Raw genomic sequence first — 144,179 nt, forward strand, 5'->3', positions numbered from 1 at the left:
CTCTGCTCTATAAGAGACACCCAGATGTGATTCATAGCTGCACTAACTACATGTGATTCTAATTCCAAGCCTTCTTCTGAATTGATTCTGTTGCTGATTGAATAGGTTGCTTTCCAGATATCCTGCACTGTAAGTTCCCAATATGTATTAATGAGCTGTCACAGTAGATCATTGTTTACAAGCTGAACTCAATCCCACAGTAATGAATGGTGCCAATCAATCTTCAGTGACACAATCCCAACCTGTTCCTCCACTTCCCTCTATATCAATAAGACAGTGTTCTTGAATCACTGTCAGAATTGCTCATGACGCATCTGGACTGGAGCTAGCTTAGTTTTCAAGGTGATCACCATACAGAGACAGTCCGGAGCTTTCTGTTTTTTTGGGGTTTTTTATTGCTTGACTGAAGGTTCTTCAATAAAAAGGAAAAATATATGAAGCCAGGTTGTATTTATCTACATTTACCTATACAATAAATGAAGAACTACCATTCAGCCCGTATAAAACCTGCAAGAAGCAGCCATGAATGAAAGTAATTATTAGGTTGCCTGTGTTGCAGAGCTAAAATTGAGGGTGAGACATGCATTGAATTTTCACCAGTGTTTTGAGGGCCAGCTGTGCCTTTTCCGTGTGTGTTTGGGGACATCTAGTGGATGATTGTGGTATGACAAGCTTTGGTTATTTTAAATGATGACAGCAGCTGAGAGCAAGAAGGTGGTTCAGAATCACCTGGAAGGAAACGTTAAAACAAAATGCAATCTGAGTTGACTGTCGTACCATATGATTGCATTAATATATGCATGCCTAAGCAAACAATTCAGTACATGCTCTTGCTGATATAGCCCTGTTGCTCCGCAACTGTTAATGATGTACTTTTGTTTAGTAAGCTATGGTATTGGTTAAGGAATTGAATGGATATATTCCCTTAAATAACACAATGGAGAGACTGTCTGGGTTCAGGAAAGTTATATTTTCAATCGCAAACAGCATTTCAGCTCCACATAGAGCAGCATTCAACTGTACAATATGTGATGGTGATCTGTTCTTACTTCGTCTTTCACGCATTCAACACAGGAAGTATGTGTGCGCTTCAATTACATCCCTAGTGCAACCAAACTGCACAAAATGACCGCTAGATTGTAGCAATCCATGTGTTACCCTTACAGTGATTTAGAAATGTATAAAAGGATGAGACAAAGTGCTGTTAAATAAACGCTGGGTTACTGGTTGATCGAACCATTTCAAGGCCTTTTCTTTTCTTTCCATCGTGCACACCTGGATTGGTCAGTAATTTCCATGCCATTTGTTTTGGGCTTGTCAATATGCTCAGTGTAGCAGGTGTAGGTTTGGAGGTATACAGGAACAGAATGCTGCTCATTGCCGTTGTGATCAGTGATGTGTTGCCACTGTGAGAAGCTCATTGTAACGGAATGCTGCTCATTGCCGTTGTGATCAGCCACTGTGAGAAGCTCATTGTAACGGAATGCTGCTCATTGCCGTTGTGATCAGTGATGTGTTGCCACTGTGAGAAGCTCATTGTAACGGAATGCTGCTCATTGCCGTTGTGATCAGTGATGTGTTGCCACTGTGAGAAGCTCATTGTAACGGAATGCTGCTCATTGCATCAGTGATGTGTTGCCACTGTGAGAAGCTCATTGTAACGGAATGCTGCTCATTGCCGTTGTGATCAGTGATGTGTTGCCACTGTGAGAAGCTCATTGTAACGGAATGCTGCTCATTGCCGTTGTGATCAGTGATGTGTTGCCACTGTGAGAAGCTCATTGTAACGGAAATTGCCGTTGTGATCAGTGATGTGTTGCCACTGCTAACGGAATGCTGCCGTTGTGATCAGTGATGTGTTGCCACTGTGAGAAGCTCATTGTAACGGAATGCTGCTCATTGCCGTTGTGATCAGTGATGTGTTGCCACTGTGAGAAGTGTAACGGAAGCTCATTGTAACGGAATGCTGCTCATTGCCGTTGTGATCAGTGATGTGTTGCTCATTGTAACTGTGAGCCACTGTGAGAAGCTCATTGTAACGGAATGCTGCTCATTGCCGTTGTGATCAGTGATGTGTTGCCACTGTGAGAAGCTCATTGTAACGGAATGCTGCTCATTGCCGTTGTGATCAGTGATGTGTTGATCAGTGATGTGTTGCCACTGTGAGAAGCTCACTTTAACAGAATGGGCTAGCGCATTCCTTAACGTTGTAACGGCATGTGTTGTTGCTAAACACTGTGCCACTCTTCGAGTACATTTGCCTACGACGAGTAACGGCAACAACTAGTCACTCTCACAACAGGTGCACTCTTCGAGTAACATTGCCGTTTACGACTGAGCTAAAGGCAACACCTATGTCACGTCACACGGCTGACACTCTGCCACGTAACATTGCCTTACTGGATGAGTCACGCACACTGGAAGTTCACCTACACAACTGGACACTCCTCGAGTAACATTGCTATTACACGTAGTTACGGCTTGATGTGTTGCCACTGTGGAGGAGCTCTTCGATAACATGAATTCCCTGCGGTATTGCCGTTATGTGATACAGTGATGTGTTGCAGCACTAGTAGAGAGCTCATTGTAACGGAACACTGCTCATGTTGCCGGTGTTGTGATCAGTGGATGTGTTGGCGCGAGTAACGAGAAGCTCCACTTGTAACGGAATTCTGGCTCATTGGCCGACGTGGGTTGCATCACAGTGACTACCAGTGTGCACACTGTGAGGAGCCTGACACGAGTAACGGCAATGCTAGACCCTATTGCCGTTGTGATCAGTGTACAGGTGTTGCCACGAGGGCAAGCTAGTTAGAACACAACGTGCACTCTGCGGTAACATTGCGTAAGACGAGTAACGTTGTGACTAGAGTAGTGTGTTGCCACTGTGAGAAGCTCATTGTAACGGAATGCTGCTCATTGCCGTTGTGATCAGTGATGTGTTGCCACTGTGAGAAGCTCATTGTAACGGAATGCTGCTCATTGCCGTTGTGATCAGTGATGTGTTGCCACTGTGAGAAGCTCATTGTAACGGAATGCTGCTCATTGCCGTTGTGATCAGTGATGTGTTGCCACTGTGAGAAGCTCACTTTAACAGAATACTGCTGAAAGCAATGTTGCTCAGTGATGTGTTGCTCACTGTGAGAACGCTCATTGTAACGGAATGCTGCTCATTGCCGTTGTGATCAGTGATGTGTTGCCACTGTGAGAAGCTCATTGTAACGGAATGCTGCTCATTGCCGTTGTGATCAGTGATTTTAAAAGGAATTGGAAATGAAGTTCAAACTGAACTTGACCCCGACCCTGCAACCATATGAGCAGTGAAAAAGAAACCCACAGGAAACATGGATGGTAATTTGCAGGACTTTTATTGCTCAGACACAGACCCAAGGATTCTAGATTCTTTTTAATTGGCACTTATGGTCTGAAAAAAAGAAAAGAGAAATAAAACAATTATATGGGCATGTAAGCCTCAAATGCAAACCCTGTATAAACAGCTCAATAAACAAATGTACACAGTATTTAAACATGCATGCTAGTAACACCCTCTAATCAGGACTCTTGTGTGTCAATAAACTAGGACAGTGATCCTTTAGAGACAAATGATTGGATTAAACAAATACAACACGTACATAAAACGCAATGAGAGCTCTGATGAGTCCTGTGTATTTATACCAATGTTGATCATCTATGCACAGTAAGGGCCACTGGTCCCTCAAGCAAAACATTGATCATGATTAAAATGACTTGGGGCACCCGAATGGAACGTTCCTTTTCAAGAATTCTGATGTCATCATACCCTCATTGTAGTTTACTTTCTAGATTTTGGAAATGTGCATTCCAAGCATGGATCATCTGGTGGGGGGGCAGTGCCAGTTTGGTATGACTGGTAAAATTAGAAAATGTCTGTAATATCATCCTAACACCTTACAAAGTTGTTTGCAAACACCCTTTGTTATACAATGCAATATTAGCATAGCCCCTTAATTACCATCTAATGACACCTACTGGCCCTTTTCTCATGAATAACAGTGCTTCAATCATGGCATGTGCCTCTGTTTTCATTGTAAATGTAGGCAATGCATGCCATTACCTGATCGATCCAGCCATTGAAAGCAGACACGCGGGTGAAGACGGTTGGCTTCCTGATGTAGTTGCAGCCCAGCCCCGACACGAAGCTAGCAATGCCGTGCACCTCCCAGATTCCCAGACTGTTCCGGCAGTTCAGAGGTCCACCAGAGTCACCCTTCAAATGAGAACAAATCACACTTAATTGCAACTTTGGAAAACCTTGTGCTTTTGGAATCCTAAAAATCGTCTATTACAAAATATATCACCGCTAGAAAAGCAACCACACCAGTGCTCTCCAATGGAGATATATGAGAAAAACAACACCAGTGCTCTCCAATGGAGATATATTATAAAAACAACCCACCAGTGCTCTCCAATGGAGATATATGAGAAAAACAACCACACCAGTGCTCTCCAATGGAGATATATTAGAAAAACAACCACACCAGTGCTCTCCAATGGAGATATATGAGAAAAACAACCACACCAGTGCTCTCCAATGGAGATATATTAGAAAAACAACCACACCAGTGCTCTCCAATGGAGATATATGAGAAAAACAACCACACCAGTGCTCTTCAATGGAGATATATGAGAAAAACAACCACACCAGTGCTCTCCAATGGAGATATATGAGAAAAACAACCACACCAGTGCTCTCCAATGGAGATATATTAGAAAAAACAACCACACCAGTGCTCTCCAATGGAGATATATGAGAAAAACAACCCACCAGTGCTCTCCAATGGAGATATATTAGAAAAACAACCACACCAGTGCTCTCCAATGGAGATATATTAGAAAAACAACCACACCAGAGCTCTCCAATGGAGATATATGAGAAAAACAACCACACCAGAGCTCTCCAATGGAGATATATTAGAAAAACAACCACACCAGTGCTCTCCAATGGAGATATATTAGAAAAACAACCACACCAGTGCTCTCCAATAGAGATATATGAGAAAAACAACCACACCAGAGCTCTCCAATGGAGATATATGAGAAAAACAACCACACCAGAGCTCTCCAATGGAGATATATTAGAAAAGCAACCACACCAGAGCTCTTCAATGGAGATATATTAGAAAAGCAACCACACCAGTGCTCTCCAATGGAGATATACAGCTGACTGAGTTCTGGCTGTGGCTCTCATGAAATATCACATTGAAGGGTTTTGGTTTAAATAGACTGTAAGGGTATTAGGTAGAAGCACAGTCACTCAAAATATATTGTCCTCATGCAAAATGTCTAATGAGTAGAAAACTGCTGAAGGGCTTTCTTTGTGTAGCTGCTACTATTCAAACATCTTTTTAGCTACCATATCCATCTACACCCTGATCATCGGTATGCCTCTTTAAACCAATAAGATTATAATCTTAGTCTGCTTGCTATAATCTTCTGATATCCCTAATATTGCTCTGTGTATTTGAGTGGGAGGCCTTTATCACAGGAGAGCAGATTCTCCTCAGCAAATACCAGCAGCTGTCACTGATCTCTCAGAGAATAAACCCAGGCTTTACAGAAATATCCCTGCATGCTATTCTGTGAGAGGTGTTCACACCAGCCAGTTTCATACTGTGTACCAGGCGACAGGGCATTCATCTTGTCTGCTAAAGGGAATAGACTTGTAAATGAAGTAAGCAGCGTGGCATGTTAATTTGAACAGGCAGAGTTTTTGATAGATATTTAAATATCTCTCCACTGGTAATAAGTTCTCCCCTGTCTTCACTTGGTCTGACTTTTTTATCCCCATTTTCTTATTCCTCTTTTTTAATTATTAGATCCAGCACCTTTGTTCAACAAAGTATAACCCTCACTGTAATATTGTACACAATACCAAGTATTGTATACAGTATTAAAGCAAACAAACAAAACATTACTATTCACTAAATAGCTTAATAACATGCTTTCTACTTTATCATGGGCATATTTCATCGAAAATACTCTGTTTGGATAAAACAACATGCATTCAAAAATACTGTCCTGCATTAAACAGCTTTAACAAATGCATGCTTGTGTAATGTTGCAGATCCTTGTGTTCCTGGTCCTGTGTAACTGCTGGTCTACATGGTGCTCATTCTTCAGTTCCCTTGCTGTCTTTGCACCACTGGCTCCTCTGCTGTAACAGGGATTTTCACTCACATTGCACCCTCCCACAACGCCGTCACCGCCCGCGCACACCATGGTGGTCCTGACACCGATACCCCACCAGTCTGGCTTGGAGCAGGTAGCATGGTCAACCACGGGCATCAGAGCCTGCTGGAGATTGTCAGCGATGGGGCCGTTAGCTGAAAGAAACCAGCACAGAGACAACTATTCAGCTTCACAGTGCTGGAGATCTCTGACTCTGAGGATTCAGGAGTTTAACACACAATTCTATAACTATTCAGAGTCACAGTGCTGGAGATCTCTGGCTCGGAGGAGTGAGGTGTTTAACACACAATTCTATAACTATTCAGAGTCACACTGCTGGAGATCTCTGACTCGGAGGAGTGAGGTGTTTAACACACAATTCTATAACTATTCAGAGTCACACTGCTGGAGATCTCTGACTCGGAGGAGTGAGGGTTGTTTAACACACAATTCTATAACTATTCAGAGTCACACTGCTGGAGATCTCTGACTCGGAGGAGTGAGGTGTTTAACACACAATTCTATAACTATTCAGAGTCACAGTGCTGGAGATCTCTGACTCGGAGGAGTGAGGTTGTTTAACACACAATTCTATAACTATTCAGAGTCACACTGCTGGAGATCTCTGACTCGGAGGAGTGAGGGTTGTTTAACACACAATTCTATAACTATTCAGAGTCACACTGCTGGAGATCTCTGACTCGGAGGAGTGAGGTGTTTAACACACAATTCTATAACTATTCAGAGTCACAGTGCTGGAGATCTCTGACTCGGAGGAGTGAGGTGTTTAACACACAATTCTATAACTATTCAGATTCACAGTGCTGGAGATCTCTGACTCGGAGGATTCAGGAGTTTAACACACAATTCTATAACTATTCAGATTCACAGTGCTGGAGATCTCTGACTCGGAGGAGTGAGGTTGTTTAACACACAATTCTATAACTATTCAGATTCACAGTGCTGGAGATCTCTGACTCGGAGGAGTGAGGTGTTTAACACACAATTCTATAACTATTCAGAGTCACACTGCTGGAGATCTCTGACTCGGAGGAGTGAGGTTGTTTAACACACAATTCTATAACTATTCAGAGTCACAGTGCTGGAGATCTCTGACTCGGAGGAGTGAGGTTGTTTAACACACAATTCTATAACTATTCAGAGTCACAGTGCTGGAGATCTCTGACTCGGAGGAGTGAGGTGTTTAACACACAATTCTATAACTATTCAGATTCACAGTGCTGGAGATCTCTGACTCGGAGGAGTGAGGTGTTTAACACACAATTCTATAACTATTCAGAGTCACAGTGCTGGAGATCTCTGACTCGGAGGAGTGAGGTGTTTAACACACAATTCTATAACTATTCAAAGTCACAGTGCTGGAGATCTCTGACTCGGAGGAGTGAGGTGTTTAACACACAATTCTATAACTATTCAGATTCACAGTGCTGGAGATCTCTGACTCGGAGGAGTGAGGTGTTTAACACACAATTCTATAACTATTCAGAGTCACAGTGCTGGAGATCTCTGACTCGGAGGAGTGAGAGTTGTTTAACACACAATTATATAACTATTCAGAGTCACACTGCTGGAGATCTCTGGCTCAGAGGATTCAGGGGTTTAACACACACAATTATGAGTTAAGCACCTCTGTCTAAAAGGGCTTTTTATGCAATTTCAGTCAAATTCAGATCAATGTAATCAAATATGCTAATGGATTGAAAAATTGATTCTTTGTGCTACGGCATGAGCAGGCGTTGAGCTATTTGTATACTTTGTTCTAAAATGTTGCTTGTGAAGCATGGTTCCCCAGCACTATGGCACTTTCCCAGCACTACGTCCATCGACTGTGTTAATACAGTATTACAGGCCCCTTGCATTTACAAATCTGTTCCTTAACACATGTTCAACTAAATATGTGTGGTGCTTGTCTTGATCTCCTGAATTTAGTTTTGAGTGGCATTACCCTAGTAAAAGCATAGCAGAGTATAAGCATGGTAAAGTATAGATAAGCATGGTAAAGTATAGATGAGCATGGTAAAGAATAGATGAGCATGGTAAAGTATAGATAATAAGCATGGTAAAGTATAGGTGAGCATGGTAAAGCCCAGGGAACGGTAAAGTACAGATGAGCATGGTAAAGAATAGATGAGAATGGTAAAGTATAGATGAGCATGTAAAGTATAGATGAGCATGGTAAAGTATAGATGAGCATGGTAAAGCCCAGAGAATGGTAAAGCATATTTCACAACACAGCATATCCTTACTGTAGAGCCTGCCCCAGCCTGTGATGTAGCAGGGTTCATTGTTGGGCAGGATGGCCTCAGGCTCAGGGATACAGGCCAGCTTGATGCTGTCACTCAGAGTCACATGCTCTGCCAGTTTGACCAGGGCAATATCATTCCTATAAGTAAGGGAGCACTTTTAATGTATTGCATTTTCATACAAAACAAGCAGCACCGGTGCAGATGAAACAGGTCAAAGAGGAAGCCACATGCTTTCATTCCTAAAATACAACTGGATTTTTTTTGTTGCAATTTACATAGGTACACTATGTCTCTATCCATACTAAATGTTTCTAGTGTACCTGAATAATACACAATCTGCAGGTGCTGACAATGTGGGGGTGAATAAAGACTCCTCTCTTGTGTGGTAAACATAAACATGTGTCTAACTTTATACTAGTTTAAATACTGCCATAAAAAATTGGAGAAAAAGTAATCAAATCTGAAATTACAGATTTAAAACATCTGAATTAACGATAAAAGAGCTGTTTACAAGGTTTCTAATCACAATAAAACTACAGTGCCCTCGAATCAGTTTTCTATTGCTTAAATAAAACACTTACCCAAGCGCTACAAAAATGGGGTTCCATTTCTGATGAACAAAGAGCTTCTCTGCTGCGATGGCCTTTGATTCAGGCTCCACTTCCTTCAGGTTGTTCTTTCCCACTTCCACTCTGTAGGTCAAATCTTTGCTGGACAGAGAGAAGGGTTGTTAGCAAGCTTTAAAGCACTGTGGGTGATTAAGAGACTGCCAAGTTTAAACATGTAAACAACTACCTGCAGTAAACTAGAGGCACTGTTTAAACAATGGGCGGGACACTGAGATATTATATTACATTTATATAAAAAATAACACCTTTCAATTGGGCATTACACATTATTTCACATTTACTATACTACTACTTAATACTGCTATTAAGGTAGAAAAAAAGTTCAAATGTTGGAATTCAGAGTGTTCGGAAGACCTCTCATGGCTAACTGACATAAAACACACTCTTAAGCACACACCACCTGCCATTTAAGTGTCACTCTTCTCATTCAGCAAATCTACAGATAACTTACACAAGCAAACTAACAATACAAATAATCTTATTTTGGCAATAAAACTCCTTTAGATTTAAAAACAGGAGGTTACATACTGGTGCTGTCACGCAAGTTCTTTGCTAGAAGAAAAGCTAGGTTGTTTCATAGAACTGGGCTGCCATTAAGTCAGTATGTGACTGTAGTGTAAAAACCTTTTCTAACTAATGATTACCAGGGAGTTCCTACAGTGCCATACAAAAATATGCGGATTGCCAGGGCAATTTCGGTAGTCCGAAATGAATCACAAAGATCTTTCAATCCGGGTTTTGCCCAGGCAGATCTAGGAGTGCCCAACAATGCCCGGTCAAAATCCGAAATGATTCTCCGAGATCTTTCATTGTATTGTAGCGTTCTCGCTTCCCACAGACAGGCACATCAAACAAAAAGGCAATCCACAAAAAGGGCGGGTGTGAACCCGGGCTCTCTTGCACTCCAGCGTAGTGCTGATACCGCTGTACAAAAGAGCCGACTCCTTTTATTATTATTACTATTAAAAGTATTGTTCACTAAAAAGCTGAGTTAATACCAGCAACAACAGCTAACCATAGCTTGAATAGTTTTCTGTTCATTGAATTAATAGAGAAAGGAATGGCCAGATGGGTTACAGTAACTAGAGATCTAATCTGAGACCTGAGTATGAATAACGATTATGAATATGAATATGATAATGCTTCATTTCCCCTGTTAGGTTTCTTTGCAAAGGAAGGCAGCTCCTTACTTGATACAGTGAGCAGCAGTCAGAACCCAGTTAGTGGCGATCAGAGAGCCTCCACAAGTGTGCCTCCATTCGTTGTCTCTCAGGTATTGTAGGGAGATCTTGAAGAACGGGGAGAGATACATCGAGATCACGTCAAAGCACTATGATAGTATCTGCTCACCTGTCTCATGTACAGTGATATTACACATGTTCTGTATGATTTTCTGGTGCTACTTTGATCATTATTTACCATGCCTGCTAACTACTGTACAGTATTGCAGAAACAAATTCTTCTGACAAGACTCCCCAGACCTGATGGTGGGGAGATAAGCAAAAAATTAAACCCAGACCTCAAACCCTAGTAGATTAGTGTATTGCCCAGCTTAGTCCACTGCTGGCTGCTTTCACAGACCCTGATTATCACTAATGCTGGACTACCTAATGCAACCTTAGGTAAGGTAGACCAAGATTAATGTTAAACGTGGACTGTGAATCTGTCTGTCTATCTTTTTGCTCAGACAAATAATTTGCCAGTGATGAATGAATGAATTGATCAGCTCCCTGACAAACATATGCAGCAGTAAAGATCCAGTATTTTGGAAAGAGTACTGTACAATAATACAGTAACCAGGCATTGCAATGTCTTATTGCAGCATTGCTATTTGATACTGCAGTGTATTGCGGCAATACTGCAAAAAATAAATACTGCGCTATATGAAAATGTATGCAAGGATTTTTGTTGTTCTGTTCATTTTGTTATTGCATGTTTTTGTTAATATAGAGCTATTAAAGATCCCGCAGTGTACAGGTGCATGACAACCTGTATTCTTACCTGCCATGGCCAGCTGTGAGGGATGGCATCCACTCCATTCACCACCCTGGACAGCACAGGCTGGATAGCCGGGACTCCACACCCGTAGGCTGAGACCAGACAAAGAACATCTTCATACTTTCTAGCCTGTGTTACCTATTACTGCAGCAGACAGCTAGAACTAAAGAGCTGCTCCTGAACCTGGGCGAAGTACCTTCACACAGACTAATACAAAATAATACTAAAAACACACAGTGTCCGAGTCATTGCTGTTAGACCCGTTTACAATGACGGTAAACATCAGAAAAAGGTAAAGGGTCAACAAAAAGAAAAAATAAGAAAATGTAATGTGGAACTACCAACTGTTTGAGCTGTTAAAGGAGTACTGAGCAATGCTTTCAAATAAACTGTATTTCAGTACCTCCTAGTAGCTTACTACCTCTGGGATTATTTATTAATTACAAATCCACAAAAGCAAGCGACTGTGCAAAATGCTCTTTACTCCATATACAATACACTTTAATAGCAGTGCATTCAATTGCTCACATTTCAATAAATAAATCAGAAATACATTGTGCCAGTTTATAAGGAAGTGGATGAATGCTCTGGCTAATTTCCTCATTAGCGTAGTTACGCTTTATAATAAACTGGAAGCACACAGATGATATGCACTTACCGCTTGCAAAGAGAAAGACGACGAGCACAACTGGGATCATTTTCTTTCTTCCTGTGGTGTGGAGACGCTGAACACCTGGGACTTATATACTGTAGCTGCATGTCCTTATCACACACATTGAAGGGGTGCCATGCGATACAGCAGAAGAAACCAAGGCCACCACAGCCAGATAAGATATTCCCATGAATGTTTTACCAGTTACAGTTACAAACACACTGCATGCTAAAAATGGGGTCAATAACTTCAACATTACGAAACAAAAACACAGTAAAGAAAGACATCACTAAAAACAAATTACTATATGAAATCTGATCAATTCTAAAATGGTTAGGTATGCTGATCTGTAATCACACCTTGAATCCCGTCAGGGTCCAGCTCAAGTGGACCACATTCTGGGGAGGTGTTTCCTTTACTGAAGCTGATGATGCATAAACAATATGGTTTCAGGGTGTCACAGCAGAACTCTCACAGAAGGCAGTTCAGGTCTTGAGGCTTGTATTTTTCCATGACTTTGTTTTTGAGTGAAGATATTTGCTGAAAGTTGTTTTCATTACAGCTTTTGTGATGTGAAAAGTGAGTGTGTCGGTCTTGGTCAGAGCTGTTGCTATGAGTATGATTGCTCTGGAAGAATTCAAATATATGTGCCTGTGGCAGAGCAAAGCTCTGCCCTTTTTAAATTGGCAAGGATGGGGTTAATTTCCCCTACCTGCCTGGGTTTATTATGTTCAGGTGGCTGGGGTTGATTAGTTGATTAGGTTAATTAACGATCAATCAGCGCCCAGCCACCTGACATAAAAGGAGGCCTCTGCTTCTCATTTGGGAGGAGGGAGCTGAGGAAGCAGGTTGGTTTTGTTTGGGTGTCTAAATTTTTCTAAATCCAGTGAAGGCATTGCCCAGCCTGGAAATCATTATTTTTGTAAGTTTTGCTTTTTTTGCTTGGTTATTTGTGTTTAAACATCATTATTTTTGCCCTTGTGCCTTTTTATTTTGTGTTTATTTATAATAAAAGTATATATTTTTTGAACTGCAGTCTGTCTCTGGGCCTCTATCCACTCGCCAGCCTGCCACGGTGCCGTTGCTATGAACATCGACTGTTGTTAAGGACTTCAGGAGCTATAGTGCAAAGTATTGCATAATCTGTCACGCGATAGTATTTTAATTTCAGAATGCAATATTGTGACAAAGCTAATGAATCCTAGTCAACAATCTCCCTCCCGACCTGTGAGGGCACGGTATAACAGGAACAGTGTGCCCCGGACTGGATGGTTTGACAGTTCATTCCAGGGTCAGTTGGAAGTTGGACATCCAAAAAGGGAGCGAAGCCACAATACTAGAAGTCAGCGCCTTACTGCGGTAGGCGTTGTGTCAGTCATGGATTGGAGGAGACATGATTGCACTCGCTACCAAAGGGGATGTGACTGAGGGAATATCGGGATGCGGCAAAGCAATCTGTTCCTTTGTTACGGTTGCAAAAGGACCAGTGAAGGAGTACTGTCTTATAAAGAAACAATGATTTTTTGTGTGTTGTTTTGTTTCTCTATTAAACTGTTATGTTTGTCATGTATAGAAGGCTAATATCCAGGAGCTGTAGCTAAACAGTCAGCAATTAAACCCGGACTACACTTCACCATTGTGCACGTATAAACCTATAAACCACCACTTTCACTAAGAGCACTCACTCTGGACTTGTGACCGTGTTGTGTTTGTGTGTATCTTGTTTAGTGTCTATTATTATTTCGGGACTGAACCCTGTGGTTTACCTGTGCAATACACATTGTTGTGTAGAACCCAGCAAGCAACCCAGCCAAATAAAGAGCTGTTTAACTGTGAACTGTGTTGTTTCAAATCATTCCTGAGCATCACCTCTACAACGTACACTGTGACTGTGCGTGAAACGGGTGTTTACGCAAATATATATATATATATATATATATATATATATATATATATATATATATATTTTTTTTTTTTTTTTTTTTTTTCTGAAATTAAAACACCATCATGTGACTGATTATAGTTTGCACTATATAAACAACATGCGTTGTACTTGAACACACCTGCAGAGCTTCTCAATGAAGCACACAGAGGCTGTCATTTTAACCCCCCCATTGCTTAATCACAAGCTAGCTTAATCAGAGCTTGTACAGGTGCACTTTCTCTGATCTGTTCCCATGACCTTCAAGCTGAGAAATGTTTCCATTCCGCTGACCTGCCAGTGTGATCAATTCCTTTAAGGGGGGGCTTGGGGTCCTCCTTGAAGTCTGTAAAGATATTGAATGAAGTGCAGTACAAAATATTCCTTTCTGGCACATCTAGCTTAATGGCTGAAGAATAAATTGTCACCAGAATGTTCCAGCTGCATTTAAATTGGACAGGGTTCGTGTTTCGGCTTTGTACACATCCATTATCATTACTGGAACTTTTTTTTTTTTTTTCAGGAAAGAGAAGCACACTCAATAAAGAACCAGAAACAAACAACTTAGACATGTAATGTTGGATGTGTAAGTGTATAAAGGGGTTTCATATTGACTTTAGAATTGCAAAGGGGGTTTCTATCTATTTGTTGATTTTAACCAAATAGCTTTGATAATCTAGACTGTGTGCCCTCTTTGTAATTCTCTACCTTCTACTGTTTTGCTTTATTAAAAAGTAATTCCTTAATCACACTACGTAGTGTAATATGTTCTGAATATATTTTGTTTGGTTATTCCACTGAAATAATATTTCTTCCTGTTTTTTAGATTAGTTTTTCTAATGTATCAGTTGCATGTTTTCACCATCTGCTGTTACAACAGCAATTATGCATCTGAATTTCAAAAGCAGAAAAACTCCAAACAGACTGTGTATAAAGCCTGTGTCACAGTACAGTAGTGCTCTTTAAGCACGGTAGGTTAGAGTAGCTGAGCCTCCTGAAGGATTCTTTAAACTGAATCAACAACATCCTCCAGTGCTCTTGACATGAGTGTGTGCTGAGCGCAGAAAATGTCAAACTACAAACATATTAATGATTAAAAAAAGACAAAGCCTATCAATGCTTGTCTAGTTCATAGTACCCTGATTCCAACGATTCAGCAGTCAATCAATCAATCAATCAATCAATCAAATTTACTGTGTTTAGCACCTTTCATGCCAAGGCATCCCAAAGAGCTTCACATGACAAACAAATACACTATACAATAATATAATATACTATACAATAATATAATATAATATCAAAAAACATCCAAAAACAAATGGGAAAAAAAATAACAAAATTCTAAAATAGGCCATCCCAATCTATAAAAAGGCCTCTTCATAAAGATATGTTTTAAGCTTTGGTTTAAATGCATTTATGGATTTCAATTGGAAGATTGTTCCGTAATACAGGTGCATAATGACTAAAGGCTCTTCCATTACAAGAGCTGCGTTTTATCGTTGTAATCACCAGAAGCCCAGGATCAGCAGATCTCAACTGGCGTCCAGGGACAGAAGATAAAAGCATATCATTAATGAAAGCAGGGCCATTTCCAGAGACAGTCTTAAATGGGTAACCCATTCTATACAAACATCGTTTTCTGTGTACAACAGTGTTTCCAGGCCTCTGTCCTGAGTCTGCCTACATTTAATTTCCAGCTAAGTAATCACAGTAAAAATAAAAAACCAAATACAAAAGTTAACAGATCCGAGCTATTGTTAAACCATGTGAGAAGCATGGGAATGAGCATCCACATTGTAAAAAGGGTAATGGCTTCATTATGTCTTCATACTTTTATTTTTACTGAAGGGGATTCACAATGTAAAAGGGTTAATAGCTTTGTTAATTCTTCATACTTTCAGTTTTATTGTCTCCTTCCCAGTTTATACAGTTTGCAATCATTCTGAGTGGCTCTTATTGTAATTACTGAGAAGCTGTGCCGTGGTTCTAGTTGCCACGCAAAGACAGGCTATATACAATATATACAGGCATGATCTTATCACACTGACAGTCTACAGTGTAACCCCTGTCATGGTCAGGAAGGCAGCACAGAGTGCCTCAGAAAGATAACGCCCAATCCTGAAACCAGTGTGAACTACAGTTGGTACATACCTTCTGACTCCACCAGCTCCACCAGTTCAAAACAACAGCTCAAGCCATGGGAAACAGACAGATGCTGACTCTTTGAATCAAGCACAACCCTTCGGTACAGTATTTCTCAATGTCTGAATTTCACTTTATTCGTATTGTTACCCACAAAATGGCACAAACAAAGAAGATATGCAATATTCCATAATAGCAAGTATTTAATGTACTATGTACCTACATGTTGATTATACCAGGGAATGTGGTTTAATTATTTTTTTTTTTTTTGTTTTCATGAACGATTTCTCTGTAATTCTCAGAACTAGTGGAGTTAAATGTAATTAATAATTGATGTTAATTAATGGTATTGTTAATTGGCAATAATTCTTAATTTTTGTTATTTTCTGTGGCCTTAGGGGGCGTTGTTAGGAAAATGTTGAGAAACACTGATTTAGTCCTTTATCTCTACCGCGAGGCATTGTGTTCTGAGGCACACAATCCCTTCTCTTTCCTCATATACCAATGGCATAAACCCCTCTCCCTGTGTCTCCCTCCAAACAAGCTGAATCATCTTAGCATGTCATGATTCATCAGTGCATGTGTGGCTCATGGCCAGGCTCTAACATGCCGGTAGTGAATTTCAAGGTATACTGATTATTCTTTATTTTGTTTTGCATAGTCGGTTAGCCTTGTCATTGGTGTAAATCATTTATTAAATTCCCCATATTCAAACAAAAAAAAGCAGCCTATCAAGAATAACAACATTTAAACAAGGCAATTCTGGGACTTCCGCCCTTGTTGCTGTGGGCTGTTATAAAATGATGATTAGTGGAACATTGCATTATGTATTGTGTTTTGAAAAAAGATCTTCAGTCCAAATTGCTTTCATTCTGGCACTGTTTGAAATTCAGCAAATAAGCCTGCAGGTATATTTGAAACAGTGGGGCTACTTTTCAAAGCTTCAATGCTAAAGTTGCAATGAGAAAGCTAAATACATTTAAAAAAAATTAAAAAAAACAACCCAACACATCAGGAATTCAATGCAGGACATTGGTGGGTATTTTTACCTTGAAAACTTGGAGTGAAACTTTTGAATGTTGCTTCTAATGACTTTATCCTTCTGTACAGTTAGAGCATAATTTCAATAATAATCACGTACTGGCCCTTGAAAGGTAACAGCAACTATATTTTCAAGAGCTTAGTTAACTAATTAACTTGTCTGATTATTATTATTATTTAAAAAAAAAAAAAAAAAAAAAACCGAGAAAGAAAAAGAGCAGCTATGTGGACTCCCATCTGCATAACCAATACATTCAGTGCAAAGGGCAATTTTGTTCCGGGAGGAAACCCAATGGCTGAATGAGTCGATTTCACGAAAGAAAGAGCAATGAAGACAGCAGGGCCACGCTGTAAATAAAGTCTGACTGGCTGTCGATCACACTGTGCTTGGACCATGGCATTGCCATAGCAACCAGGGAGACCTAACCAGAGGTTAGATGGCCCTGTGATTACCCTTGAAAACACTATTTACATTACTGTACAATTTGATGCAGAGATAAAGCTAGTGCAGTGCGGTGCTGCTGTGTTGTACAAAGATGAAATTCAAAGGGGACTGGACTACATTAATCTGTATGGTATCCCTGAGTACAGCCCATTCTTCTGTAGGGTATCCCTGTGTAAAGCCCATGCTTCAGTAGGTTATCCCTGTGTACAGCGCATTCTTCTGTATGTTATCCACCTGTACAGCCCATTCTTCTGTAAGGTATCCCTGTGTACAGCCCATTCATCTGTAGGGTATCCCTGTGTACAGCCCATTCTTCTATAGGGTATCCGTGTGTACAGCCCATTCTTCTGTAGGGTATCCCTGTGTACAGCCCATTCTTCTGTAGGGTATCCCTGTGTACAGCCCATTCTTCTGTAGGGTATCCCTGTGTACAGCCCATTCTTCAGTAGGTTATCCCTGTGTATAGCCCATTCCTCTGTAGTTTATCCCTGGGTACAGCCCATTCCTCTGTAGGTTATCCCTGTGTACAGCACATTCTTCTGTAGGTTATCCCTGTGTACAGCCCATTCTTCTGTAGGTTATCCCTGTGTACAGCCCATTCTTCTGTAAGGTATCCCTGTGTACAGCACATTCATCTGTAGGTTATCCCTGTGTACAGCCCATTCCTCTGTAGGTTATCCCTGTGTACAGCCCATTCTTCTGTATGTTATCCCTGTGTACAGCCCATTCTTCTGTAGGGTATCCCTGTGTACAGCCCATTCTTCTGTAGGTTATCCCTGTGTACAGCCCATTCTTCTGTAGGTTATCCCTGTGTACAGCCCATTCTTCTGTAGGTTATCCCTGTGTACAGCCCATTCTTCTGTAGGTTATCCCTGTGTACAGCCCATTCTTCTGTAGGTTATCCCTGTGTACAGCCCATTCTTCTGTAAGGTATCCCTGTGTACAGCCCATTCTTCTGTAGGGTATCCCTGTGTACAGCCCATTCTTCTGTAGGTTATCCCTGTGTACAGCCCATTCTTCTGTAGGTTATCCCTGTGTACAGCCCATTCTTCTGTAGGTTATCCCTGTGTACAGCCCATTCTTCTGTAGGTTATCCCTGTGTACAGCCCATTCTTCTGTAGGGTATCCCTGTGTACAGCCCATTCTTCTGTAGGGTATCCCTGTGTACAGCCCATTCTTCTGTAGGGTATCCCTGTGTACAGCCCATTCTTCTGTAGGTTATCCCTGTGTACAGCCCATTCTTCTGTAGGGTATCCCTGTGTACAGCCCATTCTTCTGTAGGGTATCCCTGTGCATAGCCCATTCTTCAGTATGTTATCCCCTGTACAGCCCATTCTTCTGTAGGTTATCCCCCTGTGCAGCCCATTCCTCTGTAGGTTATCCCTGTGTACAGCCCATTCTTCTGTAGGTTATCCCTGTGTACAGCCCATTCTTCTGTAGGTTATCCCTGTGTACAGCCCATTCTTCTGTAGGGTATCCCTGTGTACAGCCCATTCTTCTGTAGGTTATCCCTGTGTACAGCCCATTCTTCTGTAGGTTATCCCTGTGTACAGCCCATTCTTCTGTAGGTTATCCCTGTGTACAGCCCATTCTTCTGTAGGGTATCCCTGTGTACAGCCCATTCTTCTGTAGGTTATCCCTGTGTACAGCCCATTCTTCTGTAGGGTATCCCTGTGTACAGCCCATTCATCTGTAGGTTATCCCTGTGTACAGCCCATTCTTCTGTAGGTTATCCCTGTGTACAGCCCATTCTTCTGTAGGTTATCCCTGTGTACAGCCCATTCTTCTGTAGGTTATCCCTGTGTACAGCCCATTCTTCTGTAGGGTATCCCTGTGTACAGCCCATTCTTCTGTAGGGTATCCCTGTGTACAGCCCATTCTTCTGTAGGTTATCCCTGTGTACAGCCCATTCTTCTGTAGGGTATCCCTGTGTACAGCCCATTCTTCTGTAGGTTATCCCTGTGTACAGCCCATTCTTCTGTAGGTTATCCCTGTGTACAGCCCATTCTTCTGTAGGGTATCCCTGTGTACAGCCCATTCTTCTGTAGGGTATCCCTGTGTACAGCCCATTCTTCTGTAGGTTATCCCTGTGTACAGCCCATTCTTCTGTAGGTTATCCCTGTGTACAGCCCATTCCTCTGTAGGTTATCCCTGGGTACAGCCCATTCTTCTGTAGGTTATCCCTGTGTACAGCACATTCTTCTGTAGGTTATCCCTGTGTTCAGCCCATTCTTCTGTAGGGTATCCCTGTGTACAGCCCATTCTTCTGTAGGTTATCCCTGTGTACAGCCCATTCTTCTGTAGGGTATCCCTGTGTACAGCCCATTCTTCTGTAGGTTATCCCTGTGTACAGCCCATTCTTCTGTAGGTTATCCCTGTGTACAGCCCATTCTTCTGTAGGTTATCCCTGTGTACAGCCCATTCTTCTGTAGGTTATCCCTGTGTACAGCCCATTCTTCTGTAGGTTATCCCTGTGTACAGCCCATTCTTCTATAGGTTATCCCTGTGTACAGCCCATTCTTCTGTAGGGTATCCCTGTGTACAACCCATTCTTCTGTAGGGTATCCCTGTGTACAGCCCATTCATCTGCAGGTTATCTCTGTGTACAGCCCATTTTTCTGTAGGGTATCACTGTGTACAGCCCATTCCTGTGTATGTTATCCCTGTGTACAGCCCATTCTTCTGTAGAGTATCCCTGTGTACAGCCCATTCTTCTGTAGGTTATCCCTGTGTACAGCCCATTCTTCTGTAGGTTATCCCTGTGTATAGCCCATTCTTCTGTACGGTATCCAGGTGTACAGCCCATTCTTCTGTAGGGTATCCCTGTGTACAGCCCATTCTTCTGTAGGTTATCCCTGTGTACAGCCCATTCTTCTGTAGGTTATCCCTGTGTACAGCCCATTCCTCTGTAGGTTATCCCTGGGTACAGCCCATTCCTCTGTAGGTTATCCCTGGGTACAGCCCATTCTTCTGTAGGTTATCCCTGTGTACAGCACATTCTTCTGTAGGTTATCCCTGTGTTCAGCCCATTCTTCTGTAGGGTATCCATGTGTGCAGCCCATTATTCTGTATGTTATCCCTATGTACAACCCATTCATCTGTGTGGTATCCCTGTGTTAAGCCCATGCTTCCGTAGGTTATCCCTGTGTACAGCCCATTCTTCTGTAGCGTATCCCTGTTGCCAGCCCATTATTCTGTAGGTTATCCCTGTGTACATCCCATTTTTCTGCAGGTTATCCCTTTACACAGCCTATTCTTCTGTAGGGTATCCCTGTGTACAGCCCATTCATCTGCAGGTTATCTCTGTGTACAGCCCATTTTTCTGTAGGGTATCACTGTGTACAGCCCATTCCTGCGTATGTTATCCCTGTGTACAGCCCATTCTTCTGTAGAGTATCCCTGTGTACAGCCCATTCTTCTGTACGGTATCCAGGTGTACAGCCCATTCTTCTGTAGGTTATCCCTGTGTACAGCCCATTCTTCTGTAGGTTATCCCTGTGTACAGCCCATTCTTCTGTACGGTATCCAGGTGTACAGCCCATTCTTCTGTAGGGTATCCCTGTGTACAGCCCATTCTTCTGTAGGTTATCCCTGTGTATAGCCCATTCCTCTGTAGTTTATCCCTGGGTACAGCCCATTCCTCTGTAGGTTATCCCTGGGTACAGCCCATTCTTCTGTAGGTTATCCCTGTGTACAGCACATTCTTCTGTAGGTTATCCCTGTGTTCAGCCCATTCTTCTGTAGGGTATCCATGTGTGCAGCCCATTATTCTGTATGTTATCCCTATGTACAACCCATTCATCTGTGTGGTATACCTGTGTTAAGCCCATGCTTCCGTCGACCAGAATACCGCAAATAGTTGACACATTCAGGTTATCCCTGTGTACAGCCCATTCTTCTGTAGCGTATCCCTGTGTACAGCCCATTCTTCTGTAGGTTATCCCTGTGTACAGCCCATTCTTCTGTAGGATATCCCTGTGCACAGCCCATTCTTCTGTAGGTTATCCCTGTGTACAGCCCATTCTTCTGTAGGGTATCCCTGTGTACAGCCCATTCTTCTGTAGGGTATCCCTGTGTACAGCCCATTCTTCAGTAGGTTATCCCTGTGTACAGCCCATTCTTCTGTAGGTTATCCCTGTGTACAGCCCATTCTTCTGTAGGGTATCCCTGTGTACAGCCCATTCTTCTGTAGGTTATCCCTGTGTACAGCCCATTCTTCTGTAGGTTATCCCTGTGTACAGCCCATTCTTCTGTAGGTTATCCCTGTGTACAGCCCATTCTTCTGTAGGTTATCCCTGTGTACAGCCCATTCTTCTGTAGGTTATCCCTGTGTATAGCCCATTCCTCTGTAGGTTATCCCTGTGTACAGCCCATTCCTCTGTAGGTTATCCCTGTGTACAGCCCATTCTTCTGTAGGTTATCCCTGTGTACAGCACATTCTTCTGTAGGTTATCCCTGTGTACAGCCCATTCTTCTGTAGGGTATCCATGTGTGCAGCCCATTATTCTGTATGTTATCCCTATGTACAACCCATTCATCTGTGTGGTATACCTGTGTAAAGCCCATTCTTCTGTAGGTTTTCCCTGTGTACAGCCAATTCTTCTGTAGGGTATCCCTGTGTATAGCCCATTCTTCTGTAGGTTATCCCTGTGTACAGCCCATTCTTCTGTATGTTATCCCTCTGTACAGCCCATTCTTCTGTAGGTTATCCCTGTGTACAGCCCATTCATCTGTAGGTTATCCCTGTGTACAGCCCATTCTTCTGTAGGGTATCACTGTGTACAGCCCATTCTTCTGTAGGTTATCCCTGTGTACAGCCCATTCTTCTGTAGGTTATCCCTGTGTACAGCCCATTCCTCTGTAGGTTATCCCTGTGTACAGCCCATTCTTCTGTAGGTTATCCCTGTGTACAGCCCATTCTTCTGTAGGTTATCCCTGTGTACAGCCCATTCTTCTGTAGGTTATCCCTGTGTACAGCCCATTCTTCTGTAGGTTATCCCTGTGTACAGCCCATTCTTCTGTGTTATCCCTGTGTACAGCCCATTCATCTGTAGGGTACACCTGTGTACAGCCCATTCTTCTGTAGGTTATCCCTGTGTACAGCCCATTCTTCTGTATCCGTATCCCTGTGTACAGCCCATTCTTCTGTAGGTTATCCCTGTGTACAGCCCATTCATCTGTAGGTTATCCCTGTGTACAGCCCATTCTTCTGTAGGGTATCCATGTGTACAGCCCATTCTTCTGTAGGTTATCCCTGTGTACAGCCCATTATTTCTGTAGGGTATCCGAACTGTGTACAGCCCATTCTTCTGTAGGTTATCCCTGTGTACAGCCCATTCTTCTGTAGGTTATCCCTGTGTACAGCCCATTCTTCTGTAGGGTATCCCTGTGTACAGCCCATTCTTCTGTAGGTTATCCCTGTGTACAGCACATTCTTCTGTAGGTTATCCCTGTGTATAGCAAGCATTCTTCTGTAGGTTATCCCTGTGTACAGCCCATTCTTCTGTAGGGTATCCCTGTGTACAAGCATTCTTCTGTAGGTTATCCCTGTGTATAGCCCATTCTTCTGTAGGTTATCCCTGTGTACAGCCCATTCATCTGTAGGTTATCCCTGTGTACAGCCCATTCTTCTGTAGGTTATCCCTGTGTACAGCCACATTCTTCTGTAGGGTATCCCTGTGTACAGCCCATTATTCTGTATGTTATCCCTATGCATTATTACAGAACCCATTCGAACTCTACAAGCATTATACAGAACCTGTGTACAAGCCCATTCTTCTGTAGGTTATCCCTGTGTACAGCCCATTCTTCTGTAGCATTATCCCTGAACACAGCCCATTCTTTATTACAGGTTATCCCTGTGTACAAGCATTCTTCTGTAACACATCCCTCTGTACACATTCATCTGCCCATTCTTCAGAGGGTATCCCTGTGTACAGCCCATTACAGAACACATCCGAACTATACAAGCATCATTACAGTACAGCCCATGCATCATTACAGGTTATCCGAACTGTACAAGCATTATTACAGGTTATCCCTGTGTACAGCCCAACTATACAAGCATTATTACAGAACACATCCGAACTCTACAGGCATTATTACAGAACACATGAACTATACAAGCATTATTACAGAACACATCCGAACGCTGTGTACAGAACACATCCGAACTGTACAAGCATTATTACAGAACACATCCGTGTACAAGCATTATTACAGAACACATCCGAACTATTAAGCATTATTACAGAACACATTCGAACTGTACAAGCATTATTACAGAACACATCCGAACTATACAAGCATTATTACAGAACACATCCCTGTGTACAAGCATTCTTACTGTAACACATCCCTGTGTACAGCCCATTCTTCTGTACGGTATCCAGGTGTACAGCCCATTCATCTATAGGGTATCCATTTGTACAGCCCATTCTTCTGTAGGCATTATTACAGAACACATGTGAACTATACATTCATCTGTTAGTGATCATCCCCCTGTACAGAACACATCCGAACTGTACAAGGGTATTCACTGTGTACAAGCATTATTACAGAACACATCCTTCTGTAGGCATTATACCCTTGTTGAACGTTCCAGGTTGGTTACATTCCTTATTCAAGGATGTTTTGCCTGCAGCTTACCTTCTTCACCTCAGCACCTCCTCTGCTAATGCATGCAGCAAATGGAGGTTAGAGAAGCAAAGCAAAAACATACACATGGGCTTCTAGAGTTACAATCTTATTTCCCTTGTGGAAATATGCCATTGGACAGGGGTTACTGGGTTTCATGTGGAATGTAGCTATTCCTCAAATTGGCTAGCTTGGCTAATTTTTTGCTTGCTGTTCTGCTATTGCTGTAAACCTTATAGTGGCACAGGTAGTAGCTTCTCAGGCTTCCGGCAATTGCACTTTGCAGGAGTAAAATCAGTGTTCACTTGTTGCATAAATTACAGAACACATCCGAACTATACAAGCATGATTACAGAACACATCCGAACGCTACAGGCATTATTACAGAACACATCCGAACTATACAAGCATTATTACAGAACACATCCGAACGCTACAAGCATTATTACAGAACACATCCGAACGCTACAAGCATTATTACAGAACACATCCGAACTATACAAGCATTATTACAGAACACATCCGAACTATACAAGCATGATTACAGAACACATCCGAACTATACAAGCATTATTACAGAACACATCCGAACTATACAAGCATGATTACAGAACACATCCGAACTATACAAGCATTATTACAGAACACATCCGAACTATACAAGCATTATTACAGAACACATCCGAACTATACAAGCATTATTACAGAACACATCCGAACTATACAAGCATTATTACAGAACACATCCGAACTATACAAGCATTATTACAGAACACATCCGAACTATACAAGCATTATTACAGAACACATCCGAACGCTACAAGCATTATTACAGAACACATCCGAACTATACAAGCATTATTACAGAACACATCCGAACTATACAAGCATTATTACAGAACACATCCGAACTATACAAGCATTATTACAGAACACATCCGAACTATACAAGCATTATTACAGAACACATCCGAACTATACAAGCATTATTACAGAACACATCCGAACTATACAAGCATTATTACAGAACACATCCGAACTATACAAGCATTATTACAGAACACATCCGAACTATACAAGCATTATTACAGAACACATCCGAACTATACAAGCATTATTACAGAACACATCCGAACTATACAAGCATGATTACAGAACACATCCGAACTATACAAGCATTATTACAGAACACATCCGAACTATACAAGCATTATTACAGAACACATCCGAACTATACAAGCATTATTACAGAACACATCCGAACTATACAAGCATTATTACAGAACACATCCGAACTATACAAGCATTATTACAGAACACATCCGAACTATACAAGCATTATTACAGAACACATCCGAACTATACAAGCATGATTACAGAACACATCCGAACTATACAAGCATTATTACAGAACACATCCGAACTATACAAGCATTATTACAGAACACATCCGAACTATACAAGCATTATTACAGAACACATCCGAACTATACAAGCATGATTACAGAACACATCCGAACTATACAAGCATTATTACAGAACACATCCGAACTATACAAGCATTATTACAGAACACATCCGAACTATACAAGCATTATTACAGAACACATCCGAACTATACAAGCATCATTACAGAACACATCCGAACTATACAAGCATTATTACAGAACACATCCGAACTATACAAGCATTATTACAGAACACATCCGAACTATACAAGCATTATTACAGAACACATCCGAACTATACAAGCATTATTACAGAACACATCCGAACTATACAAGCATTATTACAGAACACATCCGAACTATACAAGCATTATTACAGAACACATCCGAACTATACAAGCATTATTACAGAACACATCCGAACTATACAAGCATTATTACAGAACACATCCGAACTATACAAGCATTATTACAGAACACATCCGAACTATACAAGCATTATTACAGAACACATCCGAACTATACAAGCATTATTACAGAACACATCCGAACTATACAAGCATTATTACAGAACACATCCGAACTATACAAGCATTATTACAGAACACATCCGAACTATACAAGCATTATTACAGAACACATACTAAGCATTATTACAGAACACATCCGAACTATACAAGCATTATTACAGAACACATCCGAACTATACAAGCATTATTACAGAACACATCCGAACTATACAAGCATTATTACAGAACACATCCGAACTATACAAGCATTATTACAGAACACATCCGAACTATACAAGCATTATTACAGAACACATCCGAACTATACAAGCATTATTACAGAACACATCCGAACTATACAAGCATTATTACAGAACACATCCGAACTATACAAGCATTATTACAGAACACATCCGAACTATACAAGCATTATTACAGAACACATCCGAACTATACAAGCATTATTACAGAACACATCCGAACTATACAAGCATTATTACAGAACACATCCGAACTATACAAGCATTATTACAGAACACATCCGAACTATACAAGCATTATTACAGAACACATCCGAACTATACAAGCATTATTACAGAACACATCCGAACTATACAAGCATGATTACAGAACACATCCGAACTATACAAGCATTATTACAGAACACATCCGAACTATACAAGCATTATTACAGAACACATCCGAACGCTACAAGCATTATTACAGAACACATCCGAACTATACAAGCATTATTACAGAACACATCCGAACTATACAAGCATTATTACAGAACACATCCGAACTATACAAGCATTATTACAGAACACATCCGAACTATACAAGCATTATTACAGAACACATCCGAACTATACAAGCATTATTACAGAACACATCCGAACGCTACAAGCAGGATATTTGCCTGAAAACAGATTAAACGACCAGTTGTTTTTACAAAGAAGATTCTCCAGAAGGGGATGTTTGGGCCCATCTGCTGGAACATTTGCACCCGTCTGTGCAGATACGGGGATGCAAAGCCCTAGCCCCTGTGTCATGCTTGAAAGAAAACAAGCAGCAGTCTGTCTCATCGTGAGCAGTTTGCTCGTAATCCATATTGAGATTAAAGGAGCAATTCTTCATTCTAGTTCAGATCCACATCATCAGATTTGCTTGTCTATTGCCAAGTCCTATAGGCTTTGCAGTCTCCTTCCAAACTTTTGTGAAAACTTTATTTCAATAAACATGAAGTTGGATGGTCTTCATTAGCCATTATTTTGCTCATCTGCATCAATGTGACATAATTTTCTTATTTAATAGGATAAGCCACAACTGGATTGTTTTAGAGCATTTTACAGTACCAGGGAATCCCTGTGGTTCACATCAATCACATATTTATAAAGGTATTCCTGGGATAACCATGGATAGGTGGTTAATGCAATCCAGAGTCATTCCATGAGTGCTGTAAAATGCTCTATAAAACCAAGCTGTGGCTTATCCCGACAGGGACTAGGCTGATCAAACCACCCCCTTGCAATGAGAGAAAAAATGAAAGCACCTCTACAAATTCTTTCTGCCCTTAAAAATTATTGTATAAAGCTGACCCAGAGCAGGAAAATGAATTGTTTAAATTACACAAACTGTCCAGAAAATCTGTATTAGAGTTTAGACATTATTCTCATTGCCCAAACTCTGAGCAACAAAACATATGTCTGTGTGTGTGTAGAGTAGGCATGGATCGTCAAGGGCTTGCCTAAAACAACATATCTTTGAAGCCGGTTTCTCCATAATCGCTTGCTATGTTATGCTGTCCACTTTCTTACTGTGGGCACTGTTTCACTTCCAAGCAAGGTACAAAAATACAACAGAAACATTTCATTAGTCAAATGCAGTTCATTGAAGGACGTGTCTTAGATTAGACTTGGGAAGGCAAAATGTTTCATTAGTAAGAAAGTGCTCCCAGATTTTCGCATCCAGTTAAACTTCCAGGGCCATATTTTAAACATGTATACACAAAACCTTTTTAAAAGAGAGGAATAAGACCATTTGAATGTTAAAAAAACTAACAAAAAATACAAAGGTTTGCTTTTGCACCAAGCTTGAAAAGGGGGCATTAAAGTCATACAGAACATTATGCATTTTTTAAATGACTTTTCTTCAAAGTGTGCATTTGTACAGTATGTCTGTTTAGTATAAAGCCCAATGCTGTGTGTACATCCATTAGCCATCACTTGACCGAAATACAAACTCAAGGTCAAATACAAGAACAGCTCATTTGAAGATGCTTATTTGTGATGCTAATTTTATCTGATAGAGCAGGGCTACTCAACCTTGGTCCTTAAGGGCCGCTGTCCCTCCTGAATTTTGTTCTAACTGTACACTAAATTGATTAATTGGACCAATTAAGCTTCTAATAAGCACTTAATTGATCCAAATTAGTAATTTAGGGTACAGCTGGAACCAAAAACCAGGAGGGACTGGCCCTCCATGACCAGGGCTGAGTAGCCCTGTGACAGAGAATTGTTTTGCATTTTTAGTAAACTGAAACCAGGTGGACACCAGGGGGCACTAAAGTGCTTGGGTAAGGAGAGAGTATTGAAGTGCAGAGAGTCTGGAACCAGGTGGACACCAGGGGGCACTAAAGTGCTTGGGTAAGGAGAGAGTATTGAAGTGCGGAGAGTCTGGAACCAAGTGGACACCAGGGGGCGCTAAAGTGCTTGGGTAAGGAGAGAGTATTGAAGTGCAGATAGTGTTCTTTTGAAAAGGTTGCATTGTGTCCTCTGCAGGAATAGAGAGGCTCTGTTTCATCAGTGGTAAGAAATCATTGCACTGTAATGTGTTTTTATTGACTGTGCGATGACACTCTGGTTCTCTAAACCTCTATAAGCAGTTTTGAATTGATTGTAAGATTTTATTTTTAACTTATAAAGCCCTTAATGGATTGGCACCCAGTTATTTACAGGAGCTGCTGATCCCATACAATCCTAAGTAGAATCTTAGATCTCAGGATGCAGTTTTCTGTACAGCACCTTGGGGTCTATGATGTAAGGTGCTATATAAATGAAATAAATAAATAAATAAATAAATAAATATGTGGTGCATAATATTGCTAATAACTTTGAAGGATTGCTACCTAAGGTTTTAAACATGGATGATCTTTCATAGTATGAGCGCCTGCAGTATTGTCACTAATTAACTGAATGTTATTAAAGCTAATGAAGGGAAATGAAATGGATTCAATTGGTTGGCACTCCTTTAATATGTGCAGCGAACATAGGAGCATAAGAAAAGCTTGGCAATGAGAACAGGCCATTCGGACCATCAAGGCTCGCCCCTGGTGAGCGCACTGTTTGCCCCTACTAGGGGGATGGAATTTAAAAAGGGCAGAATCTAGTCATTTCTTAATGTCCCCAGTGTTTTATAGCTACTGTTGGAGTGGTCTGTGTGTCGGAGGCACTGAGGCATCGCTGTGACGACTAGCCCCGTTCATTATGCAGAGGAATTAGTCCAGCACATTATCACAGTCATCAGCTTCGCAGCCATTAACAATTAACACATCACCTGCTCTGTAATTGTCATTTTAATACAGTTGGCCTAGATCTCTGTAACCGTGATGTTGCAGCCTGGCAGGCTGAAATGAGCTCAGACAGCTGGCTTGTCTATAAAGAGGCTGCATATGAGCCTCTTTTGAGCCGCATTGGATTTTCTGTTGAACGCAGGATTGATTTCAGTTTTACTAATAAACTCCCCAATGAGCTTTGCCACACATGTACAGAGCTGGCATAAATCTTCCCGGCTCAGTGTATATCCACTCCTGCTGTGACTTACTTAGCCGACATACAGAGTAGACAGCACAAGCCGCAGATATTTTACAATGCTGTGTGTTTGAGGCTTCCGTTTATTCATTCAGAATTCTATCCCATTTAGTTCATTACCATGCGATGTGGGCTTCAGCACTGCCCCCTATGGCCATTGTTTATTATTTGCACTCTACATCGGCTAGATAAGCCACAGCACATGTGGAAACACCTCAAGCTACTTTATTGACAAAGCTGCACTTTAGAGCTAATACATCTGCTCTTGTGACAAAGCTGCAAGGGTTAAAGCCATTGCACACCGGATCTGATCCATCATCTAGAATGCTGTACATCAAGCTCATTGCACACTGGATCTGATCCATCATCTAGAATGCTGTACATCAAGCTCATTGCACACCGGATCTGATCCATCATCTAGAATGCTGTACATGAAGCTCATTGCACACCGGATCTGATCCATCATCTAGAATGCTGTACATCAAGCTCATTGCACACCGGATCTGATCCATCATCTAGAATGCTGTACATCAAGCTCATTGCACACCGGATCTGATCCATCATCTAGAATGCTGTACATCAAGCTCATTGCACACTGGATCTGATCTATCATCTAGAATGCTGTACATCAAGCTTGTTGCACACTGGATCTAATCCATCATCTAGAATGCTGTACATCAAGCTCATTGCACACCGGATCTGATCCATCATCTAGAATGCTGTACATCAAGCTCATTGCACACCGGATCTGATCTATCATCTAGAATGCTGTACATCAAGCTTGTTGCACACTGGATCTGATCCATCATCTAGAATGCTGTACATCAAACTCATTGCACACTGGATCTGATCCATCATCTAGAATGCTGTACATCAAGCTCATTGCACACTGGATCTGATCCATCATCTAGAATGCTGTACATCAAGCTTGTTGCACACCGGGTCTGATCCATCATCTAGAATGCTGTACATCAAGTTTGTTGCACACCGGATCTGATCTGATCACACATTAATGATCTTCTGTGAGTGGCTGAACGAGCCTCATTTGTGCTGAGTGATGAAACAGATTGTCACAGAAATGAATACAACTGCACTCAAAGTGTGTGCAACACGAGACCGCCCACCTCTATCAATCTCAATATCATCCTCTGCAGCAGCATACACCACCTGCTTTAATGTAATGCTTTAACACAGCCCAGCTCTGAATTCAATCTAGCTTGCTGGGTCAAGTTCAAGAAGGTGAGCAGTTCAAACGGATCTCTTAAGAAGCTGGCAAAAGATATCCATTAGACTTATATATTCTATTACAAATTGCCTGCAGGCTGTGAGAACACAAGAACACAAGTATATTCATGAGCGAGAGAAGGCTGTTGCCTAACAATGTTCGTCTGGTTCCTGGTAGCTGATCCCAAAACTTTGTCAAATCAGGTCCTAAATAATCGCAATGATTCTGCATTAACAACTTGGCTAGGTATCCCATTCCACAGCCTCACCTCTGTATAAAGAAGTCTCCTACTGTCCGAAGCCTGGCTCCACTTCATTTCCAGCTGTAACTTCTAGTCCTGGTTTTTGTGATGAGTTTAAAACAGTGACAAGCAATCTCCCCCTGACTTGAGCAAAGAGCTTGTACTGTCTACCGCGGTCATCTAGAAACCGCAGTGAATCTAACTGTAAAGCATGTTGCAATGCCAGACAAGCTCACAACCCATTTAAGTAATGCGTATTCTGCTTTACTGCAACTGTTTGTTCCAATGAATACAAATTACGATTTTACCAAATGACCACTAGAAGGCAGTGGTGTCTACATGTGAAAGCTGAAGAAATACCTTGCAGTGATGCTCTACTTGAGTGTTGCTCAGGACAATGGCCATTGTTCCCAAAGAATTCAACTTAACTTCTGTCTGTCAGGTACGGTCCTTATGGAACATGCAGACAGAGCCTTTTTTTTTAGAAGTGTCAGCACATTTCCACTGCCTTTCCCAAGTATAGCTGAGCTGCATGGCCTGTGTGATGTGTAGCTGGAGGGTGTTTCCACTGCTGCTCAGCTATACCTTAGCTACATCACACAGTACAGTTTGGTATCTCATGCCCAATGTAGCTAAACTGTGTTGTGCAGAAGCACGTCATCGAAAGGCATGTGCTAAAGAGACCTCATCAATAAGACAGCTGTGTAAAGAATGAAAACAGAAACAGCCACAAATGTTCAGCTACTTCACTCTTCACTTTCATTCATATTTTCAATCAATCCCACAATCTAACTTGATCCTTTACTGCCGCACTATGACCTTTACTGCTCAGACTGTCCAGTTCAGTTATGTCTGGGAAAAGTCAGTGGAAACAAGGCTCCTGAGAGCTGTGTCCTCGCCTGATTGTTGGCTGGAGCTGAGCACTGGGCACCGAGCTGGGCTCCCCTGCAGAGGCTGGAGGTATTCCAGGACACCTGACTGTGACAGGCCCTCAGCTGGCTGTCTGGCCAGGCCGTAATGCAATCAAAACCTGCCTGCTAGAAGGGCAGAACAAGGCATGGCAAAGGTTTTTGGTGGTGAAATCAGCAAATAAGAAATCAAATCAAAAACTTGAGTGCCTTTTAAAGAGCCTAATAGCTCTGTTATCAGGTTTGTGCTATAGCGCATCATCTCACCAGCAGGTTCCAGAACCCCTGTCACAGAAACTCTGAGACACCCTGTGGATTGACCAATCGAGTTAAACATGAAGATTTTGCTATCTCTGAGCGTATAACAGCTTAGCTTCCACTGCTCGTACACCAGACACTGTAAATCGGTTGCATTGACCTCATTAATTAGCAGGCAGTACGGGAGCAGCTCTGTTGCTGAAGATCAAACTGGATGTAACAGCAGAGGGTACAGCAGCTTCCCAAACACTGAGACTGCACTCAGGGGTAGAATCACTGTGCAAACTGGACCACCACTCCCTTGTTCTGGTCAAGACTAATGAATAATATTCAACCTGTTCTTTCTCCACTGTTTTATTATGCTTTTTAGTCAAACCTCCAAACAGATGGACATGGAATCAAACATGCTGTATAGTAAATATTGTATCAAACTAACTTTTTTTTTGTGTGCAATTAACCTTTTCAGTGCCTCTCTCAATGTCCAGTACCAGGGTCTCAACATAAATATATTGGTCAATTAGGGGTGGAAACAATGTGAATTGTATGGAAAGGCAAGGGCTGGAGGTGAACCACAAACCATGCAGTTCAAAGATCAACATCTTACCATTCAACTGAAGAGCAAGCTGTGTAGTCAAGAGACATGTGCATACCTAACCCTAAGGTCACTATTATTAACTCATGTACTGCTCAGTTGAGGAGATGCATGGAGGCTATAATGGGCAGGCTGGTTAGATATTAATCCAGGCCAGAAGGCAGTATAGAGAGTCCAGACACTAACTGTGTAGTGTATACCAGCACGGAGCACATCTATTTTAATCATCACCCTGAGTCACTATTGTTAATCTTGGTAAGTTGAAAAAGGTAAGGGGACAGTAAAAAACGAAGATAATTGAAATTCTAATTTGGTAAGTCCACTCTTTCACTCTTGAATCTGTCCTGCAGGTAGTTCACAGTGTCACCCACATGGGGCCTTCCTCACTTTGCACTTTGCACAGGGGGTCCCTTCTCAGACAGGCTTTCAATTCAGTACCAGTGTGTCTGTCAGTGGCAGCAGCTTGTCATTGGCTTCTCAGTTCAAAGGACGCTCTGCTGAGACTTGGCAAATAATGATTTCCTATCAGATCTGAACACAGGTTCAGGCGTGCTGCCAGTGAAGGGCAGACAGGGAGACTGATATGTCTCTCTGAGTATATTTGCTTGCTGTAGGTATGGCTTTCCTAGTTATCATGCTGGAGCATATTCTACTCATAGTGCAGTTCAGCAAATTGTTTTCAATTTACCTACTGTAGGAGCATGTACATAGGACAGGACTTATTCTCTGAACACATGACCATGCATTACAACACAAAATTATAAACCACATGAGGCTCTCAAAAATAATAAGAGATGAAAGCTATTTGATTGTGCATGGGTGGCTTGCATGAATACTGAGCAGTTTAACCAGCCAAACCATTCAGGCAGTAGAGAGAAATCTTTCAGTTTTTCACTAACAGGTAGTATAAGCCTGACCAGAAGTATTGCATCTATTAATTTGATTACTTGCAGAATGTTATCATTCAAAGTGGTTTTCAAGCTACACCAATAGCTGACACAAAGAAACCGTGTTTTCAAATATATGTTTTCTTATATAATATTATATATAATTTCGTCCTAAAAGATATATATATATAGAGCTAAAGATAGAGTTGAATCTTCTCTACAAATTGTGGCGCTCTCAGCAGATGAGAGTAAAGATGTGGAGTCCTATACTTCAGCTACACTGAATGGAACCTGCATGAGTATGTCTTCCCTTACCTATCTATATAGAAATATATTATATAATATATATAAACTCTTAAAAGCTCTGTGCCCCGCTCTGCTTGAAGAGTAAAAAATTGAGTTTATACTTCAAGCTACACTGCAGGATAACCACAGCAGAGTTTGACTTGGCTTGGGACCTGCTGTACAGAAACAATTATGCAGGAATATATATATATATATATATATTATATAACGTATTAGCAGACTGAAAGTGCCAATAATCTCACCCTGCAAAGTCGCTCAGATGGATTGTTGGGAATTTAAACCCTGCTGTTATCTAGAGAGCTGGTCTTATTGTATCTGTTATCATACTGAGATAGATTTGAATCAGAGGAGTCAACAAACAAGTGTAAACATAATGGTACTGTCCCCTAAACTAAAAACCTTTATTTGCCTTAAAACTTTTAGCTCGATTGAATCACAGTAATGTGGGCAAGGTTAGACTTTTGTCACTGTTTTGTGTTATTCCATTGAATACAGTACATTGCCATTTTCACTTTTGGATATGGGTGTGTTTGGGACCAATTCAAATTTATTATCCTTACGCCTTGATTTCAGACAAGGGTCTTCAATATATGTTATTGGCTGATACTGTCAATTTTACCATTGGCAGGTTTATGATCATCCAAAGTACCATTTAATGACATGAACTGCCATTAAACACCATCAGGGTTCTGTATTGGAATTGATTTCACTTTTCAGTGCCCGGGTCATTACCATTTACTTCCGTTTACTGTGCATAACCATGCTTGGGCCTCGTTGTGAACTGGCATAGCAGTTCAAGAGATTATTGTTTTATCCATTGAACTAAATCAGAAACAGATCTTCACATTGACCTGGAATGCTTTGTCTGGATTCATGTCTGGATTAATCTTCTATGACCAATATACTGTACAATTCCATGCAATTTCTTGGATTTTCTGTTTATTGCAGAACATTATACAGTGACAGACATTGTGTTATTTATTCATTTATTGGGAATTGGAATATTTCAAATATAACCAATTACCAAGGACCAAGGCTTATGTGTTAGTTTCGGAGAGCCCAATTCTTCTACTGGCTGTATGTAGCAGTATTAATTATAGCACTTTATATTAAGTGTCTCTAATTACTATGTATTCACAGAATAGTTACTTAGTAAATACATGTGTATTTGCACATAATTACAATGTTAATATGCATAGTTACAATGTATTTAACGTGTACATTTTTTTCCACATTTTACATGATATAACCCTAAGCGACTTAGTGGTGTCAATACATGAAGGTTAGTGTGTGAGGTGAACACACCTCCGCTCAGAACTCTCCCAGTTGCACAGGTCTGAATGAGTGTGCTGCCCTCGAACTACACATGCTGGTTTTCTTTCAATTTAATGTCATCTCAAAATCCATAGTGAATCATCTTCCAGTGAAGAGGCCTTTGTTTTAACAGGGCACCAAGTGCTGTATTGAGGGTTCAGAGGCAAGGAAGAAATGCATGCTTGTCTTCAGCGATGCATATATTTATGGAATCTGGGCTCCCCCCCAGATGCTGTCTTCATCCCCCCTGCCGTGGGGTTTAGCAGAGCTCCCCCTTTGTGCTTTCCTAGTGACAGTTTGCAGAGGGAGTCTGGGGCTCCCTGGCAGAGAAACACTTCTTACAAGATTACAAATGCTAAGTTATGTAAAGTGGCTTTTTAAACACTACCACAGTGCCACTGTGCCAAAAACATGTTTCTGCAGTAATATCTTACTTGGCTTTTGTTGGGGTAGATTTAACAAGTGATGATATCGCTATAAAAGTTTCCCACAGTAAATTGTCATGCTAATTTTGCAGTTTTCCTTGCTTTTCATAGTTATACTATGCAATTACCATACCTCTCTCTACCTTACAATGCTTACATATGCATTACCAAGCTTTCTCTGTGCTTTATTAGACTTAGCTATACCTTTACTATGGGACACTTTAAATGTATACCACCCAGATCCTTATCGCAGTGATATTCAAGGTTTAAAAATCCATTGTCCTTAACCTCTCTCTGCTTCCATTATCTCTGTCTCCCAATAATTCATAAACACAGCATGCTGGGTTCTCACAGCTATCTACTCCAAATTGTCATTAGAGTTACTTTTGTCTGAAATGAAAAATCTGAATAAGAAAAAATCAGTGTATTGATCATAATAATAATAATAATAATAATAATAATAATAATAATAGAGCAGCTCAATCTGACATTAACACAATCGAATTGCTGTGTGTTATGCTGATCTTTACGGTGACTGTACATCGTACGTTTGCAGATTATTCTGTTTTTATTGTTACTGTGTCACAGCTACCGTAGAGGATTTGGGATTTGGGTTATTTATTCAAAAAAAGTATTAAAAAAAGAAAAGGAGGGCTATGATACTTTTCTAATGCTCATGGAATTGCTCTTTAAGCATCAAGACAAGTCTTAGAAGAAAAATAAAATTATATTAAAAAGACCAAGTGTGGCAGAGCAGAGCTCTGTCCTATATAGATTGGAAGGGATGGGGTTAACTTCCCCGACCTGCCTGGGTTTATTGTGTTCAGGTGGCTGGGGTTGATTAGAGTAATTAACAATCAACCAGCACCCAGCCACCTGACATAAAAGGAGGCCTCAGCTTCCCATTAGAGAGAGGAGGGAGCTGAGGAAGCAAGCGGATGGTTGTGCTTGCTATTTTTTTGGTTTGCTGTTTTGTGTTTTGTGAATCTTCTGGTCCAGTGATGGCATCGCCCAGCCTGGAAACCTTTATTTTGTAAGTTTTGCTTTGTTATATGTGTTTGAATATATTTGTTTTGGCCCTTGTGCCCTTTTATTTTGTGTTTAATTGTGAATAAAAGTATTATTTTTTTGAACTGCAGTCTGTCTCTGGGCCTCCATCCACTCGTCAGCCTGTCACACCAAGACTGGATTTTTTTCTTCAGAAAAATAAACCAAATTAATTTGTTTTTCAAACATCTGTGGAGCACAGTGAAAATAAATAAATGAATAAATAAATAACCCTGATACCGCTGAGAGTCCTGTTTATTTTTAAACTGGAAAGGCATCATGTGAAAGAGACCTGTCGTCTTTCATCAGACTCACGCCGCGCTTTTCTCCAGCCTTATTGCAGAAGGGGTGACCCCTGTACAGGCTTCACCAGGCAAAGATTTTCCATTGCCACTGGCAATCTCAGTTGGCAGAACCTTCCCTTGCATTTGCAGATGCACAGAGTTAACCTGTTGTCAGGAATTGGCTCTAGTGATCTGATAAATACTGGCGCACTGGAGACAACACAAACTAATTATATTAAACAGCTCCCAGCTTGATATAAAAACCAGGTTGTCTATTTATTTGACAGCATATCTAAATAATAAAAATGGATCATTCCCCTGAGATTATTATTTCATGGCTGTAAATTTCTCTCAAAAAAAGGCGAATCCCTGATCACCTGTGTTGGAGTCCTCACAGCAGAATACAAACCTAAAATACATGAAAAATAAAACAAAAGCTGAATTTGCATTCCATGGGCTCTTTTCACAAAACCTTAAGGACTGTTTAAAAGTGGTTGTTGCTTGCAAAACGATTGCTAGCTGCGCTCTTCTATTTGTTATATTCTGTAGGTCCAGTGCCCATGATTCTCTTCTGTAGTCATTTAACTTCAGAAGTGACTTCAGGATCAAAGCGTCTTACTAGCTGAAAAAATATCCATCAAAATGAGAAGCAGCCGGTTGGTTTAGGGTCTGCCCCGTGTTAAAAATACCGCCAGCGACCTGGCCCTTCAAATCTTCAGGCACTGTGACAAACAGCCCATTGGAAAGAGAAGTGTCAGAGATTTAAAACAAGGTCCTACTTGTATATTTCTTATATATATATATATATATATATATATATATATATATATATATATATATATATATATATATATATATATATATAATCCTTGTATTGGACCATGTTAGTAGAGAGCTGTGAATGCGAGTGTTTTGCAATGTTGCTGCTGTGCTGTAAGACAGACCTACCTCAGTGCAGGAAACAAACATTTTCACACAAAACCTTTACAAAATAAGAGAAATGGTGACATCGAAGGCACAAGGACTTATTTTCCGATAAATATATGTTTGTGTTTCGTGTTTGTGGACCAGATGCACGAGACAAGAGATGTTTGGGTTAGGTTGCCATGGTCACCACCTCGCTGGCCATAGAGTGAATAGCTCCATCTTGCGTCACATGATCAGGGTCCCTGGGACGAATAATTGAACGTGTTTTTTGCACATTTATCAATTCAGTTTTTTTTTTTTTTTTTTTTGGTTGCTTTTGGTCCCTTTTCTATATATGGCCATAATTCCTTTATTTATCATCCAGTGAGTTCACATTGTTTCCATGATCCCTAAGTCTTCATTGTACACTGTCAGATTTGAGCTGGCCCTGCTAAAATACATTTTACAAATAGTAAATGTTTTTTTGTTTCTAACAAGCGTCTCTCTTTTTCTGTGGTTTTTGTGTCTGTATTGAACAGGGTGGGTTTCAGAATATTTCACTTTTTTTATGAAAGCCTAGTGTGTACATTTTAATTCATGTATGACATGTACCTGTAACCTTTATAGTTAAAGAGTTATAGCCACAAATCTAACAACAGTAAAAAAAGAAAATAGCTGAAACCCTAAAGTGTTTTAATGACATGAAAGAAGCTGATGAAAGGGTGAGGACAATGTCACTCTTCAGGTGAAATTACCAAGGCAGTGCAACACTGGCTTTCAAACAGCGTTCTTGAACCTAGCGCAGAAGCACCAGATGTGTTGCTTTAAAATGAGGACACATTTTTACTACATTTATTCAGAAAATCATATTTGAGGTCAAAATAGTTAACAGAAATGCACAAGACTGACTATTTCTTTGTTTGATAAATCAAATATGTTTGGAGGTCTGTTTAGAAACATTCTCCTAACTTAAACAGCTGAAAAGGTTTTGTTAACTCTTCAATGTTTGCCATGCTCACATTGTGGCTTCTTCTTATTAATCTAATGTGCTTTGAATTTCCATGTTGTTCAAAGACGCCGTCTCTGATTCATTAGCAATGTGTTTGTTGCAAACATCTTCTGAATGTTACAGATCTGATCTACAGTACTGCTGGATTTTTACATTGGAATCTAGGCAGGGCTGTTATGTTGCAATCAGGTCAGAGATGGGATTGATTTGAGTGCCTGTTGGTAATTAATGTACTCATGTTATAAAATCATCATATTTCCTGTACAGCTATGGCCAAACATTTTGCATTACCTAGAATTTAAGACTGAAAAAAACAACAACTATATGATCATAATTTAGATCTTTCATTTATCATCATGTAGTCAAAGAAACTATAAAATGATATTGCAAAGGCCTACCAGAAGCTATACTATATGTACAGTATTTCATGTTAAATTTTGACATGTCACAATTTTCAATTTTTGTCTATTTTTTCTATATGGAAAACTAAAAAGCGGTATGTAATTTCATATGTTAACATAACATTATTCATCAGGTTTCATTCGACTATTTGAAGCAAAGTGTGTTAATTCTATAGAGTGATGCAAAAGGTTTGTCCATAGCGGTACCTCACATTTCCAGGAAGTGCTGGGAGGCAATTAAAGAAAGCAAGCAGAATGCTTGGCTGCATTATGGAGTGTAGAGTACAAATCAAGAGTGGCTGAGGGAACTGAATGTATTTGGTCTTGAGTAAAGAAGGCTTAGTGGAGGCTTGATTGATGTTCTTAGATTCCTAGAAGGAGCTGACAGTTAGCACGAGTGAAAGCCAGTGTTGAGACCAGCACAACAGGACAGGCTCTAGACAGCAGCTTGGTACAGTGAGTATCATGCCATGGTGTAGGGGGGGGGGGGGGGGGGATAAAGCTGGCCCATCACTCCAGGTCTTTGTTCCAACCCTGTTCCAAATTGTTTATTTGAACCAATTAGACCTCCACCTAGACCCTAAAGTAGTTCATTATATCAGTTTACCTGTTAAACCTGGACTGAAGGCTGAGTGTATTGCTCTCGTTCCTACATGCTTGTTCATGGAATTGCAAATCTATTTCTTGGTTTGTGTTGAAAATAGTAACTGACAGTAGAATTTGTGTGGTGGACCCCATTATTGTGGCTGACAATTTTTTAAAGGCTCACACAAAAACCCTATCACCTCTTGGAGCTGAAACTGATTAAAAAGTTACTACAAACTTGTTTTTTATGTATTTCAAAACATATCCCTTACAACACAAAAATGTTAACTATAATCCAAATGTTTTTCTATCCTTGCTTTGTTTGTCCTTCCCCTCTCCCTCTTGGTGGCATTATGTTTTCTACTTCAAAGTGTAGGCTTTTAATATAATTGCCCCTTTAGGTGATAGACTGTGTCTATCACATAGCCACCTCACCACATTATCTCTGATCCATTTGCTTTGAGAGCACCCTTGAACAGCTCTTTGCAGTGTTTCTCTCCCTCTACTCTACCTCACTGCAACTGTAACTGTCCAAATGCATTAGACTGAAGTGAGCGCCTGTAATGCTGTTGAAGTGTGCTGTGATCAAGACACTGTACTGTACTCCCAGCTCTGAGTGTCTGCCCTGGAAGAGTGCAGTGTTGATCTGTGCTGTGATCAAGACACTGTACTGTACTCCCGGCTCTGAGTGTCTGCCCTGGAAGAGTGCAGTGTTGATCTGTGCTGTGATCAAGACACTGTACTGTACTCCCGGCTCTGAGTGTCTGCCCTGGAAGAGTGCAATGCAGGGGTGCATCCTGCCATCAATATCAACTGCTATATTGATGCAAAATACTTTTGACACCCCCAATGCATTCAGCAGGAGGTATTTGACTTCCAGCAACGTGGTTTAGAATACTATCGGCCAAGCTCTTTGTTTCAAATATGAAATACAGTGAGTTTTACTCCAGATAGACAGAGAGGTTTAAGGAAACCATCACAGCAGTTTAGGTTGGTGAGAATTTATTTTGTAATAAGTATTATTATTTTACATAATGCATGAAATATGCCCCAAAAGGCACCACCACAAGGTGCTCCAGTACAGTGTTTTATTCAAGCTTATTCACGTATCCCGTAGCATTTGTTTGTAAATAACCCTCAGTAAAAGTTAACTCCATACAAAAGCAGCAGTCAGGCAAGCATTTATTTGCTGATATTTCAGAGAAATATATGTCAGCAGAAGCATCTGGAAGCAGCATAACAGTGGAGGACATGTAAGAAACACGTGGCACTGAGCATCCCTAACTACTCTGTAAGAACAATAACTGGTTGGGCAGATACAAAGCAACAGCATGTTTAATTACAAATAGAACAATGTGGGCAGTGGCTCTCCTCTTTTTAAAGAACACTGCATGTAGTTGTGTGTTTCTATGAATTACACTATCATTACAGTGTAGGTATAGGCACCAGCAGTCTTCTTTTCTTTTACTATCTGGAAGAAGGTAATCGAGTTAGAGCCTGGAAGAAACCTTACATCCAAAGTCTGGTTAATATTTGCACCAGAGTACAATCGAAGTATATACAACACATATTTAATCAATCAAGAGCAGCTCATGAACAGATATCCCAAGGAGATTCAATATGGTGCTAACAAGCACAGCAATGATCAATAGACATCAGAGTCAGATTCTTGATTTGAACACTGGCTGGGGTCTGATTCCTGTATTATTCCAGCTGTTTTATAGAAAGGCAAACCTGATAATAAAACACTGGACACTGTGTGTGTACAGGCCCTGCTGAGCCCTGATGACCAGGAGATTCAGATCTCTAACCCCTCCTGCAGAGGAACACATGAAGTGGTCAAGGTGCTAGACAGTGTGTACAGGCCCTGCTGAGCCCTGATGACCAGGAAGTTCAGATCTCTAACCCCTCCTGCAGAGAAACACATAAAGTGGTCAAGGTGATCGCTCATTTTTCTTTCTCCATTCCATACTCATAGGGATCCAGCTTGCTATCCATCAATTCCAGGATTTTGAAATATTTCAATCCAATCTTGCCTAAGAGAAAAGTTTAGTATAATTTTTGTATAAGTACAATTGGTCCATATATAAGGATCTGTGGGAGAAAATATAACACTAATGCTAACACTACTCCTGGTACAGTACATAAGAACATAAGAACATAAGAAAGTTTACAAACGAGAGGAGGCCATTCGGCCCATCTTGCTCGTTTGGTTGTTAGTAGCTTATTGATCCCAGAATCTCATCAAGCAGCTTCTTGAAGGATCCCAGGGTGGCATCTGTAAATTTGCTTCATTGAAATCATTAAAGCTTAAAGAAATTATCTTTGAAGACAGACTCAGGGAACTGAATTTATTCACCCTACAGCATAGAAGAATGGACTACACAAACATAGGAATTGTTCCAAAGCTCTCTGCAGTTGTCATGTGACAGCAGGACCAGTTGTTTTGATTGTTTTAATCAAGGTGATGTGCGAAGGCTTCTGCTGTACCTGCAAGAATCTCTAGAGTGCTCATCCTTGTTCATTCATTCCAGCCCACAAATCATTCGTCTTCATTCTCTGTATCCTGGTGTCACTGTCCTTCCTGACACATGGCAGTGCAGCAAAGTGAGCTTGTGTAATGCCTTGTCATGCTGAGACATCTCAAGGTGCTTTGCAGATAAGCACAGAGGGCTCAATAGAGACAGACACATGACAATAATGATGCAAATATCTGGAACAGGTAGGATATGGAATGAAGGCACGCTCCCTGCTCTGTGTAAAGAACTGTCCTACTTAACTTCCACTTGGTCCTCGTCTCTGTCCTGTGCTGAGGGTATTGATTAGAGGTAACCTTGTCAACTCCTTTAGAGCTTTTAAAGACTTCTTCTTTGCATTGGGCTAAACCTTATGGTCATTAGAGCTAGTTTGACTGTATGATAGCAACACATTTATTAGACCATAAGAAATTAAGGAAAGTTACGAAGAAGAGGCAAATCTGCCACTTCTGCCTTATCTACTTTCTAGAACTCAGTACTGTGCCAAGGTACTTTTTGGAATAAGGGTCATTGTTTTAGTTAACTGTTAAAATCTTACTAACATGTTAATAGCTTCTAAGTGTTTGTTAAAAGTATGTTAATATGTTTCAACCTATTTATTAAACTAATAAAAGCTGGTTACCAAGGGAATATTTAGGCAAGTAATTATTCCTGAGGTTACCAAGTGATCCTGCTTGATATTTAGTTTGATGTGAATATTATCAGGTCAAGGAGAAGCTGATGCTTTTACGCCAGTCTATCCCAAACCCTTCCTCTGGACTCACAAAGGACTGGAGCTGCAGTGATGCCAGGCAGCCCGGCATCTTTTCTCTGCTTCGCTTTGTTCTGAACAGACTGGAGGTTTTCTGTGCTGTGTGTGAGTGTGGCAAGTGCAGGCAGAGGCAAAGCCTGCTGAATGTGAAGAGCATGTTCTCACATCCTTCTCTTTCCATGCCCTTCAGAGCGGTGAGCACATGTCAAACAATAGCAGACAGACACTCTGCATCTCAGCACTCTTACTGCTGGTTCCCTGAAGAAATATTATATCTACCGCTGTCTGAAACACTGATCAAGGGAATATTAATACTGTCTAGAGCAGTGGGTTTCAGCTTCCACTGTATAATTCAGGTCACAACCATTTGGGCTGACAAACTGCTGGTTTAGGACAGAATACCAAACAGCAATTCTTAAAACTTTTAGTTACACAATAAAAAGAAAGTATTTGGGAATCTCTTCAGAAACACACGTATTCGCTTTCTATTCGGCAAAGTTATTATAAATAAACCAAACTAGTTTGCACTGTAAACGTTACCATTGTGTTGCCACTTGCTTCCCATCTCAGTGTAATTATGTGTGCCATTTAAAATATTTATAGCATCATTGTTAATAACTAACAATCATAAACTTTTTTTTTTTTTTTTTTATTAAAGCCAACATAAAAATGATCCGAAAGGACTTGGTATAACTTTCCGTGGCATGGCACTTTTTGTAGACTCGTTTGTATACATTTTTGACTCGAGAAATGTGTTTGTGTCTTCCCCCACTAATTGAATATTTTTACCCCCTTAGAACCAGGTGTACCCTCTTCACCCACACTGATTGACTAATGCACGCATAGGCGTCGACTCCATGGGTGTTCTGGGGCTCAACCGCCCACAAGGAAAAACGAGCGGGTGCCCAGTTGCTCTGAAATGGGAAACGGGAAACGGGAAACGGGAAGGGGGTGAGAAGTGACGGGCCTATTGCTTAATCTTCTATGCTGGATACTAACGAGTGCAGAAAAAATACAAAAGAAAAATGAGGGAAAGGGAGATTATTTCAACACAGCCTGGGGAATGTATTAATTGATTGAATATGCTACTGTGAAGGATCGTGTATTTTGCTCTGTGTGCCGCGAAGCTGCTACTGCTAGTAGGTGTGAATAATGGTTTTGCTCATGGAACAAAGCTTTAGGAAGGTTTTCATCCTGCGAAAAATAATCAGCACCCTGTACTGTTGCTCAGAGTGGATTCACATCTGAAAATTAATCAGTGCCCCGTGCCGCTGCTCAGAGTGGATTCACATCTGAAAAGTAATCAGCGCCCCGTGCCGCTGCTCAGAGTGGATTCACATCTGAAAAGTAATCAGAGCCCCGTGCCGCTGCTCAGAGTGGATTCACATCTGAAAAGTAATGCTCAGAGCCCCGTGCCGCTGCTCAGATCAGAGTGGATTCCCCAGAGCCCCGTGCCGCTGCTCAGAGTGGATTCACATCTGAAAAGTAATCAGAGCCCCGTGCCGCTGCTCAGAGTGGATTCACATCTGAAAAGTAATCAGAGCCCCGTGCCGCTGCTCAGAGTGGATTCACATCTGAAAAGTAATCAGAGCCCCGTGCCGCTGCTCAGAGTGGATTCACATCTGAAAAGTAATCAGTAATCAGAGCCCCGTGCCGCTGCCAGAGTGGATTCACATCTGAAAAGTAATCAGCATCCCGTGCTGCTGCTCAGAGTGGATTCACATCTGAAAAGGCAGAACATGCATGGAGTCTTCAGTCAGCAAGCCAGGATTTCATTGCTGAAGAGGATAACTTTGTTGCAGTTTTTAGCTGCACAGGGAACGATGCTACATGTCCAGATGAGCAGCCTAAAATAGTTATTTCAAAAAGTCCAGATGAAAGCCTAAAATAGTTATTTCAAAAAGAAGGAAAAAAGTTTTTACAGTGCTTGTATGCTCCAGTGAATGTTATTCAAAATGTTCATTTTCTTCCAGTAAAATAGCAGCAACTTCCACAATTCATCACACATATAAGTCAAATAAAACATTCCTTCTCTGAGGGCATTTTGTATCCATGGACACCCTAAATAGCGATGGACCAATCAGTTTCTTACAAGCATTGCTGGTAATGAAGGCCGAACAATGAATTATCAAATCAATCATCGATTTACACTTTTTACCCAAGAAAACAAATGACAATGGAGGTGAGTAATACCACAACTTATTGCTATTCTTAATTTTTATTGCAAACTTTCAGTAGCTGTAAGCTTATACGTTGACTCTTCTTTTTGAGAGCATTGTTTCTCATTGCCATCAAAACTAGGGTTACCAGATTTCCATAGTAAAAAAACTGGACCCTTTTATTTCTCCCCAGTTCTGCTATTTTTTGTTGAGAACCACTTCACTTTTCTGATTATAAACGAAGTGCTGTTTTGTTTTAGTATTTAAGTACCACTCCTTTTCTGTGACTTCAATTGAATCCCGTTGTCAGCAGCTTCAATTCCTCCTTTTAGCTGTATCGACCGTTGTTTTGACCCCTCCCCCTCCCACACACACACACACACACACACACACACACACACACACACACACACACACACATACACATTTAAAAGCACCCAACGCCAGGAGTAGGAGTCGGCACCTATGAATGCACTGTCATTGCATGTTGAAAACATGCTTCTGAAAGGCAATCACATGGTTACAACACGTGTAGCTTGTGCGCTGTTTAGGTCAGCCAATCATATTAGTGCTTGTGTGTCAATACAATTAGACACAATACAAAGATGCCATGGCATCCCCTGTTAACTTGAAGCATTGAAAAGTTTATCAGAAGGATAGGAAACATAATCTGAGTCTCTTTTTTTCATGCCATGTTTGTGATTGATAATTCTGACAATGTGTCAGCTGCTCCTTGACCTTCTGTCTGCAGTGTTTATATTCAGTTACTGCAATCCTTGTAAGACTGTTCAGATGTTCTTGTGTCAGTTTATTAGCTCTGCTTTCAAAATGTATCTGACTGGATCTCCACTATTTCATTTTCCACTGCTGCTTGGTCTGCTTCTGGGTCTGTGAGAGCAGGTGACACAGATGAAACACTCGCAGGAAAAGGATTCTCAAAAAAACAGAAAACTTCTTTCAGACCCACGATATCTTCAAATCTGAACTGAAATACCTTTTGTAGTTCATCCAAAATAAGTTTAAAAAAATCAGCTCTGTAATGATTCAGTTGGCCTGTATTGTCTGATGTGAGTGACTTCAATTTTGGGAAATGCAGAAAGGTAGCACTTTGTAAGTCAGGAACAAATCGTGTTCTTATTTTGCTCTGAAATGTCGTTATAACACGAAGCATGTCAATTGGCATTTTTTGCTTGCCTTGTAGGTTGAGAACACTGAGTGAGCTTGTAATGTCAGTAAGACAGGCCAGCTTTATTAGCCAGTCTGGATCATCAAGTTCCTTTTCTTCTTTTCCCTTACTTTCAAGGAAGTTGCGAATTACAGAAAGCAGGTGAGAAATCATTCCAGCACTCGTCCTCGAGGAAGCCACCTGACTTCGTTATGCATAACCAGATCACCGTACTCCGTTTCATATGCCTCAATTCATTCTTCGAACTGCCGGTGGTTCAGGGCTTTTGAAACAATGACATTCACAATCTTGGTGACAACCTGCATAATCTTTTGCATTTCGTCGTTCTTCACCTTGCTCACAAGAGCTTCTTGGTGAATTATGCAGTGAAACACAAATACATGTGGAGTCTTCTTTCTTTTTCATTAGACCCAGCAATTCTTTTTCTAACCCTCTCATACATGGGCACTGTCAGTACACACAGATACGGGTTTCTTCCAAGAGAGGCCAGTCTGATCAAAACAACATTGAAGTACATTCGTACTATCTTCACCCCTTGTTTGCATTTTCAGTGTAATCAAACCCAGGAGTTCATCACAGAAGCATTCGTCTTTGGGGAAACGAGCCCACACACATAATTGTGTTACATCGCATATGTCAGTACTCTCATCAAGAGCAAGACTATAACAAGGAGCTGTCGAAATGTCTGAAATGACTTGTCGGATGTCTTGGCCGATCGCTTCAACCCTCCTCATCACTGTAGTATCACAGATAACTCTAGCCCCCTAATTTAGTATTTCATTTCTGTTAGGAAATCTGAATATAAAATGTCCACAGAAGCCACGAAATATTCCTTTACAATTTCTGTGTCTGTAAAAGCCTTTCTGTGGTGTGCCAATATCCACACAATTTCAAAGGATGTCTCTGTTAGACATTCTGCAAACAAGCTAGCAATTTGTAGCACTTTCTGTTGTTTTTTTAGAACAGCGGCACGGGGCGCAGATTACTTTTCAGATGTGAATCCACTCTTAGTATCCAGCCTAGTAGATTCAGCAGTAGGCCTGTGACAGGCTGGTGAGTGGATAGAGGCCCAGAGACAGTCTGCAGTTCAAAAAAATAATACTTTTATTATAAATAAACACAAAATAAAAGTGTACAAGGGCAAAATAAAGGGATTTAAACACAAAAAAAAAGACTAGAAAGGTTTCTAGGCTGGGCAATGCCTTCACTGGATGTAGTCTTCACAAATCACAAAAACCCACAAACACCAACCTGCTTCCTCAGCTCCCTCCTCCTCAATGAGAAGCAGAGGCCTCCTTTTATGTCAGGTGGCTGGGCGCTGATTGATCGTTAATTAAACTAATCAACTAATCAATCCCAGCCACATGAACATAATAAACTCAGGCAGGTAGGGGAAATTAACCCCATCCCTGCCAATTTAAAAAAGGGCAGAGCTTTGCTCTGCCACAAGGCCCATCACTTCTGGCTGCAGATTCTGTTGTACTTGCTGAAGCTCTTTCAGTTCCTGATGAGCTGGTTGATTCTACTACCAGGTGGGTATTGTTCATTAAGTCTCCATGCACAGTTAAATAATGTCGCTCCAAATTGCTGGTTTGTAATACCGGGACTGTTTTCCGGCACAACAAGCAAACTGGCTCTTCAGATTCCTTGTTAAAAATAAAGAAAACGTTGTTTATCATCTCTCCTGAAACTTCCTGCGCTCATCCTGAACTGCCCGAACTTTCCTTTGTTTTACAGTACTTCAGCTTCAGTTTTGTTCACAGACCCCTCATTTTCTGCAACTGGTGCACTCGTGTTGGGTTCATTATGCAGGTCATGGTCGCTTTCACGGTTTTTATCTAATCGTCAATGGGACAAGATACCGATCGATTCTCTCTTACTGAAAGCATTCGTGCCTTGCGATGTTGAGCGAGAAACAGAAATTTAAATGCATTCTGGGAGTTGTATTTTACTCACCTCCCTGTCATGTACTTATAACACTTAAGCAGGAGGTGAGTTGAAATACAACTCCCAGAGTTCATTTCGGTTTCTATTTCTAGATCAAGTGCGCAATGTTATGAATTCCATTTTTTATATCTAATTGAAACAAATCTTTATTAATGAAGGATCATTTGAAGGGACACATTTAGGGTCATGAGGGTCCGCCAGTGGCCCGTGGGCTGCACAGTTCTCAACTCTGGCCCTTTAGATCTATTCCAGTCCTGTCTTTATTCCAACCTGCACCTAAATTAGTTAAGTGCCTCCTAGCAGCTTCAATTAACTGCATTAGAACCTGCTGGAGTAAAAACCTGGGCTGGATTGTATCTCAAGGGCTAGAGTTGAGTGCCACTGATAAATAGGTTAGTGTGGGGTTCTGGGGTCCAAAGACCCCCCTCAGTGACAGTGTAAACCCCACCATGAATGTGGTCAAATGTGATGCTCAAATAAAGAATATTACTTTTTAACCCCATTTTGTTTCCTCCTTATTTGAGTTTATAATCGGGTGCCCCCCCCCCCCTTTTTTTGTTAATTTATTTCAATGCAGACATGTAGACAATTATTTTTATTTTTTTAATTGCCACAATGCAATTGATTAAACAGTTGTGGGGGTGGGGGAGGGATGCTGCTTTATTCTAAAGCCTAAATTATCATTTAAAATATGTAGTTACAGCATTATTAAATCATTGGGTAGCACTTCAGTAACAATGTAATAGCATGGTTATAGCATGGCAACGCTGGAAAGACTTTATGAAAATGGCCCATGCCATAGAGTTACCATGTAATTCACCCACAGCCATTACCTGTAAGAGAAATCATTGCGTGTAATTACACAGTTATTACAAGGTAATTACATTGCTATACATGCTTTACATTGCTACAGGTGACATTTTTGCCACCAATATTTGTTACTACAATTTTACCATATAATTTATTTAAGATTTAAATATTATATAACAAATCTTTAAAGTGTAAAGCTGGTATTTTATTAGTACTGTAATTGGGCAACAGTTAGAGTATGACCTATTGTCAAATGATGCAAATTCAATGCAATAGATTATGCTGCTACAGGGGTGAGCTTTACAGTTGTAAGAGTCAAAATGAATTAGCATGTTTTCAGCACGTTGGCAGCAGCAGCACCATGTTAATTCAGGAACCACGCTGGCAGCAGCAGCAGCAGCATCAGCAGCACCTTGTTAAGTCAGGAACCACGCTGGCAGCAGCAGCAGCATCATCAGCAGGCATCTTGTTAAGTCAAAAACTCAGTAGGAGACAGATGTCACTGAACAAGGCATTGGCTCTAAATTGATGCAGATGCTGTTTTGCAACTCAGAAACACAATTGTGAAGATGTCTGCCACCATGTATAATGACAGCTTAGCAGTGACTGAGAACATTATCTAAAGGAGCAGGATGCAGAGCAGTGACAGCGTGAGACACTTCAAACCATAGGGAACCGACACAGCAGAACCCATTTTAACCCTCCCAAGCGTCCTCTTTCCATCAAAACTACTACACTTTGGGGTTTTCCCAGAAAGAAACACCAGCATGTCTGCTTGCCCAGCACTGCAGAACTGTCTTTTTTATGCTTGTCTGCCAGGCTGCACCATGTTGTACTCATACTGTTCCATCAAGCCAGTAGAAGGTAGCGTATATAATAATATAATAACCCCGCCGCTTATCACTGGTTTGCATTACTGCAGGCAATCAGCTGTGAGCAATAGTTTTTATAATTGTTAAAACTGGGCTCTTTGTGCACCAAGGTCCTGAACAGCAAAAATCAGGTCATTTCTGCACAGTATTTTGGCAGTTTTCCAATGTTTTTCCTATGTTATACCATGCTTTACCACACCTCTCTGGACTTACCAACATTTTACTGTGCCTTTACTGTGCTTTATTACACTTTGCTATGTTTTTACTATGGGTATCTTTTATAAGGGTATTTGACTGTTAATCTAAAACCAAAAGGCAAGCTGTAGACAGTGTGCAGTTGAGTAATTCACATTGACTTTATTGGCTTTGTAAATACTTTCTTTACATACAGCGTTCTTTTGCAGCAACATGAATATTTTTATACATGGTGTGGCACGGCTACCTCTTGTCTCTTTAAGGGTTGGGAAGAGTGCAGCAGTCAAATAGTTTAGGAGCATGGGAAAGGGGTAGATTGGAGAATCATCTGTGATCTTGTGACGGAGTGTAGATTGGACATCTCTGTTCTACAGAAAGTGTTCCTTTAGCAGAGTTTAGATGTTTATACTCTGCTGTACATTTTAACTAATTGATTCAGCAATTGTACATGTATGTATCATCACATCAATGTATTATTATATTCTCCACTTCAAGGACTGATCTGTATGCCTGGGTCTAAAAACAACAAATATAATTATTTACAGTTACATAGCTTTGCAGTTACATAACTCTTGTTTATAAATGGATCTTTGTGACCTGGGCTTTGAATCCATCAACTCTGATGATCATCAAACTCATAAAAACATCCAGTTAAACTACAGCTGGATCCCTCTAACAAAACCATCACATAATAAAAAGGATTGCCCTTTAAAATCTCAATCTCATTACATTTTAGGTTTACAGTTTTAACACAAAACAGTTCATATTTAATTTCCCTAATGCTGATTTTCAGAGCTGCTTCTGCATCTCTCGTGTGGCTCTAGATACAATATCTAATACAGCTGGACAGCTGTTTTTTATCCACTGTTTGGCAAACACAGTCACTCCCAGCATTTTAAGCCTTGTTTCCACTGCCCAACGTATCTGTTCTCAAGTGTCTGAGAAAATGCATTCTTTGTGAGTACCATATAATTAAACCTGCTGATAAATGGGGTTGGATTATAATCCAGAATAGTGATGATGATATTGCTGAAAATCCAAGAGCTAAATAACACAGAGTTTTATAGACCACTCAGTAATGATCCACTAGTTGAATTCATAGAAAATAGAGATTGTATGTTAAATATAGCAAAAGAAAGTAATGGGATTACTCAGAACCAATATGAATTTTTAAAATTGGAATACCCTATCACTCCAGTTCTTTATACTCTACCAAAAATTCACAAGAATTCAGTTAACCTTCTGGACTGCCCTATAGTTGCAGGTATGCACTCTATTATAGAAACTGGAAAGTTGTTGATTTTTTTATAAAAGATATTACCAGTAAATTGCCATCTTTTTTTGCAGATATGCGTGATGTAATCGCACTGCTTCTTCACTACACTGCACCTCCAGGTTCCTTGTTGGTTTCCTTTGATGTAAAGAGTTTATATACCAATACTCCACATAAAGATAGTATTGAGGCATTACAATTTAATTATTCCAATAGCCCTAATGATTTGAAGCCGAACTGATATTGTTTAAATAATATATCAACAATACTAATCATAATTAAAAATTTACTAAGGAGTTTAGCAAGACCAGAATTTATTTTTTGGACCTGCTTATCTCCATTGAAAATGAAGTACATTTTAACAGGTCTGTTTATTATAAAATATCTGACAGAAATACCATTTTACGTGCAGACAGTTTTCATGCTAAACACATGATTGCTAATATACCATATGGGCAGTTTTTGCGATTGAAAAGAATATGTAGTGACAAATCTGATTTTAACAACAAAGCAAGTGAAATGGGAATACGGTTTCAGAATAGAAGTTATAATAGACAGTTAAGTGATGTAGCTTTCAAAAAAACAGAAACCAAAACCAGTAATGATTTATTGGCAAAAATTCGGATTAAGACTACTATTGGAGATAATAGAACCACCTTTGTAACAGAATACAATTCTGCCTCAAATGATTTGAAATCTTTCTTTATAAGCATTGGACGGTATTACAATGTGAGCCACAACTTCTGTCACTAACAAGCATGCATCCCAGATTTAGTTTTAAACGATGAAGAAACATTAAAGTCTGGTATCTTCTATGTATAAAACTCCCAAAGGCAATGGTAATTGGCTCACTAAAAGGAGTGCTCCATGTGGTAATTTCCATTGTGCTTCAACCATCCATTGCCTGGACGTAAATTTAAGATTGATGGTTCCATCAATTGTAACAGAACACATGTAGCTTTCTTACTGAAATGTGTGTGTGGCCTTGTCTATGCTGGACAAACTAAAAGACAATTAAAATACATCTAACCAAACACAAGGCAGCTATACACAACTCCAACACAAGGCAGCTATACACAACTCTAACACAAGACAGCTATACGCAACTCTAACACAAGGCAGCTATACACAACTCCAACATGGACTATGTGACTGCAACACATTATATTAAATGTAATCCTGGTTCTGTTTCTAGCCTTAGATTTACTGCCATTGAAAAAGTATTCCTTTCGGAGAGAGGTGGCAATATCGTAAATTGTTACAAAGAGAAGCTTATTGGATTTATACACTTAAATCCATGGAACCTTATGGTCTAAACGAGACACTTGAACTTAATTATTTTCTGTAAATCACAATATACTATTTGAAAAAATTATCAATTTGAGTTTCTAAAGCATGTATAACCAATGCATTATCTAAAGCATGTATAACCAATGCATTATCTAAAGCATGTATAACCAATGCATTATCTAAAGCATGTGTAACCAATGCATTATCTAAAGCATGTATAACTAATGCATTATCTAAAGCATGTATAACCAATGCATTATCTAAAGCATGTATAACCAATGCATTATCTAAAGCATGTGTAACCAATGCATTATCTAAAGCATGCAATGCATTATCTAAAGCATGTGTAACTAATGCATTATCTAAAGCATGTGTAACTAATGCATTATCTAAAGCATGTGTAACCAATGCATTATCTAAAGCATGTGTAACTAATGCATTATCTAAAGCATGTGTAACTAATGCATTATCTAAAGCATGTGTAACCAATGCATTATTGTTAACAATATGTGTTAATACTCTCAAACTGTTGTTTCATATGTACTGAATTTGAAATATAGACTATATGTAATACAGATTTAAAGAAAAAAAAATTCTCACCTTTGAATATGTATTGTTGATCTGTCATGAATGTATGTGTTCCTTCACGTTTTTATAGTTGCACTCCCATTGAATGAATCTTGATATTCACATCTAGCTTATTCATTGAAGTATATGTCAGAACCAATACATTTGAATTGAGTCCTTTTCATTAATGATTCAATTACCTATTCAATCTAAATGGCTTAATTTCTGGACTTATATATTGGATTCACTTGACGTTATTCTTAACATCATGATGAAGACATGTATTGTCGAAACGCGTTGTGTGTTTCGTGCTTTTAAACAATAAAGAATTGTTTTTAGATAGAGATTTTTTTGCTACTTACTTTTTCAACAAAAAGTTTTAAATGATTTTAAGGATATAATTGAGCTATCCTGAGTGTGCGACCCACCCAGTCTCTGTGAACAACAAACTAGTGTACTGTGGTTGAGCTTTTACTCAACATTGCTGGGGACTAAACAGAAACTACGTCTTCACATCTATCTATCTATCTATATATATATATATATATATATATATATATATATATATATATATATATATATATATATATATATATATATATATATATTGTACAGGATCGGTAAACTATTAAATTGGGTTTCACAAGCGTCACATTAAAAAAGGTGTTTTTCCACCAAAACAGCAAAGATAAAAACATGTGTGTGTGTGTGTGTGTGTGTGTGTGTGTGTGTATATATATATATATATATATATATATATATATATATCTAATATATTATAGCTATAATATGACACAAGCAGTGTGAAGGTTAATGCTATTTTATACGTGTCTTCACTCACATCTACAGTAAACCCCCTTTATCTGAATCACTACAGCAAAAGGTTTCTCCCAGCCTTCAACCGTATCAAATCAAACAGGCATTTACATGAGAATGTACCAGTTGTTTGTATAAAAGGGGTTCTGATATATGTTCTGTTTCTCTTGGATTTAGCCTCTGTGCTAATGAGATACAACTGTGCTAGACTTGGGTGGCACAGACAAATCAACCCATGTCAAAATAAATAAATGAACAAATAAATAAAAGATACATACAGTAATATTTCCGTTAGCTTTTGTACCTGTGCTGACCCCAGCTGGCACATTCATTAAAGCAATCCATCAATCTTTAATTTGAATCTCAAATTAATATGTGGCTTGCAGCCTCCTTGCATTGAACAGATATGCCTGTGTAAGTTCTTCGCTTATTTGTTTGTGTTCCTTGCATTTCCCTGTGCTGGAGATGTGGAGTTATCTCTTCCTCAGGTCTTGAGCAGCCTCCTCTGGGTTATAGTGGCGGCCGCAGGTGCACAGCCCCGCTGTTCGGACGAGCTGCCAGGATGTAGATGGCATTTTCCTTCAGGAACTCCAGCCAGTCCACTTGTCTGTGGAGCACAACAAACATATTAACTTCCCTGACAGAAACAGGCAACAGCTACCCCCCGTGAGAAATCAAGACAAATTATGTTGCATATTATATTTCAAATGCATACATGTCACATTTCTGTAAGTGCAGTCAAAACAGCAGAAATGGGGTAAAATAGGGAATACATGATTCCAATCTGTGCTGGTATGATTAGCCAGTGAAATTGCTCCCTCCACATAATGCATTATACAGCATTACAGTTTTCTGTAATACTGCACTGAATTAATACTGCAGTGTAGTTTTGCAAGCTACCTGTTGTCATCCTGATCTCTGCTCTTGCCGCTGCCAGAGCTGGCCGGGCTGCTCTCAGATATTGGACCCACATGGCTGATGCTGTGAATGAGACAGGAAGGGTTTCATAAGACTGAGCTCCACTCACAGCACAACACATTGCTTGTGAGCACTTTTATTTTTATTTTACTCAGTTTGATCATTTGTATCAAAAGCAACCATCTGTAAAGCAACGTTATTGAACAAAAATTTGAGTGATCTGCTATTGAAGACCAAAAGGTGTTGCTCCCGGTGCACTGGTGGTGTCTTGTCCAGTGTTTTTGGATCACTGCAGCACTGTTAATACCGGTGACAATATGTTGCCACTGTACAGTTTATTTTAGTAGTTTATGATGAAATCACGACAGCAATGCTTCTTGCTTCCTACTACACAGCAAAGAGTCGTGAAACGGCTGGGAATTTGTACAGATTGTTAATAACAGTTAATTGAAGCTAAACATTTGCACTGTAACTTGAAATAATTATAACTTACAGGCATTAGCAAAGGACGGTAGGTTAAGAAAGCCTGCTAATTTCCCAGCAGTCCGTTTACTGGGGGGGGGTTACATGCCAACTCATTACTTTCCGGTGATGCACATGCATTTAAAAGTACCTTCTTGCAAAGACATTTAAAATGTTTAATCTTTTTGTTCTATCACGTAGCTGGATGTTTAAGAAAGCTTCAGTTGAAGAAGCAAGATCCTATAATAACCTCAGAACCTGTCAGTCAGTAAGGACCAGCTTGTCTGAATACAGCCCAGGCTGGATAAATCCCCCTACTCTTTACCTGGTCCTGGTTTTCATGGATTTGTTTCTGAAGCCATGATTCACAAGGAACCATGTTTCTTTCATTTATTTTTTTCAGAACTCACTATGAAAACGGAGGAAAGTGTTTACACGCCATTGAGCTCTGTCGCTCTCATAATGTATTCTGAAATCATTTTTAACTCTGACCTGTGCCATTGATAGAGATTCTCAAAGACATTGTCATCTCATGGGACACAAGCTCACACATACAGTAGGAGATTAGCTGCCCTCACTGGTGTAGAGGCGTACCTTATTGCTCAGGGGACAACAACTTGACTGCTAAGTCTGGTGGAGAGCCTATTCACCAATTCAGATAACAGAAAGAATACATATTCAAATCAAATGTAAAACTTATACAGCCACTGATATTCAAAGCAATACAGCAAGTAAAAGGGGACTTTAAAAAAATTAAGTACATTCTAGTTTCAGGCAACAAGGGTTATCAAGTGTACATCATGGGTGCAGTTTGAAAACAAGGACAACTGTGCCTGTCAGCTTTGGAAGGAATCCTTTCAGGGAGTCACCAGGGGGAAATTGAACCTCAAACCACCGTAATTACATGCGATTTTCAGCGGATAAATGACTTACCTGAAATTCAACACAGGTGTACACAGTCCAACAAGTCTGTTGAGAAATGGTAAATGTGTGGTACAGGTGAGCTCTTTTTAATGAATGATAATGGTCCTAATTTTAAAATAGCACACCTACTGTATAAAATGCAGTCACCCACAGCACTGCAAGGAATTAACTGGCACTCCATATAAACATATACTGCAGCATATAGTACCATGGCAAAAGCATAGCAAAGTGCAGTAAAACTTAAAGTTACATCTTGGTTAGACATATAAAGTTTTGGTAAAGCATGTAGAAGTATGATCAAGCACAATAAAGCAAAGATCGATGACCCTCTACAAATATTATCAACGACAATCACCCCTGTGCCATCTGTCTGTAGCGGTACCTGCTTCATTTATAAATGAAACACACTCTACATGATGACTGCCTTCCACCAACCTTCACCAAACTTTTATCATCCACTCCTAACCTCCTCTAGCCAGCTCATTCCCAAAATAGTACAGTACAACCAGCCCTTGCAGAAACAAGCAGAACTTCAGTCTGTTTCTCAGAGAAGAAAACAAAAGAACACATTTAATTGCAAGAAGTTTCTACATGTTAAAAAAATTAATTAAAAAAAACCCTGGCCAAAAGATTCTGTGAGATAGAAAGAGCTTCTGTAAGGATGAGGTAAGCACATACTGTAGGAGGTAACATTTGAAAAATAATAATATCTATCTATCTATATCTATCTATCTATCTATCTATCTATCTATATATAGATAGATAGATAGATAGATAGATAGATAGATAGATATTGTGGCAAGGCAGGGCAGGGGTTAAATCCTCCCTGCCAAACACAAGTGTAAATGCGTGTTTTAATTGTTTCATTTTATTGGCAATTGTTCATCACCTGCACCTGGCAGTTATTGTAAAGCCAGGTGCAGAGTTTAAAAGAGAGACAGCCTGTCTGTTCTGCGCTGCCGAGCAGTCAAACGAAAGGTTTACCTTGCTACAGTGTGTAAAACACTGTCCTGTTTATAGTTAGTGTGTTCCTGTATGTTTACTTAGTGCTCAGTGTTTATTTTGTTTTTCTTTATTTTTTTGTGTTACACTATGTAACACAATTTTTGTTCCTGGGTAGTAAGTGTTATTTCCTAATTGCTTATGCCTCAAAGGTATAGAAAATGGCTATTATTCCCCACAAACTTTGCTTTGTGACCAGGACAGTGATATTTCAAAATATCACTATTTCCAATGGGAAAACGGGCAAATGTGTGTCTTTTCGTTCACATAAAGTCAGAAAAAAAACAACATATGAATCCAAATTAACATGTATTTATACTAAAGTAATACAAAAATGACTACAAAAGATTTAGAAGTGAGTAGTTTTTCGAGATTTATGATTATACTGTATTTACGCCATAACCTTTGCTCTCTCTTCCCCTCTGTCCTTGCCTCCACCGCTCTCTCTCACCTCCCTCCTATCAACTCCTTCTCCCAATTCTCTGTAGACTCTGCTGCCTCCACTGTCTTCTCCTCCCTCACCTCCTCCCTCGATTCTCTCTGTCCCCTCACCTCCCGACCTGCCGGCCCCTCCTCTCCCCAACCCTGGCTCTCCTCTTTGCTCTGCTCAGCAAGAACCAAACTGCGCTCTCCTGAAAAGAAATGGAAGAGAAACAAACTCCCTGCAGCCCTAAACCTCTACCGCTCCCTCCTCTCCCCCTTCTCCTCTACTCTCCCCTGTGCTAAATGCTCCTATTGCCAATCTACTATCCAATCCCTCACTAACAACCCCCGGAAACTATTCTCTGCACTTTTTGATAGTAACATTTTCATAGTAAAATTTGTTGCAGCAACTTCTGCTTTGCCAACATGCACTGTGCAAAAATAAAATGTATGCATCATGCAATATGGGGGGAGTGGCCGACAATATGTGTGATCCTGGTATATTCGCAGGTATGCGCCAAGCACAAAACCAGGTTTGTGACGCGCAGAACAAGGATTGTAAAAGGACTGCATTAACTCTGCGCACACTACCATTCCAGCACTGACTACAAACAGGCAAGAATGGGAAACGTGGGTAGAATGCAGCGTGTCCGTCGACACGTGGATGTGAATGATGCAAGGCACACCCAACAACAGCAACCCCGACATAGACGAAGATATGACGAAAGGGTGCACTGGCCTCAGCACACATATGAGGAGCTCAGCAATAAGCAAATCGTGTCCAGGTATCGTCTCAACTCAACTATTCCACATGCTTCCACAAACCTGCCTTGTCTGAGCAATTGGTAGTGTCTGTCTGTATGTGTATCCTTGCTACCGGGACAGCAGTGTCTCGCCACCTCGATCGCTTCATAACCGTTTTGCTGCGATGTGCTGAGGAACATATTAAATTCCCCAGTACCAGAGCAAACAGTGAGGAGTTTATGCAGGGTTTTTATGAGGTTGCGCAGGCAGGTGGGCGTGTCTGCCGCGCTGTGGTAGGTGCAATTGACTGCACCCATGTACGGTTTGCTATCCGGGTACCTGTTGACCGCCTTGATTTTACTTTCACTTTCTTTTTGTTGTTAATAAATCCTGCCTTTGCCAGTGCCGGCGTTTCAACACCAACCTCTGTCTCTTTGTATGCTTGAACAGCGGCTACCCACCCGTGTCCACAATCGTTTGGGTACCTGTTGCTATTGTGTTTTATTTTTGCAGTGGTACAGTTTGGTCCTGTTCTATCAGGATTCCAGTTGTATTCGGAATAGTGGGAAATTTAAATAGCTATTCCATGCCATATAAACATGGTATTCCGAATGAATCCGTCCATATTCTGGATACCAGTATTCCGAAAACGTGATACCGAATACCCCCTTAGTATTAGGATACTATTGGAATACTAGCCCTTCTAGACACCTTATTCAGAAAACCAGTTTTTTTTTTCTAGACACACGAGTCGTTGTTTTATAATCTATAATATATAACAGGATGACTTTTGTGCCCAACAAAGCCTTTGCAAAAACTGTGCACAAATATATTTGTACATGTATGACCCCAAACTGGTTGCTGACTATGCAATATCTTCCTATTTGTTTTTTCTTTAGTTTTTTAGTAGATCAACAGTAAATACCTGGATGTGTGTATGTGTGTGTGTGTGTGTGTGTGTGTGTGTGTGTGTGTGTGTGTGTGTGTGTGTGTGTATATATTTACAATTGAGATTAAAGCCTCTTTTACGAGTGAGACATAGCCAAGCAGGCAGCAGCAAGTCAATCGGACAACAAGAACGAGTACACAATAAAATACAATTAAGACCCAGGCAAATCACATTTAAAACAATAATCAAAATACACAAAAGTACGTAACTCAACTACTTAAAACAATTACAACTCTCAGTCATAAAATCATGCAGTTTACTCTTAAATTGCAATAAAGATATCTGGGTCTGCAGCTTTAGTTTGGACTGGAACTCATTCCAGGACCATGGGGCATAATAAGCAAAGGATCCTTTACCAGCCTCAGTATGTACATTTGGGATTTTAAAATGCAAAAAAGAATGAGATATGAGGCTATGGTTACTATGGGAAGTTATAATGTATTCATTTAAATAAGTATATTCATATATTCATTACATTGAATAGCCTTATATATCAGAATATACCAGTGCTTCAACCTGCGTAAAGCCAAAGAAGTCCAGCCTACCAAATCGTATAATATACAATGATGAGTATTAAATCTTGTATTTGTATTGTACCTCAATGCTGCATGATATAGCGAGTCCAGTTTACCTACAGCTGATGGTGAAGCAAACCTACATAGTGCATCACCATAGTCAATTTGCGGCAAAAACATACAAGCAATAAGCCTCCTTTTTTGTTTCCATAAACAAACAGTTCTGTAACTGTAATTTCTGGCCGTTTATGCAGCCGTCCAGTCTGCTGAATGTCGACGTTGCTAATTGTACAGAGACTGTTCATGTATTGAGAAATCATAATAGGCTACAATTAGCATTTTAGGGGCGTATTTAGAATTAATTATTATTCTTACAGAAAAAAAATAATGTCATAATGAAAAAAAATCCATTCCAGCGACACTCAAAACCTTACAGACTAGGGTTAATCATGCTGTTCAAATGGGTGAGTAGAATGAATAACATAATGCATTTCTATGTATTGTGTATATAAAAATGCTTGCTGTTTACTTTGCAGTTGAATGAACTCGTTACATTTACAAATCAGAGAGTGCACTACCACAGTAGACTTTTTCATGGCATGACTCATCCAACTTTGTAGGATCAGCTGGCCTTTAAAGAAACCTATATAGTATTTCCTTGTGATACAATACTGTCCATATTCAATAAAACAGTGGCGTTATCAGTACATTAATTTGAAAACTCGGCTCCTAGCTGTGGAGCCAATTGTGTATTTGAGTGGTCCGTATGTATGTGTGCACGATATATTGTGTGGTCACGCCTGGTGTCATATCGGTACATACTGTGTGCAGTTGCTATATTGGTAGTGAATGTGCAGACGGTTTTGTGAGGCATAAACAGATTTGCGAATTGCTAAAAAAACTGTTATATTCCAATGTCTCGCAATTGCTTTGTGCCGTTTTGGAATATCTCTCATTTTGTGCCAAAGAACTATTTTTTTGCGAGGCACAAATTTAGCGAGGGGATGGAGTGAAGATCAAAGATCGGGCCCTGCATCTCTTATAAAAGCACAACAAAGTGAAATAAAGCACAAATTTAGTGAAAGCACGAGTGAAAGCAGATCGGGGTATAAAAGCACAACAAAGTGAAATAAAGCACCGTGAAAGCACGGCAAAGCACAGGTAATCACTGTAAAGACGTTTACAGAGGTACGGTAAAGCATATTAAAAAAACATGACAAACCCTGATGAACAGTGGGGAAAGCATGGGGAAACTGTAAAAATACAATACAAATTTACCAGGGTAAGCTTTTCGTAGGGGCACTTGGCTGGCTTCACCCTAAAAAGCTGGACTCCAAGTCATTTGCATCATGACAGTGATATTTAGCTGAAGCTGCTCAGTTACCTCACATTGCAGGACTGGGACTCCTTGGTGTGCTTGCGGAACCAGGTGTGCTGTGCTTTCTTTGACTCGCCTCCTGTGATGAGGCCATCCTTGTCCTGGTCGAGGGCAGTGAAGGCTGCCCTCGCCCGCTCCCTCTCCTTCGCCGTCAGCAAACGTACCAGAGAGTTCTGCACAAGACCAAGAGATGGAGCTGTTCACAAACTGGATCTCTTTCAACCACTACACCACTGGCTTTAAATGTGTTTACTCCAGCCTTTCATTTCATGAAAGAAGAAAATACCTCATTACACAATGAAAAACAGACAACTTGAGACAAACAACTTCAGACCTTGAATTATATTATTTAATTGTTTGATTCAAGACATTAAAAACTGTAATACGTTATTTCAAAATATCCCTCTTATGTCTTTATGATGCGCCACGAAGGGCAATTTAACTTAGCAAACAGTGTGATTTATGGTTAAACTGTGTGACTGTGGGAACACCTGCGAAGGGAAGTGAGATGGAAATGTTCATGGTGATAAATGGAGCGCACTGTTTAAAAGCAGTGCTGCTCAGTTGTAGATCTACTGGTGGATACAAACAGAGCACATCTGACTGTGGTTTACCTTGCTGCGGAACTTCTCCACCACCCTGATGGACTCATGGTAGAGGAAGTCTGCCCACTCGATCTGCCCCCTCTTCTCAGGGTCCAGGGCAGAGAACTGCCCCAGTTCCAGCTCCTCCATCTCTTCAGTCATCTGCTCGTTGGACAGTTGCCTTGACACAAAATGCTTGTAGCTGAGGAAGTCATCAGTCCCCAGACAGGACTCTGAAACATCACAGACACACCCCGTTACTGGCATGGCACGATCTTGGCTTCCTGGACGTTCAGAAGCTTTTGTCATGTAATCTGACAGACTGACAGCTTTCACTGCTTTCACTACCCATCTGTTATGCAGTCCAAGAAGATCCCTTTCTCCTTCATGACTACATATTCCAGTGGGGAGGCAATTTTAGAAATGAGTGTTTCAAACTGGGTAGCAAAAACAGCAGTCAGATAATTGATAACGACAAGTGACGGCATCAAGGCATTTCTGATATAATTCTGCAAACATACACAACCATTCTCTACTTATATTTCAACAGATGACTTAAATAGGACAACATGCTAGTGTGGGTGTCATTTGGATGAAAATGTTGGCTGCTGCAGCACAAGGGACAGATCTTATATGTGTGTGTGTGTGTGTGTGTGTGTGTGTGTGTGTGTGTGTGTGTGTGTGTGTGTGTGTATATATATATATATATGCAGTAGGCAGGTGTGAAAAATGCTGTAAAGTAAGAATGCTTTCAAAAATAGACATGTTAATAGATTATATTTATCAATTAACTAAATGCAAAGTGAGTGAACAGAAGAAAAATCTAAATCAAATGTGACCACCCTTTGCCTTCAAAACAGCATCAATTCTTCAATTCAATATGTAGGTCGAAACACAATCATTAACTGAAACAGAAACAGTTGTGTAGGAGGAATAAAACTGGGTGAGGAACAGCCAAACTCAGCTAACAAGGTGAGGTTGCTGAAGACAGTTTACTGTCAAAAGTCATACACCTCGGCAAGGCTGAGCACAGCAACAAGACACAAGGTAGTTATACTGCATCAGCAAGGTCTCCCCCAGGCAGAAATTTCAAGACAGACAGGGGTTTCCAGATGTGCTGTCCAAGCTCTTTTAAAGAAGCACAAAGAAACGGGCAACTTTGAGGACCGTAGACGCAGTGTTCGGCCTAGGAAACTTATTGCAGCAGATGAAAGACACATCATGCTTACTTCCCTTCACAATCAGAAGATGCTCAGCAATGCCATCAGCTCAGAATTGGCAGAAAACAGTGGGACCCCGGTACATCCATCTACTGTCTGGAGAAGTCTGGTCAGAAGTGGCCTTCATGCAAGACTTGCGGCCAAAAAGCCATACTTCCGATGTGGAAACAAGGCCAAGCGAAATATTTGGCTGTAGCAGAAGCCAGTTTGTTCGCCGAAGGGCTGGAGAGCGGTACACAAATGAGTGTCTGCAGGCAACAGTGAAGCATGGTGGAGGTTCCTTGCAAGTTTGGGGCTGCATTTCTACAAATGGAGTTGGGGATTTGGTCAGAATTAATGGTCTCCTCAATGCTGAGAAGTACAGGCAGATACTTATCCATCATGCAATACCATCAGGGAGGCATCTGAAAGGCCCCAAACTTATTCTGCAGCATGACAACGACCCCAAACATACAGCGAAAGTCATTAAGAACTATCTTCAGCGTAAAGAAGAACAAGGAGTCCTGGAAGTGATGGTATGGCCCCCACAGAGTCCTGATCTCAACATCATCGAGTCTGTCTGGGATTACATGAAGAGAGAGAAGCAACTGAGGCTGCCTAAATCCACAGAAGAACTGTGGTTAGTTCTCCAAGATGTTTGGGCCAACCTACCTGCCGAGTTCCTTCAAAAACTGTGTGAAGTATAACTAGAAGAATTGATGCTGTTTTGAAGGCAAAGGGTGGTCACATTTGATTTAGATTTTTTCTGTTCACTCAATTTGCATTCTGTTAATTGATAAATATAATCTATTAACATGTCTATTTTTGAAAGCATTCTTACTTTACAGCATTTTTTCACACCTGCCTAAAACTTTTGCACAGTATTGTATGTATGTGTATATATATATATATATATATATATATATATATATATATATATATATATATATATATATATACAGTGCCTTGCAAAAGTATTCAGACCCATGACCAATTCTTTCATATTACTGAATTACAAATGGTACATTGAAATTTCGTTGTTTGATATTTTATTTTTAAACACTGAAACTCAAAATTAATTATTGTAAGGTGACATTGGTTTTATGTTGGGAAATATTTTTAAGAAAAATAAAAAACTGAAATATCTTGCTCACATAAGTATTCAACCCCTGTGCTGTGGAAGCTCCCAGTTTGCACCGATGAAAGAAATTGCCCTAACGAGGACTCAATTTCCTTACCATTGGCCTCCACCTGTGAACCATTAAAGTTGCTGTCACATATATATATATATGGCAGACTTCTTGACACCACTTTTTCCAGCTGAACAGTATCATAGTGCTGTCATGGTCAGCTTGACCTCCTGTTTCCAACTGAACACTCACATGAAAAGTTTGAAAGCACATACATGACAACCACAGTCTGGTCACTTCCAGTGTCATTCGAGTAAAATGCAGGTATTCCTACAAGTATTGGTTTCCGAGTACAAGTATGATTACGAGTAGGAGTAATGGGCTCTCTGCACACAAACTGTAAGTATCACATTATGTTGATTCACAAAGCATACCTGGGATTATATTGCACTGTTTGAAGGTCTCCATGAGGCTGTACACCTCCTCTTCTGTCAGCAGCAGGTTGATGTTGTCCTGCAGGATAAAACACAGTAATTTCAGGAATTGGAGAGGAGCATACACCCTATTGAGCTTGGAAATGATTCCACTTCAGCAAAACGAGTGAAACTGCTTGTGGCAGGACGTTGGTGATATTTTTTTATAAATTAAAGAGAGAGATTTTTGGAGCGCAATTGAGTGTGCGGTTCTCTCCTTTTCTATATGGAAATGTCAATACTAACAGGATGTATCTGATCAATATAACAAAAACTTCTAAGTGGAAATGTTCTGAATAATACTGACGTTCTACAGTAGCAAAATAATTACAGAAAGCTCAGATCACCACAACAATTGGTGGAGCCTGCTCCACTTATCAGCATAACAACAGCAACACTGTGTTTATTCTGAAATTGAAACTCATTAATGGAGACCATTAACATTAAGGGCTGGTTTCACAGACTCTGACCAGCTCAAGTCTTTGCCTACCTAATGTTACTTTAGGTACGGTGGTAAATACTGTAGACTAGGCCATACAAGAACTGAAACAGATAACAATCCTCTTGTTGTAGTGTTTATATTTACTAAAATATAACTTTGGTCATTTTACTTTAAACAAATGATAAAAATGTAATTATTTTTTACATTCACTTTTCTTTCTAAATGTAGAGCAGGTCACATGGTCACATGATTGGAGTGGAACGGAGGAAGGCTGTTCAGTTCCAAGTTCCAGTTCAGATTGACTAGGACTTATAATAACTGGAGACTGGAGGAGCACCACAACCCAGAATCACAAACATTGTAAAATAGTATATATATATATATATATATATATATATATATATATATATATATATATAATATATATATGTGTGTGTGTGTGTGTGTGTGTGTATGTGTGTGTGTGTGTGTGTGTGTGTGTGTGTGTGTGTGTGTGTGTGTGTGTGTGTGTGTGTGTGTGTGTGTGTGTGTGTGTGTGTGTGTGTGTGTATGTGTGTGTGTGTGTATATATATATATAAATAAACACACACACAAACACACACTGAGTGTACAAAACATTAGGAACACCTTCAGAACAGCTTCAATTCGTCAGGGCATGGACTCTACAAGGTGTCGAAAGTGTTCCACAGGGATGCTGGCTCATGCTGACTTCAATGCTTCTCACAGTTGTGTCAAGTTGTAGTAGATCTCTACTCCGAATAGCACGTTCCACCTCATCCCACAGATGCTCAATTGGATTGAGATATGGTGACTGAGCAGGCCATTGCAGTAAGCTGAATTCACTGTCATGTTCGTGGAACCATTCCTGGTCAAGCCTAGCCTTGTGGCATGGGGCATTAGCCTGCTGAAAAAATCCATTAGCAGATGGATACACTGCTGCCATGAAGGGATGCACCTGATTGGCAGTGATGTTCAGATATCCTGTGGCATTCAAACGTTGCTTCACTTTTATCAAGGGGCCCAATGTGTGCCATGAAAACACACCCCACCACCACCAGCCTGTAATATTGACACGTGGCATGATGGATGCATGTACTCATGTAGTTTTCTCCATACCCTGTCCAGTGTTTTCATTCTTTAGCCCACTGCAACCGCAGTTTCTTGTGTTTTGCTGAAAGAAGTGGAACTATATTTGTCAGCTGCCACACCCCATCCGTGTCAAGGTATGACAAGTTGTGCATTCTTTTATGGGTCTTTCGGCACCAATGTTGTACTGGACTGTCATTTGACTAACTGTAGCCCGTCTGTTGCTCTGCACGATTCTCCATTGGTGTCTTTCATCAATGAGCCATTTTTGACCACTGGCCTATTGTTGACTGGATGTCCTTTGGGTGTTGGACCATCCTTGATACACACGGGAAACTGTTGAGCGTGAAAAACCCAGCAGCGTTGCAGTTCTTGACACACTCAAACCAGCACCCCTGGCACCTACTACCATATCCCGTTCGAAGGCACTTAAATCTTTTGTCTTGCTCATTTACCCTCTGAATGACACACATACACAATCCATGTCTCAATTGTGTCAAGGCTTAAAAATTCTTCTTTAACCTGTCTCCCCCTCATCTACACTGACTGAAGTGGATTTAAGGGATCATAGTTTTCACCTGGATTCAGTCAGTCTATTTCATGGAAAGGGCAGGTGTTCCTAATGTTTTGTACAGTCAGTGTGTGTGTGTGTGTGTGTGTGTGTGTGTGTGTGTGTGTATATATATATATATATATATATATATATATATATATATATATATATATATATATATATATATATATATATAATGAAAGTCATTTGAAGCTACTCATTCTTTATACAGATCAATCCATTTGAAAAGAGCCATTCAAAATGAAAATAATAAGCCACATTATTTTGACAAGGATGTGTTATCCATGTAGATGGGAGCTCATCTGAGGCTTGTTGAGTTGTGAGAGGCCCCACACAGCAGCTAGACAGGGGTACTCACTGTTCCCTGCTTAGTAAGTATCTAAGGTAGCAGACATCTTCAGCTAAGAGCAAACTGTCAGTAATAATGTGCCTGGGAAAGGTGAATCATTTCAGTGTTTAGTTCCTGAGTCACGGCACAAACGGTTCAGGCCTCAGGGACCTGCAGTCATGCTCCGGCTCTTTCACTCTGCAGCTTGCATACCAAGAGATCCATACATGTTTATTAAAGGCATGCAAGCAAAATACACCTTTAAACATTAAAAGAGTTGGTGGTGGCTTACTTTTTTAAGCCCAATTGTTGCAAGTGTAACAGGCTGCCATTGAAACTGGACATGGTATCAGAAATGTTTGCACCTCTTTCCATCTAGTTTAAAGAGCTCTGCATAGGAAGGGCTCTGTATTATTAAAGTCTTGAACAGAAATGTGTCTTTTATGTTAAAAAAATTTTCAGACATTTAAAAAAAAAAAAAAAAAAAACATGCATTTAATAAATTTAAAGAAGAGCACCAGGATTATAATTCATATGTAAATCCACTGTGTGATTGCTGAATATGAGCAAAGCCTCACTGTTATCAGTAAGCTTTGTCCTCCCCTTCCTCAATGCCTCAAGCACTACAAATCCCGAATATCAATCTCCTATTCTATTGAAAGCAAGCCTTTATGACTGGAAGTTTATATGTCTATAGGTTATCATACTTCTCAGTTGTCTGATTACACACAATCAGATTAGATCATCAGAATACATCACATTTTGGAATTCAGTGATCCAGTTATCTGTTTACTTATGATGATCATATTATACAAGTATAAAGAAGAGAGCTTCTAAAACAACTATTTGTAATATTCCCTGGATTATCATTTGATTTATAAATAAAACATATAAAATGCCTTGTATGGTATGAAAATGCAGTTATTTTAACAGACCTGTGGGGAATCTGACCAGGCATGCAGCAGGAGAATGAAAACAGATCTTTACTGTTTACCATTTGATAAGTAGTTGACTAATCAGTTTTAAGACAAATTTGAAAACCTTTGCTCCCTGTTACATTGTAACAAGCAGTGTCTGTGAGCCTCATCAATCACTGCTGCTCAGCAAACACTGGTGGGGAATGGAGGTGACACCATTACACCTCTGCAAAATGAATCACGCTCTTCTGTGAGGCGATTAGTATGCCAGTCATGTACCTCAAAGGTGTTCAATTCAAATCCAGCCTCAGACACAGCTGAAACTTCTAAAACATTCATATGGTACTTTAATGAAGTGTAAGTAAAAATGAGTATGTTGGGTATGTCATGTGATCCACTAGACCTATGCACTGCAAGCTTTGTGAAACTATTCAGCAACAACCATGGGATCAGCAGCATGAAAGAGCTCAGTGACATCACAAGGTCATGCTAGCTGGTGTCCGTGCAACAAGCTGACCCCTCAAAGCAGTAGCTGCACAGACCAACATATCCATCAGGACTGTCTCCAGGGGGTACCATCGGAAAACACCCCTCCCCATCAAACCCATCGGAAAACACCCCTCCCCATCAAACCCATCGGAAAACACCACTCCCCATCAAACCCATTGGAAAACACCCCTCCCCATCAAACCCATTGGAAAACATCGCCCCATCAAACCCATAGATGCTTGCAACCCACTGTGAGGAGCTATGATGGACAAAATCTAACAAACCAGAAAAGACAGACCCCTTTCCACACAGACAATGAATGCACTGGGAGCAATGCAATGACAAACAATAAATGGGCCTTTAAATGGCCTGATTTTTGTTTGTTAAATGAACACAAGCAGCTCCTCAGCCAGAGAGTCTCTTGAACCAACACAAGCAGTTGACAAATCAGCACATCTAGAGCTCTGATGTGAAACTGTTCTTAATTGTTCAGCCTCTCTTCCTTAAGCTGCTCAGGCTCTAATCTGTCCAGCTCTTGAGCAATGAAAAGCATTTGTTTGAGTCTTCTGGGGAAGTTAACGTGAGTGCTTGCTTCTTAGCTCGTCCTTCTTCTCTTCCACTCTTCACTTACCTGATCTGCTCCCATTACTCGTCTTTGCTGTTTGTTACTAGTTGGTCCGGATTCTTAAACATATTTCTCCATGCTGTTGTTTCAATTGCAATTGCTTGGTGTGATTCGTTATTTTCAGTTTGTATGTTGTTGCAATGTCACTCCCAAACAGTTCTCCCACCATTGTCATTTTGAAGTGTTTGTCAGAGCTTCCATGTAATATCCTAGACAAGAAGCAGTACCGTTTTAAATTATAGGGCTTGCCTAGCCATGTCGTTGCATTGTATTAAATGGATAATTACCAATAGCCTTTCATAGCATCTACTGTATACTAACACCCAAATGAACAACATCTTCTTACTTAGGAACACCATGGCACAGGATATTTACATTTACATGGCAATTGTTTCATCAGTAGTAGTTGTGTAAGAGCAGGAATCAGGTTGTTACCATATTATAACAATCGTATTACACAGTTATGTATGCCCTGTCATCGAAAGTGCTATAAATAAACTGCGATTGTGTTTCCCGTTTGTATTTTTTGTGCATCTGTCTTCAAGGGATGGTTGGTAAATGGTAAAATCTAATGCAATAGAAAGAACAGCATTTATTAAAGCTTAGACAACAAATACTACATTATACATATTTTCATCGCAAATTTGATGTTTGGCCTCGCCCTTCTAGGTACCCCTGACTGCCTGACTGTCAGGCTGACTGTAGGGAAGCCATGGGCAGGGGGGCAGGATAGCTGCCCCCCCCCCCCCCCTTAGACAAAACCAAAAAACAGGAGGCCAACTCTGATGTACAACAGGGAGGAATGGACTGAGGTAAGATAGAAAGCCCTTTTTAGCTGATTATTGGACTGTTGTTTATCGAATGATGAATGAGATACTAGCCATTTGACTGATAATGAGGGTGCCTAATATGTGTGATGTTTACAATTTTAATCTAGCTTAAAAGTGAGTTCACTGCCGGAAACACCACATTGCAGAATTTTGTTTAACTTCAAAGAAAATAAAAAAACAATATTGTCCAGGTGTTCTGAACTCATTGATCCAAATAATTAGCAAAATTAAAACATGTCACATATTCAGATGTTAACATACAGATCTACAATATCCTGAATGTCCCAACAGGGTAGTTAGCAGCACTGTGGCTGCATGTTCAGTAATATTGCATTGCATCCACAACACACATTCCCCTGGGGTGATAAGACATACTGGATAAGGTGATTAACCTCAGTTTAAATAATTGCTAAGCATACTTAAACTTAATACTTCCCTCTAGGATATTCTGATACTTCAGAGCTATAACTGAAATGTTGCTGCTACTTCCTGGTTCATAATCACTTTCTGTGTTGTTGTTTCTGTGCTGTTGTGTCTGTATTGATGTTTCTGTGCTGTTGTGTCTGTGTTGTTGTGTCTGTGCTGTTGTTTCTCTGTTGTTGTGTCTGTGCTGTTGTTTCTGTGCTGTTGTGTCTGTGCTGTTGTTTCTGTGTTGTTGTTTCTGTGCTGTTGTGTCTGTGCTGTTGTTTCTGTGCTGTTGTGTCTGTGCTGTTGTTTCTGTGTTGTTGTTTCTGTGCTGTTGTGTCTGTGCTGTTGTTTCTGTGTTGTTATGTCTGTGTTGTTGTGTCTGTGCTGTTGTTTCTGTGCTGTTGTTTCTGTGCTGTTGTGTGTGTGTTGTTGTTTCTGTGCTGTTGTGTCTGTGCTGTTGTTTCTGTGCTGTTGTGTCTGTGCTGTTGTTTCTGTGTTGTTGTGTCTGTGCTGTTGTTTCTGTGTTGTTGTGTCTGTGCTGTTGTGTCTGTGTTGTTGTGTCTGTGCTGTTGTTTCTGTGTTGTTGTGTCTGTGCTGTTGTTTCTGTGTTGTTGTGTCTGTGCTGTTGTTTCTGTGCTGTTGTGTCTGTGCTGTTGTTTCTGTGTTGTTGTTTCTGTGCTGTTGTTTCTGTGCTGTTGTGTCTGTGCTGTTGTTTCTGTGTTGTTGTGTCTGTGTTGTTGTATCTGTGCTGTTGTTTCTGTGCTGTTGTTTCTGTGCTGTTGTGTGTGTGTTGTTGTTTCTGTGCTGTTGTGTCTGTGGTGTTGTTTCTGTGCTGTTGTGTCTGTGGTGTTGTTTCTGTGTTGTTGTGTCTGTGGTGTTGTGTCTGTGCTGTTGTGTCTGTGTTGTTGTGTCTGTGCTGTTGTGTCTGTGCTGTTGTGTGTGTGTGTGTTGTTGTTTCTGTGCTGTTGTGTCTGTGTTGTTGTTTTTGTGCTGTTGTGTCTGTGTTGTTGTGTCTGTGCTGTTGTGTCTGTGTTGTTGTGTCTGTGCTGTTGTTTCTGTGTTGTTGTGTGTGTGCTGTTGTGTGTGTGTTGTTGTTTCTGTGCTGTTTGTTCTGTGTTGTTGTTTCTGTGCTGTTGTTTCTGTGCTAAATCCAATGACACAGCTGCAATCAGACCATGTGATTTACGATGCCGGGATGCAGCAGTTTATTTATGACGTTGCATTTGAAAATTTGCAATTGTAAAAAACATAATGTCAGAAAATAGATTGTGAGCGGCTGTTTTTGCACTCTTTATTCATGCTGTGCTGTTAATGTGTCTCCAGGTATGCCTTACTAATTGCGTGTCTAACTCTGATCACTGTAAACTTGAACCCATAATGCATTTCTTCCATTAGGCTGACAGGGTTAAATATCAGCCTCCAAAAAAGCATAAGCCTTAGAGGTGCTAGCTTGTATGCAGATCCCAAATCACATATAATCCAGCTAAACTGTACCAGATACTGTGCTTCCCCAGAAATACAGCATCAGTTTCCAGGCTGTTGTTTTTATCCTGCTCGTACATTAGTTACGAGCTAATACTCACAAAGAGAACCCTCCGCAGCCCTGGATAAAAGCAAGGCCACTCTACATTCTGCATCACATAAATGAATGCCTCGTACTTCTCGGTTATTTTTATTCATTTATGGGCCTTCTGAAGGTGTTCTCTAATTAAGTGTAATTTTACATTGGGAGTCAGACTCAGTACCTGAAACTTGTAGATGCAGGGCTAAAAAAAATATAAATAAAAGTACGAATAAAGCAAGAAATCACTGCACACACACTAAGCGTTAATTATATCTCTCTTCTAAATAATACATAAGATGGACTTCTGAAATTAATAGCCAACAGCATTTGCAATATCTGTTTAAACTTTTTTAGTTGTTGTTGTTGCTTTTTTCTGTGCAATGTGTGCCAACATTGGCAGAAAACTGATCTTGAAGGAAATACTCTTAAAATACATTTTCACTGCGGGGAGAAAGACCCATTCGCTGCATACAGCTGGGTTAATAAAATTCATTTTTTAAAAAAGTTTCAGGAAAGTCTTTCTAGATATAGCGCGAGTGAAACATGTTTAACTGTATTTCCCTCTCCATTGCAACTCCTACATTGGGACCCCTCTGAAAATGTAGAGGATCGTCTCCAATACTAATTACAGTTTGCTCACACAAGAGGAGGCAGCTTATGTATATTCATGACCAAGATGCTTGGATTAAAACATTTCTATATCATTGTAATGCATATGGTAGAATCTATTTTTCTTTGCGGTATTTTACTGCAGAATAACAGTGTGTAAAATAATCACTTGTTTTACTGATTTAGTTTCATCTTTATTGTTTATTTTGTATGAGAAAACAAATCTGCTGAGAATGTAACCTTCCTGCTCTGCCAATTATGTAAAAAAAATAAGGAATTCGATGGAAATGCTGTCAGATTCCATGGTGTTACAAATACAATTTCTATGTATCTGGAAAATTAAACAAATCGTCTGTGAGTCCCATATTTTCTGTGTGGGTGACGCATGCCCATAGGTTACAATGACCCACATTCATTCTAGATTCCGGCCTTTAGCACCTTCATAAGGCCGAGCAGTTTTAATATATATATATCTAATATATTATATATATATATATATATAATATAGATATATATATATATATATCTATATATATATATATAAATATAATGACATATTTTTTTTCATAATTGACAATGTTTTACATAAGGAGTATCAAAGCAATGTTCAAGAAAATTGAAAATTGTCTCTAAATCTTGAATTCCTCAAAATGTTCTGCTCCCTTACATTCAGGAATGACAAACTTGTGCCTATGCTACCTATATTTATAGTAATAAAAGTCATGGACCTGTTAACAATAATTAGTGACAAAAGGTTAATTAGGTAACATGCTAGTTAACTCAGAGAACATCTAACAAAGACACTTTTATACTTTTATACTATACTTTTATGCCAGTGTTCTAACACCATGTTGTACACATTTCAGACTTTTAACTGATTTGGGCTTCAGACTGAAATCCCCTTGCTTTGGGTGAGATTTACATTTTCATTTAAAAATTACATTTTTGAACGCAATTCACTTATGATTATCAGCGAATATAATTACACGTATCATATAATGAAATATTAAGTGTTTATAGACAAGTTTATACAGTTAAAAGCATAGATAATCATGAAAAACCTGGTTTCAAGCAGGTGTACTCAAACTTTTGACTGGTACTGTATATATATATATATATATATATATATATATATATATATATATATATATATATATATATATATATATATATATATATATATATATATGGTGGTATATATATACCATATGGTATGCTGATTTAAAGTGTTTCTGTTCCACAAAACATTGTTAATTTTTTGTTTTGCACGTTCCTCTTCACTCTGGTGCACTTGTTGCAGTTTCAACATTTAAATGATTATAAGCAGCTTCTCACCAGTGAATGAAAACAAACTTACAATGTGCTGCTGTACATGTCTGATGTAATTCCTATGAAAACATATTTACAATGTGTTGCTGTACATGTCTGATGTAATTCCTATGAAAACATACTTACAATGTGCTGCTGTACATGTCTGATGTAATTCCTATGAAAACAAACTTACAATGTGCTGCTGTACATGTCTGATGTAATTCCTATGAAAACATACTTACAATGTGCTGCTGTACATGTCTGATGTAATTCCTTGGTGACAGAAATGCAGAGCTGTAGTGGTGGTGTGTATTGTAATGACTTGGCAGAGAAATTGAATAGAAATGTCTTCTCATGAGAAGGAGGTGTACAAAAAGTATGTCTCTTATGCTGATGTCACTATAATTAACTCCTCAGCCTCTAGGGGGAGAACCCCTACAGTGAGTCATGACATCTCGCCTTAGCAATTACTGCTAGCTTGTTCACACACATCAGAAAGAAGGACCATTAGGATGCTGGCACAGCGAATAATACACGATAGACCTTTTATAATCACGTAAACGACTAGTTAAGCAAATCAGACTTTCAAAAAATAGTTTGTTAAAATTGCAGGCTTTAAACAGACTTTGCAGAGTATGGTATATTACAGTATATGGTGGTTGAGGACAGGTAAGTACTATGCACAAATTAAATGTTGCCTTTCTTTTGAAATTTTACAGGATCTACTGCACTTTTTCAATAGTTATTTATAATAATTTGACTATTTACAGACAGAAGAGTGTCTGTTGACTGCTTTTGTGGACATTAGTCTTTTCTTCATATGAAACTGCATTAACCAAGCATGTTCAGCTGTGTGGTGTTGTTAGTTCAGTATCTGTCTCCTTCAATAACCTTGCCAGCACTGTTTTCACACACTGTTGTCTTGCAGGTTTGTGGTACAGTATACTGTGCATCTGACTGATTATGGATTTCCAGTGAACTTTGAGACCTTGATTACTCTGTATCACAGGCTTCAGTGAGACTCGCTGCCTGTTTGCAGTGACATGATTGGTTTTGCCGGTGTGCCAAATATTGAGTGTTCAATAATCCACAAAGCAAGAGGAAACAGATAAAAACATTTGCAATACTCTTAAAAAAAGCTGGGGTGAGACCATCAAAATTATATTCATATACAGCCCCTTACCAAATGAACTACTATACAAAAGATCTGTAATGCATACAGCTCAGTCACACTAACCCTAACCCTAACCCTAACCCTAACCCTAACCCTAACCCTAACCCTAACCCTAACCCTAACCCTCCACCTTTAACCAATCCATTTCTAATCCTGTTAGTTTGCAGCAGTAGATGATTGCAGTTACTTTCCACAAACACAATTATTGTGCAGTGGTATTTATGAGGAGAGGAAGTTTAATTCTTTGGGTCCCACCAAAAGCAGACCAGCTCGTAAATTCCTGACGTACCCTCTCAGGAACTTCATAACCATCTTCCGGAAGGACTAAAGATTTACTAAATAAATTACGTATACAGCCAGTGTCCGTCGTGTTAATATTAACCCAATCTAATAACGGGGAATTTTGTTCCATTTTTATATTAAAGAACGTAAATTTCTTTGCATTTCCCTGCACATATATATATTCTATATATAATATATATTATATATATATATATATATATATATATATATATATATATATATAAACACAGTAGATATAGTTCCAGTATCAGTCATTTTAAGAATATGAATGCTATACTGTATTATACCATCAAATTGCTTTTTCATTTTCAGTGGTCCTGAATGAATCATTTTCTTACAGGATCTAATTTTGGAATCTATCTTTTTTCCCCTGCTGTGTAAAGAAACTGTTGTGAGATGTTCCTAGAATACAGCTGTGTACCAAATATTAACACATTAACCCAAAGTGTTCTGCTTCAATGCAGCAGGAGCTTTAAAAAGGCAGATTAACTCAATATGGTATCAAATAATAATAATAATAATAATAATAATAATAATAATAATAATAATAATAATAATAATAATAATGGAAAAGCTGCTTTGGAAAAGCTGCTATGGCAGACAGTCCTTCTCTCTATGGCACTTTCTGTTCTGGTGCTGGAGCAGAGCCAAGCTCCATAAACTCCACTCCCATTGTTCAGAGTCTCTTCTTATATAAGGTTACTGCTATTTCCATTTCTATTCAAAGGCTCGCTGATAAGGACATATAAACCATATACTTGAAAAAAGAAAAAGCCTCTGGGCTTTAACATAGTCTGTTAAAAGACTTTCTATTCAATGCAATGAGTAAAAATGTCAGGAAGAATGAATACATCTGGTATCTGAATGCCCAGGGAGAATAAAACATTCTGCACTTGTTTGCACTATAAAAAAAAAGTCAATTGCATGAAATAAAACAGAACTAGAGAACACTGGGAGCAAATGCACTGTGTGGATAATGAGATAAAATTGCTCTGTTGTGTTGATGTACATGGAAATGCATTAGTAAATATATGTATTTATAGCTGTCGGACCATCAGTAACACTGCAGCATAAAATGAGTAAGTGTAAGAAATGTGCCTTTTAGGAAACACAGAAAAATGAAACTGACCTTTGTAAAACATATTCTGCAAGAGGTTACATGTATTTCTAACAGCTTTTACCGGGATAGTCAATCACTGAGACAGAGTGGTTTTATTTTAAGAAGAGAGCACCTGTTCCTTTATAGGTGGCTATAAAACACTGCAGAGAAGGTCACAGCTTCAAAACAAGACTGAGTAAAGCATGGATACATTTCGATTTTCCACACTGCTAGGGCAACTGAGAAAACATATCCATTCAATACAGTAACACGAATCAAATGACAGATCAGCCCTGCACACTTAACACCCCCACCCCCACCCACACCCCCCCCCCCCACACACACACACACATTTCGCATTTGTTCATACCCCTACCCCACTCCTGATTATCCAACATTAACAGACTGATATAGTCTAATATACAGTACAGTTCCTAATCAGTACACGGAGGAAGGCACCAGCTAAACGTTTGTCTAATAGATTTAGATTCTTATAGTTTTATCACAGATGTGAATCCACTGCACATGATGTCAAATCAAGGTCATTTCTGTTTTAAATGAGTTGGTTGAAGAAGGTACAGCAGAATATAATCTGGCCCAGTGCTGTGATAAAATCAGGTCAACTAACATTTATAACAGAAGGACTAAAGTACTACATAGCAGGCTAATCACAGATTGGTAGTAAAATAGTGCTCAATGGACTTACATAATATACAAATATTGACAAAAAGCTTATAGTGGAATATTGTTACCTCTAGGATTGAAAAAGTGACAGATCTGGGCAACTAAAAATGGAGTATTGAAAACTGTAGTTAATATCTGTTTTGATTACTGTGGCGGGGAGATGGAGGCACTATTGCCCGCTAGACTAGAGACCATTTTTTGGGCAACAGCGCAAGCTATAAAGTGATCCTGCAATTGCCTGTAGGATGCAAGTTTCAAACTAATAATCCTGTTGTGTAATTAATCACACATAAAATGAACACTAAACATCACAACTATATCCACAGCTATATGCAGGGCACACTCACACAGTAGTAGCAGCTCCAGCCCATGGATGTGTGTGCTGTCTCGGTGAGCTCCTGCACGCTGCCGTTGCGCAGGTAGCCCATTTCCCGCAGGCAGCCGTCGTGGAACACCCGGGTACAGACACGACAGGGATAGAGGTCCTCTGCGGTCCACACCTCGCAAATCTCACACATCTCATCATTCACAGGCTGTGGAGAGACAAGGGACCAGGGAGTCACTCAGAGGCAATGCTTTTCTGTTGTCTTAATGTCAGATTGAGCTGCTCTACTATTATTATTATTATTATTATTATTATTATTATTATTATTATTATTATTATTAGTAGTAGTAGTAGTAGTAGTGGTATTATTATATTATTATTATTATTATTGGTGGTGGTAAAGACGACTTCATGATAGTCTTATGGCTGGTTGAACAGTCCCCGGCAGTACATTAGGTAAAGTAATCCCAGAGTAGGGATAATCAGGGTCTGTGTAACCAGCTGATAAAGCACAAAACAATACTGGCTCAGGCATTGCAATTATAGTACGCCTGCATAGCACTTATCTTACATTCAAATGTATGCAATCTTATTAGAAAGACTAGCTCACAGAAAGTCACGATATACTCTCCAAGTAAGCCTTCTGTACAATTTCAGAGTAATTAACCTTGTCACTGCTGCAGGGATCAGAATCTGTAACTGCACACACACTGCCAGGAATTGTTACAAAAGGTCATAACTGTAAATAAATACATATCTTTTTTTTTTTTTTTTTTACTAAAAGGTGGGCCAATGTTTTTGGGTTTTTTTTTTTTTTGTCATTTCTAATTACTGAAAGCTGCAAATATTTATTTATTTATTTATTTTGATTGTCGGCCCGGGGGAACCATAATCCCACGTTAGTGGGTTCAAGAAACAAAGTTCTTTACCATTACTCTAAATGGTAATGAGTATTGAGGCAAAGCATAAATCCAAATTGTCGTAAAAGGTTTAACAATTTTTTTGTGTTTGTTTATATCACACAAAACTACAACCAATAAGTGTGTAAGTGTGGAGGGAGGATGATAAAGTTATCATACCTGTGGTAATTACTAAACAAATCATCTTACACCCAGGAATAACACTTGTGAAGTGAAGTGTATATATATATATATATATATATATATATATATATATATATATATATATATATATATATATATATATATATATACACACACAGTGCCTTGCAAAAGTATTCAGACCCCTAACCAATTCTCTCATATTACTGAATTACAAATGGTACATTGAAATTTCGTTCTGTTCGATATTTTATTTTAAAACACTTAAACTCAAAATCAATTATTGTAAGGTGACATTGGTTTTATGTTGGGAAATATTTTTAAGAAAAATAAAAAACTGAAATATCTTGCTTGCATAAGTATTCAACCCCCACATATTAATATTTGGTAGTGCCACCTTTACGTCTTTTGGGGTAAGTATGTACCAGCTTTGCACACAGTGTCAGAGTGATTTTGGTCCAGTCTTCTTGGCAGATTTGCTCCAGGTTGTTCAGGTTGGTCGGACGACGCTTGTGGACCGCAATTTTCAAATAGTGCCACAGATTCTCAATGGGATTGAGATCAGGACTTTGACTGGGCCACTGTAGGACATTCACCTTTTTGTTCTTGAGCCACTCCAATGTTGCTTTGGCCTTGTGCTTGGGATCATTGTCCTGCTGAAAGGTGAATTTCCTCCCAAGCTTAGCGGACTGAAGCAGATTCTCTTGCAGTATTTTCCTGTATTTTGCTCCATCCATTCTTCCTTCAATTGTAACAAGATGCCCAGTCCCTGCTGATGAGAAGCATCCCCACAGCATGATGCTGCCACCACCATACTTCACTGTAGGGATGGTGTGTCTTGAGGCATGGGCAGTGTTAGGTTTGCGCCACACATAGCGCTTTGAGTTTTGGCCAAAAAGCTCTATCTTGGTCTCATCTGACCACAAAACCTTTTCCCACATCGCAGCTGGGTCACTCTCATGCTTTCTGGCAAACTCCAGACGTGCTTTCAGATGGTACTTTTTGAGTAACGGCTTCTTTCTTGACACCCTCCCATACAGGCAAGTGTTATGCAGAGCTCTTGATATGGTTGACTCGTGCACCATTACTCCACTCCCAGCCACTGAACTCTGTAGCTCCTTCAAAGTGATTGTGGCCTCTCAGTGGCTTCTCTCACAAGTCTCCTTCTTGTTTGAGCGCTGAGTTTTGAGGGATAGCCTTTTCTTGGCAGTGCCTGGGTGGTGTGATGCAGCTTCCACTTCCTGATTATTGATCCAACTGTGCTCACTGGGATATCCAAACACTTGGATATTATTTTGTACCCTTTCCCTAATCTATACATTTGTACTACTTTATCTCAAACTTCTGTAGAATGCTCTTTGGTCTTCGTTTTCCTTCAGATTCACAGCCTTACCAATGATCCTCCAACAGTGGGGTTTTTATCCAGAAAATGTGACAGCAACTTTAATGGTTCACAGGTGGAGGCCAATGGTAAGGTAATTGTGTCCTCGTTAGGGCAATTTCTTTCATCGGTGCAAACTGGGAGCTTCCACAGTCAAAGGGGTTGAATACTTATGCAAGCAAGATATTTCAGTTTTTTATTTTTCTTAAAAATATTTCCCAACATAAAACCAATGTCACCTTACAATAATTGATTCTGAGTTTCAGTGTTTAAAAATAAAATATCAAACAGAACGAATTTATAATTCAGTAATATGAAAGAATTGGTCATGAGTCTGAATACTTTTGCAAGGCATTGTGTGTATATACACTCATCATTTAAATATTCATTTGTATATTCGTTTTTTTCAGAAAGTAATAAAAGCAATTACATTGCTCTGAACACAGGCAGAGACAGCTTAGCAGCAGGGTAGGAGGCATGGCCCTGGCCCTGTGTGTGTTTGTCTATTTTACAGCAAGACCTTACAATGTGTAACACGTTAAAATAGAAAAATATCCCAGGAATAAAGAAAATGTATGCCTTTACTTTACTCCAGGGAATTAACTACAAAACAAAGGAGCCAGACAGCTGTTCAAGCTGAACAGTGTTTTGCTTATTCCTGAAATAGGTAGTAAATGAAGTTGACATCGCATTTTATTTATTTGTAACTTTTTTTCATTCCTTGCCATTGCTGTTTTTTCGCAGTAAACAGCGGCATTAGACAAGTTTTGATAAAGTAATAACAGCAGGTTTACTTGTGCCTTTTGGTAGCTGAGAAAGCAACAAAAATGTTAAGTTAGTTACCATGATTCTGGTTCCCTGAAAGAGAAGACGACCACCAAAACATTACGTATGGGATACCAGAGCTGCCGATTGGCCCATTCCTAGGATGACGCCCTTGTTTCGCCTACAGAGGGATTAAAACCGTCATTTCATGGAAACCATTTCTCTTTTTGCATCGAACCCGTGAGGGCGACCAAAGCGACCTTGTGGTTGGTGGTCGTCGTCTCTTTCAGGGAACCAGGGTTACAGTATATAACCTAATGTTCCCTTTCAATTAGAAGACGACCACCAACAACATTACATATGGGAAATGTATAGTTTTCACGAGGGAGAAGGAATGGCAGCTTATGAGGGACGTATTAGAACCTCTTAACCCTAGGTTAGCAGTGCGAGCTTGCAACCTGAAGGACCCTCGTGCCTATTGAAGACAAAGAAGAATCTACCACATTTAAGTGGTAGAACCTGGAGAATGTATGCAGTGTAGGTCAGCTAGCCGCCTGCAACAGAAATACAATGATTCTTGGTGTTAAATCTACTTCCCGACCTGTGAATGCACTAAGCAGCAAGAACAGAGTTCCCTGGACGGGCTGACCTGACAGTTCTTTCCCAGGGTTCAAGGGAAGTCGGCCAGCCAGGAAGGGGGCGAGACTCAGTTGCAATAATGCGTTGACCCGGAAGGGAAATGATGTGGCAGCCGCAGATTAGAGAGGCGGTTGCACTTGTTTACCAAGGGGTCATGTTTGACAGCATAAAGGGGAAGAAGAATCGCAATCTGTTCCTTTGCACTGGTTTGTGTTTATAAACTGAGAAGGAGACCCTGATGAGTAGTAAAAAGTAATGTGAATGTTTTGTCTTGTAATTGTCTTGTCTTGTCTTGTACGTTACTAGACAGCTAACACAGTTCCAGAGCTGTCTCCAAGGGCCAGCACTAAGCCCGAACAGCACTTCACCAATTGTCACTAATTAACCTGTATCACCCACCACAAGCACTACTGCACGCACCCAGAACTGATGATATATTATTGTGGGTCAGATATTGTGTTTATTAGCTGGAACTGCAATCCCATTATTGTTTACCCCATGCAGTAAACATTGTTGTGTATTGCTGGGGAATTCTTGTTTAGGTCACCAGGCCTGGAATATAAAATAAAGATTCCACTTTACAAGGCTCTGTTTGTTTAATTACCACACTGCATCACTCCTGCACCTGTTTCCACTTAGCAACTTTGCCACACCGCATACATATATATCAGACAGTGAGGCCTCACTGAAGAGGGCCCAAGATGTAGCCAACCCTCTAATAATGCAGAGCCACTCTCCCAGGTAGGGGTAAGCCAGCACTGCCATACTGCCGCAGAGACTGTGTCCGCAATCCAATGCGACAGTCATTGCTTCGAGAGGGGCTGTCCTAGGATCCTTATACTATGACAGACAAAGAGCTCTTCTCCTATCCACATAACACCTCAATGCCTGCACTGGGCAGAGGAAATTCAATCTCCTATCCTCCTCCGCAGCAAACAGAGGTGGAGGGAAAGACTCCAAATCCACAGACTGATTCATGTGGAAGGCTGTAATTATCTTGGGGAGGAAAGCAGGGTTTGTACACAGTGACACCCTGCTGCCATCGTCCCAAATAGGTATACAGGAGCTGTGCACTGACAGCTCCTGCAGCTCACTGACCCACTTTGCAGAGATGATAGCTGAGAAGAAGGCTGTCTTCCTAGACAGATGCTTCAACTCTATGGAGTGTATGTGCTCAAACTGGGCCTTCGTGAGAGCCTCCAGCACAACATCAAGGTTCCACTCAGGGAGAACAGCCCTCCTGGTAGGGTATAACTGCTGAGCACCTTTGAGAAACCGGGTAGCCAAAAAATACACACCAGGAGATACCGAATCTACAGGGGCAAGGCATTCAGAGATAGCCACTAAATACACCTTCATTGTGGAAGGTGGGCTACCAGAATCAAGCAGTTCTTGCAGAAACTGCAAGATAACTGGCATGGGGCAAGAAATTGGGTCATGACTTCTAGCCAGACACCAATTTTGAAAATACTTCAACTTAGCAGCATACAGCGACCTAGTGGAGTCTGCCCTAACGCTCTGTAGAGTACCCACAGCCAGTAGGCAGGCATATCCCATGCATAATGTTTTGGTGGTCATCTTCGAATTGAAAGGGAACTGAAATTAAACTTTAAGCACTTCAAATGAAACAAACGTGGAAAAAGCTCACCGTTTTGGTTCTCGTTTATTACAATCCACATACAGAAAGTTATGTCTGTGTCATTAGAAAGTATTGTTGTGATAATGAGAAAAGACTGTAGGTTAAGGTGCAAAAACCAAGGCTTAAAAAATATCCTACTACTCATTAGCATAACAACGGGCTCAAGTCAGTCTTTGTTCTGCTGTTGTTCTCTCGTGAATTTAAATGTAAAGGTTATTAAAAAAAAAATCCAAACAAGTTTTATAAAAATAAATAAATAAATAAATAAATAAATAGTTTTACTTGCCATGGTTACTTTTAGTTTATCTGCAAGTCTGTCACTGAATTTAAATGAGTCAGGAAGCTTGTACAATAAGCAGTCTATGGATTCTGTGCTGCTTGTTGTTGGACCATAGATCTAGTAGTACAGCTTTTAGAACAGGCCACCGCAAATCAGCTGTTTACCTAAGCTGATCAGCAATACAAGAAAGTCAATTGCCACTGGTAAATTTACAAAGCTAGAAAGTGTCACAGTGGATGTGCTGACATCACAGAGGGATTCTACCATCTGATAGAAGCCTGGTAGAGCTGGAAACTGATCGGCTGATGACACTGAATAGTTATCTAATACTTATTACCCAGGAGGTAAACTAACACTTTGATGGCAGGAAAATTTGCCATGGGGTGAAAGAGAATATGAAGTCAGGAATAGGTAAGAGAGGAATGAAAATGTTAAAAGCTTTGTTTGTCATACTTTCACACTAAGCGTTGTAATGAAAAAGGTAAAGTAGTCACCTAGAACAGATTTTTGAGTGCAATGAATGTCTCAGCAGCATTGCTGTATGATAACGGCTGCGCTCCCCTGACCTCTCCACAAGTCTAGAGCAGCTTCTCCCACACTCTGTGGGGTAAATCCTGCAAGCTGTCGCCAATATTTTGTAACACAAGAAAAAAAAAAAACATATAAAAGTATTTCATCACTGTTTGTTTAGAGTTTGTTAACACCTTTCTCCCCCCTAATTTACATAGACCACAATGGTTCAGTAGTTTTTAATGTTAGAATGATGGCTCCTAAACTGTTCTTATTTTGATCAGGGAGCACGAGAGACCAGAATAAGAAAAAAGGAGATGTGTTGTGAGTGTGACAGACTTGTAGCGCCTGACAGAAGTGGTTCAAGGTTGCGGATGCCAGCCAGGAATCGCTTGAGTGTCTCCACTGCTATTAAACTGGTAGGGCTGGCTTTGAGCCAACTCTTAAAGATGAAAGGGTCATTCAGTTATATGATGTCTATGGCCTTCAGTTCTTGTATTATATCAGTTTAGAAGCATCTGTCTTCAGCCTGTCTGATAACCTTAATTAAATCAGATCTACTGAACTATAAAATGCAGGAGAATCAGCTTTCTTATTTGGATTGCTTTAAGGATGTGGAAATCACTTAGGCCTGGCACTCTTTCATCAAGTGCTGCCCGCTGAGGACAGCTACTGTGAGCCTTGTTATGTGAAGAGGGGTGATTTCCATTACAAAGATAAATTTTAGTGTTTACAGTTACTGCGCAGAAACACTTCACATTGTGGGAGAGAGTGTCTTCTTTGTGTTTCTGTACAGCATCTAGTGCAGGTGAGTGGTGACAATGTCAACAAGCAGGTCTTATGTGTCCAAAGAGACACTGTACTGCAATGCATCTGTCTATAGCAGATATCTGAAATACAGCCCCATTAAGCACAGTTATAGACGACAGGATTGTAGGACGGTGAACGTCTGTGTATGAGGGAATATCATCAATAGAGAAAGTGAACGGACAGGAGATGAAAGCTGGGAGTGTGTCACCTATACACAAATGCACTTAAACACTTGTTGTATAAGATGCTATATTTGTAATACTGTTGGATAAAGAAAATGTAAACTGCTACTGTATATAATATATATATATATATATATATATATATATATATATATATATATATATATATATATATATATATATATATATATATATATATATATATGGTAACACTTTATATTAAGGTGCTGCTTATTAATGTTTTATAAATGTTTTATAAATATATAATATATGCTTAATAACTATGTCATAGAGTGTTAATAAAGTATTATAGATGGTTTATAACCATGCAATAGCAATAGATGGAATTACGATAAAACATCCCAAAGTAGAATAGGTGACTAAAAACTGCCCACTTAATAAAATCTGTAATTCTGTTTATGGCTATTGCATGGTTATAAATCATCTATAATGCTTGTATTAACACTTTACAACATAGTTATTAAGTATCTATTATATAGTTATAAAACATGGATAAAACATTAATAAGCAGCACCTTAATATAAAGTGTTATATATATATATATATATATATATATATATATATATATATATATACACACACACAGTAATGTGCAAAAGTTTTAGGCAGGTGTGAAAAGTAAGAATGCTTTCAAAAATAGACATGTTAATAGATTATATTTATCAATTAACAAAATGCAAAGTGAGTGAACAGAAGAAAAATCTACATCAGATCAATATTTGGTGTTACCACCCTTTGCCTTCAAAACAGCATCAATTCTTCTAGGTACACTTGCACACAGTTTTTGAAGGAACTCGGCAGGTAGGTTGGCCCAAACATCTTGGAGAACTAACCACAGTTCTTCTGTGGATTTAGGCAGCCTCAGTTGCTTCTCTCTCTTCATGTAATCCCAGACAGACTCGATGATGTTGAGATCAGGGCTCTGTGGTGGCCATACCATCACTTCCAGGACTCCTTGTTCTACTTTTCGCTGAAGATAGTTCTTAATGACTTTCGCTGTATGTTTGGGGTCATTGCCATGCTGCAGAATACATTTGGGGCAATCAGATGCCTCCCTGATGGTATTGCATGATGGATAAGTATCTGCCTGTACTTCTCAGCATTGAGGAGACCATTAATTCTGACCAAATCCCCAACTCCATTTGCAGAAATGCAGCCCCAAACTTGCAAGGAACCTCCACCATGCTTCACTGTTGCCTGCAGACATTCATTTGTGTACCACTCTCCAGCCCTTTGGCGAACAAACTGCCTTCTGCTACAGCCAAATATTTTAAATTTTGACTCATCAGTCCAGAGCACCTGCTGCCATTTTTCTGCACCCCAGTTCCTGTGTTTTCATGCCTAGTTGAGTCGCTTGGCCTTGTTTCCACATCGCAGGTATGGCTTTTTGGCTGCAAGTCTTGCACGAAGGCCACTTCTGACCAGACTTCTCCGGACAGTAGATGGGTGTACCAGGGTCCCACTGTTTTCTGCCAATTCTGAGCTGATGGCATTGCTGGACATCTTCCAATTGCGAAGGGAAGTAAGCATGATGTGTCTTTCATCTGCTGCAGTAAGTTTCCTAGGCCGAACACTGCGTCTACGGTCCTCAAAGTTGCCCGTTTCTTTGTGCTTCTTCAAAAGAGCTTGGACAGCACATCTAGAAACCCCTGTCTGCCTTGAAATTTCTGCCTGGGAGAGACCTTGCTGATGTAGTATAACTACCTTGTGTCTTGTTGCTGTGCTCAGCCTTGCCGAGGTGTATGACTTTTGACAGTAAACTGTCTTCAAGAACCTCACCTTGTTAGCTGAGTTTGGCTGTTCCTCACCCAGTTTTATTCCTCCTACACAGCTGTTTCTGTTTCAGTTAATGATTGTGTTTCAACCTATGTATTGAATTGATGATCATTTGCACCTGTTTGGTATAATTGTTTAATCATACACCTGACTATATGCCTACAAAATCCCTGACTTTGAGCAAGTGTACCTAGAAGAACTGATTCTGTTTTGAAGGCAAAGGGTGGTCACACCAAATATGGATTTGATGTAGATTTTTCTTCTGTTTACTCACTTTGCATTTTGTTAATTGATAAATATAATCTATTAACATGTCTATTTTTGAAAGCATTCTTACTTTACAGCATTTTTTCACACCTGCCGAAAACTTTTGCACAGTACTATGTATATATATATATATATATATATATATATATATATATATATATATATATATATATATATATATATATATATATATATATATATATATATATATATATATATATATATATATATATATATATATTGTAATGCATGCTTATTTAATTTGTTAATTGTTTTATTGTTTTGGCAGTTGACTTGTCATTGTAAATCAGAGACAACTGCCAATATTTAAAGACAGCAGTCAGTCTGCTCGTGGCTGCAGAGTAAAGAAACTCGACTGTGTGTGTGTACAGCCCTCTTGAAAAAGGCACAGTGTGAAACATTTTTGTTCTGTTTAAAATATAACCTGTGTGTTTTGTTTCATGCCTGTAAATAGCCTAGCTGTCAGGTTCATAGCTAGGAAGTTCCTGTATGTTTAGTAAGAGCTAGGTTTTGTTTTCATTTTGTTTATTTTTGTATTATTAAAGTGTGCATAAGCGCTTCAATCCTCAAGTTTTGTGTCGGGTCTACGTTTCTATATTATATAAGCTTTTTAATCTAATCATTCAAGAGCATCACCTTGTTCACATTAAATGTCGTTTTTTTATTTTTTTAAAACCGTACATGAAGACGTTACACACTGATGTTATGCTGATGTGTTTATAACGTGGGTCTGCACCCACCAAATATTAACACAATAACCCAAAGTGTTCTGCCTCAGTGCAGCAGGAGCTTTAAAAAGACAGATTAACTCAATATGGCTTCAATATTAGACACCAACGCATTTAACATGCAGGAACCTAATTGCATTCATTGAGATCTAAAGGCACAGGGTGAATCACATTGTTCCAAATGAAGCTGTGTTTCTAAGCAGACAAGTAGCTTGGTCTCAGAATACAGCTGTTTAATTGAGGTTATAATGTGCTTTCTTTACAATAAAAATCCTTGTCCTACACAAAGAATAACTACAGTACTTTATGAACACTGATGGTGATCTGATATGCTGTGTGTACAGCACCTTGATTCATTAAATATCCCAGCAAACCCAGGGAATAATACCCTGAAGGAACACTGCTCTGCAAATTGAACAGCTGCTGATACAGGTGGCTTCTGGCCTCATCCAGCAACATGTGAATACTTTTCCTGAACGTATTTCTTTTCATTGCCAGTAATGAAGCAGCCCTCAGTACCCCTCTTAGCATTGCTGTTAAGAGCCATACGAATCAATAAAAGATGATGTTAACGATGTTACATAAATTGAAATCCTGTGTGGGGGCGTTGAATTGGTTTAAATAGTACATGCCTCATCAGTCAATCTCTTACTTGAGACATATCAGAAATGTATTATATAACGCTTTTAGACAATACTTGGTCCGGTAGAGTAACACTTATCTTATAAATATAAATGGTTTTCAAGTATCCTGAGGGGACCATTCCCTATCTGTTTCAGAGTCAGGGCTGTCCGTGCTCCTCATTACTAGGGCTAGATTCTCAAACCTGTTTATCCCCAATAATCGTCAAGTGCAATTCCAATTCGAAAAAAATTAAAAATTAAATACTGGATTCTGCCGAGTCAATGCCCAGGGGGCGTAAAGTTGTCGTTAAGGCAAAAGTGTGAGGGGTGAAATTACAGTCATGATTAACATTAGGTAGATAGATTACCTTTACAATGAGGAGTGCACAGGCACAGCACAGCACACAGTCACGCTAAAGAACCAAGACAGTGTGCAGAACAAAAGTGCTTCATGAAAAACAACATCTGGAGGTGAAAAACACTAAAATAAAAGTAGCTACATTTAAAAACGACTTACAACTTACAAAGACTTACAATTTTCAGTCCACTAAAATAAAGGGCTTTACATAATCTCTGTAAGTAAGAAATTGCAGTTACAAACTCTATCCAAAATATGGCTTGTATCGTAACAACAGCAAAGAGTAATCAATCAGACTGTAACCAGAGTCTGCATGATCTGATCAGAAACTGCCAAACTCCACGTCTTCATCATCTGAACCTCCACGATGCAAGCAATTGTCTGAATCATTAATGCACAGAGCATCTACTTTTATTCACGTGAGCTGCAATATGTCCCCTCAGGCATTATTTGCACATGGTTATTAAAAACTGATAACTGGAATGGTGAAAATTGTACTTACAGCTAGCCCCTAAGTAAAACTATATTTGTGGTTTGGTAACTTTGCATTTTTATATGTCATGATAATGTATCTAAGAGAATCTAGCCAATACAGTTAAGAGACCTTTAAAAGACTAACAGCAATAAATAATTATTTACACCCTACAGTACCTGCTCCCGCTGTTCCAGGCTGATGTCTATGGCATTATCGTCACTGATGCCTCGTTTTGGCCTGACGAAGGCCGGAGGGGTGAGCTGATTGGCTCTTTCCAGCTCCTCTGGCTCCACCCCCCGCCCGTCCCGCAGTCTGGACCAGGCAGCCTCATTGTCTTTGCCCTCGACCCTGGGAAGAGGCTGGGTGGTGGAGGGCCCCTGCTTCACCTCCACCTCCTCCTGCACGGCTGCACTCTCGACGGGCTTCTCCTCAACTGCCTGTGCAGCCTCGGGTCTGCGGGCTGGTGGGGGCCTGTCCTTCAGACCTTCCTTGAAGGCAGACACCACCACACTGACCTTCTGAACCTTCTCCACACTCTGCTTCTTAGACATCAGCACCCCCATGGCTGTGACAAGGAGAACAAGGCGAAGAGAGAGGTTAACGGGCTGCCCTGAAGAGTTTTCTAAGTGTTTTAAATTGAACCCTGACTCTCATGTTTCTGTGTTTTTTCGTCCCCTGCTCCTTTTTCAGGTAAAAATTCATTGTCAGTCCTTCAAAAGTCATGCTGGCAAGTCGAACCATCTGAGGTACTAAATCTGCACAACAGATTCCAGTGCCTGACTGCAGAATTAAACTAATTAAAATGCAATCACACTGCATTTTCCATGTTCATTAAGTCAAAGTGATTAAACACATCTGTTAAATTGAAATATATATATATAGCCCACAGGCCAAAGGCAGTTCATTACAATTATTAAAAATTTTAAGATCACCCAGTACTATAAAACAAAATACACTGATAAAGGGGTAGCACTGTATTGCTGTTCAATTTAAAAACAGCAATACAGTGCTGCCCCGTTATAATGCAACGTGTCAAAGTGCGGAATGGGTTATAACAGGGTAAGGTTGTGGCTCCCATTTTCCCCATAATGCAATTTGACTCACAAATGTAGAGTGAACATTCCAGATATACAGTAGGAAGCCTGGCAGACAGCAAAAAAAGAAAATCTTTCTTTGTTAAAGAGTAAGAAAAGGTGAAACTCAAGCAGCAGTTTCAAAAGATATAAATGTTGCAGAATCTACTTGCGTAATTTTGACTCCAAAAAAAAAAAACGCTGCACTAAAGACTACGAATATTTGCTTGGTTTCGACAGGAACGTCAACAGGAAGACGCGGACATGAAAGCATATAGGGGGAGGTAAGTGAGACATGCTGCTGTGTCACAGCACAAGAAATTGCTGTTTTTGAACAGGGGCCCAGAATAATCTCCTAATTATGGACCCTGACAACCACATTATAATGGGGTAGCACTGTATATATGTTCTATTTTCTTAAGTGCAATTCTTCACACTGGACAGCATCCTTCATTACAGCACCTGAGGGGAGTTTTTCATGAAGGGCGCTATCCATCATTGTAGATGTTCAGTGGTTAACAGTGCAGACATGAGCAATCCCGTATCTTCATCACACACTTGCCCTGACAATACATTGACAATACATGCCCTTGGAGCTTTGCATCAGTGCTGAGCCAAGGTTTTTCCAGCAATATTATTCAACAAGCATGATTTTGTGAAGTTTTTGTTAAAAAATATCTGTAAACATTTTTTCTTTATTAAAAAAAATAGCTGTAAATAGCTGATGTAACATGGGGAAGCAGGAATGCCCCCTGTTTTACTGTTTAGCATCTTAGGAGGGGGAAAAAAACACACTATTTCCAACCACAATCCAAAGATCCAAGGTTCTGTAGAAGCCTCTGCTGACATCCTAGTGCAATGGAAATTGAGTAGTCCGTTCAGCTTACCAATAAAAGGAGCTGCCAGGTACATGCAACAGGCAGCATCAGTCCTGTGCATGGGCCTATGGTTATATTCATGTTTATGTATTGGGGTTTCCACAGACTCGGGAGATCGAGAGTGTTTACAACAGCTATGACATCTTGAAGCAGTGTGATGCTTACCACAGGGCCAAAATTGATTGTGCTGTGTGCTATTGTCTCCCCTGTTGAAGTAGACTGTGCCTGCTATTGTCTCCGCCCCTGTTGATGTAGGCTGTGCTGTGCTGCTATTGTCTCCACCCCTGTTGAAGTAGGCTGTGCTGTGCTGCTATTGTCTCCACCCCTGTTGAAGTAGGCTGTGCTGTGCTGCTATTGTCTCCACCCCTGTTGAAGTAGGCTGTGCTGTGCTGCTATTGTCTCCACCCCTGTTGAAGTAGGCTGTGCTGTGCTGCTATTGTCTCCACCCCTGTTGAAGTAGGCTGTGCTGTGCTGCTATTGTCTCCACCCCTGTTGAAGTAGGCTGCGCTGTGCTGCTATTGTCTCCACCCCTGTTGAAGTAGGCTGTGCTGTGCTGCTATTGTCTCCACCCCTGTTGAAGTAGGCTGTGCTGTGCTGCTATTGTCTCCACCCCTGTTGAAGTAGGCTGTGCTGTGCTGCTATTGTCTCCACCCCTGTTGAAGTAGGCTGTGCTGTGCTGCTATTGTCTCCACCCCTGTTGAAGTAGGCTGTGCTGTGCTGCTATTGTCTCCGTCCCTGTTGAAGTAGGCTGTGCTGTGTTGCTATTGTCTCCACCCCTGTTGAAGTAGGCTGTGCTGTGCTGCTATTGTCTCCACCCCTGTTGATGCAGGCTGTGCTGTGAAATGTATATTTCATTAGCAAAGTAGGAAGCCCTCCATTAGATCACTAATTACTTTATGCAACTGACATTATAAATCACATATAAGAAATCAACGTGACACATTTGTCACAGTTTGAGAACCGCCCAGCTCCTCTTCACACCCTACACACGATGTATTAACTTATAGCACTGCACACTGGATGATGGGAGAAGAATCTCCTTGATCCCAAAATGTATTTGTAATGCAGTGAATAGATATAAAATGGAAGTGACATTTGTAATCACAACATAAGTGCAGGGTTAGAAGTTTAAGGCTGGCACTGTTGAGATGCTTAAGACAGAAACCTGCTTACATTGTATAATATTGGGTGATATTGGGGAGGAAGTGTTGCCCATTGGCAGGACTGCAATGTCTACTTGAGGAGAATAAACCCTTTAGATGCACTCCGGTGCCTGTGAGCAAAATAAGAACATCCCCCTCATTTGCAATGCAGGCCACATGGCATGTAACGTGATTCACTGGACCTACTGGACATAAGCACAAAGAGAATGGTATCCGACTGTTCAGCAAAAAACAGTAGACCTTACCAGGCTTGATCCCAGCGGCAGCACTTTAACTGGATAGAGAGACCCCCCTCGGGGTCCCCAACAAAGTTTGGCCTCTTTCGTCCAAGCTGGGATCCTGCGCTCCCAGCGGCAGCACTTTAACTGGATGAGACTCTCTTTACAGAGGGTACTGTGTGAGTGGGCAGGGCTTTAACTGGATGAGACTCTCGGGGACCCCACCTTTACAGAGGGTACTGTGTGAGTGGGCAGCACTTTAACTGGATGAGACTCTCGGGGACCCCACCTTTACAGAGGGCACTGTGTGAGTGGGCAGGGCTTTAACTGGATGAGACTCTCGGGGACCCCACCTTTACAGAGGGCACTGTGTGAGTGGGCAGGGCTTTAACTGGACGAGACTCTCGGTGACCCCACCTTTAAAGAGGGTACTGTGTGAGTGGACAGGGCTTTAACTGGACGAGCCTCTCGGGGACCCCATCTTTACAGAGGGCACTGTGTGAGTGGGCAGGGCTTTAACTGGATGAGACTCTCGGGGACCCCACCTTTACAGAGGGCACTGTGTGAGTGGGCAGGGCTTTAACTGGATGAGACTCTCGGGGACCCCACCTTTACAAAGGGTACTGTGTGAGTGGGCAGGGCTTTGATCAAATGGACAGTTCCTTTATTACAATCCTGAAGCTACTGCCCAGTATATGGACCTGAAGTCTATATTTACTCACTAGACCACAGACAACTGTATCTTCCAGCAGGAGAACTTGTGATTGTGTAGCGCAGTCAACAAAAAGGATTATGTTTAATCATTCAGTAATCTAAGTATGAATTGAAGTCTGACGCATCCTGTTGGGCTAATCTCTTTCTCTCAGTTTACAGTGGATGCTAAAACAAAGTCAGAACTCTTTACAAAATGTCTTTGTTTCCACACCACCTGCTTTGACCAGGGTGGCCTATTTTCTTTCTTTCTTTCTTTTTTTTTTTTGGCAATGCTGTGATTTCAGCTTGCTTGCCTTTAGAGAGTAATCTATAAGGTAACCAAGCTTCTGTGTCATTACAACAAGCACTTGAACTAAAAATCTGCAGTCCTTTTTGCCTGCCTTGGTCTTTATTGAAGAAAAAAACAGCTAGTGATCAGTTACTTTCCATCCAGGTTCTTTTGCATTGCTGGCAGTACACTGCAGTGCAGGTCATTAGATTTTGCTGGCACTTTCTAATACAGCCTACATTACATACAGTATGACTGTGACAGCCAAGTAAAACTGAGGACCAGTTGCAGGGCTCGGGTAAAATCACCATATTTGAGTAATTGCAGGAAAATTCAATGATATTTATTTTCTTTCTTTTAAACAAATGTAGAGCATCTTTCTCAAAAGCTAGCAGCATTATATTGAATATCAGTACTCTATTACCCCTGTTTCCTTACAATAGTACCTCACAGGATTCTTGTCTTGTCAGAACACTAACCAGCATTGAGCATCTTCAGTACTTAAGGAAAATAAAGACCTACATTTTCACCCTGTGCTGCTAGAGGTGGTGTCTGTGGCTCAATGTGGAGCACTCTTCTTTCTGGGCCAGAATGGTGTTTGAGGGGCACTGTGTTATTGAGAGCCGCGTCTTTCAAATCAGAGGTCAACTTTATGGTGCCCTGGCTACATTCCAACTCAGGTCTTAGAGCCATATTCAGAAGCGCACTGAAGAGTGCTTTCTCAATTATAAAATCCATCAGCTTGGCACATTTATGTGAGTATGAACACTTGAGTGTTGTTTCTGAATATGGTCTGGATCAACTCTATCTGATAAACATATTTAAACCCTTTATCTGCTTTGCTTGCGGAAAGTGCGTCTCTGTCATTCCTCTTGCTTCAGCAGCTGTCTTTGAACTCAGCCCTGCTTTGAAGCCCACATGCAGCCCAAATCTCAGGGCTGGCTATGGGCGCATCAGTAGCATCTGTCTTTGTATTTTCTAATGGTCATATAAAGAAGTCAGAAAACAATGGTAACCTTTACAATGTTTGTGCTGGAAATGCCCCAGGATCAAACTAGACATTATACAAGGCACTAATATGTACAGCAGTCCTCCAGCCTTGTTATCAGCGCATTTTATAATTACAGCATGTGGGAATTGTGGGATTAAGACTAACAATCAGTTCAGTTTGTTGGACTCATGGCCGTGTGGACATTACATCATTATACTCAATGGCATATACTTTGCATTAATGACATGGAAACAAATAAAATAAAGAATATGTGGAGATCACAAAATAAATATCTCAGTATCTCATTCCATGTCCTAACGAGAGTCAGTGATACAACAAATAGAACACATTTGCTTAGGAAATGTACAGAAACAGTATCCTCTCCCAGTAATAATCCCTTGGCTAAGGTGGTCAAAGGGAAAGTTAAATGATAACATGCCTGTCACTTCAATACAGGCATTTCTGTTTTCAAAGGGGACATCCCTGTCACTGGCAGATACAAGTGAAATTAGTAGGATAGTCTGGATCAGAGTATCTGGGATATGATCATGCATCAGATAACCAACCCAGATGCATCAGCTAAATGTAGAACAATGACTAAGATTACATTTATTTGAATAAGTAGGTTCCAAGAATTATTGAAGTGTAAATGTTTCTGATCCCAGATTGAACGTATGATGTTGTTTTTTACAGTGTTGTTGTTTTTAATGATGCGAAATGACTGCTGTCTGTTTCTGATCTACTTACTTATTAAACATTTCCACAGCTGTGTCCTACACATTGTCGTTATCACACTTTTGTTCTGAAAGAAGACATAAAAATCACAATTCTAAAATGAATGTGAGACCTTTATTTATTGAGAATGTAGCCTTACATACACTGACTGGCTACAATATTAGAATAGCTCCCAATGAGGGTTTTCTACAAACAATGCCATTCCTGAAACGTTCAGGAGACTGGCTCACCATGTTGATCAATGCAGCCCCTGCTTGGGAACCCACTATCAGGTCCTGTGTGAAGTCACTGGAGCCTTCTGCTTTGCCATGGTTGTTGCTGAACAGTTGCACACAACTCTCAAAGCTTATGTAAGTCGAGTGGATCAAGTGGTCACACCATTTGATTACATAGATTACTGTCCTTTACTCATGGATTCATCATTTTCCACTAGGACCGAAATAATCCATAGTCAATATCTAATAAATGTGACCCTTTCAAAAACAAAGCACCCTGCTGGAGGAGCTACAGTAAGAAGTGGATTTCCCTGTTCCTCTTGTTAAACGATGTGTAAGATGCCCTGTCATTTTAAAGAAGTATTACACAAGCATGTGAAATCATTACCATTTATTAGAACCAGCACTATTATCTCTGGTCCAACTTTTCTTCTTGTATTTTATACTTAAGTCGGGTGTTGAGAAGTTTTCAAAGACAATGCTGCTGCTTCCTGGTACCTGGTCACTTCATATATTGTTATTTAAACCTACCCAGTGGTCTAGCTGCAATCATCCCATTGCCATGTGACATGTAGCAAACATACCAGGATGCAACTGGTTATCTAGAGATTGCATTTGAAATGTTTGCATATCCTGAATTAGCATAAAAAGCTCAAACAGTAAAGGGCTCTACAGTGAATCCTTTTGCATGATATGTTGAGTTGAATTATGAATCACAGATTGCACGTTGATTCACAGCCATTCAATTTTATAGAATTTTCTCTATCCAACAGTCATTGGGAAGGAAGACTGAACAGAGCATTAGATCCCACTGTTACCACTTAGTCCATTTCCTTCCTAAATATCGATCTGAATACATCATAATCTCCTGCTTCAATACATACAAAGCGATTGTAATAAACAGCCTGTCCCAACACTGTGGTGCAATATCAGTACCACAAGTATTATACATGTGTTTAATAAGCAAGAGGTTCAAACTCTCTGCACAGCTTTAAGAATACTCAACTCATGCTTTTTTTTTTTTTTTTTTTTTTTTTTGGTGAGCAATCAGTATACTGTAGTGTTCCACATTTTCGAGTTTTATCTTTAAAAAAAAAAAAAAAAAAAAAAGGGAGTTTTTCAGAGTTTATTTTACGTAAATTAAAATAGGGATAAAATCCGTAATAAATAGTTTTTAATTGAAACATTGGTAAAAAAAAAAAAAAAAAAAAAAAAAAACGGGGGGAAAAAATCTCAATATTCACACTTTACATGTGTAATATGACGCGTAACAGTTCTGGTTTCTGATTAATAATGTCCCTGGCATGTATGATGAAGCAGAATCTGTGCAAGTCGAAGCCACATCCCAAGTTATCTGGTACTTTGCAATCGCTGTGCTGACGGAAACAGTATCTACAGAAGGTACGAACATGACGTCAGCACAAAACAAGCCAGGTTTATTCACCTTGAAATCATAAAAAGAAAATTGACAGAACTGGGCGGTGCAAGCCATCGGGAGCGCTCTGACAAACTCATTAACACAGTCATTCTGCGCTCTCTTTTATTAAAACGCGTGTAAAAGCCGCATAATGGATTGTTTGTCTCTCAGTTCACTTTCTTGTTTTGGTTTAAGGTGTCGCTTATTTTTCATTATGTTCTTATTGTCAGTGTGAACATGTACCTCAAAGCATTAGTATTTGCAGCGCTGTGCATCCCTGTGCCTCATCTAACCCACTTCTGCTATTGTTGCTTTTTGTATTCTTCCAAACATTCATTTTCTTCTGAATATTCATAAACTGATTTATAAACTGTTTTCTCCCCATTCCTCATCCACTAAAAATATTATATTTTAGTGGAAGTATTTCAATTTAGTTTTTGATCAAGCTAATAGTTACTATGCCCAGCAATTGCCACCATAATCAGACTCTGATTGGCCAACATAATCAGGTGATAATGTGTTTGTGAAGTGACAGAGAACCATGTTTGAATCTTATTTGATCCTCTGACATCTAAAAGTCTGCTGTATCCTAGGATGCAGTGTACAGCTGCTTATTACAATGTCGTAGTCAAAATAAAACAGCATTTTAATCGAATTATTGTGTGTTCTCTTGAAAACAATACAGGAAAAATACTGAATAATAGACAAAATCGGATATAAATCAGTAAAAACTGACGTCCAGTTAAAAACAAAATCCTGTAATTTTTCAGTAAAATTCGGAATAAACGCGGAACATTATGTATACTGTACACCCTATTTCTGTCTAATATGGTTTTCAAACCAATAACAGCAGATTAAGCTGGACTTCCCCTTTAAACCACTATCAGGTGTACTAGCTAACACAGGGCTTTTGGAAGGACTGGTCTGCAATACAGTACTGGTGTGTCACAAACAACACCGCTCCAAACTGGATATTGAACACTGCTTTGCATTCTAACCAATACATCCATACCAGAATTTGTTAAAAAGCCACGCTTCTTCATGCCTTTAGAATGAAACCACACACACACAAACACACACACACAAACACACACACACACACACACACACACACACACACACACACACACACACACACACACACACACACTTCTCGGACTATCACTTTAATTGAACGCAGTATGTGCAACCAGATTAATAATACCTCACCCAAAAAGCATGGCAAGAGGTACGACCGAAACAAATCCTACAATTAAATTGAAATAACACAGCATCGTTTCTTGCTACTTAAATACTGTACCAGATTCTGTCTTAAGACACTGGGTTATCAAGGAGGCATATTGATAACCGATCTCTACCCTAACCCTAACCCACAGTGGGTAAGCACTCTCAACACCACTCTTTCCACTGCACTCGGGGTTGTGCAAGTTAATGCCAGCAGAGCGCGTAGGCATGGCTTTTCCCTTGTCGACTGCATGAGGAAAGCAACTTCCATCAACCAGGGTGTGGAAATTTCACGCATTGTTATCTTAGCGGGCGTTTAAAGGAAGCGTACTGTTTTGAGTTTGCTATCCTGCCGTCTGTCTCCCTGCCAAGCAGTCACTTAAAATATCCGATTTCAATTCTAACTTAGCGTACAGGTTCCATAAGAAGCAGGTGGTCTGTCAACTGTTAATTAATGGTTTTTTTTTGTTTGTTTGTTTGTTTTTTTGCTGTACTAAAATGTAAAACAACTTACCTCACTTTTTTGTTTTTGAAGTGTTGCTTTTCCTTGCCAATTTCCTTTTCTATTTCTCTCGTTGGGATTTAGAAAAGTCCAAAAAGTATTTCAATGCGCAGCTTGTCTTTTTGCAGAATACATATAGCCCATAAATCTTGAATCCAGTCTTCCACTAACAAGGACAAGTCGTGTCGTAGTGAAACTGATAGGGTGTAATTTGTGCTCCAGCCTGCAGTTTACTGCTAGGAATAGACAGCTCCGGTGCTGAAATCCCGTGCTGGACCTGCAGCCACAGCGGACGGCACTAAAGCAGCAAGATAGATAACACGCCACAGGGCTGCAGAGCGGCACTGAAGTGAATACCGCCAGCCCCCCTAGCCTAGGTAGTAGCCGACAAGCCTCTGGAACCTCTCCAACTTGCACTTCAGCTGGGATGAGAGCAAATCCCCTTCATTGGCTGGGAAGCGTTTTAAAAAACGAGAAAAAAGAGAGTCGTGACGCAATTGCAGGGAAATACCAATAACAATCCAGTGTAGTTCTTAGCCGCAGCGCCTGCCGATGTGCTGTTTGAGCATTCTGAGTTCTACCCGTTCATATAGTGCTTGCTGTACAGTTCCATGGGTTGGTTCATAATATGGAACTGTACAGTACGTACAAGCACAAGGAGAATGTGTTTGCACAGGGCACTCTAAACGATGCACCAGTAGATTTAGAACATCATTGAAGCAGGCTAAAATATATTTTTGCGAATCACATTGTGTCTTGATGTTTCACCATGGCCCCCAGTGGGCAAACTCCGCCACTGTAGATAATTGTTTCCTACTAAGGAATAATCTATCCCACAAGTGCTGTGGTGTCCCAAATATGATCCACTTATTACCAATGCGGAATCACTGAGTGTAACATTTTCTCTTTGTTTTACTCTTACAAATAGATTTCTGGTTAAGGGCTGACAGGGACAACATTGAATATTGTTGCAAAATAGATAACAAATACTCCACCCAGTCATTCAGCATTGTTAGTGTATGAATCATATTAACGGTACCTCTGAACTTGTAAGATGCATTGCTCAATAAAAACCTATTTTTTAAGCAGGAGACAACAATCTATTCAGGGATATCAAGATATTTAGTGAGCCTTGCTATATATCATTTGTTGTTTCCATACTTTTGGGCACTACTGTATATATTACGTAGATAGTAGCTATATTTCACTGTGGCCCATGCTAAAATAAAGTCTTATTGCACTTTTGTGACATCAATCAAGATTAGCTTAAGCACAAACTGTTTATTTTACAAACTCCAAATGCTATCCCATTTTCAACACCCAGCCGACCACGATGCTTGAAAAACTTTTACTAGCCAACAAGAAAATTTAACATTTGACTTGTTTCTGGTAAAACTGTATCTGACTGATTGGAGAGCACAGAAATCCAGTAGAAATACCTGTGTGACAGAGTGATACAGGGCATGTACATTGGTGCAAGGTTAGCCAGAGCTCTATTTCATGTCTAAAAGCTACTGTGTTTTAAGTATAGAAAAACATGACCTGTGTTTTGGTCGCTGGCAGCTAGAGGGGGCTGCTGAGTCACAAAGGCCAAGCTCAGACAAATAGATTACTCTCACCTGAGCCAAATTAGTAATTAGCTGCTCCATAAACGCTGTCTGTAACTAGCAGTCTGATTGACTTTAGTTTGACCAGAGCTTGCCCGTGTTATGGTGCTCTCCAACCTGTTTGACTGCAAGCTTTTATTTCCTAAGATTAATAAATTGTTAAACAGGGTAAGGGGGGGCTTGTTTAACCCCTGTAGGTGACCTATGGACTTTTGTAAGGGGGACCTGTTTAACCCCTGGTCTACCCCTAGACCAAATGTCCTCTCTGTCCCTTCTTGGGGCTCCTCTTAAGAGGATGCCAGGCTTGCTTGAGAGGGGCACTCCGGCAGTAGCGGCGCTGGGCACAGGCAGTGGAGGCACTTACAGTGGCAGCAGACCCTCCAGAAGCACAGATGGTAGCAATGGATGGCCCCAGATCATTTCCTGGGGTCCAAAAGCCAGACCTCAGAAATCTTGAGGTCTCATTTGGACAGGTGGTCTTGCCTTGTCTCGGCAGGACGCAGCGGATCCCACGCTGCCACCATATGTAGTAGGGTAACATTGCATTCAAGGCTGTCCAATGGCAGGAATAGCAGACACAGAGGTGGAAGACTGCAGTTCAGGATGGCTGTGCACTTTTATGAAATAAAACAAACAAAAGATTTTATCAAACAAAATACAAATAAAAACCTCAGAACCAAGCAGAGCTATCATGGTGCAATGGCAGAAGCACAACCTGTTGCTCCCAGTCTTTTTCCCTTAACTAACCCCCAAACAAGAAAGGATCTGGCTCCTTTGCCGTACAGGAGGGGAGATTCAAAACAGCTGAGCTTTTCCTAGCTTATTCGTCCTGGCAATGTACCCCATCACTTTATCAGAGGCTATGTAGAGAGATCTGATGACCTTTCATAGAAGGTGATTATATTTTGGAGATGATCTAATTTAGGTTTCTTATTTGGCTAACGCCACCTGCAATGGATCCTATAGTTAACAGTTTATAGTACACTATATACTGTTTTATATAATATGGTTTATTTATGGGTGGACTGATCAGCTCATATGAACTCTTGTATTCTTTAAAAATACAAAATACAACAGTGCAATTACAGTTAATAGGTTTCCATAATTGACCTGCCTGCAGTGCATACAGCTGTCATACTAATGCGCTTTCCTGTTACAGAGCATACAGTTCAATGTTTTGGATTATGAAACAGTGATTTGAATTTGAATGAGTTTTAATCAGTAATATAAACACTAAGTATACTGTGCAGACAGTGGACTAATTATGTTTGCTAAATAAAGTTGTTACTGTATTTTATACCTTGTTATTTAACAGGAACTGGTACAATCATCAGTTTGACATGCAGTCGGTATTGGGTACACAGGGTCCCAGAATGGTTCACCTGAAAGAGGGAGTCCTTCACTATACTGTACATCCTGGTGGGGATTCCACAAAGAGCACTGAATTGGCGCTGGTACTTGCAAGTAGGTACACCAAATCATCGGGGACTATTTATCCTCACTGTGCAGCAGTGCCCCCTACTGGCTAGATGACCACTGAGCTCGAACTGACACCTGCAGGGTTGGTATTTGTCCTCCACAGGCCGGTAGCTTGTGTGTGTAGTTGTTGTAGAACAAATCAGGGATAAAAAAAATGTGGGCACCTAATAGAAAAACAAGATATAGTGGTATATTCTTGTGAAAATTTGCATAATACAATGTAATGAATTAGAATTAAACAGATAGAAAGAAAGAAAGAAAGAAAGAAAGAAAGAAAGAAAGAAAGAAAGAAAGAAAGAAAGAAAGATGCACTATAGAAAAAAGTGTGCTCTGGAAAATCAAAAGCCCAATGCTTCCTTTACCATTCTAATACATGCTTACTATAGTACTGAAGACAGGGCGCATTTATTATATGAGCCAAAGGCCAATGGAAACTTTTACTTTTAGGCAGATGATAAACAAATCTTTCCTCATGCTACTTCCATTTTCCATTGCCTAACTTTGCCTAATGTAATCAGATTTTGCTGTGCAAAGGAGGGGAAAGTTTATTTACAGCACTGTAACATTATAAGTCCCCAGCTGCTTAATAGCAACACTACTACATTCAGTAAAAGCCAGCTCTTAAGGGGCAGAGGGCTAGATTCTCAAAGATATCTACTTAAAACCATCATTCTTATCTGTATTTGTCATAGAATGACACTATTTTATCAAACAGGTCAAGAAGGATTTACTGTATGTATTTGCTCAAAACCACATTGTAGCTGTAAATATCACAGATATGCTTCTGCCTTGAGTTTTTCCAGGGCACCAGTAGTCACATGGGATCACGAACAGTACACGGTAAGACAGCAGTATTCAGCATCGTGGCTCTTTCAATCCTTTCGGCTAGCACCTGATCCAATCAGATACAGTACTTCATTGTTTACTTGGACCATGCTGCTGTTCCACCCAGGTCTTGATTAGTTTCATTGAAGCTTCAGTACATGGTTAATGAAGTGCTCATGAACCACAGGTACAAGCTAGTAATGTACTGTGTCTGCTTCCTGGCTGCAGAGATTTTAGGAGGAATAATGCTCGCACTTGTTGGTAATATAAGAGGTACCCACTTACTGAGCAGCTGAGGAACCAAAACTCAATCAGAAGATGAAAAAAAAGATCTGGATTTGTTTGAGCAGCTATTTCAATAGAATGCATCCCAAATAATGAATCTGCTTCCAATTCAATGTGTATTTTTCAAAGTACTGAAAAAAAATACCTTTAGCAGAGAACAACTGGCAAAATGTAATAGTATATAGATGCAGCATGTGGGCTTTTTCAGATCAGAGAAGTTGAGATTTCAGAGGTCAAGTCATCCTATTAGGGTAGAACAGGAGGGAGGAGGAAACAAGGCAGGGGATTGTTCAGGACTCCCTGAAATAACATACCAGGAAAGAATTTACAGTAAAGGAAGTGGCATAATTAGATAAATAAAGAAGAGGGCTCAGGCAAAACTGAACCTCAGACAAAGAAAGGGAGCCAGCCTTGGTGGAAAGGGAGTTTCACTTTACAAACAAGTTGATACTCAATGCAAAAAAATAAATTGCAGGCAAATTAGATAGCAAGGAAACAATTCAATTACACTGGAGGGCAGGCTTGTCTTGATGCCCTTAAAAAACTTGGGCTGGGCTGAACACTTGTCTATTGACTGTTCAAATATGAATGGCTTACAAATATAATTACATTTTTTTGTAATTTTACGTTAAACTCTAATAATCAAATGAACTTCTTAATTGCCAATGGTATTTAATTAATTATACCACTAATGCTTCCAGTCTAATTCAATATTTAAACTGTATTAGAGTACATGTACAGTAAATCTATTTATTTGCAGAGATGTGTCAGTCGTCAGAAGAAATTCAGTGGCTCCGGGACTCTTGATGGAAGGTAGCAGGGTGTGTACGGTATATGGTTTACATAGCGTGCGTTTTTTAAATAGCGAGAGGGGCATCAGCAGGATTGAAAGCTGCAAAACGTTTTAAGGAAAGCGCATATAAATAAAAAGTAACTTGTGCAGTAGGCTAATGGGATAATTACATTGGAAAATTACAACAGACAAATTGCAACCATTAAACCTGGGTCCAGCACTACATCACACTAATGTGCAGCTTTATTTGTGCTGTGGCTGCTGTTTAGGTTGTTATCTGAAAAGTAATATGCAAGCAGAAAACTCATATTTCACTCCTATGCTGATGACACCCAACTCTACTTAAAACTTGACCCTGGAAGCCCCTCTGCCATGGTCCGGCTCTCTGCTTGCATTCAAGACATCGAGGCCTGGATGTCTGCCAATTTTCTTCAACTGAACACTAGCAAATCTGAACTCCTTCTACTAGGATCTAAAACTCAACTTAAGAGTCTCAACATAGCTGCCCTGAACCTCGGAAACTGTCTGCTGTTGCCTTCCCCCACAGTACAAAGCCTTGGTGTACTTCTTGACAGCAACCTCCCCTTTGATGCCCACATCTCCTCTGTGGTCAAATCTTCTTTCTACCATCTTCAAAACATCTCCAAAGTCCGTCCCTAACTTTCATGCATTTGTCTCCTGTCTACTCGACTACTGCAACTCTCTATATGGTGCTCTCCCGGCACGCACTATAAACCAACTGCAGCTAGTTCAGAATGCTGCTGCCAGGATCCTTACCAGATGTAAAAAATGTGATCACATCACTCCCCGTCTTGCCCAGCTGCACTGGCTACCTGTAAAGTTCAGGATTATTTTCAAAACTCTCTTGCTCACCTGCAATGCCCTTCATCACACATGTCCCGAGTACCTCCTCAACCTGCTGACCCTGCCCACAAGCTGAGGTCCTCCAACTCTGGCCTGCTTGTTATCCCCAAGCAAAAGTGCACCACACTTGGAGAATGCTTGTTTAGCTTCATGACTCTGACTCTTTGAAACTCTCTCCCAGCTTGATGCCTGATGCTCCCACTATAGTTCTCTTTAAATCAACTCTCAAGGTCCACCTATTCCTTTCCATGCTCTTTAGCCTGATATCAGCTATTAGCTGCTGCTACTATTTCATGTATTATGTACTTTCCACTGTATTTAAATGTACTATGCGTAACCCACAAATGACATATATTACATAAATGCATTTCTCTGTATTTGAGGTATTATGGATTTTTTTTGTTACAGCATCTTGTAAAGCTCTTTGTGATGGTGGTCCACAGTGAAATGTGCTATATAAAATAAAGACTGATTGATACAGAAGATCCACCCTTTTTTGTCGTCTTTACATAGTTATACCTGATTAGTGATTATCACAACCTCTCGACACTTGCAATAAGGCTGCGGGACCACAGCTGTGGCCATGTCTCTCATAGTGTAAGGGCTGTGTTTGTTGGCAAAAGCACTTGTAATCCCATAAGAAGCAGACAGACTCTCAGAAGTTACAGCAGGTGCCTTTCTTTATTCCTTTACTGACTTCCATATAGTTGCCTTCCCCTAACCCTCACATTTCTGCCCTACTCCCTCACTCCGTCACGCTCCATCAGCTGCTCCAACTCAACCTAAAGGAAAAAAAAATGAATTCAGGATTGAAGGGGACTAATATCCTAGGGGTAGATAAAGCACTTGAGCATGGTGTAGCAGCTCCTTGTTGATTATATGAATGTACAACATGAAGGATATAATAAGGGTGATGCAGTAGCACCAGCCAGCAAATCACACGCTCAGGACGTTATATAAATGGAGCTGTATGTTACCATGCCAACCCTGGAACAGCGTGCTACCCTAGCGGAACTTTCCGAACAATGGAAGGAATACTGCAGTGTATTCTACATTTTTTCTGCTCCATATTACCATTGTCTATCCTGTATATTCAATTATTAATTTAAATTAATGCTGAACACTACATATTTTAAAGGCAACATACTAACCTGCTGTCTCCCACAAGGCACACATTTTCAAACTTTGTATTTTTATTTTACTGTTGTAAGGAGCACCTTGTATCTGTTTTTGTTTTCGTTGTTGTCTCTGTCACACATGCTTTTTTCTGAATAGATTATTTCTGACAGCTGGAACCACCTTTATTATTGCAGAACTCACTAGCCAAACTGGGTAACCACAATGAAATCTGTACTCTCCCTGCCCTATGCAATAAACTATACAATTAAGAGCTTACTTAAATATAACGAAGTACCAGTACATCATTTATAATATGATGAAAACTGTTCTCCGTCTTTATTACATTTATAGAGGAAATTCAAAGGAAGATAACTTACAGTACTGAGTTGCTATTTTTAAGTGTTTCCAGCATATCAGCATTTTCAAAATAAAAGGCAGTGGGAAACACAAATGCATCTACTACTCTGTTTAGTTTGTTTAGTATGAAGTAAACATTAACTTATGTGTCTGGTTTAAAAAGCAATCCATTTGCATGTCATGTATTAGGGAATATTCAACCTTGGGGTTAATAAGGACTGAGACTGAAGGGATGAATTCAGGGTGTGTAGTATTGTGATTCAGACCATGCCTGTATATCCACTCATCCCCATCCCCTGGTCTTCTAAAGAGTATCTCTTTACCTGTGAATCCAGTCACCGCAGCCTAAGTTTTATCATGCGCTAACCACACAGCAGGCTTTCAAATAAGAAGTATGATGAAAACCACTGATATATGCTAGTGGAACACAAAAAGCAAGGCGATTAAGAATCAAACTCTGCTAGTAAAGAGATTCAGCTGGTGGTGAGTTTTATAGACGGTCTTATTTCAGTCTGTACAGTCGCTGAGTCCATAAGGAAGGTGGCTTGGTTGTTGGGTGATTAAGGTCACCTGTACTGTCTTTTCTTTCTCTGAAGGAAAAGCAAACTGTTACTGTATAGATAACATATTCAACTATTACTGTGTCTATTTATTGCTGTACCTGTCTGCATGCTGTGCTACTTGTAATTCAAATCAAAACATTAAAGCACATCAGTTTAAGCAGAAAAGGTTCCATGTAAAACAAACAGCATGGTTCTTTGTAGTTATATCTTTTGTCACTCTGATTATTTTTGCGTTACCAATGCTGCATGGAACACAGAACATGGAACTACCAAATATCTGCTGTCCTACCCATTTTGACTGAAAGTGACTGTGAGGGAGAAGCAGCTTGGCTTAATGGGGTGTACCAATGTATGGAGGAACATCTCAGTGCCATTTTTTGTGTGTGCTACATATTGCAGGCGTACCCACCCAGAGGAAATTAAAATAATCTCTTATTCCTTACAGAGGATTATCAGCCTTCTCAGATACCCCTGCACTTCCTCAGGTCCCCCCTGTCTGTCCAGGATGGAAGTTGCTAACCTTCTTGATCTGAAGACAGTGATTGATTTATTTCTTCAGGACTCAAGTTCCATTTTAAATCGAGTTGCAGCTCATTCTTTGTTGTGCTGACCCCTCATTAGCCTTGGATGAGTCCCAGCGTGACGTGACGCAAGCAGCTGAATTGACTGTCAGTGGCATGAGGAGCAATTACACGGAGCTGCCTATCAGGAGTGCACACTTTCACCTCAGCCCTGCATGAAAATAAATCTGAGACAGCAACCAGCACAGAATGACTTTGACAAGAGAAGCCCTCTGAAAAGCAGAGCCAGGGGAACTAATGTGCAAGTTTGCTGTGCCACAGCAACAGCACCTTTACATTTAGAAAGAGCGCCTTATGGAACAATTCAGAGATGTCACCACTCAACTTTCACTCACTCACTCATGAGTGCAGTTGGAGTGCTATTGCATGGTGAGTATGGAGACTGAGCTACTGCTCAGTGATGGGGAACATCACACTTCCTCCCTCACCGGCATTCCAGCAGGCATGTGGCTTTCCCTGAGACGTAACAAAACAGTGCTGACAACCAAAAATAAAGAGAAATCGGTAACCGGGACTTACCTTCCATTCTTTCTTCCAGTCTGCTTCTGATGTCTTCATCGCCTCCTGCCATCGCTTCCCTAGGGTGGGAATGGTCAGGGTGAAACACAGTTGTTTGATGTTTGGAGGATGGCTATTTGTATTGTGATGTGTCACACACTGTAACAGAAATACAATGAGTTCTGGTTGTAAATCTCCCTCTCGACCTGTGAGGGTGCTAAATAGCGAAAGGAAAAGTATCTGGACGGGCTGGCCTGACAGTTTGTTTCCGAGGTCGGGAAGTTGGTCAGCCTGGATGGACGCGAGACTCTGTTGCAGGAATGTATTGACCCGGAAGGTAAACGAGGTAGCAGCTGCAAGCTATAGACACAGCTGAAATCGTTTACCAAGGGATCATGCAGGGTAGCGTAAAAGGGGCCAGAGAAATGCTAATCTTTTCCTTTGCTTGGATTGTGTGCATAAACCTGGAAGGACTGAGAGCTGCAGTAGGAACTGCTTAAGAATATTCGTGAGTGTTTGTTTGTCCATGTTGTTAGTAATTGTCTTGTTTGTGAATCACCAGAACGATTTGTGCAGGGACTCCGACAGCAAAAACCGGTCGTTTTCATCCTTTAAGTGCTTGACAGTGGTTTATTGGACATAGTGGGGTGGTGCTCGTGATTATGTGTGTTGGACCTGACCACTGGTACAAATTCGGAACACCCCCTGTTATTTTTAATAACAACCCTGAGCCATTGTGGCAACAAACAAAGGTGGTATGGCGTGTAACAACACATACGACCTCGTAAAAGAAAACACAGTGGTCTGGGCCTATATTAAATTTTTTTTGGGGAAAAGGATGACTAATGTTACAAACACTAAGAGACGTACGGATGTTTACAAGTGTTTTGTGATTCCTGGTGCAGGGTGATTAGCATTGGCCTGGACGTAACGGTCACAATCACCGTCCAAATTATTGACTTATTGTTGTCTGTCCCTGTTTCTGCCCTGGCAGAGCTGCTGGGAACGCTCTGAAGCACGACGGACAAAGAGGAGAATCAGGAGGTTAAAGTGCTCTACGGTCGCAACATTGAGTAGTTTCCACAGAGCCAGCTCCTATCGCAACACCCGTTATGTCGGCACCAAAGGCTCGGGCGATGAAGATGTCAGTGGAGGACAACCTGGAGGCTTACTTGGTGGCATTCGAACGGCTGGCTACCACTGCGGCTTGGCCGAGGGAGTTCTGTGCAAGCCCTGGGACCCTGCCTGATTGGGGAAGCTCAGGCAGCCTACCAGGCTATGAGTGACCTCAACTCCGCCAACTACGACCTGGTCAACAGGCTATCCTTCGCCACCTCAGCATAACGTCAGAAACCCTTTGGGAACTCTTTAGGGAGTACCGAAAATCCCCGGAGACATGCCCCAGGGTGGTCGCAGAGCGGTTGTGTGACCACATGGTCCACTGGCTGACCCCAGAAAAAAAGACCGTGGCACAGATGGGGGAAGCCATTGTGGTGGAGCAGTTCTGCCATGTGGTCGGCGCCAATACCCAGGCCTGGATACAGCGACAACCCCGACATGAGGAGGCCGTACAGCTGGCGGAAAACTTTGAAGACCCCCTAGCTTCTGCCCAGATTGGGATAATTTTGTCCCGTACCCTTCGGAGCAACCGACCCCTACCTCTCTCTCCTCCAACACCAACCCTACCATCCGTCCTGGGACCCAGACATCCGAGACCGCTGACCCCAATGGTCCCCCTTGCCTCCCCCCCCATGGAGACCAAGGTTGGCCCCCAGCTGGGGTAGAGGTGCTGCCCCTGCCCCGTTGCCTTACCAGCAGTGGGACAGATTCTTAACCCCTGTTCCCTCTGTCCCCCCGATTTGTTTTAGGTGCAACCAACCAGGACATATGGCCAGGTCATGCCCCGCTGCCATGGAGTGTGACATGGCATCTTGTAATTGGGCACCTGAAATAGGTAAGCGTGGGGAAAATGGTAGGGAGGGGTCTTGTACGATTGATGTGGTTTAAGGTAATGTGAAAACACGCACATTAATGGACAGGGGTTGTGAGCAAACCTTAATTCGGACAGCTCTCCTGGTCAGATGACCATCTCTTGTATCCATGGAGACACCGCGGCGTACCCTACCCTAAAAGTATACTTATCGGTAGGACCGATAAAAAGTCACCTGGTAGTAGGGGTGGTGGAAAGGTTGCCACACCCAGTTATTCTGGGCCGAGACTGGCCAAAATTCAAAGAATTGATGCAAATAATGGCAGTCTCAGCCACACATGTAAACATGCCAGAAAAAAAGAAAAGGGAACAAATTGGTGATGTGTTTCCTTTTCACCCTGAAATGTTTTCCCCTATTTTCCATCCAATATAGAGGATGATTTAGGCCCCTGTCCAGAGACTCCTAGCACAAAAATTATTTCAATGGGGGAACAATTGGTTCCAGATCAGCAACGGGAGCTGCGTAAGCTTATTGAGGAGTTCAGCAATGTTTTTTCTGACTTGCCCGGCAGAACTAACTTGGTTGAATATGACATTATCTCTCCACCAGGTGTCACAGTGCGAGAGAGACCGTACCGGATCCCGGAAAGTCGACGAAGTGGCGTTCGCAAAGAGGTATGTGATATGCTCGAGCTTGGGGTGATTGAGCCTTCCAGGAGCGAGTGGTGCAGTCCGATTGTCATAGTGGCCGAAGGACGGCACCAACTGCTTCTGCGTAGATTTTAGAAAAGTAAACGCTATTGCCAAGATCGATGCCTACCCCATGCCTCGGGTTGGAAAAGCAAGGTTTATCTCCACTCTGAACCTGACGAAGGGATACTGGCAGATCCCCTTAACCGGCAGTTCTAGAGAGAAAACCACATTTTTAACACCAGAAGGGCTGTTTCACTTTAAAACCATGCTGTTTGGGCTACATGTTGCGCCTGCTGCCTTTCAGAGACTGATGGACCAGGTTTTACGCCCACATCATGAATATGCAGCAGCGTATATTGATGACATGGTGATTTACAGCTCCACCTGGTGAGAGCATTTGGCTAGGATTGCAGCCGTCCTTCAGTCTCTAAGGGCAGCACGGCTGACAGCTAACTTGAGGAAATGTGCGTTTGCCAAAAAAGAAACTCAATATTTGGGATTTTTAATGGGGAATGGAAGGGTGAGACCTGTAGTCACCAAAATCCAGGCTTTGGTTGACTCAGCGATCCCCAAAAAAGACTACTGGGATTAGTCGGTTATTACCACCTCTTTATCCCCGAGTATGCCACAGTGTTTAACCCGTTCGTTGACCTCACCAAAAAGAGTGCTCCAAATTTAATTAAGTGGTCAGCTGAGTGTCAGGGGGCGTTTGATACTATTAAGCGTAGACTTTGCTAGGCCCCCACTCTTATCACACCAGATATCACCAAGAGATTCATCCTCCACACCGACGCATCGGATGTAGGTTTGGCTGCAGTCTTGTCCCAAAAAGTAGCTGGAGTAGGTGTGGGATATGACATGTAGTCGTTTTTCAAAAATGCTACCTCGGGAACGCAACTACTCCGTAGTCGAAAAGGAGTGTTTGGCCATTAAATAGGCTACTCACCACTCACGTGGTTAAGCACAATAAAATATAGCAATGCTCGAATAACTCAGAGGTATTTGGCATTGCAGCCGTTCATGTACCACATGGTACACCGTGAGGGAAAGGAAAGGAGTAATGGGAAAGGTAGATTCAGCCAAGTGTACCTTCGGCCCCACTCTGAGCGGTGGGATATGTGACAGAAATGCAATGAGTTCTGGTTGTAAATCTCCCTCTCAACCTGTGAGGGTGCTAAATAGCGAAAGGAAAAGTATCTGGATGGTCTGGCCTGGCAGTTTGTTTCCGAGGTCGGGAAGTCTGTCAGCCTGGGTCGGACCTACCTACCTTTCTCGTTCCAGAACATAAGAACATAAGAAAGTTACAAACGAGAGGAGGCCATTTGGCATTTCTTGTTTGTTATTTTTTTTCTTCGTCTATGATTTTGCCATTTGTATCTCTTAGACATTTAATCTCCTCTTTGAATGTTCTTTTGCTGTTTTAATTTTGGAAAAACATTTTGGAATTGGTTTTAGCCCCCTTAGCAATGTTCATTTCTATCTCTCTCTTGGCCTTTCTAACTTCCTTTTTGACTTGCGTTTGCAGTTCTGTGTACTCTTTCTGCATACTTTCTTTTTGGTCCCTTTTAAACGCTCTGTAAAGTGCTTTTTTCGCTGAATATATTTTTTTAATTGATCTATTAAACCATTTTGGCAATTTAGTTTTACATTTAGATTTGTCTACTTTAGAGATAAAATTGTTTTCCGCCTCTAATATTACATTTCTGAAGAACAGCCATCCTTCTTCTGTGGATGTTTTCTCTATTTTACTCCAATCTACTTCTGTTAGTCGTTGTTTCATACCTTCATAGTTTGCTTTTCTAAAATTGTAAACCTTAGCTTTAGTCATTACTTTTGGGTTTTTAAAAAACACTTCAAATGAGACCATGTTGTGGTCTGAGTTTGCCAGTGGTTCTCTGACCGCTGTTTTAGTTATTCTCTCTTCGTTAATTGAAAAGACTAAATCAAGGCATGCCTCCCCTCTAGTCGGTATCTTGACAAATTACGTTAGGAAGCAGTCATTTGTCATTTCCACCATTTCAATTTCATCCTTCGTGCTACCCACAGGGTTTTCCCATTTTATATGGGGGAAGTTGAAATCCCCCATTAGTATGGCTTCTCCTTTGCTACACACATTTCTAATGTCATTGTATAACAGATTATTTTGCTCACCGCCTGAATCTGTGGGCTATAGATGCTCCTATTATTATGCCCTTTGAATTTTTGTCTGTTATTCTGACCCATATTGATTCGACTTTATTGTATTTGTCCAGGTTTAACACCTGGGCTGTTTCTTATATTCTTATGTATAGCGCTACCCCTCCACCTCTTCTGTCTGGCCTGTCTTTCCTCTACAGTGTATACCAACAAATATTATACTCATCCCCATCACCCTCAGACAACCAAGATTCTGTAACACCTATCCCATCATAGTTACTTGTTAGTGAACATCACGTCATCGTGAAAGTTCGAACCAGTCTGATACTTCTAGCATTTATATAAATACATTTAATGGTTGTCTTACCTTAGTTGTTGTGGATTGTTTTGATGTGGTCTCCCTTCTGTTTTTTTGTTGATTTCTCCCCCCTTCCTTTCTAGTTTAAATGCTTCTGAACCTGCTCGAGGATCTTTTCTCCAAGTAGATTGGTTCTTTTTTATTTAAGTGCAGTCCATCCCGTCTATACAGATAGTCCTTGTTGTAGAATGTGGTCCAATGATCAAGACAGGTGAAGCCTTCCCTTGTGCATCACGTCTTCAGCCATGCGTTTAGATTAATTATTTCCAGCTGTCCATATGGTCCTTTGCAAGGTGCTGGCAGTAACTCATTAATAAAGGTCGACAGGATACCAGAAACGTTCCATCGCGCACTGCCCATCCAAATGGTCCTTGTGTGGTGTCAAAAACCTTTTTTTAGCTCTCGGAATTTGTTCCTTGCAGGGATTTGTTTTGCTGGATTTTCCAATGTTGTTTGTACCGATGTGGACGACTACTACCGGGTTGTCTCCTGTTCGTTCTAGGAGCCTGTCCACGTTCTCAGTGATGTGCATGACAGAGGCTCCTGGAAGGCAGCACACTGTTGTAGTAAGGGGATCCAAACTACAAACTGAACTTGCTGTGTTTCTCAATATGGAGTCCCCAACAATCATGACCTCCCTTCTTTTTGCTGTCTGGTCTCCACTGTTAGTGGGGTCATGGATATTTTTCCTTTCGTTCTCTTGTTGTTGGTTTTGCTCATCAAAATTTTGAAGTGACTCAAATTTGTTGGTTGTTTTGATTTCTGGTTGTTGTGTTTGACGAAGTTTCTTTTTTTCCCTGCTTCTGCCTACCTGATCCCAGCTGTTCTGACCTTCTATCTCCTTGGTGGCTTTCAGTCTGTTAGGGGTGATGCAGACTTCCATGAATTGTGGGTGTGCCAGCTCCTCGAAATCCTGTTGCTGTCTCATTTCTTCCAGCTCCATTTCTAGCACACTTACTAGTTTAAGCAAGTCCTGGATCGTGCCGGCACACCTGGTTTAGCTCTGCTGGGTCTTCTCAGATTTCCCACATCAAGCAGGAGTCACAGATTACTGGCTTGAAGACCAATGTTTTTTTTTTTTTTTTTTTGGAAGTTTAGTTATTTCTGCAGCTGTCAACCTGCTTCAAACAGCTTCTTAACTGCTCTGCACTTTTCCACGCCTGTACTTCTCCCACTCGCTGTCGCTTCCACATGCTATCGCTGGGAAGACTGCCTTGTTTACCTTGGCATGTCTTGTTGCTTAAGCATCTGCCTTTTAAAACATTAATACCAGCAAATAAGAACACTTGACATTAATCTAATATTGAAGACAGAGAAGCATAAATCAGAATCTCTGTGTTTAGCTGGGAAGTATCTTACCAGAGCTGTATTTATAAGGTGTTAAACAAAAGCCTTGGACCCCTAAAGCAATCCTCAAAACTAAAATATGACTTTCATGAATATTGTATTTACTTGGCACAAGGTAGCTGAAAGTACAGTATAGTGAATTTAGTTAGAAAATTATTTTCTACCAGTCCTCAAGGTCAGGTCAAGTACATCTAGCATTGTATAACTCTATGTACAGTATCTGTGGCAAAGTGGTTTGCAGTGTACAGGTGCAGGAGTGATGAGGTGCGTAATTAACATACAGAGATTTGTAATCCAGTTGGAAAGGGGTTTCTTTTTATTTTATAATTCCAGGTCTAGTGACCAAATAAAGAATACACCGTTTATTATTTGTTAAACATCATGGGGTGCAATACGTCCCAAGGTTGGTTTACACATGTTGGCAGTAACATGTTTGTGCCAGGTGGTCAGGGACCCTGCATGCTGCAGTGCTCGTGATGAGTGATACAGGTTTATAAGCGACAGCTCCAGAATGTCTACTAATAACAACAAGAACAATTATAGACAAACAAGCAAGCAGTCATGATACGTTTATCACTGGTTTCACACGATCCTTCCAGGTTATATCTCTTAAGCAAAGCGAAGGAACAGATTGCGTCTCTCCGTCCCCTTTTACACCTTCACACATGACCCCTTGGTAAAAGAGTAAATGGTTGTTCAGGTGTTTATTTATTTACATTTACACCTTCTTGTTTTGTTCTTGGTGGTTCAGATGTTTGTGGCATACTCAATAAAAAAAAAAGAATTACATCCAACTGTTTCTCCTTTAGTTATATTATTTAAAGTGTTTTGAATTCAACTGTCAGAAAGACTGTTGAGGGGCTTCTAGGTATGAATATATCTCCGGTCCTTCTAGTGTTAAATGTGCTGAACTGAAGTTTATATATATATATTTGGGATGATGAAACACCACATTCTAGTCGCAATACAAGTGACAAACTGTACTCATTAAAAAAAGTAATACATTTAATTTCAAGAGGGAAGCAGAGAAGGGAAAATGCCAGTATCTAATTTGTTGGCTCGGTCTATAGATATTTTCAAAGACGAGTACTCAGCTGAAATGTGAGTTTGTTCATATTCTAAATCCCCTTGTCTCTTTATGTATCTCATTTGTTTTGCTCCTGTGCTAAAGCAGCTTTCCTTGACTTGATGTTCTTGTTTGCTTTTTTTCTCAGGGTGACTTCGGATTATGTGGCATTATTAAAAGTATTTACTGTCAGTATTTAAAACTATACAAAACTAGGGGTATGCCGAGTACTTGTAATATACAAGTATCATTTATTATTATTCAGTGCAATTTTAAACCACTTTTAGGTGTCTATACATTAACATTTTCAAAGAGTCATCTCCTGGTCCAATAACTCTTGCTGTTTACAATACTAAAGAAAAAAGCTGACATTGATGTAAATAAACCATGATAATTTAATAATTTCCACAATCCTCTTTTAGATGCGGGCTGTGCTGTGCTGCTATTGTCTCCGTCCCTGTTGAAGTAGGCTGTGCTGTGTTGCTATTGTCTCTGCCCCTGTTGATGCGGGCTGTGCTGTGCTGCTATTGTCTCCGTCCCTGTTGAAGTAGGCTGTGCTGTGTTGCTATTGCCTCTGCCCCTGTTGATGCGGGCTGTGCTGTGCTGCTATTGTCTCCGTCCCTGTTGACGTAGGCTGTGCTGTGTTGCTATTGTCTCTGCCCCTGTTGATGCGGGCTGTGCTGTGCTGCTATTGTCTCCGTCCCTGTTGAAGTAGGCTGTGCTGTGTTGCTATTGTCTCTGCCCCTGTTGATGCGGGCTGTGCTGTGCTGCTATTGTCTCCGTCCCTGTTGAAGTAGGCTGTGCTGTGTTGCTATTGTCTCTGCCCCTGTTGATGCGGGCTGTGCTGTGCTGCTATTGTCTCCGTCCCTGTTGAAGTAGGCTGTGCTGTGTTGCTATTGTCTCTGCCCCTGTTGATGCGGGCTGTGCTGTGCTGCTATTGTCTCCGTCCCTGTTGAAGTAGGCTGTGCTGTGCTGCTATTGCCTCCACCCCTGTTGATGTAGGCTGTGCTGTGCTGCTATTGTCTCCACCCCTGTTGAAGTAGGCTGCGCTGTGCTGCTATTGTCTCCACCCCTGTTGAAGTAGGCTGCGCTGTGCTGCTATTGTCTCCACCCCTGTTGAAGTAGGCTGTGCTGTGCTGCTATTGTCTCCACCCCTGTTGAAGTAGGCTGCGCTGTGCTGCTATTGTCTCCACCCCTGTTGAAGTAGGCTGCGCTGTGCTGCTATTGTCTCCACCCCTGTTGAAGTAGGCTGTGCTGTGCTGCTATTGTCTCCACCCCTGTTGATGCAGGCTGTGCTGTGAAATGTATATTTCATTAGCAAAGTAGGAAGCCCTCCATTAGATCACTAATTACTTTATGCAACTGACATTATAAATCACATATAAGAAATCAACGTGACACATTTGTCACAGTTTGAGAACCGCCCAGCTCCTCTTCACACCCTACACACGATGTATTAACTTATAGCACTGCACACTGGATGATGGGAGAAGAATCTCCTTGATCCCAAAATGTATTTGTAATGCAGTGAATAGATATAAAATGGAAGTGACATTTGTAATCACAACATAAGTGCAGGGTTAGAAGTTTAAGGCTGGCACTGTTGAGATGCTTAAGACAGAAACCTGCTTACATTGTATAATATTGGGTGATATTGGGGAGGAAGTGTTGCCCATTGGCAGGACTGCAATGTCTACTTGAGGAGAATAAACCCTTTAGATGCACTCCGGTGCCTGTGAGCAAAATAAGAACATCCCCCTCATTTGCAATGCAGGCCACATGGCATGTAACGTGATTCACTGGACCCACTGGACATAAGCACAAAGAGAATGGTATCCGACTGTTCAGCAAAAAACAGTAGACCTTACCAGGCTTGATCCCAGCCTCCCTACGTGCGATCTTACCAGTTGCACTCGCGGGGGGTTTGAGTCACCATCTGAACATCCCCCCATTTGCAATGCAGGACTCATGGTTCCATGTAACGTGACAGTCACCAGGTGTTGCCTGTGACGCTAAGCCATCGGGGTCCCCAAACAAAGTTTGGCCTCTTTGCACAGCCTGGAAGCAAACTGGTGCTGTCCAAGCTGTGTGACTCATCCTGCACTCCCAGCAGCAGCACTTTAACTGGATGAGACTCTCGGGGACCCCATCTTTACAGAGGGTACTGTGTGAGTGGGCAGCACTTTAACTGGATGAGACTCTCGGGGACCCCACCTTTACAGAGGGTACTGTGTGCATGGGCAGCACTTTAACTGGATGAGCTTCTCGGGGACCCCACCTTTACAGAAGGCACTGTGTGAGTGGGCAGGGCTTTAACTGGATGAGACTCTCAGGGACCCCACCTTTACAGAGGGCACTGTGTGAGTGGGCAGGGCTTTAACTGGACGAGACTCTCGGTGACCCCACCTTTAAAGAGGGTACTGTGTGAGTGGGCAGGGCTTTAACTGGACGAGACTCTCGGTGACCCCACCTTTAAAGAGGGTACTGTGTGAGTGGGCAGGGCTTTAACTGGACGAGACTCTCGGTGACCCCACCTTTAAAGAGGGTACTGTGTGAGTGGGCAGGGCTTTAACTGGACGAGACTCTCGGTGACCCCATCTTTAAAGAGGGTACTGTGTGAGTGGGCAGGGCTTTCATCGAATGGACAGTTCCTTTATTACAATCCTGAAGCTACTGCACAGTATATGGACCTGAAGTCTATATTTACTCACTAGACCACAGACAACTGTATCTTCCAGCAGGAGAACTTGTGATTGTGTAGCGCAGTCAACAAAAAGGATTATGTTTAATCATTCAGTAATCTAAGTATGAATTGAAGTCTGACGCATCCTGTTGGGCTAATCTCTTTCTCTCAGTTTACAGTGGATGCTAAAACAAAGTCAGAACTCTTTACAAAATGTCTTTGTTTCCACACCACCTGCTTTGACCAGGGTGGCCTATTTTCTTTTCTTTCTTCTTTTGTTTTTTTGGCAATGCTGGGATTCAGCTGCTTGCCTTAGAGAGTAATCTATAAGGTAACCAGCTCTGTGTCAGTTTTTTTTTGAAAACAAAAAACAACAAGCACTTGAACTAAAAATCTGCAGTCCTTTTTGCCTGCCTTGGTCTTTATTGAAGAAAAAAACAGCTAGTGATCAGTTACTTTCCATCCAGGTTCTTTTGCATTGCTGGCAGTACACTGCAGTGCAGGTCATTAGATTTTGCTGGCACTTTCTAATACAGCCTACATTACATACAGTATGACTGTGACAGCCAAGTAAAACTGAGGACCAGTTGCAGGGCTCGGGTAAAATCACCATATTTGAGTAATTGCAGGAAAATTCAATGATATTTATTTTCTTTCTTTTAAACAAATGTAGAGCATCTTTCTCAAAAGCTAGCAGCATTATATTGAATATCAGTACTCTATTACCCCTGTTTCCTTACAATAGTACCTCACAGGATTCTTGTCTTGTCAGAACACTAACCAGCATTGAGCATCTTCAGTACTTAAGGAAAATAAAGACCTACATTTTCACCCTGTGCTGCTAGAGGTGGTGTCTGTGGCTCAATGTGGAGCACTCTTCTTTCTGGGCCAGAATGGTGTTTGAGGGGCACTGTGTTATTGAGAGCCGCGTCTTTCAAATCAGAGGTCAACTTTATGGTGCCCTGGCTACATTCCAACTCAGGTCTTAGAGCCATATTCAGAAGCGCACTGAAGAGTGCTTTCTCAATTATAAAATCCATCAGCTTGGCACATTTATGTGAGTATGAACACTTGAGTGTTGTTTCTGAATATGGTCTGGATCAACTCTATCTGATAAACATATTTAAACCCTTTATCTGCTTTGCTTGCGGAAAGTGCGTCTCTGTCATTCCTCTTGCTTCAGCAGCTGTCTTTGAACTCAGCCCTGCTTTGAAGCCCACATGCAGCCCAAATCTCAGGGCTGGCTATGGGCGCATCAGTAGCATCTGTCTTTGTATTTTCTAATGGTCATATAAAGAAGTCAGAAAACAATGGTAACCTTTACAATGTTTGTGCTGGAAATGCCCCAGGATCAAACTAGACATTATACAAGGCACTAATATGTACAGCAGTCCTCCAGCCTTGTTATCAGCGCATTTTATAATTACAGCATGTGGGAATTGTGGGATTAAGACTAACAATCAGTTCAGTTTGTTGGACTCATGGCCGTGTGGACATTACATCATTATACTCAATGGCATATACTTTGCATTAATGACATGGAAACAAATAAAATAAAGAATATGTGGAGATCACAAAATAAATATCTCAGTATCTCATTCCATGTCCTAACGAGAGTCAGTGATACAACAAATAGAACACATTTGCTTAGGAAATGTACAGAAACAGTATCCTCTCCCAGTAATAATCCCTTGGCTAAGGTGGTCAAAGGGAAAGTTAAATGATAACATGCCTGTCACTTCAATACAGGCATTTCTGTTTTCAAAGGGGACATCCCTGTCACTGGCAGATACAAGTGAAATTAGTAGGATAGTCTGGATCAGAGTATCTGGGATATGATCATGCATCAGATAACCAACCCAGATGCATCAGCTAAATGTAGAACAATGACTAAGATTACATGTATTTGAATAAGTAGGTTCCAAGAATTGTCGAAGTGTAAATGTTTCTGATCCCAGATTGAACGTATGATGTTGTTTTTTACAGTGTTGTCGTTTTTAATGATGCGAAATGACTACTGTCTGTTTCTGATCTACTTACTTATTAAACATTTCCACAGCTGTGTCCTACACATTGTCGTTATCACACTTTTGTTCTGAAAGAAGACATAAAAATCACAATTCTAAAATGAATGTGAGACCTTTATTTATTGAGAATGTAGCCTTACATACACTGACTGGCTACAATATTAGAATAGCTCCCAATGAGGGTTTTCTACAAACAATGCCATTCCTGAAACGTTCAGGAGACTGGCTCACCATGTTGATCAATGCAGCCCCTGCTTGGGAACCCACTATCAGGTCCTGTGTGAAGTCACTGGAGCCTTCTGCTTTGCCATGGTTGTTGCTGAACAGTTGCACACAACTCTCAAAGCTTATGTAAGTCGAGTGGATCAAGTGGTCACACCATTTGATTACATAGATTACTGTCCTTTACTCATGGATTCATCATTTTCCACTAGGACCGAAATAATCCATAGTCAATATCTAATAAATGTGACCCTTTCAAAAACAAAGCACCCTGCTGGAGGAGCTACAGTAAGAAGTGGATTTCCCTGTTCCTCTTGTTAAACGATGTGTAAGATGCCCTGTCATTTTAAAGAAGTATTACACAAGCATGTGAAATCATTACCATTTATTAGAACCAGCACTATTATCTCTGGTCCAACTTTTCTTCTTGTATTTTATACTTAAGTCGGGTGTTGAGAAGTTTTCAAAGACAATGCTGCTGCTTCCTGGTACCTGGTCACTTCATATATTGTTATTTAAACCTACCCAGTGGTCTAGCTGCAATCATCCCATTGCCATGTGACATGTAGCAAACATACCAGGATGCAACTGGTTATCTAGAGATTGCATTTGAAATGTTTGCATATCCTGAATTAGCATAAAAAGCTCAAACAGTAAAGAGCTCTACAGTGAATCCTTTTGCATGATATGTTGAGTTGAATTATGAATCACAGATTGCACGTTGATTCACAGCCATTCAATTTTATAGAATTTTCTCTATCCAACAGTCATTGGGAAGGAAGACTGAACAGAGCATTAGATCCCACTGTTACCACTTAGTCCATTTCCTTCCTAAATATCGATCTGAATACATCATAATCTCCTGCTTCAATACATACAAAGCGATTGTAATAAACAGCCTGTCCCAACACTGTGGTGCAATATCAGTACCACAAGTATTATACATGTGTTTAATAAGCAAGAGGTTCAAACTCTCTGCACAGCTTTAAGAATACTCAACTCATGCTTTTTTTTTTTTTTTTTTTTTTTTTGGTGAGCAATCAGTATATGACTGTAGTGTTCAACATTTCGAGTTTTATCTTTAAAAAAAAAAAAAAAAAAAGGGAGTTTTTCAGAGTTTATTTTACGTAAATTAAAATAGGGATAAAATCCGTAATAAATAGTTAGTTTTCATATGAAACATTGGTAAAAAAAAAAAAAAAAAAAAAAAAAAAAAAAAACGGGGGGAAAAAATCTCAATATTCACACTTTACATGTGTAATATGACGCGTAACAGTTCTGGTTTCTGATTAATAATGTCCCTGGCATGTATGATGAAGCAGAATCTGTGCAAGTCGAAGCCACATCCCAAGTTATCTGGTACTTTGCAATCGCTGTGCTGACGGAAACAGTATCTACAGAAGGTACGAACATGACGTCAGCACAAAACAAGCCAGGTTTATTCACCTTGAAATCATAAAAAGAAAATTGACAGAACTGGGCGGTGCAAGCCATCGGGAGCGCTCTGACAAACTCATTAACACAGTCATTCTGCGCTCTCTTTTATTAAAACGCGTGTAAAAGCCGCATAATGGATTGTTTGTCTCTCAGTTCACTTTCTTGTTTTGGTTTAAGGTGTCGCTTATTTTTCATTATGTTCTTATTGTCAGTGTGAACATGTACCTCAATGCAGCAGTATTTGCAGCGCTGTGCATCCCTGTGCCTCATCTAACCCACTTCTGCTATTGTTGCTTTTTGTATTCTTCCAAACATTCATTTTCTTCTGAATATTCATAAACGGATTCATAAACTGTTTTCTCCCCATTCCTCATCCACTAAAAATATTATATTTTAGTGGAAGTATTTCAATTTAGTTTTTGATCAAGCTAATAGTTACTATGCCCAGCAATTGCCACCATAATCAGACTCTGATTGGCCAACATAATCAGGTGATGTGTGTTTGTGAAGTGACAGAGAACCATGTTTGAATCTTATTTGATCCTCTGACATCTAAAAGTCTGCTGTATCCTAGGATGCAGTGTACAGCTGCTTATTACAATGTCGTAGTCAAAATAAAACAGCATTTTAATCGAATTATTGTGTGTTCTCTTGAAAATAGTACCAAGAAAATATTGAATAATAGACAAAAATCGGGTATAAATCAGTAAAAACCGACGTCCAGTTAAAAAAAAAAAAAATCCTGTAATTTTTCAGTAAAATTCGGAATAAACGCGGAACATTATGTATACTGTACACCCTATTTCTGTCTAATATGGTTTTCAAACCAATAACAGCAGATTAAGCTGGACTTCCCCTTTAAACCACTATCAGGTGTACTAGCTAACACAGGGCTTTTGGAAGGACTGGTCTGCAATACAGTACTGGTGTGTCACAAACAACACCGCTCCAAACTGGATATTGAACACTGCTTTGCATTCTAACCAATACATCCATACCAGAATTTGTTAAAAAGCCACGCTTCTTCATGCCTTTAGAATGAAACCACACACACACACACACACACACACACACACACACACACCACACACACACACACACACACACACACACACACACACACACACACACACACTTCTCGGACTATCACTTTAATTGAACGCAGTATGTGCAACCAGATTAATAATACCTCACCCAAAAAGCATGGCAAGAGGTACGACCGAAACAAATCCTACAATTAAATTGAAATAACACAGCATCGTTTCTTGCTACTTAAATACTGTACCAGATTCTGTCTTAAGACACTGGGTTATCAAGGAGGCGTATTGATAACCGATCTCTACCCTAACCCTAACCCACAGTGGGTAAGCACTCTCAACACCACTCTTTCCACTGCACTCGGGGTTGTGCAAGTTAATGCCAGCAGAGCGCGTAGGCATGGCTTTTCCCTTGTCGACTGCATGAGGAAAGCAACTTCCATCAACCAGGGTGTGGAAATTTCACGCATTGTTATCTTAGCGGGCGTTTAAAGGAAGCGTACTGTTTTGAGTTTGCTATCCTGCCGTCTGTCTCCCTGCCAAGCAGTCACTTAAAATATCCGATTTCAATTCTAACTTAGCTTACAGGTTCCATAAGAAGCAGGTGGTCTGTCAACTGTTAATTAATGGGTTTTTTTTGTTTTGTTTGTTTGTTTTTTTTGCTGTACTAAAATGTAAAACAACTTACCTCACTTTTTTGTTTTTGAAGTGTTGCTTTTCCTTGCCAATTTCCTTTTCTATTTCTCTCGTTGGGATTTAGAAAAGTCCAAAAAGTATTTCAATGCGCAGCTTGTCTTTTTGCAGAATACATATAGCCCATAAATCTTGAATCCAGTCTTCCACTAACAAGGACAAGTCGTGTCGTAGTGAAACTGATAGGGTGTAATTTGTGCTCCAGCCTGCAGTTTACTGCTAGGAATAGACAGCTCCGGTGCTGAAATCCCGTGCTGGACCTGCAGCCACAGCGGACGGCACTAAAGCAGCAAGATAGATAACACGCCACAGGGCTGCAGAGCGGCACTGAAGTGAATACCGCCAGCCCCCCTAGCCTAGGTAGTAGCCGACAAGCCTCTGGAACCTCTCCAACTTGCACTTCAGCTGGGATGAGAGCAAATCCCCTTCATTGGCTGGGAAGCGTTTTAAAAAACGAGAAAAAAGAGAGTCGTGACGCAATTGCAGGGAAATACCAATAACAATCCAGTGTAGTTCTTAGCCGCAGCGCCTGCCGATGTGCTGTTTGAGCATTCTGAGTTCTACCCGTTCATATAGTGCTTGCTGTACAGTTCCATGGGTTGGTTCATAATATGGAACTGTACAGTACGTACAAGCACAAGGAGAATGTGTTTGCACAGGGCACTCTAAACGATGCACCAGTAGATTTAGAACATCATTGAAGCAGGCTAAAATATATTTTTGCGAATCACATTGTGTCTTGATGTTTCACCATGGCCCCCAGTGGGCAAACTCCGCCACTGTAGATAATTGTTTCCTACTAAGGAATAATCTATCCCACAAGTGCTGTGGTGTCCCAAATATGATCCACTTATTACCAATAAGGAATCACTGAGTGTAACATTTTCTCTTTGTTTTACTCTTACAAATAGATTTCTGGTTAAGGGCTGACAGGGACAACATTGAATATTGTTGCAAAATAGATAACAAATACTCCACCCAGTCATTCAGCATTGTTAGTAAATTAATCATATTTAGGGTACCACTGAACTTGTAAGATGGATTGCTCAATAAAAACCTATTTTTTAAGCAGGAGACAACAATCTATTCAGGGATATCAAGATATTTAGTGAGCCTTGCTATATATCATTTGTTGTTTCCATACTTTTGGGCACTACTGTATATATTACGTAGATAGTAGCTATATTTCACTGTGGCCCATGCTAAAATAAAGTCTTATTGCACTTTTGTGACATCAATCAAGATTAGCTTAAGCACAAACTGTTTATTTTACAAACTCCAAATGCTATCCCATTTTCAACACCCAGCCGACCACGATGCTTGAAAAACTTTTACTAGCCAACAAGAAAATTTAACATTTGACTTGTTTCTGGTAAAACTGTATCTGACTGATTGGAGAGCACAGAAATCCAGTAGAAATACCTGTGTGACAGAGTGATACAGGGCATGTACATTGGTGCAAGGTTAGCCAGAGCTCTATTTCATGTCTAAAAGCTACTGTGTTTTAAGTATAGAAAAACATGACCTGTGTTTTGGTCGCTGGCAGCTAGAGGGGGCTGCTGAGTCACAAAGGCCAAGCTCAGACAAATAGATTACTCTCACCTGAGCCAAATTAGTAATTAGCTGCTCCATAAACGCTGTCTGTAACTAGCAGTCTGATTGACTTTAGTTTGACCAGAGCTTGCCCGTGTTATGGTGCTCTCCAACCTGTTTGACTGCAAGCTTTTATTTCCTAAGATTAATAAATTGTTAAACAGGGTAAGGGGGGGCTTGTTTAACCCCTGTAGGTGACCTATGGACTTTTGTAAGGGGGACCTGTTTAACCCCTGGTCTACCCCTAGACCAAATGTCCTCTCTGTCCCTTCTTGGGGCTCCTCTTAAGAGGATGCCAGGCTTGCTTGAGAGGGGCACTCCGGCAGTAGCGGCGCTGGGCACAGGCAGTGGAGGCACTTACAGTGGCAGCAGACCCTCCAGAAGCACAGATGGTAGCAATGGATGGCCCCAGATCATTTCCTGGGGTCCAAAAGCCAGACCTCAGAAATCTTGAGGTCTCATTTGGACAGGTGGTCTTGCCTTGTCTCGGCAGGACGCAGCGGATCCCACGCTGCCACCATATGTAGTAGGGTAACATTGCATTCAAGGCTGTCCAATGGCAGGAATAGCAGACACAGAGGTGGAAGACTGCAGTTCAGGATGGCTGTGCACTTTTATGAAATAAAACAAACAAAAGATTTTATCAAACAAAATACAAATAAAAACCTCAGAACCAAGCAGAGCTATCATGGTGCAATGGCAGAAGCACAACCTGTTGCTCCCAGTCTTTTTCCCTTAACTAACCCCCAAACAAGAAAGGATCTGGCTCCTTTGCCGTACAGGAGGGGAGATTCAAAACAGCTGAGCTTTTCCTAGCTTATTCGTCCTGGCAATGTACCCCATCACTTTATCAGAGGCTATGTAGAGAGATCTGATGACCTTTCATAGAAGGTGATTATATTTTGGAGATGATCTAATTTAGGTTTCTTATTTGGCTAACGCCACCTGCAATGGATCCTATAGTTAACAGTTTATAGTACACTATATACTGTTTTATATAATATGGTTTATTTATGGGTGGACTGATCAGCTCATATGAACTCTTGTATTCTTTAAAAATACAAAATACAACAGTGCAATTACAGTTAATAGGTTTCCATAATTGACCTGCCTGCAGTGCATACAGCTGTCATACTAATGCGCTTTCCTGTTACAGAGCATACAGTTCAATGTTTTGGATTATGAAACAGTGATTTGAATTTGAATGAGTTTTAATCAGTAATATAAACACTAAGTATACTGTGCAGACAGTGGACTAATTATGTTTGCTAAATAAAGTTGTTACTGTATTTTATACCTTGTTATTTAACAGGAACTGGTACAATCATCAGTTTGACATGCAGTCGGTATTGGGTACACAGGGTCCCAGAATGGTTCACCTGAAAGAGGGAGTCCTTCACTATACTGTACATCCTGGTGGGGATTCCACAAAGAGCACTGAATTGGCGCTGGTACTTGCAAGTAGGTACACCAAATCATCGGGGACTATTTATCCTCACTGTGCAGCAGTGCCCCCTACTGGCTAGATGACCACTGAGCTCGAACTGACACCTGCAGGGTTGGTATTTGTCCTCAACAGGCCGGTAGCTTGTGTGTGTAGTTGTTGTAGAACAAATCAGGGATAAAAAAAATGTGGGCACCTAATAGAAAAACAAGATATAGTGGTATATTCTTGTGAAAATTTGCATAATACAATGTAATGAATTAGAATTAAACAGATAGAAAGAAAGAAAGAAAGAAAGAAAGAAAGAAAGAAAGAAAGAAAGAAAGAAAGAAAGATGCACTATAGAAAAAAGTGTGCTCTGGCAAATCAAAAGCCCAATGCTTCCTTTACCATTCTAATACATGCTTACTATAGTACTGAAGACAGGGCGCATTTATTATATGAGCCAAAGGCCAATGGAAACTTTTACTTTTAGGCAGATGATGAACAAACCTTTCCTCATGCTACTTCCATTTTCCATTGCCTAACTTTGCCTAATGTAATCAGATTTTGCTGTGCAAAGGAGGGGAAAGTTTATTTACAGCACTGTAACATTATAAGTCCCCAGCTGCTTAATAGCAACACTACTACATTCATTAAGAGCCAGCTCTTAAGGGGCAGAGGGCTAGATTCTCAAAGATATCTACTTAAAACCATCATTCTTATCTGTATTTGTCATAGAATGACACTATTTTATCAAACAGGTCAAGAAGGATTTACTGTATGTATTTGCTCAAAACCACATTGTAGCTGTAAATATCACAGATATGCTTCTGCCTTGAGTTTTTCCAGGGCACCAGTAGTCACATGGGATCACGAACAGTACACGGTAAGACAGCAGTATTCAGCATCGTGGCTCTTTCAATCCTTTCGGCTAGCACCTGATCCAATCAGATACAGTACTTCATTGTTTACTTGGACCATGCTGCTGTTCCACCCAGGTCTTGATTAGTTTAATTGAAGCTTCAGTACATGGTTAATGAAGTGCTCATGAACCACAGGTACAAGCTAGTAATGTACTGTGTCTGCTTCCTGGCTGCAGAGATTTTAGGAGGAATAATGCTCGCACTTGTTGGTAATATAAGAGGTACCCACTTACTGAGCAGCTGAGGAACCAAAACTCAATCAGAAGATGAAAAAAAAGATCTGGATTTGTTTGAGCAGCTATTTCAATAGAATGCATCCCAAATAATGAATCTGCTTCCCATTCAATGTGTATTTTTCAAAGTACTGAAAAAAAATACCTTTAGCAGAGAACAACTGGCAAAATGTAATAGTATATAGATGCAGCATGTGGGCTTTTTCAGATCAGAGAAGTTGAGATTTCAGAGGTCAAGTCATCCTATTAGGGTAGAACAGGAGGGAGGAGGAAACAGGGCAGGGGATTGTTCAGGACTCCCTGAAATAACATACCAGGAAAGAATTTACAGTAAAGGAAGTGGCATAATTAGATAAATAAAGAAGAGGGCTCAGGCAAAACTGAACCTCAGACAAAGAAAGGGAGCCAGCCTTGGTGGAAAGGGAGTTTCACTTTACAAACAAGTTGATACTCAATGCAAAAAAATAAATTGCAGGCAAATTAGATAGCAAGGAAACAATTCAATTACACTGGAGGGCAGGCTTGTCTTGATGCCCTTAAAAAACTTGGGCTGGGCTGAACACTTGTCTATTGACTGTTCAAATATGAATGGCTTACAAATATAATTACATTTTTTTGTAATTTTACGTTAAACTCTAATAATCAAATGAACTTCTTAATTGCCAATGGTATTTAATTAATTATACCACTAATGCTTCCAGTCTAATTCAATATTTAAACTGTATTAGAGTACATGTACAGTAAATCTATTTATTTGCAGAGATGTGTCAGTCGTCAGAAGAAATTCAGTGGCTCCTGGACTCTTGATGGAAGGTAGCAGGGTGTGTACGGTATATGGTTTACATAGCGTGCGTTTTTTAAATAGCGAGAGGGGCATCAGCAGGATTGAAAGCTGCAAAACGTTTTAAGGAAAGCGCATATAAATAAAAAGTAACTTGTCCAGTAGGCTAATGGGATAATTACATTGGAAAATTACAACAGACAAATTGCAACCATTAAACCTGGGTCCAGCACTACATCACACTAATGTGACGCTTTATTTGTGCTGTGGCTGCTGTTTAGGTTGTTATCTGAAAAGTAATATGTAAGCAGAAAACTCATGTTTCATTCCTCTGCTGATGACACCCAGCTCTATTTAAAACTCTACCCTGGTAGCCCCTCTGACATGGTCCGGCTTTCGGCTTGCATTCAGGACATCAAGGCCTGGATGTCTGCCAATTTTCTTCAACTGAACACTAGCAAATCTGAACTCCTTCTACTAGGATCTAAAACTCAACTTAAGAGTCTCAACATAGCTGCCCTGAACCTCGGAAACTGTCTGCTGTTGCCTTCCCCCACAGTACAAAGCCTTGGTGTACTTCTTGACAGCAACCTCCCCTTTGATGCCCACATCTCCTCTGTGGTCAAATCTTCTTTCTACCATCTTCAAAACATCTCCAAAGTCCGTCCCTAACTTTCATGCATTTGTCTCCTGTCTACTCGACTACTGCAACTCTCTATATGGTGCTCTCCCGGCACGCACTATAAACCAACTGCAGCTAGTTCAGAATGCTGCTGCCAGGATCCTTATCAGATGTAAAAAATGTGATCACATTACTCTCCATCTTGCCCAGCTGCACTGGCTACCTGTAAAGTTCAGGATTATTTTCAAAACTCTCTTGCTCACCTGCAATGCCCTTCATCACACAGGTCCCGAGTAACTCCTCAACCTGCTGACCCTGCCCACAAGCTGAGGTCATCCAACTCTGGTCTGCTTTTTATCCCTAAGCAAAAGTGCACCACACTTGGAGAATGCTTGTTTAGCTTTATGACTCTGACTCTTTGGAACTCTCTCCCAGCTTGATGCCTGATGCTCCCACTATAGTTCTCTTTAAATCAACTCTCAAGGTCCACCTATTCCTTTCCATGCTCTTTAGCCTGATATCTCCTATTAGCTGCTTTGTTGCTGTTGCTATTTCATGTATTATGTACTTTCCACTGTATTTAATGTATTATGCATTGGGTTTTTTACTGTATATAATGTATTATGCATTTCTCTGTATATAAAGTATTATGGATTTTTTTGTTACTGCATCTTGTAAAGCACTTTGTGATGGTAGTCCACTATGAAAGGCGCTATATAAAATAAAGACTGATTGATACAGAAGATCCACCCTTTTTTGTCGTCTTTACATAGTTATACCTGATTAGTGATTATCACAACCTCTCGACACTTGCAATAAGGCTGCGGGACCACAGCTGTGGCCATGTCTCTCATAGTGTAAGGGCTGTGTTTGTTGGCAAAAGCACTTGTAATCCCATAAGAAGCAGACAGACTCTCAGAAGTTACAGCAGGTGCCTTTCTTTATTCCTTTACTGACTTCCATATAGTTGCCTTCCCCTAACCCTCACATTTCTGCCCTACTCCCTCACTCCGTCACGCTCCATCAGCTGCTCCAACTCAACCTAAAGGAAAAAAAAATGAATTCAGGATTGAAGGGGACTAATATCCTAGGGGTAGATAAAGCACTTGAGCATGGTGTAGCAGCTCCTTGTTGATTATATGAATGTACAACATGAAGGATATAATAAGGGTGATGCAGTAGCACCAGCCAGCAAATCACACGCTCAGGACGTTATATAAATGGAGCTGTATGTTACCATGCCAACCCTGGAACAGCGTGCTACCCTAGCGGAACTTTCCGAACAATGGAAGGAATACTGCAGTGTATTCTACATTTTTTCTGCTCCATATTACCATTGTCTATCCTGTATATTCAATTATTAATTTAAATTAATGCTGAACACTACATATTTTAAAGGCAACATACTAACCTGCTGTCTCCCACAAGGCACACATTTTCAAACTTTGTATTTTTATTTTACTGTTGTAAGGAGCACCTTGTATCTGTTTTTGTTTTCGTTGTTGTCTCTGTCACACATGCTTTTTTCTGAATAGATTATTTCTGACAGCTGGAACCACCTTTATTATTGCAGAACTCACTAGCCAAACTGGGTAACCACAATGAAATCTGTACTCTCCCTGCCCTATGCAATAAACTATACAATTAAGAGCTTACTTAAATATAACGAAGTACCAGTACATCATTTATAATATGATGAAAACTGTTCTCCGTCTTTATTACATTTATAGAGGAAATTCAAAGGAAGATAACTTACAGTACTGAGTTGCTATTTTTAAGTGTTTCCAGCATATCAGCATTTTCAAAATAAAAGGCAGTGGGAAACACAAATGCATCTACTACTCTGTTTAGTTTGTTTAGTATGAAGTAAACATTAACTTATGTGTCTGGTTTAAAAAGCAATCCATTTGCATGTCATGTATTAGGGAATATTCAACCTTGGGGTTAATAAGGACTGAGACTGAAGGGATGAATTCAGGGTGTGTAGTATTGTGATTCAGACCATGCCTGTATATCCACTCATCCCCATCCCCTGGTCTTCTAAAGAGTATCTCTTTACCTGTGAATCCAGTCACCGCAGCCTAAGTTTTATCATGCGCTAACCACACAGCAGGCTTTCAAATAAGAAGTATGATGAAAACCACTGATATATGCTAGTGGAACACAAAAAGCAAGGCGATTAAGAATCAAACTCTGCTAGTAAAGAGATTCAGCTGGTGGTGAGTTTTATAGACGGTCTTATTTCAGTCTGTACAGTCGCTGAGTCCATAAGGAAGGTGGCTTGGTTGTTGGGTGATTAAGGTCACCTGTACTGTCTTTTCTTTCTCTGAAGGAAAAGCAAACTGTTACTGTATAGATAACATATTCAACTATTACTGTGTCTATTTATTGCTGTACCTGTCTGCATGCTGTGCTACTTGTAATTCAAATCAAAACATTAAAGCACATCAGTTTAAGCAGAAAAGGTTCCATGTAAAACAAACAGCATGGTTCTTTGTAGTTATATCTTTTGTCACTCTGATTATTTTTGCGTTACCAATGCTGCATGGAACACAGAACATGGAACTACCAAATATCTGCTGTCCTACCCATTTTGACTGAAAGTGACTGTGAGGGAGAAGCAGCTTGGCTTAATGGGGTGTACCAATGTATGGAGGAACATCTCAGTGCCATTTTTTGTGTGTGCTACATATTGCAGGCGTACCCACCCAGAGGAAATTAAAATAATCTCTTATTCCTTACAGAGGATTATCAGCCTTCTCAGATACCCCTGCACTTCCTCAGGTCCCCCCTGTCTGTCCAGGATGGAAGTTGCTAACCTTCTTGATCTGAAGACAGTGATTGATTTATTTCTTCAGGACTCAAGTTCCATTTTAAATCGAGTTGCAGCTCATTCTTTGTTGTGCTGACCCCTCATTAGCCTTGGATGAGTCCCAGCGTGACGTGACGCAAGCAGCTGAATTGACTGTCAGTGGCATGAGGAGCAATTACACGGAGCTGCCTATCAGGAGTGCACACTTTCACCTCAGCCCTGCATGAAAATAAATCTGAGACAGCAACCAGCACAGAATGACTTTGACAAGAGAAGCCCTCTGAAAAGCAGAGCCAGGGGAACTAATGTGCAAGTTTGCTGTGCCACAGCAACAGCACCTTTACATTTAGAAAGAGCGCCTTATGGAACAATTCAGAGATGTCACCACTCAACTTTCACTCACTCACTCATGAGTGCAGTTGGAGTGCTATTGCATGGTGAGTATGGAGACTGAGCTACTGCTCAGTGATGGGGAACATCACACTTCCTCCCTCACCGGCATTCCAGCAGGCATGTGGCTTTCCCTGAGACGTAACAAAACAGTGCTGACAACCAAAAATAAAGAGAAATCGGTAACCGGGACTTACCTTCCATTCTTTCTTCCAGTCTGCTTCTGATGTCTTCATCGCCTCCTGCCATCGCTTCCCTAGGGTGGGAATGGACAGGGTGAAACACAGTTGTTTGATGTTTGGAGGATGGCTATTTGTATTGTGATGTGTCACACACTGTAACAGAAATACAATGAGTTCTGGTTGTAAATCTCCCTCTCGACCTGTGAGGGTGCTAAATAGCGAAAGGAAAAGTATCTGGACGGGCTGGCCTGACAGTTTGTTTCCGAGGTCGGGAAGTTGGTCAGCCTGGATGGACGCGAGACTCTGTTGCAGGAATGTATTGACCCGGAAGGTAAACGAGGTAGCAGCTGCAAGCTATAGACACAGCTGAAATCGTTTACCAAGGGATCATGCAGGGTAGCGTAAAAGGGGCCAGAGAAATGCTAATCTTTTCCTTTGCTTGGATTGTGTGCATAAACCTGGAAGGACTGAGAGCTGCAGTAGGAACTGCTTAAGAATATTCGTGAGTGTTTGTTTGTTTTTGTGTGTTAGTAATTGTCTTGTTTATTGAATCACCAGACTGCTAAACACGTTCCGGAGCTGTCGTTTTTGGGCCAGCACAAGTAGGAACTTCACGAACTGTCACCAAATAGCCTGTTATCACCCACCACGAGCACTAATACACACACCCTGGACTGGTGACCATGTTTAAGCATTGTGGGGCACATAAAAATTATTGTTTGGGACTGTAAACCCGTTTGTTTGTTTCCACGCATTACACATTGTTGTGTGTTGCTGGAGCATTTTTCTTTTTGGTCACCAGACCCGGATTATAATTAAAAACCCCTTTTCCTACTGGATTACAGTTGTTTGTGATTTCTTCTGCACTGCATCACCTCTACACCTGTTCACAATCACCGGCCAAATTGCCTCATCTGGTGTCAGAACATGCAATGCACTGGCAGAGCTGCTGGAGGCTCTGAAACACAGACAGGACAAAGAGGAGAAAAGGAGGGAGGAGCGCTATACCGCGCTCATTGAGCGGGTAGGGCTGGCAATTTCCACAGAGCCAGCTCCTATCGCAACACCCGTTATGTCGGCACCAAAGGCTCGGGCGATGAAGATGTCAGTGGAGGACAACCTGGAGGCTTACTTGGTGGCATTCGAACGGCTGGCTACCACTGCGGCTTGGCCGAGGGAGTTCTGTGCAAGCCTGGACCCTGCCTGATTGGGGAAGCTCAGGCAGCCTACCAGGCTATGAGTGACCTCAACTCCGCCAACTACGACCTGGTCAACAGGCTATCCTTCGCCACCTCAGCATAACGTCAGAAACCCTTTGGGAACTCTTTAGGGAGTACCGAAAATCCCCGGAGACATGCCCCAGGGTGGTCGCAGAGCGGTTGTGTGACCACATGGTGCACTGGCAGACCCCGGAAAATAAGACCGTGGCACAGATGGGGGAGGCAATAGTGGTGGAGCAGTTCTGCCATGTGGTCGGCGCCAATACCCAGGCCTGGATACAGCGACAACCCCGACATGAGGAGGCCGTACAGCTGGCGGAAAACTTTGAAGACCCCCTAGCTTCTGCCCAGATTGGGATAATTTTGTCCCGTACCCTTCGGAGCAACCGACCCCTACCTCTCTCTCCTCCAACACCAACCCTACCATCCGTCCTGGGACCCAGACATCCGAGACCGCTGACCCCAATGGTCCCCCTTGCCTCCCCCCCATGGAGACAAGGTTGGCCCCCAGCTGGGGTAGAGGTGCTGCCCCTACCCTGTTGCCTTACCAGCAGTGGGACAGATTCTTAACCCCTGTTCCCTCTGTCCCCCCGATTTGTTTTAGGTGCCACCAACCAGGATGGTCATGCCCCGCTGCCATGGAGTGTGACATGGCCGCTTGTAATTGGGCACCTGAAATAGGTAAGCTGGGGAAAATGGTAGGGAGGGGTCTTGTACGATTGATGTGGTTTAAGGTAATGTGAAAACACGCACATTAATGGACAGGGGTTGTGAGCAAACCTTAATTCGGACAGCTCTCCTGGTCAGATGACCATCTCTTGTATCCATGGAGACACCGCGGCGTACCCTACCCTAAAAGTATACTTATCGGTAGGACCGATAAAAAGTCACCTGGTAGTAGGGGTGGTGGAAAGGTTGCCACACCCAGTTATTCTGGGCCGAGACTGGCCAAAATTCAAAGAATTGATGCAAATAATGGCAGTCTCAGCCACACATGTAAACATGCCAGAAAAAAAGAAAAGGGAATGAATTGGTTTCCTTTTCACCCTGAAATGTTTTCCCCTATTTTCCATCCAATATAGAGGATGATTTAGGCCCCTGTCCAAAGACTTCTAGCACAAAAATTATTTCTATGGGGGAACAATTGGTTCCAGATCAGCAACGGGAGCTGCGTAAGCTTATTGAGGAGTTCAGTGATGTTTTTTCTGACGTGCCCGGCAGGACTAATTTGGTTGAATATGACATTATCTCTCCACCAGTTGTCACCATTCGAGAGAGACCGTACCGGATCCCAGAAAGTCGACAAGGTGGAATTCGTAAAGAGGTATGGGATATGCTCGAGCTTGGGGTGATTGAGCCTTCCAGGAGCGAGCGGTGCAGTCCGATTGTCATAGTGGCCGAAGGACGGCACCAACTGCTTCTGCGTAGATTTTAGAAAAGTAAACGCTATTGCCAAGATCGATGCCTACCCCATGCCTCGGGTTGGAAAAGCAAGGTTTATCTCCACTCTGAACCTGACGAAGGAATACTGGCAGATCCCCTTAACCCGCAGCTCTAGAGAGAAAATCACATTTTCAACACCAGAAGGGCTGTTTCACTTTAAAACCATGCCGTTTGGGCTACATGGTGCGCTCGCTGCCTTTCAGAGACTGATGGACCAGGTTTTACGCCAACATCATGACTATGCAGCAGCGTATATTGATGACATGGTGATTTACAGCTCCACCTGGTGAGAGCATTTGGCTAGGATTGCAGCCGTCCTTCAGTCTCTAAGGGCAGCACGGCTGACAGCTAACTTGAGGAAATGTGCATTTGCCAAAAGAGAAACTGAATATTTGGCATTTTTAATGGGGAATGGGAGGGGGAAACCCGTAGTCACCAAAATCCAGGCTTTGGTTGACTCAGCGATCCCCAAAAAAGACTACTGGGATTAGTCGGTTATTACCACCTCTTTATCCCCGAGTATGCCACAGTGATTAACCCATTCGTTGACCTCACCAAAAGAGTGCTCCAAATTTAATTAAGTGGTCAGCTGAGTATCAGGGGGCGTTTGATATGATTAATTGAAGACTTTGCTAGGCCCCCACTCTTATCACACCAGATTTCACCAAGAGATTCATCCTTCACACCGACGCATCAGATGTATGTTTGGGTGCTGTCTTGTCCCAAAAGGTAGCTGGAGTAGAACACCCTATACTGTACATCAGCAAAAAGATACTACCTCGGGAACGCAACTACTCCATAGTCGAAAAGGAGTGTTTGGCCATTAAATAGGCTACTCATCAAGTGGTTAAGCACAATGAAGGATAGCAATGCTCGAATAACTCGTGGTATCTGGCATTGCAGCCCTTCATGTACCACATGGTACACCGTGAGGGAAAGGAAAGGAGTAATGGGAAAGGTAGATTCAGCCAAGTGTACCTTCGGCTCCACTCTGAGCGGTGGGATATGTGACAGAAATGCAATGAGTTCTGGTTGTAACTCTCCCTCTCGACCTGTGAGGGTGCTAAATAGCGAAAGGAAAAGTATCTGGATGGTCTGGCCTGGCAGTTTGTTTCCGAGGTCGGGAAGTCTGTCAGCCTGGATGGAAGCAAGGCTCTGTTAGAACATAAGAACATAAGAAAGTTTACAAACGAGAGGAGGCCATTTGGCATTTCTTGTTTGTTATTTTTTTTCTTCGTCTATGATTTTGTCATTTGTATCTCTTAGACATTTAACCTCCTCTTTGAATGTTCTCTTGCTGTTGTAATATTGGAAAAACATTTTGGAATTGGTTTTAGCCCCCTTAGCAATGTTCATTTCTATTTCTCTCTTGGCCTTTCTAACTTCCTTTTTGACTTGCGTTTGCAGTTCCATGTACTCTTTCTGTGTACTTTCTTTTTGGTCCCTTTTAAACGCTCTGTAAAGTGCCTTTTTTCGCTGATTTTTAAAAAATAAAATAGATCTATTAAACCATTTTGGCAATTTAGTTTTACATTTAGATTTGTCTACTTTAGGGATGCAATTGTTTTGCGCCACGAATACTACATTTTTGAAGAACAACCATTTTTCTGTGGATGTTTTCTCTATTTTACTCCAATCTACTTCTGTTAGTTTCTGTTTCATACCTTCATAGTTTGCTTTTCTAAAATTGTAAACCTTAGCTTTAGTCATTACTTTTGGGATTTTAAAAAGCACTTGAAATGATACCATATTGTGGTCTGAGTTTGCCAGTGGTTCTCTGACCTCTGTTTTAGTTATTCTGTCTTCGTAATTTGAAAATACTAAATCAAGCCATGCCTCCCCTCTAGTTGGTATCTTGACAAATTGCGTTAGTAAGCAGTCATTTGTCATTTCCACCATTTCAATTTTGTCTGTCGTGCTCCCCACCTGGTTTTCTCATTTTATATGGGGGAAGTTGAAATCCCCCATCAGTATGGCTTCTCTTTTGCTACACGCATTTCTAGTGTCATTGTATAACAGATTATTTTGCTCACCGCCTGAATCTGTGGGCTATAGATTGCTCCTATTATTGTGCCCTTTGAATTTTGTCTGTTATTCTGACCCATATTGATTCGACTTTATTGTATTTGTCCAGGTTTAACACCTGGGCTTTCTTATGTATAGCGCTACCCCTCCACCGCTTCTGTCCAGCCTGTCTTTCCTATACAGTGTATACCCACAAATATAATATAATCGTCCCCATCACTCTCAGACAACCATGTTTCTGTAACACCTATCACATCACAGTTACTTGTTAGTGCAGTAGCTTCAAGTTGTTTCTGATACTTCTAGCATTTAGATAAATACATTTAATGGTTGTCTTACCTTAGTTGTTGTCCTTGTTTTGATGTGGTCTCCCATTTGTTTTTTTGTTGATTTCTCCCCCCTTCCTTTCTAGTTTAAATGCTTCTGAACCTCCTCGAGGATCTTTTCTCCAGGTAGATTGGTTCTCTTTTTATTTAAATGCAGTCCATCCCGTCTATGCAGATAGTCCTTGTTGTAGAATGTGGTCCAATGATCAAGACAGATGAAGCCTTCCTGTGTGCATCACGTCTTCAGCCATGCGTTTAGATTAATTATTTCCAGCTGTCCATATGGTCCTTTGCAAGGTGCTGGCAGTATCCCAAAAAATACCACAGTATTTTTCCTAGCTCTCTGAATTTGTTTTGCAGGGACTTTGGTCTCTTCCAATGTTGTTTGTACCGATGTGGACGACTACTACCGGGTTATCTCCTGTTCGTTCTAGGAGCCTGTCCACATTCTCAGTGATGTGCATGACAGAGGCTCCTGGAAGGCAGCACACTGTTGTAGTAAGGGGATCCAAACTACAAACTGAACTTGCTGTGTTTCTCAATATGGAGTCCCCAACAATCATGACCTCCCTTCTTTTTGCTGTCTGGTCACCACTGTTAATAGGGTCCTGGATGTTGTTTCTTTCATTCTCTTGATGTTGGTTTTGCTCGTCAAAATTTTGAAGTGGCTCGAATTTGTTGGATGTTTTGATTTCTGGTGGTTGTGTTTGACGAAGTTTCTTTTTTTCCCTGCTTCTTCCTACCTGAACCCAGCTGTTCTGACCTTCTATCTCCCTGGTTGCTTTCAGTCTGTTTGGGGTGGTGCAGACTTCCATGAATTGTGGGTGTGCCAGCTCCTCGAGATCCTGTTGCTGTCTCATTTCTTCCAGGTCCATTTCTAGCACACTTACTAGTTTAAGCAAGTCCTGGATCGTGCCGGCACACTTGGTTTAGCTCTGCTGGGTTTTCTCAGATTTCCCACATCATGCAAGTGTCACAGATTACTGGCTTGAAGACCCTGTTAATTTTTTTTTTTTTTGGAAGTTTAGTTTATCTTCTGCAGCTGTCAACCTGCTTTCAAAGTCCTTCTAAACTGCTCTGCACTTTTCCACGTCTGTACTTCTCCCACGCTGTCGCTTCCACTCGCTGTAGCTGGGAAGACTGCCTTGTTTATAGCTGCGTTGTTTTGTTGTGCTGTTGACTCCTCTGAAGAACCCTAAATTGTGCTTCTTTATATTTGTTGTAGCTTAAATTACAAGTAGTAGGCCTGGTAGATTTCCATCTAATATTTCTAAAACTCCCAGCACCTTAATCCCACAATGGCTGAAGCTGAGAGTAGGATAAAGGAGGTGTCGCCTGCACTCAAGGTGGAAGTGTGAGTGAGAGCTCTGAATGGATGTTTAGCATGCACTCACACTCATTGGTTCTGGTCAAAAACCTATTATAAAATTGTTTATTTAAACAAAGCACTCTGATTGTCTGAGTAACATTCCCAGCAGTGCTTGTAATAGTGCACTGGCTGGAGTGGGTCTCTTTAAAATCACAATAACACCCTTCAAAGTTTTTCAGCTACAATTTCCATATTTCTCAGCTGTACCTTGGCATGTCTTGTTGCTTAAGCATCTGCCTTTTAAAACATTAATACCAGCAAATAAGAACACTTGACATTAATCTAATATTGAAGACAGAGAAGCATAAATCAGAATCTCTGTGTTTAGCTGGGAAGTATCTTACCAGAGCTGTATTTATAAGGTGTTAAACAAAAGCCTTGGACCCCTAAAGCAATCCTCAAAACTAAAATATGACTTTCATGAATATTGTATTTACTTGGCACAAGGTAGCTGAAAGTACAGTATAGTGAATTTAGTTAGAAAATTATTTTCTACCAGTCCTCAAGGTCAGGTCAAGTACATCTAGCATTGTATAACTCTATGTACAGTATCTGTGGCAAAGTGGTTTGCAGTGTACAGGTGCAGGAGTGACATTGTATAATTAACAGAGATATGTAATCCAGTTGGAAAGGGGTTTCTTTTTATTTTATAATTCCAGGTCTAGTGACCAAATAAAGATCCCTGGCAATACACAACAATATGTAGTACACAAGTATGCAGTCCCAAATAATAAACACACATTGTACAAACACGGTCACCAGTCCTGGGTGCATGCTGCAGTGCTCGTGATGAGTGATACAGGTTTATAAGCGACAGCTCCAGAATGTCTACTAATAACAACAAGAACAATTATAGACAAACAAGCAAGCAGTCATGATACGTTTATCACTGGTTTCACACGATCCTTCCAGGTTATATCTCTTAAGCAAAGCGAAGGAACAGATTGCGTCTCTCCGTCCCCTTTTACACCGTTACACATGACCCCTTGGTAAAAGAGTAAATGGTTGTTCAGGTGTTTATTTATTTACATTTACACCTTCTTGTTTTGTTCTTGGTGGTTCAGATATTTGTGGCATACTCAATAAAAAAAAAAGAATTACATCCAACTGTTTCTCCTTTAGTTATATTATTTAAAGTGTTTTGAATTCAACTGTCAGAAAGACTGTTGAGGGGCTTCTAGGTATGAATATATCTCCGGTCCTTCTAGTGTTAAATGTGCTGAACTGAAGTTTATATATATATATTTGGGATGATGAAACACCACATTCTAGTCGCAATACAAGTGACAAACTGTACTCATTAAAAAAAGTAATACATTTAATTTCAAGAGGGAAGCAGAGAAGGGAAAATGCCAGTATCTAATTTGTTGGCTCGGTCTATAGATATTTTCAAAGACGAGTACTCAGCTGAAATGTGAGTTTGTTCATATTCTAAATCCCCTTGTCTCTTTATGTATCTCATTTGTTTTGCTCCTGTGCTAAAGCAGCTTTCCTTGACTTGATGTTCTTGTTTGCTTTTTTTCTCAGGGTGACTTCGGATTATGTGGCATTATTAAAAGTATTTACTGTCAGTATTTAAAACTATACAAAACTAGGGGTATGCCGAGTACTTGTAATATACAAGTATCATTTATTATTATTCAGTGCAATTTTAAACCACTTTTAGGTGTCTATACATTAACATTTTCAAAGAGTCATCTCCTGGTCCAATAACTCTTGCTGTTTACAATACTAAAGAAAAAAGCTGACATTGATGTAAATAAACCATGATAATTTAATAATTTCCACAATCCTCTTTTACCTGAATATTAAAATCTGAAGAGAATAAGAGTATGAGGCCCCTTCAACATTTCACCGACTGTGGATGTGTGACGGAAACATGAGTTCTGGTGATGAATCTTCCTCCCAACCTGTGAGGGCGCTAAAGAACGAGAGGAGAAGTATCTGGAAGGGCTGGCCTGACAGTTTGTTTCCGGGTCAGGGAAGTGGGTCAGCCTGGAAAGAAGCGAGACTCTGTTGTAAGACCGTATTGATTTGAAAGGTAAACGAGAGGCAGCTGCAAGTAATAAGGCAGCTGCAACCGTTTACCTAGATATCATGCGGGATTACATATAGGGGCCAGGGTAACGCTGATCTTTTCCTTCGTTTGGGTCGTGAGGAGAGAAGGACTGAGAGAGGAGCTCTCAGAGCATATTACATGTTGTGTGTTGTCTTTGTTTGTTTATAATTGTCTGTCTTTTTTTCGCACCACTAGATAGTTAAAGCACACCTCCGGAGCTGTCGCCACGTAAAGCACTATTCGGAGCATCACTGCACAGAGCACCTGCACGTTTTAATATCACCCAGGACTGGTGACAGTGCCTTTGTTTTTGTGTGAGACTGTACGGTGTTCTTCACCATCCCCGTGCTTTACATATTGTTGTGTACATCCAGGGATTTATTATTTGACGGTCGCCAGACCTGGAAACAGCACAAATAAAAACTTGTTCACCGAATCACTGTTGTCTGTTCATCACTCCTGCACCGCATCACCGCTACATCTGTTCCCCTTACCAACCACTTTGCCACAGGATGTCAGCTAGAGAAATAGCAAGGGGGCACTGCAGTTTAAAAAGTAGAAGATGAATTTGAGTTATTTTCTCACCTGAAACAAATGTTAGTGACTGTTTTAAAATAAAACATTAAAGAAGGGAGTTGTCTTTTTTTGTAAAAGCAAACATGGTTTAACACTTGAAGCATAGGAAATTATAAACCACAAACCTTAAATCAGTAAGTGATTTCACTGGAGGTTTAATAATCATACTAGGGTTTTCATCATGGGGGAGACCATAATCACATCGATTTTTGCACAACATAGAACATGAAAAGAACATTTGCAAAGAAACACACAAAAACAAAGAAGCAAACTGAGAACCTTTTGTGATTTTTGCTTTTGAACAATTTTAGACCAGGAAGCAATTTGAAGTCTCCAGAAAAAAAAAATATCTGTTACACTCTTACCTTTCACTTTCCCCAAATGGCTGTAGGTCTTCATACCTCAGACAGAGTGCCTCTGGGGTCATTGTAAAGATTTACCCTGTTCAGCTGAAAGTGCAGGCTTGGGAAGAAAACATCATTCATCAGTGTCAGGTTTCATTTGATTGGGTGCGGAATGAAGTGCGGAAGCAAGTCACGTGACCAGGACGTCACCACTAAGCAATTTGAGAAAGAGCACACGGTGGCTAATCAGAAGAAACTCATTCAGAGGAAGAGGGCAGTTCTGGTGTGCAATAATCAAGGGAGTCGATAAAGACAGAGGTTGGGTTATACGTTATTTAAGAGGAATATTATGTAATTGCCCCTATTACATGCTATTGTTTATCATATTTAAACATGATCCGTGTAATCACCCTGTCAAGGATGGAGTCTTGAAAACAGACCCACACAGTTATACCAATGCACATGCAAATGCATAATGCAAAAACCCAGGCAATCTGTACACTTTATGTATGGATTCACTACAGGTGGAGCTTTAGTGGAACAAATTCCCCAATGCCACCCCTAGATTCATCACACCCCATCTATCAAAACACCTAATAAAGAGTAAATAAAGGTCTTCAATGGGAAGCTGATTTTGAATGCACCAATGCTAATGAGTTCCTGCCGAAATGCTTTCAGAGCTTGCATTGTTGGCTTTATGTTTTTAGTTCATGCCAGCTGGATTTTTCATGGCAATGGTCTAATTGCCAGCAGCTCAGGAATTCTATAGTATTGAGTAATTGTGTCTTTTAAAGCAGAATTCTGAATGCCAGGAGCATTTTAAAGTCTGCACTGCCTTCCAAATGATCAGAATGGCGACTGCACCTCTGCTTGCCAGTATTTCAATAGAGGCACGCCATACATTGTACAAAATCCATTAGTGTGAAGCACAGACATCATACGATTCAAGTTGCTTTTAACGTGACGGTCGCCACAGAGCTTGTTTATTTCTCTGATGTTTTTGTTTAGGAAAGCCTTCCTGATTGTCCACCCTTTTCCATTCTCCTATCAAGTATGTTGAGTCGCCTCACCTGGTTCTTTTTAAAGGAATTTTTTTAATTTTTAATGGAATATAGAGAGAGCGAGAGGGTGTCGGAGCAGTGCCGCCTGTGTTGTGTATATGTGTCGTGCCGCTGGCACTAGTGCTGTGTAACTTTCTTCACAAAAGAATTAGACGACTGTTATAGTTTTGCAAGTGTAAGATTGCAAACCTGCCTTTGCGAGATCTACAAGTAGCGGGCAAAGTATTCTCGTTATTATGAGAGGGCGTGAGTAAACGAATTTGGCTATATCTTTAGTAGTGGGTTAGCTACAGCCATAACAGGTTGTTGGGAATAAATCCCTAAGCGAAGTGACTAGTGAAATGTACTGTCAAAACTAAGCAAATCTACATTTACTGTGGCCAGCTGCTTGTAAAGTGACACACAGGCTTGGTATACGGTGTCATCCCAGACAGACTGACCTTCTGTAGATTTGAGTTTATTTTAGTTTCTGTTCTTTCTTGTCGAGAAAAGCACCTTTGAGCCTATTTTATGTATTGTGTTTACTGGGAAGGTTTTTAACAATACTATCCTGTGCCATTTATAATAGGCGCTTTCTTCTGTCTCGGCTCTCGAGAAGGTGTTACATTAAAGTCGCTAACTTAAGTATTTTTTAGTATGTTGCAGAGTGAAGACCTGTAGTTTTCAAATGTAATATATTTGGCAGATATGGGGTTAAAAACCTATCCCTAAAGAAATCAATTTGGGGGATTCTGGCAGTGTGCCCCACCCATGTGTGTGTTATGTGTTGTGTTGCGTGTGGTGTGTTAATGTTAGTGTATAGGTATTGGTGCATATAAGAATATATTTAAAATATATAGTTGTATTTAGGCATGGGGATTGCATCGCTTCTCGAGCAGATAATGTATGTAATAATATGTGATCATGGGGGTTGCACAAATTAGTTCATGTACTGGGATTCAAGTGAATAATTAATTAGTAATTGAATCCCGGCACAACAGTATATATAGATGCACGTTTCACTCACTAGGGGTTGTGTGTTCGGTGTAAGAATTAAACTATGACAATTGCTATTCCGTGCTGGAAGGACGAGCACGATACTTGTGTGTTTGTTTGGGCTCATCGTGTTTGTTTGTCTGTTCGTCCACTGATTGTTTAGTGTTAGTCCATTTTGTTTGTCTATTTATGTGCTTTTTTAAAAATCTTTTATTTGTTTCGTTCATTAAAACCCAGAGCTCAGCCATTGTGTCTCAGTTTCAACCCCAGGCCTGCCTGCCTGTGAGTTCCTTCCTGAATCTGACGTCACCACCCACACG

General features: G+C 40.6%; 2 protein-coding genes across 2 annotated transcripts; both read right to left on the minus strand.

The window, feature by feature from the left end:
- Positions 1–3,359: 3,359 nt before the first annotated feature.
- Positions 3,360–11,811, minus strand: LOC121329402 (chymotrypsin-C-like). Its single transcript, XM_041275020.1, has 8 exons — positions 11,760–11,811; positions 11,105–11,193; positions 10,294–10,391; positions 9,056–9,184; positions 8,475–8,611; positions 6,217–6,362; positions 4,094–4,246; positions 3,360–3,424 (listed from the first exon to the last, which is right to left on the minus strand). The coding sequence occupies exons 1-8, from the start codon at positions 11,797–11,799 to the stop codon at positions 3,407–3,409; spliced, it is 810 nt and encodes a 269-aa protein (XP_041130954.1). The 5' UTR covers positions 11,800–11,811; the 3' UTR covers positions 3,360–3,406.
- A 42,661-nt stretch (positions 11,812–54,472) lies between these two features.
- LOC121329502 (PHD finger protein 24-like) lies at positions 54,473–99,509 on the minus strand. The gene is made up of 8 exons (XM_041275128.1): positions 98,912–99,509; positions 89,678–90,066; positions 77,988–78,173; positions 65,158–65,236; positions 62,425–62,627; positions 61,817–61,983; positions 55,396–55,476; positions 54,473–55,102 (listed from the first exon to the last, which is right to left on the minus strand). The coding sequence occupies exons 2-8, from the start codon at positions 90,062–90,064 to the stop codon at positions 55,006–55,008; spliced, it is 1,200 nt and encodes a 399-aa protein (XP_041131062.1). The 5' UTR covers positions 90,065–90,066; positions 98,912–99,509; the 3' UTR covers positions 54,473–55,005.
- Positions 99,510–144,179: the final 44,670 nt, after the last annotated feature.

This window comes from Polyodon spathula, chromosome 1 (genome assembly GCF_017654505.1).
Source record: "Polyodon spathula isolate WHYD16114869_AA chromosome 1, ASM1765450v1, whole genome shotgun sequence".
NCBI lineage: Eukaryota > Metazoa > Chordata > Actinopteri > Acipenseriformes > Polyodontidae > Polyodon > Polyodon spathula.

Bases quoted from the DNA above. Each gene is read 5' to 3' on its own strand.
- LOC121329402 (XM_041275020.1), bottom strand. From the start codon at position 11,799: ATGATCCCAGTTGTGCTCGTCGTCTTTCTCTTTGCAAGCG. The intron at 9,185-10,293 runs GTAAGGAGCTGC...CTCTCTGTCCAG, and splicing joins ACTGCTGCTCACTGTATCAA to CAAAGATTTGACCTACAGAG. The intron at 4,247-6,216 runs GTGAGTGAAAAT...TCTCATTTGAAG, and splicing joins GCGTTGTGGGAGGGTGCAAT to GGTGACTCTGGTGGACCTCT.
- LOC121329502 (XM_041275128.1), bottom strand. From the start codon at position 90,064: ATGGGGGTGCTGATGTCTAAGAAGCAGAGTGTGGAGAAGGTTCAGAAG. The intron at 65,237-77,987 runs GTGAGTGTGCCC...TTTATCCTGCAG, and splicing joins GCTGGAGCTGCTACTACTGT to GACAACATCAACCTGCTGCT. The intron at 62,628-65,157 runs GTATGCTTTGTG...GTGATGTTTCAG, and splicing joins ACAGTGCAATATAATCCCAG to AGTCCTGTCTGGGGACTGAT.